Source organism: Oncorhynchus mykiss, chromosome 20 (assembly GCF_013265735.2).
Source record: "Oncorhynchus mykiss isolate Arlee chromosome 20, USDA_OmykA_1.1, whole genome shotgun sequence".
Taxonomy (NCBI): domain Eukaryota; kingdom Metazoa; phylum Chordata; class Actinopteri; order Salmoniformes; family Salmonidae; genus Oncorhynchus; species Oncorhynchus mykiss.
The window spans coordinates 19,556,346-19,661,414 of NC_048584.1; the positions used below are offsets into that span (position 1 = coordinate 19,556,346).

At 43.9% G+C, this 105,069-nt stretch overlaps 4 protein-coding genes across 9 annotated transcripts; 2 read left to right on the forward strand and 2 right to left on the reverse strand.

Moving 5' to 3' along the window:
* Positions 1–12,626: 12,626 nt before the first annotated feature.
* On the forward strand, positions 12,627–27,580 carry LOC110499141 (syntaxin-4). Of its 2 annotated transcripts, XM_021576074.2 has the most exons (12): positions 12,627–12,658; positions 12,803–12,882; positions 13,229–13,333; positions 13,697–13,796; positions 17,763–17,837; positions 17,938–18,008; positions 18,104–18,212; positions 18,394–18,467; positions 25,600–25,737; positions 26,020–26,130; positions 26,221–26,307; positions 26,448–27,580. In XM_021576074.2, exons 2-11 carry the CDS (start codon positions 12,853–12,855, stop codon positions 26,296–26,298), a joined length of 891 nt encoding a protein of 296 aa, XP_021431749.1. In that variant the 5' UTR covers positions 12,627–12,658; positions 12,803–12,852; the 3' UTR covers positions 26,299–26,307; positions 26,448–27,580. The 2 variants fall into 2 exon arrangements, with proteins under 2 accessions (XP_021431749.1, XP_021431748.1); XM_021576073.2 differs by lacking the exon at positions 12,627–12,658 and having other exon boundaries at positions 12,669–12,882.
* A 958-nt stretch (positions 27,581–28,538) lies between these two features.
* Positions 28,539–57,252, reverse strand: LOC110499140 (helicase SRCAP). Of its 2 annotated transcripts, none has more exons than XM_036955938.1 (32): positions 57,020–57,252; positions 55,193–55,267; positions 51,923–55,062; positions 49,533–49,787; positions 49,186–49,371; positions 48,674–49,013; positions 46,494–46,678; positions 46,244–46,322; positions 46,031–46,120; positions 45,659–45,835; positions 45,234–45,430; positions 43,585–43,762; positions 43,341–43,477; positions 42,770–42,939; positions 42,277–42,469; positions 41,927–42,063; positions 41,472–41,658; positions 41,038–41,365; positions 40,573–40,794; positions 40,238–40,402; positions 39,911–40,060; positions 39,274–39,780; positions 39,049–39,191; positions 37,465–37,775; positions 36,699–36,901; positions 36,150–36,319; positions 35,709–35,905; positions 35,465–35,579; positions 35,245–35,370; positions 34,761–34,943; positions 34,578–34,661; positions 28,539–34,444 (listed from the first exon to the last, which is right to left on the reverse strand). In XM_036955938.1, exons 3-32 carry the CDS (start codon positions 54,806–54,808, stop codon positions 30,080–30,082), a joined length of 12,666 nt encoding a protein of 4,221 aa, XP_036811833.1. In that variant the 5' UTR covers positions 54,809–55,062; positions 55,193–55,267; positions 57,020–57,252; the 3' UTR covers positions 28,539–30,079. The 2 variants fall into 2 exon arrangements, with proteins under 2 accessions (XP_036811833.1, XP_036811832.1); XM_036955937.1 differs by having other exon boundaries at positions 39,911–40,072.
* A 944-nt stretch (positions 57,253–58,196) lies between these two features.
* On the reverse strand, positions 58,197–84,163 carry LOC110499139 (autism susceptibility gene 2 protein homolog). 4 transcript variants are annotated; one of them, XM_021576071.2, is made up of 17 exons: positions 82,226–84,163; positions 77,857–78,021; positions 66,325–66,360; positions 66,178–66,207; positions 66,018–66,066; positions 65,491–65,851; positions 65,082–65,302; positions 64,525–64,844; positions 64,378–64,419; positions 64,127–64,225; positions 63,957–64,025; positions 63,688–63,726; positions 63,121–63,192; positions 62,728–62,884; positions 61,933–62,016; positions 61,644–61,833; positions 58,197–61,447 (listed from the first exon to the last, which is right to left on the reverse strand). In XM_021576071.2, the coding sequence occupies exons 1-17, from the start codon at positions 82,532–82,534 to the stop codon at positions 59,875–59,877; spliced, it is 3,816 nt and encodes a 1,271-aa protein (XP_021431746.2). In that variant the 5' UTR covers positions 82,535–84,163; the 3' UTR covers positions 58,197–59,874. The 4 variants fall into 4 exon arrangements, with proteins under 4 accessions (XP_021431746.2, XP_021431743.2, XP_036811835.1 ...); XM_021576068.2 differs by having other exon boundaries at positions 63,957–64,040; XM_036955940.1 differs by lacking the exon at positions 63,688–63,726.
* A 13,638-nt stretch (positions 84,164–97,801) lies between these two features.
* On the forward strand, positions 97,802–104,358 carry LOC110499137 (charged multivesicular body protein 2a). The gene is made up of 6 exons (XM_021576064.2): positions 97,802–97,959; positions 98,489–98,656; positions 98,775–98,954; positions 99,143–99,273; positions 103,857–103,918; positions 104,071–104,358. Exons 2-6 carry the CDS (start codon positions 98,489–98,491, stop codon positions 104,190–104,192), a joined length of 663 nt encoding a protein of 220 aa, XP_021431739.1. The 5' UTR covers positions 97,802–97,959; the 3' UTR covers positions 104,193–104,358.
* The last annotated feature ends 711 nt before the right edge of the window (positions 104,359–105,069 follow it).

The following is a 105,069-nucleotide window of genomic DNA, read 5'->3' on the forward strand; positions in this document are numbered from 1 at the left end:
TACCTGGTAGGTCACACACAGACCCTGGCACATGTCCCTAAAATGTCCAATTTGGTTTGTTGATAGTACAATAAAGCAGTCAGATAGTATAACTAGTTTAGGTAGGCCTAGTCTGCAGAAAAAAATATTATGTGGTTTGCTAAGGAAAACAGCATCATCTTGTGGCAATTAAAGCAGAGTACCACACAGATTCTTTACTCATTTAATTGGTATAATTTGTGCTTGGCATTGGCTGCAAAAGTCTGTGAGATCTTTTAACAGCAACACATACACTTTCTGTTCTCAAGGAAAAATATCCAAAGGAATATGCTGTCATCAAAGACAGAAATGACTTTGGGTGCTATGCAGTTATTTATTATTAGGCTACCATATCTGGGAACTTCCCAAGTATATGCATTGTAATGCAAAACATTCACAGGACGACGATGAGACAGCCTATAGGGAGGAGGTCAGAGACCTGGCAGTGTGGTGTCAGGACAACAACCTCTCCCTCAACGTGAGCAAGACAAAGGAGCTGATCGTGGACTACAGGAAAAGAAGGGCCGAACACGCCTCCATTTACATCAACGAGACTGTAGTCGAGCGGGTCAAGAGTTTCAGATCTAATTGATTTATAAAGCCTTTTTTTTATATCAGTAGATGTCACAAAGTGCTTATACAGAAACTCAGACTAAAACCCCAAAGAGAAAGCAAAGCAGATGAAGAAGCACGGAGGCTAGGAAAAACTACCTAGAAAGACAGGAACCTAGGAAGAAACCTAGAGAGGAACCAGGCTCTGAAGGGTGGCCAGTCCTCTTCTGGCTGTGCCGGGGGGAAATTCTAAGAGTAAATGGCCATTAAGACCAGATTGTTCTTCAAGTTCCTTGGAGTCCACATCACTAGGGACCTATCATGGTCCAAACACACAAACACAGTCGTAAAGAGGGAATGAGAACAACGCCTATTCCCCCTCAGGAGGCTGAAAAGATTTAGCAAGGGACCTCAGATCCTCAATAAGTTCTACAGCTACACCATCGAGAGCATCACCACTTGGTATGGCAACTGCTCGTCATCCGACTTCCAAGGCGCTACAGAGGGTAGTGCATACGGCCCAGTACATCACTGGGGCCGAGCTTCCTACAATCCAGGATTTCTATACGAGGCAGCGTCAGAGGTACGCCTTAAAAATTCTCAAAGACTCCAGCCACCCAAGCCATAGACTGTTCTCTCTGCTACCGCACGGCAAGCACTACCAGAGCGCCAAGTCTGGGACCAAAAGGCTCCTTAACAGCTTCTATCCCAAAGCCATAAGACTGCTGAACAGTTAATCAAATGGCTACTAAGACTATTTGCATTGACCCCCTTATTTATGTTTGTATTTATCTCTTGCACAAGCTCAATGTACATTCACTGGATTCTAACGACACACACATACAGTGGGGCAAAAAAGTATTTAGTCAGCCACCAATTGTGCAAGTTCTCCCATTTAAAAATATGAGAGAGGCCTGTAATTTTCATCATAGGTACACTTCAACTATGACAGACAAAATTAGAAAAAAATATAGAAAATCACATTGTAGGAGTTTTAATGAATTTATTTGCAAATTATGGTGGAAAATAAGTATTTGGTCACCTACAAACAAGCAAGATTTCTGGCTCTCACAGACCTGTAACTTCTTCTTTAAGAGGCTCCTCTGTCCTCCACTCGTTACCTGTATTAATGGCACCTGTTTGAACTTGTTATCAGTATAAAAGACACCTGTCCACAACCTCAAAACAGTCACACTCCAAACTCCACTATGGCCAAGACCAAAGAGCTATCCAAGGACACCGGAAAAAAATTGTAGACCTGCACCAGGCTGGGAAGACTGAATCTGCAATAGGTAAGCAGCTTGGTTTGAAGAAATCAACTGTGGGAGCAATTATTAGGAAATGGAAGACATACAAGACCACTGATAATCTCCCTCAATCTGGGGCTTCACGCAAGATCTCACCCCGTGGGGTCAAAATGATCACAAGAACGGTGAGCAAAAATCCCAGAACCACACGGGGGGACCTAGTGAATGACCTGCAGAGAGCTGGGACCAAAGTAACAAAGCCTACCATCAGTAACACACTACGTCGCCAGGGACTCAAATCCTGCAGTGCCAGACGTGTCCCCCTGCTTAAGCCAGTACATGTCCAGGCCCGTCTGAAGTTTGCTAGAGAGCATTTGGATGATCCAGAAGAAGATTGGGAGAATGTCATATGGTCAGATGAAACCAAAATATAACTTTTTGGTAAAAACTCAACTCGTCGTGTTTGGAGGACAAAGAATGCTGAGTTGCATCCAAAGAACACCATACCTACTGTGAAGCATGGGGGTGGAAACATCATGCTTTGGGGCTGTTTTTCTGCAAAGGGACCAGGACGACTGATCCGTGTAAAGGAAAGAATGAATGGGGCCATGTATCGTGAGATTTTGAGTGACAACCTCCTTCCATCAGCAAGGGCATTGAAGATGAAACGTGGCTGGGTCTTTCAGCATGACAATGATCCCAAACACACTGCCCGGGCAACGAAGGAGTGGCTTTGTAAGAAGCACTTCAAGGTCCTGGAGTGGCCTAGCCAGTCTCCAGATCTCAACCCCATAGAAAATCTTTGGAGGGAGTTGAAAGTCCGTGTTGCCCAGCAACAGCCCCAGAACATCACTGCTCTAGAGGAGATCTGCATGGAGGAATGGGCCAAAATACCAGCAACAGTGTGTGAAATCCTTGTGAATACTTACAGAAAATGTTTGACCTCTGTCATTGCCAACAAAGGGTATATAACAAAGTATTGAGATAAACTTTTGTTATTGACCAAATACTTATTTTCCACCATAATTTGCAAATAAATTCATTAAAAATCCTACAATGTGATTTTCTGGATTTGTTTTCTCATTTTGTCTGTCATAGTTAAAGTGTACCTATGATGAAAATTACAGGCCTCTCTCATCTTTTTAAGTGGGAGAACTTGCACAATTGGTGGCTGACTAAATACTTTTTTGCCCCACTGTACATACTACAGACACACACACACACACATGCATATTATCCCCCCACCCCCCCACCCCACACACACATTCCTTCACACTCTTTACATATGCTGCTACTCTCTGTTCACTATCTGTGCATAGTCACTTTACCCCTACCTCCATGTACATATTACCTTGATTATCTTGACTAACCCGTACCCCTGCACATTGACTCGGTACCGGTACCCATTATACAGTTGAAGTCGGAAGATAACATACACCTTAGGCAAATACATTTAAGCTCAGTTTTTCACAATTCCTGACATTTAATCCTAATAAAAATGATCTGTCTTAGGTCAGTTAGGATCGCCACTTTATTTTATGTGAAATGTCAGAATAATAGTAGAGAGAATGATTCATTTCAGCTTTTATTTCTTTCACCACATTCCCAGTGGGTCAGAAGTTTACATACACTCAATTAGTATTTGGTAGCATTGCCTTTCAATTGTTTAACTTGGGTCAAACGTTTCAGGCAGCCTTCCACAAGCTTCCCACAATAATTTGGGTGAATTTTGTCGCATTACTCCTGACAGAGCAGAGCTGACAAACTGAGTCACGTTTGTAAGCCTCCTTGCTCACACACGCTTTTTCAGTTCTGCCCACAAATGTTTTACCGGATTGAGGTCAGGGCTTTGTGATGGCCACTCCAAAACTTTGACTTTGTTGTCCTTAAGCCATTTGCCACAACTTTGGAAGTATGCTTGGGGTCATTGTCCATTTGGAAGACCCATTTGCCACCAAGCTTTAACTTCCTGACTGATGCCTTGAGATGTTGCTTCAATATATCCACATCATTTTCTTTTCTCATGATGACATCTATTTTGTGAAGTGCACCAGTCCCTCCTGCAGCAAAGCACCCCCACAACATGATGCTGCCACCCCCGCGCTTCACGGTTGGGATGGTGTTCTTCGGCTTGCAAGCCTCCCCCTTTTTCCTCCAAACATAACGATGGTCATTATGGACAAACAGTTCTATTTTTGTTTCATCAGACCAGAGGACATTTCTCCAAAAAGTACGATCTTTGTCCCCATGTGCACTTGCAAACAGTAGTCTGGCTTTTTCATGGCAGTTTTGGAGCAGTGGCTTCTTCCTTGCTGAGCAGCCTTTCAGGTTATGTTGATATAGGACTCGTTTTACTGTGGCTATAGATATTTTTGTACCTGTTTCCTCCAGCTTCTTCACAAGGTCCTTTGCTGTTGTTCTGGGATTGATTTGCACTTTTCGCACCAAAGTATGTTCATCTCTAGGAGACAGAACGCGTCTCCTTCCTGAGCGGTATGATGGCTGCGTGGTCCAATGGTGTTTATACCTGCGTACTATTGTTTGTACAGATGAAAGTGGTACCTTCAGGCGTTTGGAAATTGCTCTCAAGGATGAACCAGAATTGTGGAGGTCTTTTGGCTGATTTCTTTTTATTTTCCCATGATGTCAAGCAAAGAGGCACAGAGTTTGAAGGTAGGCCTTGAAATACATCCACATGTACACCTCCAATTGACTCAAATTAAGTAAATTAGCCTATCAGAAGCTTCTAAAGCTATGACATCCTTTTCTGGAATTTCCCAAGCTGTTTAAAGGCACAGTCAACTTAGTGTATGTAAAATTCTGACACACTGGAATTGTGATACAGTGAATTATAAAAGAAATAATCTGTCTGTAAACAATTTTTTGAAAAATTACTTGTGTCATGCACAAAGTAGATGTCCAAACCGACTTGCCAAAACTATAGTTTGTTAACAAGAAATTTGTGGAGTGGTTAAAAAACAAGTTTTAATGACTCCAACCTAAGTGTATGTAAACTTCAGACTTCAACTGTATATAGCCTCCTTATTGATATTTTATTGTGCTGCTATTTTACCTTTAGTTTATTTAGCTTACTTTGTTTTACACATTAAGGTTGTGTTCAGCACGTGACAAATTACATTTGATTTGACTTGGATGATCAGTGTCTTGTATCTATCCTTGCATTGAAAATGTGTTTTCCCTTCTGCTAGGCTCAGAGCTTTTATATAGTACAACTTCCGATCACGTCCGTTTGTGGATCTGGAGTCCTCTTCATAGATTTACCAGGCTCAAATAAATACAGTTTAGCACAAAGGCATTTCACTTGCTGTGAAGTCCGGAATGTGTTCCGAAGGACAGATTCCAGGTGAAGCCATTTTGAAAGATTGAAAGATTGAAGATTGAAATTCATTTTGGGCTGCATGTTAGTCATGTTACAAACAGTAGGTAATGGACTTTCAGATTTTGTTGTGGGGTACAACAATTAACCCATTTAATCACAAATTTTAGTAAGCCTTTGAAATAATCTATCAATATTATTTTTTACATTTTCATGGAAAAGTAGGTGAAAAAGTGTGTTTTATGGACGGTTACAATTGTGACCGGTGGGATAATGTGATGTATACTGAACTAACATATATCTCCTATGCAGTCATGAAAATTCGTATATATCCCAGCCCAGTTATTAACACATTTAAAACTCTGTCACTGGCAGTCCCCAGCATTGCTACTAGAATGCCCCATCACATTCTAGTGTGACTATTTTACATATCAAAAACCCCTATACAACACCGATATGAATACTGAGAGCAAAGACAAAAAAAAAACATCAACGTATTTCAACATTGTTACTTTATTGTAATGTATTGTAACGTATTGAAAGATCAATATTGTAACTTTATTGTAACTTTGAACTTTTACTTTAGTGCAATATTCATTGTAACATTGTCATTGTGACATTTTAGTGCAACATTCACTAACAACTGTATAGCAGTCGTGTCATTCATTCACATTGAACATAAAGGTAACATTTAGGATCGAGGTAGCCTGTAGAACATGCATTCAAGTAGAAGCCTACAAAAAAATTATATATAATACACATACATACATACATACATTATAGAGGTAGGCTTCAGAACCAAGTGCACGATTAGTTTGTGCATCACTATTTTGAACTTCGATCAGTTAGGCCTACTGTCATACAGTATGTCTTCAATCAATTGATCCTCTTTTCCAAAAACATTTCAGTCATTTTGATTGTCTTCTTCCATTTGTCGACTTTTCTTTTCTTCCTAGAAGTCTGTTGAACTGCTTCTCCTCACCCTTTATTGAGGGCTTTTTCAGCCCTTTTTCATTCGCTCTCCTTTTCTACTGTCTGTGGTATATCTTGAAGCACTCAATGTGCAGTGGCGCTTTGCATTTCTCACATGCATAGGTAGTGCATTTGTCACAATGACAACATCTATGGAACCGGTGCATCATGATGATTGGCCAGTGGGAAGCTTTGTCATATCTTGCCTGATCTTCAACAGTAGTAGCAGTAGAGATCTCCTCCCGTGGCTCAGTGGTTACGTGCCAAACTTTTGCATAAGAGACTGTGCCACTATCCATGAGAAGGTTGATGGTCCCTCCCATAACATCTCTGTAAAATAAATGGCTGTTTACAAGTGCACAATGACAACATCTATGGAACTGGTGCATCATGATGATTGGCCAGTGGGAAGCTTTGTCATATCTTGCCTGATCTTCAACAGTAGTAGCAGTAGAGATCTCCTCCCGTGGCTCAGTGGTTACGTGCCAAACTTTTGCATAAGAGACTGTGCCACTATCCATGAGAAGGTTGATGGTCCCTCCCATAACATCTCTGTAAAATAAATGGCTGTTTACAAGTGCACTGTTGAGAGACCATGAAAAGATGGGCCCATGCCACTTCTTAGACCTTATGGAGATATGGTATCTTGAAACCTGTCGGTTGTGAAGTTCAACACCACCCATTTTCTCATTTTATCAGTTGATGCATTTTGGTTGTGGGACTTTGTCAAAAGGCACATTGCTCCTTGTTCCTCTCTTGACAGAGGTCTCACTGTATTTCTCCTCTGTTTGTTGCCACTGTGACAATGTTATTGTCTTTCTAACGGACCAGCAACTTGTCTCCTTTGGTCAGAACCTCAGAAGTTCCCCGAGGTAACTTCATGAAGTCCTTCTGTGGCTTGAATTGGACATCAAACAGACAATTTTGCCTCATCATTCCAGAGCTCCCATATCCTCTTTTTATAATTTCATCGAGGAGTGCAAGCGAAGTGGTTGTTATGAAGGAACTTGCAACCTTGAGGCACCTGAGATTGCTCTGCAACACCAAGAACGACACTGGGTCCATGACCCAACCCAGTCTCAGGGAGAAGAGTGTGGGGTGGTGAGGGGTAGGTCATAATCACTGATAACGTTGTTCCTGTCATGATCAGTTTGCATAGGTTCAGCATATACATTCAACAGCCTGGCTGGCAAATGACCTGTCTCCCCCTCATAGTCCATATCTGACCCATCGCTATCACAATCTCTGAGGGATAAGTGCAATGTTGCACGCCTTGTCTGAGCAACATATCTAGAACTTGACTCAAAGTAAAACTAAAAGAAAGAACAGAGCAGAAAGTTAGGTAGAACAAGAACTATATATGTGTATACAGGTCGCAATTGTAAATGAGAACTTGTTCTCAACTTGCCTACCTGGTTAAATAAAGGTAAAATAAATAAATAAAATAAATAATAATAAAATAAATAAATAAATAAAAAATACGTATGTGCACTGTGTTATCCTGCCTGTCACTATTGTTGCCGTTAACATGTTTACTCATTCTATGACCACACTGAACAAAGGTGAGTAATTGCAAATTCATATATGAATACTAGACACCTTAAAGATGATGTGTACCAAAAATCTTTGTCCTATCTTTATGTTAACATACATAACCTAGGGCCTGTTGCACAAAAGTAGAATTAAGACATCCGGGATAAATGACTCAGCTGAGCTCAATGAAGCCAAAACATGTGCGTCCAGGCTTAATTGGTTGCACAAAGACCAAGCCAGGATGAGCAGACACGGATTCATTAAGCCAGGTGAAACCAATCCTGGATAGGTGCGCGCTCACGGCTCACTCAAATAGACCCCGCCACAGATCACAGATTAACTGATTTACCATGGCAACTAGAGCCGCGTACTTTTCCCCGTCGGAAGCACAAATCCTCATGGAGGCATACGAGGAGGTAAAAGATATAATTAAGAAGAAAGGCAACACCGCCACAGTGATAAAGCAAAGAGAAAAAGCGTGGCAAAGTATTGCAGACCGCCTGAATGCGTAAGTAGTGCACAATTACACACTCACCGCTCCGCTGAAACATCACAATTACAATTCAAATATTTAATTCACATCTCCAAAAATGCAGTTGTACTGTAATTATGAAACGGTTAATTTTTTTTATTGAAATGCACTGCAGATATGAGTGAAATTGTGTAAAGTAACTCCATCACACTGTATAAAGCTATGATAAAATTTTTGATATTTTTACTGAAAACAAGACAAAAATACCAAGTAATTTTTTGCAGTGTGACTCCATTAAGTGTGTGTGTGTGTGTGTGTGTGTGTGTGTGTGTGTGTGTGTAGATTAAACATGAACGGGCCAAAACGGACATGGCAGCAGGTCAAAATCAAATACAAGAACATTCTGCAGAATGGTATGGTCCCTGACTAATATTTAACAAAGCACAAGCATATATTGTACCCAGAAGGTGCCTGCTCACACATTGTCTGTACTGTTTTAGCAGTGAAAAAGAATACCCACAGACAAGGCACGGGTGGTGGGTCACCAAAGGCTGACCTTACCCCAGCAGAGGACATGGCCTTGGAGCTAAATAAAGGCAGGCCCGTCTTAGAGGGGATCCCTGGGGGGAAAGAGACGAGCATAGGTTCCTCCCAAGATGCCACCCGCTTCATTCAAGGTATGTCCTTCCATCTCTACATGGGATACAACCACATTCATATTGAATCAATTTGGACTGTCTGACTTTGGTTTACCTATTGCCTTGCAGTGTCTGGCAGCACTGTGTTCCTGTTAGAGCCACCAGCACAAGCACCAGACGATGCTGATCCAGTGAGTACTCCATCAAAGGCATACTGTAGGCCTGGCATGTCTTGTCTACTAGCTTCAATATGAATCTGATTAAATGTGATAGGGTGAAGGCCCCAGTGCAGCAGCAACAGCACATGATGGAGACGATGATGAGGAGGAGACCATCTCTCTGGATTCCAGAAGGCATGAGGTATCATGTTAAGACTGTGAAAGTACTATTTACTCTACAATGGTGAGGAGTCCTCATCAAAATCAAAAAATCTAATTTCTTTTACAGGACCCAGATGCTATACAGTGGGAAAACCAGCCTGGCAACATAGTGCGTATTAATAAAAGGACACCACATCCTGCCAAATTCCAGCTGCGCTAATTGTATTGTGTTCACAGAGCTCACAAGCTATCAGAAAGTTGTATGGCAACCACCTCCGGTGCCAAATAGAACTGGCAGACATAGACATTCAGTACAAGAAGAAAAAGATGGAAAATCTTGCACTGGAGTTCTAAATAAAAAAGAGGACAATTAGGAAACTGGACCTTGAAATAAAAAAACTTGAGAGGGAGGTGAGATATGCCTTCAATGTACACTGTATGCTAACTGTAACACAAATGTATTAATCATTATTTTTCTTTCCTCCCCCAGCTCCAAGAAGATGACACAGCTCAAAATAAAAATTAGGTATATTCTCGTAAAGTCAAGTGAGCCATGACATATGAGCTCTTATTGTGAGCACACAGGACGGTGGCATCTTTCTAAGGTTTTTTTTATTTTCCCAGCAATCAGTACAACCAAGTCATCGTTATAAGGCATCGCCCTCTTTTGCCCACCCCCCCCAGCACCAGGTGTGGCCACTAGCCTATATGAAGGCCCAAAATTGTGTGTTCCTTTCTGCTCTGACAATGGCATGCCCATTCGTGCGAGATGTGGTGGATGAAGAAGCACTTGTGCTGAGGAGAGCCTTCAGGTGAGAAAGGGTCTTCAGGGACCGGTTGGACCCACTGGCCTTCCCTGATGACCATCTATATGAAAGATACAGGTTTTCTGCAGATGGCATCAGGTATCTATGCAGACTACTGGGTCCCAGGATTAAGCACCGCACTGCACGGAGCCATGCACTGAGTGTGGAGCAAATGGTTTGTGTGGCCTTGCGCTTTTTTGCTAGTGGAGCCTTCCTGTACTCAGTGGGGGATGCAGAACAGCTGAACAAGGCCACAATTTGCCGCACAATAAGGAGTGTGTGTCTGGCTATCAAAGCATTAGCAGATGTCTTCATCTCCTTCCCTGGCCACAGAAGACTCTGTGACATCAAAGAGGAGTTCTATAGGATTGCAGGTAAGAGGATCTACAAATTACAGGACAACTGTTAACACATAGTAGGATACTCATTACTTTGTGTGACAGGTTTCCCCAATGTCATTGGTGCAGTGGACTGCACACACATAAGGATAAAAGCCCCCTCAGGTGCCCATGAGGCCGATTTTGTGAATAGGAAATCCTTTCACAGCATTAATGTTCAGGTGAACATAACTTTTTGATATTGTCCATTGACGAACACTCTGCATTGCCAGTGATGTGCATTGATTGGTGTAATATTCCTCATCTTATGATTTCAGATGGTCTGCAATGCTGACTGTGTGATCAGCAATGTTGTGGCAAAATGGCCTGGCTCAGTCCATGACTCCAGAATCTTTCGGGCCTCTGAAATCTATCAGTGCCTATCACAAGGTAAGCCACACAACCCCTATTTATAACCATCATGGCTGTGTCAAGAATATCACTGTGTTTATGAGGTAGTAATGATGAGATTTTGTGTTGACAGGTGAATTCTCTGGTGTGTTGCTGGGAGACAGGGGGTATGGCTGCCAGCCTTTTCTCCTGACACCTTTCACAGACCCCCAGGAAGCACAGCAGGCCTACAACCATGCCCATGCCAGGACCAGGGCCAGAGTTGAAATGACCTTTGGCCTCCTGAAGGCACGCTTTCACTGCCTTCACAAATTAAGGGTCAGCCCTGTTAGGGCATGTGATATTACTGTGGCTTGTGCTGTCCTCCACAATGTGGCCTGCCTGAGGAAGGAGAGGGCCCCCAGAGTGCCACCAGCCATGGACTGGGACAATCCGGCAATCTTCCCTGATGACGACAGTGGTCGGCTGCTGAGGGACCAATATGTGTTGAATTATTTTAGTTAGTATGTGTGCTTTCAATTTTGGTTAAATATGTCCTGCGGTGGCAGAGGAATTTGGGTTTTTTTGGGTTCGTTTTTTGACGAATTTGGCCTCTTATGATGTTTGTGCGGTATACTGTGTGTAATACAAGGCTGCAGGGAGGCTACTGCATCCATTCATTTGTCTGTTCAGTTGATGTGTATGGATTTGTCCTGCATTTATTTTAGTGTGCAGACATGCAGGGTGTGTTATACACATTCAAAGGTCTGTATATGTATCATTTTGTATAATATGCTTAGATTCTGTGCTTTCCATCTTGTAGAGTCACTGTGACTTCAGTTTTGAAAGGAGCTGATGGTTTACCTGCTTTGTTTTGTCCTTATTCAATAAAGGAACATAATGTTACACATTGTGTTTTTATATTCATATGGAATGTGTATTTGTTTATATGACAGAGTACTAGGGCCACACTGAAGAAAAAGGATAAAGTCATACATTTATGAGGCTGGTTCTTTCTGCAGAAAAGCTACATATTGTTTTTACAGTTTTGATACTTATGACAATGTGATACTTAATATTCTGGCACATCAGCATGTCTTTGTTTATGAAACCATACTGAAGTACAATTTCACGAAATGCCCCACATCTGTCATTTTAACAACTGTCCTCCTTTAAAACAACTGGTTACAATATTATGACTTGTGTTTTTTTCCCCTCTGTGGCCCTAATATTCTAGCATTTTATATATAGCCTTATAGTCTATGGGAAACTGTAAATTATCTAATGATAGCAACATCATCTAAAAATCATTTTTTATCCAAAATCATTGAAATTAATGATCACAAACGTTTAAATAACAGTGGGTCTAGTTATATGTGATAACAATGTATAGTGAGCAGTGAAATAACTATTGGTTTCCATTTGTGGTGACTGCTGACTGACATTAGGGATGAGATTAAATAGATCCTGGAATTTAGCCTGGTCTGGAGCAGGCTAGCTCCACAGAATAAATCTCCATGGTAATTTATACCATAACATATCCTCCTGCCCCCTATCCATCTTTAGTGCAACCGGATTACGGATCAATTGAGCCAGGATCACCAAGATATCCTGGCTTAATCCCTTATCCTAGTTTTGTGCAACAGGCCCCTAACCTTTTTTGGGGGAGCTGTGATGCAGCCATCATCGTCTCATGGTGCAACCAGGAAGTAAACAGCTCTGGTCATGTGAAAATGTACAAAATGTACAAACATGTGGCACTGCACATATTTCATTGAGACCCTTTATTATTTTAATATTCGCTAGAAATGCATCAATATATCATTCAGTAAACGTTTTAGAGGCTTATAACTGGGAACGGTTTTTTTCGGTCACTATTGTGACTGATGGGATTAAATAGGTTAAAATTAAGCGCAAATGAATTATAAATATGATCGTGTTTACAGCAGAGGGCAACATTACGCAGTGGCTAGTTCGAAAGTATAAAAAAAAACACGCATGCGCCGTCAATTACCTATATTAAACTACAGTACGATAGGTGGCGTGTGTTCTAATGGTAACTATTTTTCTCTGAAATACTAGCTGAAGAGGAAGTAGCAGCAAATATGTTTTATATCTGTGGTAGCAGTTTACTTGTTGAATGACAAACTTTGTGTGTTTTATTGCCCATGTGATTAAACAAATATTTACCTTGATATAGGATATCGTAATAGTATCTTCGTTAATTCATTGCATTTGGACTGAGAGGAAATGCGGGACCGAACTAAGGAACTTGGCAATGTGAGTGTAAAAAGAAAAACAGGCTAGCTAACTTATACTAACCAATATCAATGAATATAGACGTCAAATGCAGAATTTGTAGCTATTTCATAGGGTATTCTTTATCTGTTAGCTATTAGTGCTAGCTACATTGATTTTAATTGGGGAACCTAGCTAGTTTTTTGTACTCCTCGGATATCTAGCTAAGTTAGCATAATTAAGAGTCTAGAACCAAGGATGGGCCAGTGGCTAAAAGTGTATTGAAAGTTCAATGCCGCACTTAATATGTGTTGCATGTTGGATTTACCTGTTAATGACGTGATGAATGTGTCCATTCTTTCCCTATTCTCTCTCCCTCACACACCAGACCGCAGAGGCGTCAGACGAGGATGAAGAGGGCAGGGCCCTTATGGTCAAACCGGGGATTTCTACAGTGAAGGAAGAGAAGGAGAATGATGCTTTTTTCAAGAAGGTGAAATCATGCAAATTGATTCAGGTGTTGAGACATCTGTTTGCATTTTTATGGTGACTTGATGTCAGTTTCAATGTTATGCTACTCTGCAGTACTTTTATCTTGGCTTGTGGATGCCAAGCACAGGAACAGTTTGTTGTGCCAACATAAACTATCATTCTAATGTGATCTGGCCGAAATAATGCCAAGTCAAAATCAGTAGCTTTTCTGTATGCCCAATGTACATGTTATGCGAACACAGTCATCTCGTCAGTGACACACAGGGTGATGCGGAATTTGTCTCCTGGTCTTAGTGCCCCAAAAAAACTAGTTCACAGTTTAGCTTCTATTAAATTTACCAGCCTGTTTATCCCTTCTCATCAGGTCCTAGAGATTCGAGGGGTAATGGAGATGCTTAAAAAGGTGGTCTCTGACCTTGAGAACAAACAGAAGACAGTGTTGGGTGTGGCACTGCCAGAGGACGGTCAGTAGAGCAACACTAACACACGAATATATACATAATATGCTGTATGTAAATATATGGCATGGTGGTAATATATGTAGGAGTTATTATATGATATGCATAGAATATTGCATTTCCACGGTAACAGAATGAGGTTGGGTATGATTTGTGGAACGTTCCAACAGGAATCTGTTCTCGAAACTTTGTAAATAACAAGGTTGCCAACAACGCATACAAAGTTGTATAGCGGCAGAATAAGATACCGGGTAGGGAGTGGGCAATTTCATTAAGTTTGTCACTCAACACGTTTATTCTGAAAAATGTCTGTCTTCACTCTGTTAGCCTATGGACAAACATTAAGAATAATCTATGTGGTGGGTTGATGCCTATTCGGCAGCTAATTAGCTAGGTGAATTGATCATTCTACTTTGTATGCGTTGTTTGTTGGAAACCTTGTACTTTACAATGTTTTTGGAACAGATTCCTGTTGGAACGTTCCACAAATTATACCCACCCACAGAATGACACTGAGACTCAGATTTTTTTACTTTAAATGTATACCAAGTTACCAAGTTAAACAAACCATACAACTCAATGCACAAGGAACAAAAACACATTTACTCAAAAAACAGTGCAGATGTTAAGTTTGGTAACAGGTAGATAGATCTGTGATGGAAACAGGAAGTTCCGGTGCAATTTTATAAATGGCAACAGGTTATTTTGTCCGTTCGACAAATGGATCTTTTTATATTGGTAAAATTAATTATGTGAGAAATGGCAGAAACACCATTTTATGCGCAAATATTGATATAATAACCATCCTATTGAAGTAAAATTGGAGTCACGAGATGATATGGTGCATGGTTCACCCACTATGACCTGGGAAAGCATGCAATTTATTAGGCTACAGGTGAAATAAATGATGAAATTCACAGTGGTGAAAGTGCACTGTGATTAGCTTGATGCTCTTTTCCAATAGATTTCAAGGGTCTTATTCTGGTGACATGGTGATTTGATGCTTGACTGCCTTTTTGACAAAAATAATCTCATGCAGACTAACCTACCCGCACTGTATCTGCGAGCTGGCTAGAGCGCACGCGGCAAGACCGGTAGGCACATTTGCTTTTTGTGGCACAACTATCGGTAGAATTGAAAATGTGATGGAAACACATTGAACTTTAGATTTTTATTCGGTACATGAAAACTTAATTGAAAATTGACATTTTGTGTGCGCTATGTCATCACATACAGATTTTTATCCGCAACAAGTCAGTTTGGTGGAAACGCACCATTGGTGGGGAAATGCGCATATTTTATTTATGCTGATTTTAGAATATTCGCATGACAATCTGTCGCCAATTGGATAGAAACCTAGCTACTTTTAGAAAAAAGTTTGGTCCAAATCAGATGTTAGGCACTACTGTATTTATTTAATATTATGTGAATCCTATAAATTAAAATAGCCAATTTGGGTCCTATCAATTAGCTTAATTTTTCAGAGTTTAAATTATATTTCAATAAAATATTGTTGCAGGAATGCTAATCGTATCTGTTTTCTAACTACAGAAATGATATCAGAACAATCTGAGATGGTGGGTGTCATGGCTTGATGATATGACATGGAACAACCCTACCGAATGGCGCAGCGATCTAAGGCACTGCATTTCAGCGCTAGAGATGTCACTACAGACCCTGGTTCGATCCCAGGCTGTATCACAACTGGCCGTGATTGGGAGTCCCATAGGGTGGCGCATGATTGACCCAGCGTCGTCCAGGGAGGGTTAGGCCGGGGTAGTCCGTTATTGTAAAATAAGAAATTGTTCGTAACTGATTTGCCTTGTTAAATAAAATACTATGAATTCTCACTGTAGCTAATTCAGTTGCAGTCATTGTTAGATTTTTTTGGTCGATTTGGTAACAGAATGCCACTTTTTTAATAACTTAACTGATAAGAATTTGGTTTATGATTTATTAAAACATTTTATACAACAGGTGGTTTGAATTTCCCATTGTTAGTCTATCCTGCCCATGATATACTAAACAACATTCATAAAAAGTGCCATCATTTGTCATTACCTAGCATCACACTACTATTACATTTACAGATCCAGTGATCTCATCGGCTCAGTCATGCAATTTAGAAACTTGATCTCCACTGTAAAAAGCATCAAGACATTATCTCTGACATTTGTTGCAATACAGACAGGCAGATTTTCAGCATCATTTGTATGGATACACAAAAAAATGTAAAGAAATGAATAAGTAAAACGAAACGCAGTTAGTTTGCAGTCTTTCCAGCCGACATGCTGACCAGACCGGACACGTCGCGTGCGTGAGCGTCCCACAATACATTTTGAAATCTATGTTATTCAATTATTTCACCCACACTGCTCGCGCGCGCCAACAAGCGTCAGCGTTGCCAAGGGCTAAAATAGAAGTCCTTTCTATTTCTGACGCAGATCACGCTGAAAGTCATGCCTCTCCCATCTCCTCATTGGTTTACCCATGGGTGATTGAAAGACAAACTGTTTTGCCGGTAGTCGTGGTAATACTATGAACGTTTAGATGCGATCACTATATAAGTTCAACGATGAAAAGGCCTGGAAGGAGGAGAGATGACTAGAAACGATTCGGTTGGCCGTTTTATGTGTGGATTAATTTGTCGGAGTAGAGGACCTTGTTGTTCAGGTAGAATAACAACTCAATGTTTATATCCCAGGACAAATTAGCTAGCAACAGCAAGCTAGCTAAATAGGACAAATTAGCTAGCAAGTGCAAGCTAACTAGCTAAATTGCCATACATGTTTAATGCTTTTTGATATTTTTTAATGCTTTTTTGATATTTTAACCTGCGTGCCGTGATTGCGTTTGGTGCAGGGGGACAAAATACATTTATGCACGATAGCGCACGATGGCGCTCGCGCACTGCTGGTTTGGGTTCCTTTGTTAGCTGTGTTGGCTAGCTAGCAACGGTAAGAGCCTCCATAGCAACCATTTTTGTTTGCCATAGCAACCTCCAAAGTTCTGGAACTATCAACCAGCACTTGGGTAGATTCGCGTTACATGGCAGTCAATACAAATCGAACTAACGACCAGAGAATGCCGCTAATTGCACTTTACAAGCAGTGTTAGTGAATGTAACCTCACATTTTGTTGGAAAATGTATGGTTTGGGAAAGAATCTTGTTGTTCATGCTGGTAAACTGTTGTATAACAGCAGAAATACACCTGAGTGGCTTTGCCTCCCGATAAAAAAATGTCATAACACATGGCCTCATGTATTACTGCTTATAACTAATTGGTAGGTGTACCTTTTTTACTTCTGTGAACTTTAATTTAATTAGAAAATATATCAGTGATCAATGGGTTTTTTGGTAACGGAAAGACAAGACAGTAGGCAATATTTCTTAAACCTACAGAAGCCAGATCAGTTTGCAAAACTAAATATAAATGTTGATATTAGTTGGTAGGGGACTTCAACATTATTGTGCTTTGATGTATTTCTAATACCTTCTAAGTTTTTCTGCTAGATAGATGTAAGAACCCTTTTCCATCTGTTTGACCAGACATCAAAGCCTTTGCTTATTCATCATTTTTAGGATGGGAAAATGGTTGAAATATGTAGAAAGCATTAACTTCTCAGAAATATAGACTCTTTGCTTTCATTTTACACCAAATTTGATCTGCCGTTATGAGCTTCTAATGCTATTGCTCATGGAGCTTTTTACATGGAAATACCCTTATGTAATGTGAGCTGTCGCGAAATTGATCACTGAACCTCCATGTCTTGTCAGAAGGGACACATTGTACTAAAAAGTGTCTCTGTTTGAAGGGCATTTTTCCTTTTTGGTGATAAAGCAGTTATTGCTAAGCGTACTATTAGGTACCATTATAGGTACCATTATCAGCCCTACAGGCTGAGGGATTTGTTACTCTGCCTGTTGACAGTAAATAAAAGGTGAGGTCGTAACGTTTCTTTGTTGTTCAGGTATGAAAAGGGAACTCCAAACCCTTCGGGAAGAGATCAAAACAATGGCAATGCAGATCCAGAAGAAACTGAACAGTGAGTATCCTAAACTGAAATTATATGGTGAGATATTGACTAATGATTCATACCTGAATACAGAAATATCCAACCGATTGTTATTTATTTATTTTTACAGCCATTGAACCCAAAAAAGGGGATGATGATGGGAAATACGTTCCCATAAACCTAAGGATGCAGAGAGCACAAGTGAGGCTTCTATATAATTAATAAAGTCTTGATTGTAAATCCAATATACTGTAGGCTGACATTAATTTAACACTTCCATCTCTCTCTTTCTCTAGCATGGTGTCTTGTCTCGAGAGTTTGTGGAGTTGATGGACCACTGTAACACCATCCAGGCTTCCTACAGAGATCGCAACGTGGAGAGGATACAAAGGCAGCTCAGAATAAGTAATGCTGTTGTTCTGTGCATCTGTTACTGTTAACATACTGCTGATCAGAAAGTGATTTCAACACCATGGATTTTTATCTTTTGAATTCAAGACTACAATGTAGAAGTTCATCTACAAAGGGGATTTCATGTGAAAATGAAATATACCCAAAAGCATCAACTGTTGTTATATCCCTCCAGCGGGCACCAATGTTACAGATGAGGAGTTGGACGGTATGCTTGAAAGTGGACAGACTGATGTTTTCACACAGAATGTGAGTATGACTGACTGACTTAAATGAACCACAATTCATGATTCACGATGAAACCACCTGCTGGCAATCCCACAACATTGTTCTCTTCCTTTTTTTGTTGGGTAATTTTCTGTTAACTATGACTTTTCAGGCTCTGTGTTTTTCTGATATAGCAGAATGACCAAAAAACATAGAAATTACATTGTCTAGTTAAGCTCTTTAGTGTTTGGGACAAAGACAAATGCATATACAGTGCCTTCAGAAAGTATTCAACCCCCTTTGTGTTTTTCCACGTTACAGCTTGAGTTTAAAATTGATTGAATTGAGATTTTGTATCACTGATATACACACAATTCCCCATAATGCCAGTGGAATTGTATTATTAGAAATGTTTACAAATTATTTTTTTTAAACTGAAACGTCTTAAGTCAATAAGTATTCATTCCCTTTTTTATGGCAAGCTTAAATAATTTAAAGTGAAATGTGCTTAACAAGTCACATAAGTTGCATGGACTTTTGAATGACTTGCCCATCTCTGTACCCTACACATACAATTATCTGTAAGGTCACTCAGACACTGAATAACCCTTTGAGAATGGTGAAGTTATTAATTACGCTTTGGATAGTGATGAGAAGTTTGGCTGTTTTTACTGACTCAGATATTTTCAACTCGTTCAGTCAAAAGAACAAATCTTTAGACTGATTATGTTAATTTGAGTCAGTAATGCCCAGAGCATGCAGAACCCCCTACTGGCAAACAATGGAACTGAAAACTCGAAAGAGTCTTACAACCGTCTCGTTCACCATGGGGAGCTTATTGGAGCTGTCATTTGTGACAGACTTGTAAATGTGTGCTTTAAACAATGTAGCCTGCATTTGTTTGATTGCTAGGCATAACAAATAAGATGCATTGATACGTTTGTAACGAGGTCTAGTTGTGGCTGTAACTGGATGAGATTGTGAACGACTCTTGGCAGAATGCATTGCTTGACCGCCGTCCGTGATGGAGATGAGCACAATGTCGTTCGCAAGCTGCAGCCCCCCCTCCCAAACTATTCATTCTGGAGGTCGAGGTTGTTGAGCAAAGGCTATGTATGTTTTGGTTCTACAAAGCTGTGTCCATCGTAATATTCAATAATCAATTAATTGCGATCATTCTTGCACCATGTGATCAGTTATCAGTTCTAAACATGTATTTTTCTTCCCTATGCTCATGATCTATTCTGCCCTACCAAGTGTTAGGTCCTGACAAACTAACGGACAAGTCAAAGCCCAAACCAAGTTTATTCATCCACTGAGTGAAACAGCTGAAAAGACAAAGACATGTTTACACAAGCACATACAGTACCAGTCAAAAGTTTGGACACACCTACGGGTTTTTATTTTTACTATTTTCTACATTGTATAATAAATAATAGGGAAGACATCAAAACTATAAAATAACACATGGAATCATGTAGTAACCAAAAAAGTGTTAAATGAATATATTTTAGATTCTTCAAAGTAGCCACCCTTTGCCTTGATGACAGCTTTGCACACTCTTGGCATTCTCTCAACCAGCTTCATGAGGAATGCTTTTCCAACATTCTTGAAGGAGTTCCCACATATGCTAAGCACTTGTTGGCTGCTTTTCCTTCACTCTGCGCTCCAACTCATCCCAAACCATCTCAATTGGGTTAAGGTCGGGTGATTGTGGAGGCCAGCTCATCTGATGCAGCACTCTATCACTCTTTTGTCAAATAGCCCTTACACAGCCTGGAGGTGTGTTTTGGGTCATTGTCCTGTTGAATAACAAATGATAGTCCCACGTGCAAACCGGATGGGATGGTGTATTGCTGCAGAATGCTGTGATAACCATGCTGATTAAGTGTGCCTTGAATTCTAAATAAATCACAGATAGTGTCACCAGCAAAGCACCATCACACCTCCTCCTTCATGGTGAGAACCACACATGCAGAGATCATCTGTTCACCTACTCTGCGTCTCACAAAGACAAGGCAGTTGGAACCAAAAATCTCAAAAGAACAGATTTCCACCGGTCTGATGGCCATTGCTCGTGTTTCTTCTTATTGGTGTCCTTTTTGTAGTGGTTTCTTTGCAGCAATTCAACCATGAAAGCCTGATTTCACTCAGTGTCCTCTGAAAAGTTGAGATGTGTCTGTTACTTTAGCATTTATTTGGGCTGCAATTTCTGAGGCTGGTAACTCTAATGAACTTATCCTCTGCAGCAGATGTAACTCTGGGTCTTCCTTTCCTGTGGCGTTCCTCATGAGAACCAGTTTCATCATAGCGCTTGATGGTTTTTGCGACTGCACTTGAAGAAACTTGAAAAGTTCTTGACATTTTCTGGATTGACTGACCTTCAGGTCTTAAAGTACTGATGGACTGTCATTTATCTTTGCTTATTTGAGCTGTTCTTGCCATAATATGGGCTGGGTCTTTTACCAAATAGGGCTATCTTCTGTATACCACCCCTACCTTAACACAACTGATTGGCTCAAACACATTAAGGAAAAAAATTCCACAAATGAACTTTTAACAAGACACACTTGTTAATTGAAATGCATTCCAGGTGACTACCTCATGAAGCTGGTTGAGAGGATGACAGCTTTGTGCACTCTTGGCATTAGGGCAAAGGGTGGCTAAGAATCTCAAATGTAAAATATTTTCATTTAACACTTTTTTGGTTACTACATGATTCCATACGTGTTATTTAATAGTTTATGTCTTCACTATTATTCTACAATGTAGAAAATAGTAAAAATAAATAAAAACACTTGAGTGAGTAGCTGTGTCCAAACTTTTGACTGGTACTGTATATTTATACCCTCCTTCTAGGCTGAGTCTCTTCCTTGCACATTTAGACAGCCAATACATTTTTGTTGCTCGGCAGGAACTCAAGTGACGACTGTTCGTTCTCACTTCATCTGACCTGACCTCGTCCAGAATTCCTCGCTAACTCACGTCTGTCCTACTTTATCTGTGACTGAAACCAGACCGTTGCCCTTCTCTCTATAGGATACATGAGATTTAACAATAACATGTTCTGACAGAATGTAATCTTTCTGCACTACCCTTTCTCACTCAGTAGATTTCCATACACTCAGTTATAATATGGTAACATGAATAAGGATATTTCAAGTTAGAAGTTAGAACCCAACACAAGTAAAAGAGCAGTAACTGCTCATAGAGTGGAACTCAGAAAAATGGCTTTATAGTTTAATTGTCCAGCCAAATGAGTTGTAGTCAGATCATTAGATGTGGTTCTGTTGTCTTAAAACCTGTTGAGGATATGGCAGACATACGCCCCCTTTGGAGAGATTGGGTACCCCTAGTAAACTGGAAAAAAAATATTTCAAAAATTGTTAATATATGCAAATAAAAATTATTATTGGATAGAAAACACTCTAAAGATTCTAAAACCGTTGGAATTATGTCTGTAAGTATAGCAGAACTCACAGGGCAGGCATTCTTCCAAACTAGTTTTTGTGGCCATGAAAGTTGGAGCAACTTTGACGTCATGGCCCCCACCCTTCCCAACCAGCTATGATTCTGCGGACACTTTCTATCTCTTCCGCTAGATGTCCTCTTTCATTAGAGCTTCAAACCGTTCAAATCGCGCGAGAATTGACCCTATGGGAGTGAAATTAGTGCGTGCCACGAGAGAATAGGCTGTGCGTATGGGCGCGAATTGGTCACAGCCATTCCTTTGTTTCCAGCACTCAAGAGAAGGGCAGACGATGGCCGATTGAATTGAAGTTTGTTTTGCACGTCTAAAACATCATAAAGCTTGCTTCTGCACTTAGTTTGACCTGTTTAGTCGACATATAATGTGTAATTTTGAAGTTTTGATGCGCAACTTATCCGGACCAGAGGACGTTTTGGGTGCATTTCAGCTGATGTTATTAGCAGTAGCTAATACAAAGACGCAAGACTTGAAACCAAACGATGTATTGGGTAAGTATGAAGCCTTCCAGAACATTCTGAACGAAGACCATCGAAGGTAAGGGAATATTTATGCTTAAATCTGTGTTTCTGTTGACTCCAACATTACGTGGAAATGTAGCCTGGAACTGAGCGCTGTCTCACAATATGGAATAGTGTGCGATTTCTGTAACGTTAAAAATAAATCTAACACAGCGGTTGCATAAAGAAGCAGTGTATCTTTCTAACTATATGTAGAACATGTATATTTAGTCAAAGTTTATGATGTCTATTTACGTTATCTTGCCGCGCTACATAGATTTCCTGAGGGCATTTTTGAGTAATTTCTGAAGGTGAACTCACTGTAAATGGACATTTATGGATATAAATGGCATATTATTGAAAAAAAAATATATGTACTGTGTAATATGTCATATTACTGTCATCTGATGAAGATTTTCAAAAGGTTAGTGAGCGATTTATTTTTTAATCCTGCGTTTGTTGATTGCATGTTTTGGCTATTGAAATGAGCTGTGTCTGGTGGTGGTTTACATATATATGTGCTATGTTTTCGCCGTAAAACATTTTAGAAATCTGACTTGCTGGCTAGATGAACAAGATGTTTATCTTTCATTTGAGCTATTGGACTTGTTAATGTGTGGAGGTTAAATATTTGTAAGAATATTTTTGCGTTCCATGCGCCACCGTTTCAGCTGCACGTGGGAGGGTTGATTCCCAATTGGGAACCAATATCGTAAACAGGTTTTAACATGAGGACATTTTTATTCATATTGACCTCTGACCCTAGATGGCAGTTACTGCCTTCTTGCTTTGTATACCCACTGGAATACACTGGTTTCCATTGTTTTGTTTTTTTATTGCACAAACTTGTTCATAGATTTATTTGTATGCGGCTGTTCGTTTCATATAGTTTGTTTTTTGCTGATACAAGTATTAATCAATAATACAAAGGTAAACCATAGAAGCTGCAGCCCAAAGCTCAGTAAAGTTTTTCCAGTTACTGCTTTTTTGTCCCTGGTTTCACTGCCACTTTTTCCAGTTACTGCTTTTTGTCCCTGGTTTCACAGCCACTTTTTCCAGTTTACTGCTTTTTGTCCCTGGTTTCACTGCCACTTTTTCCAGTTACTGCTTTTTGTCCCTGGTTTCACTGCCACTTTTTCCAGTTACTGCTTTTTGTCCCTGGTTTCACTGCCACTTTTTCCAGTTACTGCTTTTTGTCCCTGGTTTCACTGCCACTTTTTCCAGTTACTGCTTTTTTGTCCCTGGTTTCACTGCCACTTTTTCCAGTTACTGCTTTTTTGTCCCTGGTTTCACTGCCACTTTTTCCAGTTACTGCTTTTTTGTCCCTGGTTTCACTGCCACTTTTTCCAGTTACTGCTTTTTGTCCCTGGTTTCACTGCCACTTTTTCCAGTTACTGCTTTTTTGTCCCTGGTTTCACTGCCACTTTTTTCAGTTACTGCTTTTTGTCCCTGGTTTCACTGCCACTTTTTCCAGTTACTGCAGAAATGAGCCCAATTTTCTCAACACAGTGGAGGCAGGATATTTGTCCACCTGATAAAGCATGTATCAAAAATGTCTAACTAATTTTTGACAATGTGTAGTTACTGCTCTTTTGCTTGGTAGGGAAGTATTTACCTGCGTGCTTATGATAGACAGTTGGTGGTCGGCGCATGTCTCTGGAGCTGCTGAGCCGGAGGAGCGTCTATTAATCCTGCTGTTGGACTCGTTGCGGCCAGCAATAGTAAGTTAGGTCAAACATCCAACTAAAATGAACAAATCACTCAGAAAAACAAATCATGACTTGAGTCAGTGAAGAGTAGGTCAAAAAGAATGAATCGTTAGCGAACTGCACATCACTAATTGTGTATTAATACACCCAGACACTACAAATATACAGGCATACTTCCTAACTTAGTTGCTAGAGAGGAAGGAAACCGCTTAGGGATTTCACCAACAGTGATTTTTTTTTTTTTAGGAGAACTTGAGTATGGATCAACAACATTGTAGTTACTCTACAATATTAACCTAAATGACAGTGAAAAGAAGGAATCCTGTACAAAATACAAATATTCAAAAACATTAATTCTGTTTGCAATAAAGAACTTAAGTAATATTGCAAAAAATGTGGCAAAGAAACAAAACAAAGCTTTTGTCTTTTATACATTTGCTAGGGGCAAATCCAACACAATACGGTCTACCACTATTCATATTTTCATGCATGGTGGTGGCTGCATGATGTTAGAGGTGTAATTGTCATCGATAAGGACTAGTTTTTCAGGATAAAAATAAAATGAATAGAGCTAAGCACAGGCAAAATCCTAGTGGACAACCTGATTGTCTACTTTCCAACAGAGACTGGGGGACAAATACACCTTTCAGCAGGACAATAACCTAAAACAGAAGGCCAACTATACATACACTGGACTCGAGTTGCTTACCAAGACTGCATTCAATGTTCCTGAGTGGCCTAGTTAAAGTTTTAACTTAAATTGGCTTGAAAATATACGGCAAGACTTGAAAATGGCTGTCTGGCAATGATCAACAACCAACTTGACAGAGCTTAAAAATTTACTTTTTTTTAATTTATTTTTTACGGCTAATATTGTACGGTCCAGGTGTGCAAAGCTTTTAGAGACGAACCCAAAAAGACACAGCTGTAATTGCTGCCAAAGGTGATTCTAACACTCAGGGGTTGAATATTCATCTACTCAAGATATATTGTTTCATTTCTTTTTAAAATTAATTCTTCTTCCACTGAACAGAGTTTTGTGTAAATCTTTGACAAAAAAAATGACCGATCAATCCAACTTCGTAACAACACAATGTGGAAAAAGTCAAGGGGGTTGAATACTTTCTGAAGGCACTTGGGAGTAAAATTACATTTTGTTTTAAGACACTCTTGTTTGCTTGCATTGGACTACAGGTTTGGATTTGGTAAGCACTCATTGCAATGCCTGTGTCTGGGGACATTCTTAGAAATCTGTATAGTCACCATAGTTGTGAAAGAGAACCCCATAGATGGAACCCTTTGGCCACCCTTGCTTTAGAGTGTGACTATAGCTGTTTCAGTTCAAGCGTAGTTGATGTTCTCTTGACTAGATGTGTTAAGTTTTATGAGCAGTTAAATAGACACTTGTCGTCATTTCTCAGACATTTTGTCAGGCTCTAAAGAACGTGATTGTAACATTTACTCTCTCCTTCCTGTAGATCCTGATCGACGCTAAAGCCACTAAGCAGGCACTGAATGAGATTGAGTCCCGGCATGACGAGATCCTTAAACTGGAAAGGAGCATTAAGGACCTGCATGACATGTTCCGGTACCTGGCCATGGAGGTGGAGGCTCAGGTAAGACTGTCACACCCCAGGAGGACAAACTGGAGCCCTGTTACCTTTCTTACCCAAGTGTGCACTTGTTAACTCCCTGTCAAAGGTTTAAAAGCTTTGGATTGGTGCAAGCATGGGCAGAATCCATTTTTCAAATTCTATTTCCCACACCAGTACAAGTGCACACACTTTGGGGAGGAAGGAGAAATGGGCTTTGGAGACTTGTTACTGAGAAAGTTGGTTGGCAAAATACCTTTTAGTGAAGCGTTTGCTGAATTGACAAACTGTTGTTCTGTTATGCAGGGGGAGATGGTCAACCGCATTGAAGCCAACATCATCAATTCAACTAACTATGTGGAAAAGGCAGTGGCAGACACTGCGAAGGCTGCCACCTACCAAAACAAAGCACGCAAGGTAGGAATTAATGTTCAGGTTGTGCCAATTATTGGACAGGTTAGCTAATGAACATTGATACTACCTTTCTATCGCTCTCTTCCTCTACAGAAGAAGATATGGATTGCATTATGCTGTGCCATTCTCCTCCTCATTTTAGCAATCTCATTGGCTATCAGCTTCTCCTGAGATCCTGATGTGAGTTCTCTTGTAGTTAGCAAAAATGGCCATATTTCAACATTAATTTACTAAAAAATACAAAACTATGAACCATTTATTGATTAGGTCAATGTATTCAATCAACTTATTTTGTACTTTTTTGAAATTCTTCCTTGCAGTGTCATCTTCCTCTAACCCACTTCTGCCCTGGGACCTTGAAGAGAAGTCCTGTCTTATTGATATCACTGACCTCTTAACTATCGATACCCTGGCACAGACCGGGAGGCACACATGCACAAACAGCCATTGTCTCTCATGCTCATACGTTAACTGCCCCACTTTCAGCAAAAGGCAATGCTGAAGTTTTTTTGGGCTCTCTGTGGTGCCCACTCTAAATGAAAGTGTGGACAACTCCGTTACTTACTCAACTTGTTGGACCCATACGTGTCCCCAAGGAAGAATGCAGTATTTGAACCGACACTGACAAGGTGCTGATCGGATTTGCTCAGGAAAACTAAAGCGCTAAAGTGATTCTTATTGTATTAGTCTTGTATTAGTACAAAGCGGGAAAAAAACATTAAGCGCTTATGGCTTCTTGTTTTTAAATGCAGATCTAGAATAATATAATTGTATATCGCCAATTTATTATTTGGTGAGTAATTAAGACGTGCCGTTATCAAATTTGAAAGGTATCTGAAATGAGTTCCATGTGACTCTTTTATAAAGAATTGGCACTTGAAATGTCTCTCCCATTAGGAGAATGTGGTCTAAGCATGTCCTATTCACTTCAGTATTTATTTATAATTTTAATATTATGGAAGCTGCTATGTTTAGTCTTGCCACAGTAATAGGAACCCTTATAGTTATGGTGCCTTTTTCCCCCTAATTAACATTTTCTTGTGTTTGCAGACATCTAAGGGCTCTGTCTGAGATCATGGAGTATAGTAGCGCACTACCTTATTTTAAAGAAGGGATGGAATCTGTTCTGTAATTATTCAATGCGCTTCTGCTTCAAGAACTCTAACCATTTTATCAGATTTGTTTTTCAAACCGTAAAGAGATCAGCCATGGTACTTTACCCTAGCCTTAATTCTCTGTGCCGACTAGCTCCTCCCTATGAAGTGACAAGAGGAGCTAAATACTTGTACAGTATTTGGCGAAGGGAGAAACGGGATGAGTGAGGAGAGCAGTGAAGTACATTGTTACTGTATATTATGTGGCTGTTGAATTTTGTATCAAACGTTCAGCAATTTTAATTTAAAAAAATGAAATGGGTTTAACTGTTGCCCAGATTAAAGTTAGCAGAGTATGGCTTGTCTCCGTGCCTTTGTTTCTGCTACTGCTGCATATTCTCTGAGGGAAACCTTGCGCATTTAAAATGTAACATTTTCTAGTACTGTATATGTTCTCAATAGCCATCAGATTGATGTACTAAAGACATGGCTACAAAAGCAAATCCCTGACGGGCAAAGATTTATGGTACACTGAACAAAAATATAAAGTGTTGGTCCCATGTGCTAAAATAAAAAATCCCAGAAATGTTCCATAAGCACAAAAAGCTTCTCAAATTGTGCACAATTTGTTTATATCCCTCCTTTGCCAAGATAATTAATCCACCTGACAGGTGTGCATTTCAAGAAGCTAATTAAACAGCATGTTCCATTTAAGGTGCACCTTGTGCCGAGGCCAATAAAAGGCACAGTTTTGTCACAACACGATGTCTCAAGTTGAGGGAGCGTGCAATTGGCATGCTGACTGCAGGAATGTCCACCAGATAATTCAAAGTTAATTTCCCTACCCTAAACTGCCTCCGTTGTTTTAGATCATTTGGCAGTACGTCCAACTGGCCTCACAACCACAGACCAGCCCAGGACCTCCACTTCCGGCTTCTTCACCTGCAGCATCGTGTGTGGGTACTTCTGTCTGTAATAAAGCCCTTGTGGGGAAAGAACTCATTCTGATTGGCTGGGCCTGGCTGCCAAATGAGTATGCCATGATGTGAAATCCATAAATTAGGGCCTAATGAATTTCAATTGACTGATTAACTTACGTAACTCTGCAGGTTGCATTTATATTTTTGTTCAGTATACATTTGCCCCATATGCCTACATTCCAACCAGCAATATTAATCTTACAACAAATCCTGCATGACACCTAATGAGATGTATAATATAAGCACATTTCCACTTTAGTCATTTAGCAGATGCTGTTTTCCATAAATTAGTCAGTTGATTCAACTAAGGTAGGTAGTAAGACATCCAAACACCCAATACATTTTTGGTCTTTTTATTCAACTCATTGTCTATTAATCTTTCAAGTAAAACAATGTGGAATTACAAGGGAACAGAGGAATGTAACAAATGAAAGACATCAAGATAACAAAATAAGACCATTACCATATTCCACCCACCCATTCACTCAAAACAGCACCCTGCCCAAAAATTGTTTTTCCAAATGCAAGTCCTCAAAGTAAATTGACAATATATAGAGCCACCTGGAACTGTACCAGTGTTTTATTCACATGTTTTGTCCAAGTACTTACATGAAAGAGGTGCAATGAAGAAATGACAATAGTAAAAAATGATATAGAATTTGATAGCACTGATGCATAGGGTGCTTTACTTGTGATTTACAGAAGGTGGATTTTTTAAATATTTGTTTTGTACTAATGACGACACCCCAACGTCAGGTACTTGACAAGGCAAACTGGGATCTCCGTCCACCTGCTCGGCCTAATAGGCACTAATTTTATTCACAAGGATTCAATCCCCTTTTAGATCAACTTCATGACGTTGACCATAATGTCTGACTGACTTTGGAAAGGTGAGGAGAATTAAATCAAAGTTCTGCTCCTGTTTCTGCATTGCCAGTAAGCAAAATAAGTACTATCTTCAAGATGCAGAAGCTCAAGAAAGACATACATATTTAGAGCTTGAAAGATGCATTGTGTGAGGTACCAGGAACATAGTAGTATTTTGATTGAAATTAATGTAATAAAATACTACACAACGATGCACTCAAATTATGCTGAGGACAACATGTCTGATGTGCAAATAAAAAAATGCAGGCTGGATTTAAAAAGGTGGGCAGAAAATCACAAGATAGGGAGGCCCAAGCAAAGACCAACTCCAGCATAGTGCAGCAAAGATCACATTTACAGATCTGCTCTCTTCCCATTTCCCTGGAAGAAACCATAAAATATCCATCACTTATCAGCTGACTGGAAACAGAACAGTTGACAATATGTCCAGAACCCAACTGTCTAAAACCTTCATCTTACGATACAACTGTCACTCACAAGCTTATTTTGAATCAATAACCCTGGCAGCGAATAAACTCTGTACATAGGGCACAATTTAAACCTCTCTCAGACACATACATCTCTTAGTATTCCAGTCTTTTTAAATGTTTTACAGTACATAGTGTGAACTAACAATTTACTCACTCGCAACAAAGTCCCCACAGTCAAGTCACTGTCTGCATGAAGTGACACCTTCAGGACTAGCAACACCTCACCTCTGGAATGGCACTACCATGGTGCCACCTTTCTCTTTGCACACAGTCTGGCATCCCTGAGCCTTTCCCCCAGTTGATGATGGCTGAACTGGAGAGGAGACCAGCTTTAATGTGGGTTGGGGGGGAGAGGGGCCCAAGAGGGAGAGAGGTCACTGACCTGCACAACACTCATTGTTCTGCTCTGGTCTGTCAGTGTAGACAAAGCAGCAACTTTAGAGGTCATTTCTCCTCTGTTACAACCTACCCCTCTATTTTTCCAGTCAGAATCCCTCACTCCTCATCTCTAGTCCTCCCATCATGTCTTGTTGTGTTGGGCGGAGGAGGAGCGGGTGTTAGCGGCTGGTGTGCGGGCCTGAGCCGCTGCCATAGCCGCCACGCTGCGCAGCACCCTGTCCGGGGTGCCCTCTCCCGAGCCGGCGTTCCCTTCCTGGGAAAGCCTCTCCCGCTTCTGGGCGTGCCTCTCCTTTCTTTCCTTCCGGGTCTCCCTCCCACGGCCCTCTCCTTCCTTCCTGTGGCTGCGCCTCCTGCCCCTCTCGGTGCTGCGTTCACGTTCACTGCCGGAGGAGGGTGCTCGTGAGTGGTTGCGCCTGGGCCCGGTGCTCTGGGAGCTGAGGCTACTGCTGCTGCTCTGGCTCCTGCCTCCACCACCATCGCTACTCATGCTGCTGCATGCACTGTGGCCCCTGGACGAGCGCGTCTCCCGCTCACCCTCCTCCTTTCCCTCGGAGGGCTTCTTCTTTTCCTTCTCCTCCTTTTTGCTCCCCCTCTTGCTGTTCGTCTCCAAGGCCGGGATGAGGGGACCAGGACACTGGCGGGTGGAGCGTGCAGCGGTGCGGCTTGACTGGGTTGGGATTGTCTTGCTGCTTCCTACTTTGTTGTTGCAGTTGGTTGGCGGAGTGGCTGGTGCACTTTTAGATTTGGACTTCTGGTTCTTGTCAGAGGAAGCAGGAGAAGTGGCATTCTGCCCACTGGTCTTAGCCGCAGGGTCTTTCCTGCTGCCAGGGGTGTCGATCCTGCCTCGCATGGCAAGGAGTTTGGCTGCAGCGTTCAGGGCTGAACACCTCTTCCCTAGGACCTCTGGCTGGCTAGAGGGCACACTGTTGGACTGGGGTTTTCTATCTGGGGTGGGCTGAGGAACAGAAGATTTCCGGGTGACTCTCACAGAGGATGTCTGGCTGCCAGACTCATCAGTACCGGTGTTGTTGGACACATTCCTGCCCACACGTTCAGAGCTCCTGGCGGGTCTTCCATCCCCCTCGGTCTCCTGTCGGCTCTGGGCTGAGCGGGTGAGGAGGCGCTCCTTCCTAGTTTCAGAGGTGTCAGAGTCTGAAGAGGAGGACCTGGACTGCTTCCTCTGAGTAGCATTGGTAAAATCTTTCTCTGCCTTTCCCTCCCCCTTCTCTGGGTCAGAGGAAACCTCCCCTCGCATCTTCTTGGCAGGTGCCCTCTTCTCTGCAGCCTTCTTGTGTTGGGCTGACCGTGTGGGAGTGGATGTGGAACACACAGAGGAAGGAGAGGAGGAGCGGACAGACTCTTGACTGCTCTGGCGACTGAGAGGCCTCTTCTTGCTGGTGGCTCTGTCGTCGCCGACGCTCTCCTCTACCTTCTGTTTATCAGTTTCTTCTGGCCGAGGAGCCACTGGGGCCTCTGGGACAGTGTCTTTGGCTTCAGAATTCTCCACTTTCCTCTTTTTCGGTTGAGAGTCACTAATCTCCTCTTCTCCATCCTCTTCTACCTCCATGTCTGTTATCTTCTCGGAGTCTCTGTTATGGGCAGTCTCCACTGGAGCAGGCTCCAAAGCCTGGTTCTCGGTGACAGCCACAGCAGTGGAGATGCTGGACGTAACAGGAATTTGGGCTCGGGGGGGTACTTGTGTTGAACTTGGCGTGGATATCTGGGTGTGGATTTTGGTGGTGATGGTGGTGGGTACTTGGGAAGGGGTGGGGTTTGGTGTTGTGGTAGTGGCTGCAGTAACAGTGGTGACAGTTCTGGTTGTGGTTGCTGTGGGGATGGTGTTGAGAATTGGAACAGAGGTTGTGGTGATCGTGGTAGGGACTGGTGTGTGGGTTGGTTTGACGGTTGTGGTAGGATCTGGTGTAGCAGTTGATGTGATGGTTGATGTGGGGGTGATTTTGGTAGAAGTTGTTATGGAGGTTGTGGCAGGAGCTGCTGTAACGGTGGTGACAATTCTGGTTGGGGCTGCTGTGGGGATAGTGTTGGGAATTGGAACAGAGGTTGTGTTGATCGTGGTAGGGACTGGTGTGTGAGTTAGTTTGACATTTGTGACCGTTGTGGTAGGGTCTGGTGTAGCAGTTGACGTGATGGTTGGCGTAGGGCCTGGTGTGGGGGTTGTGGTGGTGATTTTGGTAGAAGTTGGTATGGAGATTGTGGCAGGAGCTGCTGTGGTTGGGGCTGGTGTAACGGTGGTGACAATGCTGGGTGGGGTTGGTGTGGAAATTGTGGTTAGATTTGCGATTGAGGTTGTGGTGGGTTTACTAAGTGTTGGTAGATTAGTTGTGACAACTGTGGAAGAGACCGGAGTAAGGGTTGGTTTCACATGTGTGAATGTTGGTGTGGTAGAGGCTGATGTGGCAATTTGGGCTAGAGCTGGAGTAGGGATAGTGATTTGGGCAAGGGGAGGAGTGGAAATCTTGTTGGGGGTAGGGGTGAAGATTTGTGTGGCAGTTGTTGTGGAGATTGATGAAGAAGTGGAGACTGGCGGTGAAGTGGTGACTCTAGGTCTTGAAGTGAGGAATTGGGCCAGTGTTGAAGTGAGGACTGCGGTTGGAATTCGGATGGGACCAGAGGTTGACCTTGAGGCATGACCAAAGGTCATCCTCGATGTGGATACTGTGGGTGAGCTTGAGGCAGGAACAGAGGTTGAGTTTGAGGTGGAGACAGAGATTGGAATTGAGGTGGGAACTTGAGTTCGGCTTGGCGCAGGAATAGCAGTTATGGTAAGGACTTGAGCTGGGCTTGTCGCAAGGATAGCAGTTGGGGTTGTGGTAGGGAACTCAGTCTTAGTGTCTGCTTTTAATGTTGCGGTGGAGTCCTCAGCTTTGGTAGACGGAGAGGCTTGGCTGGTGCAGACAGCAGAGGTGGCCACAGTTTGAGGCTTAGAGGGGGCAGACTGGGCTAGTGGCTCTGTGTCTGCAGCAGCAGTGTCAGACAGGGAACTAGCTTGGCTGGTGGTGCTGGCAGTGGGGGCGTTTGAGTTCTTTCCTGCACCCACTGCATTTTTGCACCCAAAGTTTTTGCGGGGACGACCTCTCTTGCGTTTTGCGGAGAAGGGGGGGCTCCCCTCCTCACTTGGTAAGTTAGGGTGGGGAGGGGATAGATGCTCTGGCTGGGGTTCCACCACCCTGAGGGGAGTCTTGGGGGGTCGGCCCCTCTTTCGTTTCAACGGTGGGGTCGAGTTAGCAACATTAGTGCCCGAGGACGCGGTGCCTTCATTTCCTGGCTGAGTGTCCATTTTCCTGTGGTAGTTCCCTCCTCTCCCTCGGCCCAGACCCTGCTCTCCTAACTGGGCCGCCACGCGAGACTCACTCTCAAGCCGCCGCCGCACCGGCAGGTTCCTCAGCACCGGCATATCAGGGGAGTGGTGGGGTGGGGAGTAAGGAGGGTAGTTTCTGGGAGGATGGGTGTGTCTTAAAGGGTCCTCTGGGAGCTTGGTGATCTTTGAGGAGTATTTTGAGGCCGTCCCTTTCTCGCTCTCTTTGGGGGACTGGTTGGTTTTGTCAGGGGCCTGGGATGTAGCGTCTCCGCTTGGAACGTCTGAGCCTCGGCCCGACTCTGCGTGCTCCGTCTCCTCTGATGAGCCTCCTCCCGTTCCGCTGCCTCTCCTCCTCTTCCTGGGCTCCTTGTCCTCCACCACTGTCACCAGGCGACCAGGGAGCTTCCGCAGGACCTTGGCCGATGGGGAATGTTCCGGGAGGCCTAGCAGGACCTCCCCGTCGGCAGACTGGCGCTTGCGTGGCGACCGGGAGAGAGAGCACACCAAGGGGGGAGACAGGGACTTCTGGTCCCTGCTGTCATAACCCCTGGCCTGGGCAGAGTATGACTGGTGGTCCACCGGACACATGGAATCCGAGGAGACACACACTCCCTGCTCCCTCCTGGGTGACTCAGTGTCCGACTCCCCTGGTTGTGTCAGTGGTTTCCCAGCTGGAGGACTGGTGGCAGTGGAAGGCACTGAACTGGAGTGGGACTGGGTCCGGAGAAGTGGCGCTGCCGCCCCTGATATGAGACTGGAGCCTCGAGGAGAGGCCGTGGTTGTCGCTGCAGGTTTGGCAGATTCCTGGAGCCTTGATGAGGTGGTGTGGACCCTTGGGTGCTCTGTGTGAGCCAGGGTGGTGGTGTCTTTGGTCCCCCCTCGTCCTCTCAGAGCAGAGCGGAGTTTTTCAGGCACTTCTCTGGGGATGGAAGTTGGGGTGTCGGGCTCTGGGGAGGCCGTGGTCCCTCGGAGCCTGCCGCTGGTCCTGGTGGAGGGGGCGCCTTTCTCTTTGTGTTTGCGTGGGCGGCGGCCCGACCCGGGAGTGGAGGGCTCCTCTACTGGCTGTGATGAGAAGTCCTCGTCGTCGTTGTCTGAGGAGCCTGCTTGCAGCTTCAGGCCCTCCTCCTTTGCCTGGTCCAGCCCCTTCCTGGCAGCCTCCACCTGCTCCTGTAAACACAGAGCAGAGAGATTGGCAGCCGCTAGTGATTTTTATTTTAACTCAGGTCTGTAATAGGGTGAACCAATTAAACATGGACACATGTCAAGCTCTCTTAAATGCACTGAGAAATAGCAATCTTACCTCGGCTTGCTTTAATTCCTCCTTGCACACATCCTCCAGTGAATCCTCTAGGAAGTTCATAGCATAGCGTTCTATAGGTGTTAGCTGAGACGTGGGGGGAAAAAGACAGGCGGTCAGATTTGCTCCACATCGTCAAATAACAGATGGGATAGGCCAAAAACAGAGATATTGAGCAACAATCACCTGCTCCACAAGAGCCGCTATCTCCTGCTCGGCCTTGGAGAGCTCTTCCTCTTCTGGGTCCCTCCCTTCACCAGCCTCGTCCAATGGGATGGCCTCGTTGAACTCTGCCAGTTCAGCTACCTGCTCTGCTTTGGCTTGGGAGGCGGCCACTATGTCCTCCTCATCCTCGGCACGACACAGGGCCTGTGGCAGAGAGAGAAAATGAGTTCATGGGAACAGTGCCACCTGGAGTAAGATTGATGTTTGCTGACTTAAATAACACAATCATTTGACCTCAAGTTTATTCATTGTATTTTCAAAGCTTGTTCGTATGAGTCCGTGCTGATCCAAACACTCAGGTGGTAGTCTCTGGGTCTCTTCCAGAGTCCTGCTGCTGTATGTTGTGGTATAAACAGGCGTCTATGGTCTGAGAGACACCTGCTCTGAACACAACAGTAAACCTCCTATACATCCTGTTATTGCCAGTGTGTTGGTTGTGACTGACCTGCTCCAGGATGGTGGTGCTCTGTTTGTTGACAGTCTCCTCTTCCTCAGGCTGGGGCACAGAGAGCTCCACAATCATTTCCTTCTTCTCCCCCTCCGTCACATCAAATAGTTCCCTGATGGTTTGCTGAGAGGAGAGAGAGGAACGTAGTTCGTTTTTGAACTGCCCTCAAGTCGGAGCAAATGGACGACGTCAAAGACCAGTGTCAGTGGAGACGTACCTGTCTGAAGAAAGCAGTGGTGAAGTTGCCTCCTTCGATCGCCATGTCTCCCAGCATCCTCTTCTGGTTGGCCTTCTTCAGGATGTTCTCCTCCACCGTGCGCTCACTGATCAGCCTGAAAGGGTGTGGGGGGTGAGAATAGTCACACCAGACGTTCAACACATTGTCATACCTTCGGAGTCGAAGTACGCGGACAGCTCATGCTGTTTCTGGAGACTTTCAGGGGAGGGTTTCAACTGGGCACCTGTAGATGTGGACGTCGCGGGTCTGTCCGATGCGGTGGCAGCGGTCCTGGGCCTGGGCGTCCATGGTGGGGTTCCAGTCACTGTCGTAGAACACCACCGTGTCAGCGCCCGTGAGGTTCACCCCCACGCCGCCGCTACGCGTGGACAGGATGAAGCAGAAGATGCGGCGGTCAGCGTTGAAGCGATCCATCAGGGACTGAGAGGGAGAGAAAGATGTATGATTGACACAGGAGAAAACAAATGTTTTTGGTTTTCAACCGACAGTCAGCATCCGTTAGCAGTTTCAGCACAGTGTTGAACTCTGGGTCAATTCCATTCAACTCAAGAAACCGAATAGCCGGAAAATTCCTTCGGGAATGGAATTGACTCCTACTGACAGTTGCTGAAGACCAACACAACAACAGAATCCCGTAGAGCTCAGGAGTCACAGCGCCACTCACCTGTCTCTGCTCGACACGGGTGCTGCCGTCCAGGCGAAGGTAGATGTGCCCATGGTAGCCAAGGAACTGCTCCAGCACGTCCAGCATGCGGGTCATCTGGGTGAAAATGAGCACGCGGTGTTGGCCCTCCTTCAGCCGTCGCAGCAGAGTGTGGAGCGTCTGCAGCTTACCTGCACACACACACCACAGTGTTATTGTCCAAAGGCTGTATTGAGTTAAAAGCACTTTTAGACAAGTCCCGTGACAATTGTGGGGGGTCATAGATCATAACAGAGAACACCATCGAGTTCCACAGTGGGATCACATTAGTTTGTAAACCAAACGGTTCGGTTGCGTCCAAATAAGTTGGCACATCAACGGCACCGACTTCAGACGAGTTCCCTTGCGCTTGAGACCACCCTAGTGCTCGTGAGAGTCTCCCCTTTCCATAGAGTGTTAATTTTATATTCATTTATATTTTTTAGATTTACGCACTGGTGTGTCAATCGACTCTAGGGTGTTAAGTCCTATAGAACAAACAAGTGTGATGTCTGAGGAGTGGGGCCTCACCGCAGTCGTACTGGATCAGCCTCAGGTCAGGGAAGTGGGTCCTCATGTTGCACTGGATGCGGTGCAGACTTCGTGTGAGCGGGGCCACCTGGGAGGAGAGCAGCGAGGTGAACATGGCCTGCTTGTGGCTCAGAGATGGAGGGGGGTGGCAGCTGTGCATGGTGATGGTCGGCGCCTCCACCGGTGGGATCACAAACGTAAACCTGGAGGAGTAGGGGGGAAAAAAAGTGTTTGAAAACTGGGCCTCCCAGTTAAGGGCGCTGTGCCATCAGAGTCTCTGGGTTCGCGCCCAGGCTCTGTCGTAACCGGCCGCGACCGGGAGGTCCGTGGGGCGGGCCGGGCGCAGTGCGCGCTAACCAAGGTTGCCAGGTGCACTGTGTTTCCTCCGACACATTGGTGCGGCTGGCTTCCGGGTTGGATGCGCGCTGTGTTAAGAAGCAGTGCGGCTTGGTTGGGTTGTGTATCGGAGGACGCATGACTTTCAACCTTCGTCTCTCCCGAGCCCGTACGGGAGTTGTAGCGATGAGACAAGATAGTAGCTACTACAACAATTGGATACCACGAAATTGGGGAGAAAAAGTGGGTCAAATTTATTTATAAAAAAATGTTAACTTTTTTTTTTTAAGAAAGTGTTTGAAAACAGACACACCGGATTTAACTAATGAAGGCTTGGTGATTCGTTTAAAAAAAAAATGTAAACAGGTGTTAGTGAAATCTAGACTGTCTTGTGATTCCAGACAGTCGAAAGCAGCAGTCAGTTTGTTACCTTTCTATCACATCTTTGAGCAGCTGCAGCCTGTCCTCAGTGGTGTGGATGGCCTCCCTCAGGGCGCGGCTTTGGTCCCAGTAGTCCACGGTGCTGTGGGACTGGGCGAACAAGCAGGCGGTGTGGCCCGAGCGGCCCCACTGACCCAGGGCCCTGGGGGCCGGAGCAGGACAGGAGCCCGGGAGGAAGGTGAGGAAGTCCAGCACCTCATGGCCGTACACGGGCTTGGCGCTGCAGTGCAGGTCATTGATCCGGATGATTTGGGCCAGGCGGCTGTCTCGCTGCTTCTTGCGGCTGTCTGCCAGCCATGACTGACAGGGAGGAAAGGAACAGTTTGTCAGTTGACAAGACAGAAACAATTAAAGAGGAGCTCCAAAGGACTGAAAACAACCTTGTTCTTTTTTTTAACCTCCAGTTTTGGACTCAACGCGTCAATGTATGGCTCATACATGAATAATAAACCATCTGCAGTTCTCTCCCAGCGGCAAAAGGCACAGAATCATATTTTTACTTGGCATAATTTAGTGCATGAGAGACACGCTCGTTCATGTAGTGAGTGAGCGCACTGAAATGAGTGGGATTGCCTTGTTACATGCACTTAACATTAGTTATTTTGATCACAGCAAAAACACTTCAATCACATCCTTGCATCATTCTCTTTCAATAGGCTACATTTATCTGGAAACCAAGCAGAAAATGATGTGCGCTATTGATGGTAATGTAGCCAAACAAATACATTAGAAGACAATTGTCAAACTAATCAGAAACACCATGTGTCTCCTAAATGCTGCCACCTGTATATTTTGTTTGAATTTTGGAATATATTGCGGGAATCACAGGCACAAACAACTCTCGAGAAATGTATACTGCAAATTTCACCTACTTCAAAAAATAAATAAAGTACCTTTCTGTTTTACAACCATCCATCCAAATCAAATAATTCCATGCCATCTGTCCTTATAAACATGCAGACAGGTATTCATTCCATGATATGTAACAATCCAACACTGCAGTTGATTTTCAGCAATCATAATTTATCACGTACGCAAATGCAATATATAAATTATTACACAACTTTCAAGGAGTAGGACATTTGATGCAAACATAAGTAAGCTAAAACTTTTCCAAAAGTATACAATTATATCCTCACAATTGCTTTCTTGCCATACTAGTCTGTACAACAAGGAATTAGCCACAACCAAACTTTGAGGGACATTGGGCGAGTTAGTTTTACATGGCCCAGTGCCAGCACCAGGCCATGCAAAACTAACTTGCCCAATGTTGATTGGCAGGTGGAATGATGTCCAATGAGGTTGCAAGGTTAAAGTGGGAGGCGGGATCAGATCGGCACAGCATTGTCAAAAAAATATACAAAAAAGTTATGAAGTCTCTTTAAAGGAACATGACAGGAGTCAGGTTAAGAATTATGCTGTGGACTGATGACTGACATAACTCAAGAAAGTACTACTGTGGGATATGCTAGAAAACATGACAACCTCATTACTACCTACATGGTGATTTAAACAAGTAGCAAGGGGGGGAAAAAAGATTAGTAAAAGAAAAAAGCGGATGTAGTGGAAGTACCATGTAGAAGGGGGAGCGAGGATGTGGGCGAGGTTGTGCCCGAGGTCGAGGGGGGACAAATCCACCAACATGGGACCCTGATTTAGGAACGGCTGATTTAGTGTCGCTGCTCTCCTCACGTGTTGACAAAGAATTCAGACGAGCTACAGAGGAGAAGTGACTTGTTCAATACAGGGATTGTAAATACAGAAACAGTTTTCAAATGACTTGCATTCATCAACTCACCTTTCTGTTCTGTGCTGGTTTCTGCTGGCCCCTTTACTACCTTCAGCACTGGGCAAGGGGGCTCAGGCTGACTGGGGGCTGGGGTAGGGTTCTGAAGGGGGGCAGGAGTAGGGGTTTGAGGAGGGGCTGGGATAGGGATTCGAGAAGGGGATGGGGTAGGGTTCTGAAGGGGGGCAGGAGTAGGGGTTCGAGGAGGGGCTGGGATAGGGATTCGAGGAGGGGCAGGGATACGAGGAGGGGCTGGGGTAGAGGTTCTAATTGTGACCGACGTAGGGGTTCTAGGGGGGGCCAGGGTGTATTGAGCAGTGGCGGGTCCGGGGTGGCAATGTGCAAGGGGGGATCTCAGAGCAATGTTGGTATTGGCATGGTGGTGTATGGAGGGTGATGCCTGGGGGGCTATGCGTGGAGAAGGGGGCACTGCCAGGGTGGGTACACCTCCTCCTTCCTTACTTGACTGGCGTACCACGATCTTCACGATCCCAGAGCTGGTCACCATGGAGGAGGGCACTGGAGAGAAAAGACGAGTAAGAACATGACCATCCCATGAACCGCTTAAAAAACAAGTCCAGGGTAAAAGACGGCTAACCAGAGAAGATCAGATCAGTGACCGTAGTCTTGAAGGGGGACGCTGCTGTACCTTGAGAAGCGTTGAGAGGCAGCTGGATTTCCGAGGGTGCGGAAGAGGGGATGGCAGCATGGGTGTTGGCTGAACTGAACACTGCTACCTGGGCTGGCTGGCTGATGAGGTGGTGCTGCCCTCCGCTGGTCACCAGATGCATGAAGTTACCTGCGGAGCCCACTGTAAGAACCCATTTAGACACTCCTGTCAGCGCAGTATAGGATAGATACTGTACCACTAAATTTAATAGAACACCAAGATGGCTGCCTATATCAACACATTCTAGAGTTTTATGACATGGGCCATTCATATGATACTTTAGTTACTGTTAGGATCTGAGTGGACCTTGTACTGGGCGTGGAGGGCCCAGAGGGACCTGGTGGAGCTGGGTTCCAGACAGGGTGAGCTTGTTGCCCTGCAGCTGGAAGGTAACAGGCTTACTGCCCTGGCACGACGACACAGGACGCCCAGCCAACGAGGCCAGGTGGGCGATACTCACTACCTCCCCAGCTAAGATGGAGAAAGAGAGAGTCATTAAAGAAATGCTGACGAGGGTAATTTCACCAGTAGGAATAAATGTTTTTTTTAAAGGTAATCCAGTGCATTTTCAGTTTGTTCTTATGCACGGTTCACACACATTGGTTGCCCGATAGTGTTTTGAGAGAATGGCAGGTACTCACAGGGAAGTCGGGCCTGCATGTCTGGGCTGAGCAGAACCCGTTGGGTCATGACGTTGCTGGAAGTAGGGGTGGAATGGCTGGCGGGGTTGCAGGAGGTGGTGGGCGAGCGCACAGCCAAGACTGGCATTGGGGAGCCAGACCTCACGACAGTTCCCACCGCACAGGGGCCGCTGGGGTGCACAGGCGGGCGTGAAGGGGCAGTGGGTGCCACTGAATACACCGCTGAGGGTTCATGGAAACAAGGGAAGAGAAGACAGGATCACTTTAGATCTGGGTTGTGTAGAATACAATAGTTTGTCTGGCTGTGTAGAAGTTTCCACAAGAAACGTTGAACGGAATAAATGTTAAAATCGGGAAAAAAAACGGGGGGGAAAAAAACACTTGGATCGTGTTGATCTTTTCAATGTCAAATCAGCAACTATTCATGTATTATTTACTTCTAAATCCATGCTATTTAGTACTAACCTTGTTGGACTAGAGGTGAAGGGGTGAGGGTTGGGGTCACATCCTGGATGAGACGGGGCCTTGGGGCCTGAGCAGCAGGGGTGACCGGGCAGGTGAGCCGAGGGTTGTTCACCACCAGCACTGTGCAACCATCAGCCTTAGGTAAGGGCTGGAACATCCTGTTGACCTTCATACGGACAGGTTTGGGGCGGGGAGGAGGGTCGGGGGACTCCATGACCTCCTGGATCAGCTGGCGGCTAACCTTCCGTCGGGGCAGAAACACGTCGGCCTTGTACCTGGACACGCTGCCCTCTAGACCCACCAGGTCAAACAAAGACAGGTCACCGCGCTGAGGGACAGAGGAGTGGAGGGGTTCGGTTATGGAGGTTTAGATACATATAAAATGCATTTTATATGCATCTAAAATGTTTATATGTGCATACACACACACTAACCTTGAATGGGGAGATCTCCAGGGCTCTCTGAACCAGGGAGGCCGTGTGGAAGACAATGGGCTTGGTGAAGAAGGGGGAGTGGATGGGCCGCGGGTCAAACAGGTTGGGGTGGTTACACACTTTACGGAGCTGCATCAAGATGTTGATCACAGACATGAAGTGACCGCTGGCCAGCGTTTCCCGGGTGCTAAGAGAGAGAGCGATAGAAAGGGAGAGAAATACAGTGAGATGACGAAAAAGAAAAGGGGAATTCCTATACAATGCTAACTTGTAGATGATCTAAGCAACAGTAGCTGTTTAAAAGTACAACATCATAGATGTAAAAACATTCTGGGAAATGTTAGAAATAGGACTGCACAGGTCATTAGCTAATTACTGGCAGATTTTCAAACCAATGAGCCCTCCTGCAATGCATTAATTTGCTTCCAGTAACACCCTTGTCTATAGATACTTACGAGGCCTGTGCCATGAAGTCATCGTAGAGGAAGCGCTGTCTCTTGGACAGACGGCAGCGCACCACATGCTCATATTTTTTAGGCATCTGCTTCTCCACATCCACCTTGAGTCTCCTCAACAGAAACGGCCTGAGCACCTGGAAGGGAAAAACCAAAAGTGGTGATATGGGTTAGGGAACAGAATATATTTCAAAACATATCAAATGAGCACAAACATCTAAAACAGTTCATGGTGATAAATAGTACATTCTTATTTAACAGATAATCTGGACCCTCCTAAATATTCAGACCAATCCACCCCCCCTTGACCACCTGCGTGTTCCTCCATCTACGGCAGCCTGACTTCTTACCTTATGTAACCTCTTGACCAGGCCCTCATTGTACTCCTGGCTGCCCTCGATCATGCCGGTGAGTGGGTTGGAGAACCACTCCTTAAACTCCCGGTGAGACTGGAAGACGTGGGGCATGAGGAAGTGCATCAGGGACCACAGCTCCATCAGGCTGTTCTGCAGCGGGGTTCCCGTCAAGAGCAGGCGCCTTTGACTGGGGCCAGGAAAAAAGCCCATAGAAGACGTTATAATGACCAGAGGTTGCGACTAAAGATTTTTGTATTCTACTGGACAAAGAACTTTCAGCTTTTGTTGTCATAATTTTGACTGCTATTAGTAAAGGAAGAATGCAGAGAAATGGAAGCACTTGTCTGAAGGTTTTTAGAAAACGCTATAAGAATCCTTTGTGTTATTATTATTATTCATTCATTCATAAATTAGGATTATGATGTTCAATGGCAACAGTTATACTGGCCATCTATAACCATCTCCTCCCTCCTCCCTTAGTGCGGACCTGTTGAAATTGAGCAGGCTCTGCCAGCGCTGGGACTTGAAGTTCTTGATGTTCTGGGCCTCATCCAGGATGAGGTAGCGCCAGGACTTGCGACGGAAGGCCTGGTGGTCCTGCAGCACCAGCTTGTAGGAGGTGATGCACACATGGAAGGCGTTGGGCTTGGTCCAACCCTGAAAAAAAGAGGACGTTTTTATTAGCTTATCGAAAGGATCTGGCACTTGAATTGATCCACTTCAAGTGGGCCAGGGCTTTTATCCACTTCAGTATGCAAGGCTGACTTTTTGTTCAGTTGGAATGAGACACGGAGCACCAGAAAGGAGATGAGGCAGCGCCAGTGAAGATTATTTTGGAACTCGCAAGGGAAAAGGATAAGAGGTTGCCAAAGAAATACCTGGAGGCAGGAGTTTAAGGCAGACAATTAGAAAAATCGGCAAAGGGTGAAACAAGATGGAGAGGACTGCCCAGAACAGAGCGCGCTGGAGAGGGGTCATCGTGAGGAGCGATAGGCCCGAGTTAGTAAGTGCCAGTGACGATTTGTATCCATTTACGAGGGGATTTGGTGATTGTTTACCTGTCTCTTGAGTTTCCTCTCCTTCTGACTGCCGTAATAAGTGAGGATTTTGAATCCAGGACACCAGCGCTTCAGCTCCATCTCCCAATTCAGCATCACACTGGTTGGCACGATAATAAGATGGGGCCCCCAGTTACCTGAACAACCAACTTGATTTAGTGTCCGATATATAGGTTGTGTACATCTCTTCTATTGTCCTGGTAAAACGTTGAAATGTTAGTGTATGAATGACTCAATGTCTTACCCTTCTCACAGGCAAGGTGAGCTAGCAAGGCGATCGTCTGGATGGTCTTCCCCAGGCCCATCTCGTCAGCCAGGATGCCGTTGAGCTTCTTCTCGTACATGGTGACCAGCCAGTCCAGGCCGATGTGCTGATACTCACGCAGCTGGCCCACCAGCAAGAACGGAATGGGAGTCTTAACCTATTGACGAAGAACAAACAATAAAGCAAAAACAGGTTTTTAGAAATGTTAGCAAAAGTATATTTAAAAAAAAATAATTAATATCCCATTAAGTATTCAGATCCTTTACTCAGTACTTGGGTTTGACTCTAAATTCTTCTCTGCAGATCCTCTCAAAGCTCTGTGAGGTTGGATGGGGAGCATATCTGCACAGCCTATTTTCAGGTCTCTCCAGAGATGTTAGATCGGGTTCAAGTCCGGGCTCTGGCTTGGCCACTCAAGGATATTCAGAGACTTGTCCCGAAGCCACTCTTATGTTGTCTTGGCTATATGCTTAGGGTCGTTGTCCTGTTGGAAGGTGAACCTTCACCCCAGTCTGAGGTCCTGAGCACTCTGGAGCAGGTTTTCATCAAGGATCACTCTGTACTTCGCTCCGTTCATATTTCCCCTCGATCCTGACTAGTCTCCCAGTCCCTCCCGCTGAAAAACATCCTCACAGCATGATGCTGCCACACACCATGCTTCACCGTAGGAATGGTGCCAGCTTTCCTCCAGACATGATGGTTGGCATTCAGGCCAAAGAGTTTAATCTTGGTTTCATCTGACCAGAGAATCTTGTTTCTCATGGTCTGAGAGTCCTTTAGGTGCCTTTTGGCAAACTCCAAGCAGGCTGTCATGTGCCTTTTACTGTGGAGTGGCTTCCGTCTGGCCACTCTACCATAAAGGCCTGATTAGTGGAGTGCTGCAGAGATGGTTGTCCTTCTGGAGGGTTCTCCCATCTCCACAGAGGAACTCTGGAGCTCTGTCAGAGAGACCATAGACCACCTCCCTGACCAAGGCCCTTCTCCCCTGATTGCTCAGATTGGCTGGGCAGCCAGCTCTAGGAAGAGTCTTGGTGGTTTCAAGCGTCTTCCATTTAAGAATGATGGAGGCCACTGTGCCCTTTGGGGACCGCCAATGTGCCTCGACCCAATCCTGTCTCAGAGCTCTACAGACAATTCCTTCGACCTCATGGCTTGGTTTTTGCTCTGACACGCACTGTCATCTGTGGGACCTTACATAGACAGGTGTGTGCCTTTCCAAGTCATGTCCAATCAATTGAATTTACCAATCATGTTGTAGAAACATCAAGGATGATCAATAGAAACAGGATGCACCTGAGCTCAATTTTGAGTGTCATAGAAAATGATCTGAATACTTATACAAATAAGTTATTTATGTTTAGAATATTTTATCAATGTGCACATTTTTTTTAAATATGGAACCAACTCCATATTAACATCCATGATTTTGGAATGAGATGTTCGACAAGCAGGTGTCTACATACTTTTGGTCATGTAGTGTATTTTGCTATTGGAGGACAGGCTTATTGTAATGGCTAGAACGGAATGAATGGAACAATATTAACCTTTCCCTTAAGTCAACTACAAACTAATAGCAAAGGATCCTTGTTCGATCATCTGGCCAGTGTTGTAGGGCATGGGTTACCCACCTTGGTTGTGGCTAGGGTGTAGCCTTTGGGTTGCAGGCTCTCTGCAGTAGCAGCAATGTGGCTGATCTCCTTCTTGGGCCGCGGGCCGGTTGGGAGAGGGGGACTGTGGTCACCCTCCTTCAGCAGGATTTCCATCCCCTCGTCGCACTCATCTTCATCATTGTCAATGACCTCTTCCTCACCACTGTCCTCATTATCTGGTGAGTGATTAGGTGAGAAGAGGGGTAATGCAGTGAGCATGGTATAAAATCAAGACAAATGCACTAGCCTGACAGTCTAATCCATAAGTCCCTGGGAAAAGTTGGTTTTTGGTTTGTAGGTTCATCTACAGTATCAATTCAATCTGAAAGCTCAGTGTGAAGCTTCGTAGAGTTTTCACTAGGTTAGAGAGCAAAGATGTTCTGTTTTGTTACAGTGGGCAGTACCTGAGGTGGTGATGTTGCTTTCCACGTCACTTTTGTCTTCCTCGCTCTCCTCTTGCTCGTCTACAGAATTTTCAGACTCATCGGAGCTGGCAGGAGAGTCGGATGCCGAGGGCTCCTCGAAATCAGAGGCATACGCTCCTTTGTACTTCTCCAGCAGCTCCTCCACAGTCATGTCACCTGGGAGGGGAATTGGAAGAAAATGAAGTTTAGAATGGTCTTGAATAATGGACGTCATGACAACAGATAGGAGTAGAAAAGTGACTTGTGGAGCTTGTAATGACAATAGCTTAAAAACAACTAGACAGCACATTGGACTCAACATCTGTGCAGCAGATACAGCTGTTATACTATTTTAGTAGTGTGGGAGGTTACCTTCTTTGGCCAAGTCATCCAGCTCGCCCGCGTGATCTGCTTCCCCCTCCACCACCTCTTGGGCTGCGATGGTGTCCTCCTCATCTTCAGCTGAGCACCACAGACAGGGACAAATAATTACACAATACTCACAACCAACTCAATATATTGACAAGTGAGCTACTTTACATGCATATAACATTCACTGCAATTGGATAACAAGGCCTCACTTACCATCCTCTTCGTTGGCTGTGAACTCTGCGTCTTCGTCCACTGTTGTGGACGAATTGTCTGAGCACTCTTCTTCCGAGTCCTGTGAAAGGAACAAAGTCAGTCTCCACCAAATAACAACATTTACAACATTTTAAAGTATGAACAATTAGGTTAATGTGCACCAGCTTAAACAAAGGAAGGGCATGGGAATGCAGTACGCATGTGTTTGAGTGAGGGGCTCTGCCCAGTCTCCTGTGTCAATGGTACCCACCTGTGAAAGGGGCCGTTTGAGGGTGCTGAGCAGCTCTGCCAGGGACATGGTCCCCTCCTGTCTTAGCAGCTCAATCTCCCTCCTCTGGGTCTCAGGGTCATTGCCATCCTGTTCCTCCTCCACTTCGATGGTCTCCTCATCATCCTCCTCCTCCTCACCACCACACGGAGGCTCAAAGTCTCTGTCTGCAGACGGAACGAAGGAAGAGAGGAACGTTAAACCTGGTCTCCAATTGGCCAGTCTGTTAATAAGGCACCTGGGCTAGAAACTGTGCAGGACACTGCATCATGCTTATTTGAACAGCATTGAACAGTCTCCAATCTCTGGCAAAGCTTCGCTTCCATTACGCTAACTACTAAGTCACATCTGATGACTGGAATGTCACTGCACTTCAGAGATGCAACAATTGCATCGTTTCTAGTCCGAAATTGAAGGCAGGAGATGACGGTCCTTTTGCCTTGGGCAATTCCACCATAACGGAATTACGCTGAGAATCAGTTTTGCACTTTAACCCATAAGAGTCTAAGCCCGGTCTAAACCGGGGCGGGTTCTACTGAGCTACAGTGCTGTGAAAAAGTATTTGCCACTTTTAGAATTGGCGCTACTTTCGCATATTTTTTTTTATACGGAATGTTATCAGATCTTCAACCAAAACCTAATATTAGATAAAGTGCAACCAGAGTGAACAAATAACACAACAATTACATACTTATTTAATGTATTTAATAAACAATGTTATGCAACACCATATGCCTGTGTGAAAAAGTAATTGCCCCCTTATACTCAATAACTGGTAGTGACACCTTTAGCTGCAATGACTCCAACCAAACGCTTTCTGTAGTTGTTGATCAGCCTCTGATGTCGCTGTGGAAGAATTTTGGCCCACTCTTCCATGCAGAATTGCTTTCACTTAGCGACATTTGGGAGTTTTCGAGCATGATCTGCTCGTTTCAAGTCCTGCCACAACAACTCAATTGGGATTAGGACTGGACCAAAACTTCAAATTTGTTGCTTTTTAACATTGACTTGATTGTGTATTTTGGATCATTGTCTGACAGAGCTTGAGAGGATCTGCAGAGAAGAATGGGAGAAACTCCCCAAATACAGGTGTGCCAAGCTTATGGCGTCATACCCAAGAAGACTCAAGGCTGTAATTGCTGCTAAAGGAGCTTCAACAAAGTACTGAGTAAAGGGTTTGAAGGTCTGTTTTTTTTATACTTTTGCAAAAATGTCTAAAAACCTGTTTTTGCTTTGTAATTATGTGGTATTGTGTGTAGATGGATCAATTTTAGAATAAGGCTGAGACGTAACAAAAAAACGTGGACAATTCAAGGGGTCTGAATACTTTCTGAATGCACTGTACGTGTTCATGAGTCTCCTCTTTCTACAGTGGGGTCATATTAGTGTGTAGCCCAAACCGTCCGGACGCTACAGACAGAAGTTGGCAGATCGGCTGTACCGACTTCAGACGAGGCCCAAGACTCTTGTGGGGGTCGTAGAGCAAAACGGAGGCAACCGTCATGTGCGGTGGATTGAGACGCATCCAATGCAAAACAAATATATCTCTAGTTTAAAATTGACAGATTATTTTTTATTTTTTTATGGATTTTTAAAACAAATGCTAATTAGATTTCCGCGGTGGCGGGGGGGGGGGGGTCGCTGGACTGGCGTCACTTGCTAATTGTTGCTAATGGAGACAGTTGCTAATGGAGACTAAACAGAGGCACACTGAAGAGGACTAGTGTACACCTTAGCAACTGAATCTTACAGAATCTTACAGAAGATGCTTTGGGTAAAACAGTGCTTTTCACAAAGTCACAAAGCAACACATCCATCACCAACGTGGCATTTTGCACCAGGATGCACAATACACAGTACATCAGCTGAAGTAAGAGCAGTGGCTACAACAACCTCCTTATGTTGTAAATTATTCATGGTTCTCTAGTTATACCAGTGGAGGCTGAAGAGGGGAGGACGGCTCATAATAATGTCCGGAATTGAAGTTAGTTGAATGGTATCAAACACATGGTTTTCATGCGTTTGATACCATTCCATTCACTCCATTCCAGCCATTATTATGAGCCATCCTCCCCTCGGCAGCCTCCACTGGTATAACTTAAGAGCCTGAATGGTGGCAATCTGGATACTCAAGAAACAATTAGCAAAGAAACAGTTCTCACCATCTTCATCCACAACAAGTGGAATACATTTTTTGGGTGGTGAGGGTGCAGGTTCACTGTTCCCAGCCGGTGCCGTTTCCAGGGCCTGACTGAGGAGGTCAGAGTATTTCTCTGTCTGGCCCACGATGAAGTCCAGCTGGAGGTCCAGAGCCTTCTTCCTCTTCTCCTCTAACCGGGACTGCTGTTTGTACTGCACCACCTTCTCAACACTGCTCCAGAAGGCCCGGACCTCCTTGGCTATGTTGGAGGCGACTCGTCTGATTTTGGCGTGCTCGTCCCTCTTGGCCTTCTCCTCCTTCTGCCGCAGCTCCTCGTGATGTCGCATCACCATCCGCACCACCTGGAGAAACATGCATATCTAATTGAGTTATTTTGAACTTGTTGGACCTAACATGAAATCATGGCATTGGTTAAGCAAACAATAGGTAATACCAATCTCTCTGCAATATGGATGCCACTTTGGAAGGATGCCAAGTGGTGTGAAATAAAAGTGATATAAGAGGGTTTCTTACCTTCCTGGCGACCCCTCTCTTCCACCTCCTCTCCTGGGCAAAGTCGGCCGAGAGCCACTGCATCTCCTCACACAGGTAGTCCCAGTGAACCTTGGGCCGGACCGGCTCCGTCAGGCGGGTCAGTCGCTTCATAGACCAAAAGCCTTCTCTCTTCAACGCTACGGTCCTGCCCTCTATCTCCGCCTCCTACAACACATAGTTCACATCCGGAATTATAGAAATAAAGCAACTCAGATTGTTCCAGTCTAGACAGTTTATTAAGTGAAAAACTATTCACAGTTGACAATTTGGAACAAAGGTCAGAAGGATGAGCAGGAGACCTGGTCCAAATCAGAACACTGACTCACGTGTTTGGCTAGTTCAGCCATGTCTGCGTGACGCTCCATGCGGGGTCGATGGGGAGTGACAGGGTCTGATGGGGAGGAGCCTCCTGGGCCAATAGAGGGCGGAGAGAGGAACCTGCCCTGGGCACCTCGGAGAATGAGGGGAGTAGTGCTGGGAGTCCAGTCAATGAAGGATGATAGGCCGGGAGAGGGGGATGAAGTGGATGAGGAGGCGGGTGACAAACTTTGCGTGACCCTGTCTGCTATCCACTGGCGTACCTGGAAACGGAGGGAAAGGCAGCGAGAAGGAAATGAGGACTTTTGAGCAGGACCATAACAAGATTGCCTCTGTTCCAGTAGGAACAAACATGCATAGATATCACAGCTAAATCTGTCTCAAACATGCTGTATATCAAGCTATCAACAATTCTCTTTGATACCGTAGGCTATACCTCAAGAAATCACACGCTGCATTGAAAACAAACAAAAAAAAAAGTTTACTATTCTGTAGCCTACACCCATACAAACTTTGCAGTGTACACAACCTGCTATCTCATGTAATCATTCAGTGATCAGCGAGCATCCTGCAAGTGTGATCTATCGGAGCGTCTGACACCCACCGCTTACCTTTGAGAAAAGGGCCTTTGTCTGGCCTGCTCTGTCTCTGCTCATGCTGGAAAACATACATGGCTTAAAACATGGCCAACTTAATCACTAAAGCAGAACACTGCATATGAAAGATCACTGCATGAAACAAATGGAGAAACAATCTTGAGAACTGAGAATGAAATGCTATAATTGGAAAACAGTGAAAACATGCTGAAAGCGTTTTCCTGGCATCCGCCAAACCCAGATTTGTCTGTCGGACTGCCAGATGGTGAAGCATGATTCATCACTCCAGAGAATACATTTCCACTGCTCCAGAGCCCAATGGTGGCGAACTTTACACCACTCCAGCTTACACTTGGCATTGCACATGGTGATCTTAGGCTTGTGTGCGGCTGCTCGGCCATGGAAACCCATTTCATGAAGCTCCCGACAAACAGTTAGTGTGTGACGTTGCTTCCAGAGCAACCGAGGACAGAATTTCAGCACTCAGCGGCCCCGTTCTGTCAACTTGTATGACCTACCACTTCGCAGCTCAGCCGGTTACTCCTAGACATTTCCACTCCACAATAAAATAATTTACAGTTGACCGGGGCAGCTCAAGCAGGGCAGCATTTGACGAACTGACTTGTTGGAAAGGTGGGATCCTATGACAGTGCCATATTGAAAGTCATTGAGCTCTTCAGTAAGGCCAATGTTTGTCTATGGATTGCATGGCAGTGTGCTTAATATTATGGTGTGGCTGAAATAGCCGGATCCACTAATTTGACGAGGTGTCCACATACTTTTGTATATATAGTGGATTTTGCAGCACCGACACAGCCAGCTACATTTTTCTACATTTAATTAACCATAGCCATCAAGCTCCAAAGTCTTCAAAACTGAAAAGGGAGTTTATGTTCTCTCTGCTACTGCACAGCAAGCAGTACCGGTACTAGGTCCAAAAGGCTCCTTAACAACTTCTACCCACAAGCCATAACACTGCTGAAAAGTTATTCAAATGGCTACCAGGACTATTTGCATTGACCATTCTTTCTTTTTTTTTTTTACGTTGCTGCTACTCGCTGCTTATTATCTATGCAAAGTCACTTTAACCCTACCTACATTTAAAGTACCATTCAAAAGTTAGGACAAACCTTTTGGAACACCGAAAGTGTGCAAAGCTGTCATCAAGGCAACGGGTGGCTACTTTGAAGAATCTAAAATATTTTGATTTGTTTAACACTTTTTGGGTTACTACATGATTCCATGTGTGTTATTTCTTCGTTATGATAGACAAGTTCAAATAAAGCAAAAAACATGAATGAGTAGGTGTGTCCAAACTTTTGGCTGATACTGTACATATTACCTCGACTAACCTGTATCCCGCACATTGACCCGGTACCAGTACCCCCTGTATGTAGCCTCGTTATTGTTATTTTATTGTGTTGGTTTATGTATTTATTTTACTTAAAACTGCATTGCTGGTTAAGGACTTGTAAGTAAGCATTTCATGGTAATACCTGTTGTATTCGGCACGTGACATATAAAATCTAAATTTGATTTATATATCTCCATTTCAGTTTTTGCTGAATTGAATATCACAGAATTGCATTTAAACACATTATGCCTTCATTATAAGCATAATAAACAACTATTCACACAGTAGCAAAATGTTTATTGTATGCTGCTTAAGAAAACTGTCAGAGCAAACATTAGCCCACCTTTCCTGCTAAAAGAATGGTCTCTGTTGATACATATAATCGCTGATTTGGCAGCACATCTGAAGAAAACTGCTAAGCTACACAGAAAGCAATTTTGGGGCATACCTTGCTCACTGCTGGGCTGGGGTTGACCATGCTCCTGCGGCTAGCCTGGGCCTCCACTGCCAGGTCAGCCTCCTCATCACTGCTCTCCTCTGTGGGGCTGCTGAGCCCTGGGCCCTTCACACCGGCTAGCCGTGGCCGGATGACAGGCGGTGGTCCGGACTGGCTCCCATCACTGGAGGAACTGGAGAGTTTATTCCTCGTCACATTGCCTGATGTTGAGGGCAACTTGGGGGCAGAGAGGGGCTTGGAAGATGCATTGATGATATTCGGAGGGTTTAGGGTTTGAGACACAGTCACTGCTTTGCCCGTGGATGTTTTGATTGGAGTTAAGGCCTCTTTGTCAGATTTGCATGGTGTGGGAGTAGATGGAGGGGTCATACGGGACTGGGTTGGCGTGTTTGTAGCGGGAATAGCAGGAGGTGCTGCTGTGGGTTCTCTCTTGACAGAGGACTCTGTCTGGTCTCTATGACTGCTTACAGGCATAGGCACAGCGACTGACACAGCTTTTGGAAGGCACTCTAATACAGGTGCTGTGTCTGAGCCACAGCTGAAGCTGCTAGTGCTAGCCTGCATCAGGCTGCTGCTCTGCTGCCTAGATACCCCCAACAATAAGGAGGGAGGATGTTTGAGGAGACGGGTGTCCCCACGCTTTAGTAGGAGGAGTTTTGGGTCGATGATGCCAGAAGAGAGTGTCGACCGGGAAGCCTCTGGGTTGGCCTCGGTTGCTGTCACATTAACGGTACGATAAACATCCTGCTGGGTCTCCACTGGGGTTTCTGTCAGTGTTGGACAGGGCTGTGGATATTTGGTCCCTTCATGAGAAGAAACACAGGACTTGGGTTCTGTAGTATTTTGTAAGGTGGCTACAGGCACCTTTTTTAGAGGACAATTCTGCTTTCTACCCTCTGGCAAATGTATGGTAATTGGGGACGAGAGGACCTCAATACTGTGTTGACTGTTTGACTGTACAACAACCCCCTCTGTTAATTCATCCATTGGGGAGACAAGAGAAGATGTACTGGCCATTGCGCTCACTTCCGTTTCCCCTGGCAGCGTTTGTGTGTCACTCAGACATGTGGCTGGGGAAATGCTCACCCCTCTATTGTCTGAGACAGCTGTGCTGGTCTCCAGACAAGGTAATGCAGCTTGTGTAAAGGTGTCCGTCTGTCCATCTGGAGTATCTGATACTGGGACAGTTTGGACTACACAAACCTCACTTGAATCTTCCAACACAGTATTGTCAATTTCAGTAGTTGTGTTTTCGGGCTCAAAATTCTGCCCTTCACCAGTCATCTCTACATCTTGTGTGGAGAGACTAGGGGTAAAGTCATTTCGATGCTGGATAATGACTTGATCATTGTCATTACTCGCTTGAGGGTGAGATAGCAGGCATATTTCTCGTCCCTCACTGGCTGTACAATTCTCAGAGTGTTCCATGAGTGGGGTGAATAAGTTTACTTCGTAGCTTGGGGAGAGGGACGGTCTCTCTCCAACAACTTCTATTGCAATCTCCTCCTCCACAAAGCTATAAATCTCAAATTCTCCTGCAGCCAGTGGGTCCATTTCAATATCCAAATGGGTCCCTTCAATAAACGACTTTGGTTCTCTGTCAGAATATTCAGAGGTTAATTCAATAACAGCAGTATCACCACTGACAATATGTTCTTCCAGGAGGACACACTGATCCACCTGCACCTCCTCAGGCAACTCCAGACAGGTCTCTCCTCCATGAAACACAGCTCCTTGAGCATCAGCTGACAGCACGAGCTCAGAGACTAGTGGAGTCTCCATCCTGGTTTTGTGGTCAGGATTAGACATCTGAACTTCAATAGATTGTTCTGTCTGCATTAAGTCTATTTCTGTACTGGGGAGGTCGTGGATAGGAGGGGTTGCTGCTGTTGTCTCCTGTAGAAAAGAGCTTTGTGACTGGATTGTTAAGTTGGGTGAGGGCTTCGCCATTTCAGTCTCCTTTACCCTGTTAGTCTCAATCCGTTCTTCTGTTGGGAGAGGGGGATTTGTCTGGATATTGCTCTCACTCTCCTGTCTGTCAGTTGTGTAGTCAGGGGTGGAATTACCACTGCCAGGGGGCGTGTAGGGGACAAGACCAGAGTATGTTTCTCTTGACTGTGGGGTCCCGGATATGTCAGTTGGTGGGTCTGGGAGTAGCGTCTGTGAACTCCCAAGTGTGACGTGTCTACTCTCAGACGGTTCTGTAGATCTCTCAGATTCTTGTGGTCCCTGATCCACCGCATTAGCTCCCTGTATCTCTTCTTGGCCGTAATTCGAGTTCTGCGTGATTTTAGGTTCTGTGGAGAGGTCTGTTTGTTTCTTCTTACTGTTGTCAGTGATGAGCACTGGGGGGATAGGCTGCTCAGAATTTTGCAGAATGCCTGCTTGCTCTTTGACTTCAGACAGAGGTATGTGGCTGGCCTGATTTGCCTGAGTCGACAGGGTTGTTTGAGACTGCTCCATCCCTCGGTCTTCGTTGTGGTCTGGGACTGTATCTTTATTTGGGCTGAGGGGAAGTGGGGACACTGTTGAGCAGGATTTAGAGGGAAGGTTTCTAGCTGGGTGTTCTCTGCCAAGTTCCTTGATTCCAGTCTCTTGTTTATATTCCAATTTCTCTGGGAGAGGCTGGCCCTTTTCTGTCCCACTGATGACGACCAGTCCACCTGCACCTCTCTGATGCAAAGCCTGGCCTGGTCCAGCAGCACTCGTTTGTCTATCTGTGTGGCTGCTGTTATCAGTTTGTGACACATAATGCGAATATTGGCTTGTTCCGTCTGTCTGTGTGTCAGAGAGCCTGTCTGAATGGGACTTTGTAGAGAGACTAGGGTCCTTGGGGTGCAACGGGCCCAATCTTCCTCCACCACCACTATCTGACATTGGCCCTCTTTCAAGGCTGTCCTTAGTGTTGTCGTTGGGGTGAGTCTCTGTGGGTGTGTTATTTTCACTGACGCGTCCGTGTCTTTCAGGGTGTGACGTGGTCGTGTTATCCAGTGGTGGGAGAGGCGCAGCGGCCACATTTTGCGCAGCCTGGGGGTTGTCACCCAGCACATCCACAGCCGGAGGGGTGCGCTGCTGCACCTCCTCCTCCCCAGAGCTTCCTCCCTCTGTGCTGCTCCGGCTACACACTGCACCTGGAAGCAGTGAGAGGATGTAGTTCAGTTGACGGATACATGCATTTATAGACAAATATTTCAATAAGTATCCAGCAAAGAACAATTTGTCTAACTAGTCAATGTCTCTGGTTAAGGAAGAACTTATCACCTGTCTGTGGTGTGGGACACAGCGCTTCCGTGCTTTCCACTTCCAGGATGCTGATTAAGGTCCCGTCCACATATTCTGAATAAAAAGACAATCGGTAAGTAAAATGATCAATGCCACTGTTCTCCGGACTATAATACAATTTTCAATTCCATAGAATCATAGAACCACAAATTATTGTTCTACTCTGGTCCATGTGTGCAACTGGCTAGGCATCCCCTTTCCCCTTTATCTGAAGAGTTCCAAAACTGCACAATACTGGCCAAAGAATGAGGGTGGCAACATTGTTATACTGTACACTATTCATGAATCAAACATTGTATTATATGGGCAGGTGAGGTGTTTGAGGCATAGTTCACAACCTTTTCCAACAGACTTTTGCATATGTGTTTCGATTTAGCGACTACTTGCTAGCAAATGCAATATATGCTTTCCTTGGAATCAAATATTTAATACAATCTCTAGAATGACTTAATAAAAAAAATAAAACAACTTTGTTAGGTTTATACAATTGTAGCCCCTGACCTTTTCCCTGATGTGGCATTATCAAACATATTGCTACACGCACAAATTGACGCAAGGGCCTCCAGCCATTCAAATCAACAGTATTACACTGTTGCAAATGAAATGTATTGTAGTTTATAATAATCTGGACATGGCATGTGCAGCGGGGACATGTAGGTGTTCCTGAAGCAACGTGACACTCGTACACTCAACGTTTTCGTGCGCTCTTCGGGTGGTATCGTTTCAATAACTGTTGATTTAGCTAGTTAGGTACTATTGTTGTTAGTTGGCTAACTACATGGCTAGCATGTTTACTAGTTGACTAGCTACCTATACAGCTTGCCTTTATATCTAGATGAGCGTTGTTGGCCCAAATACTCCCAATACTTTAAACTAGGCGCGCACGCGCCCCATCCCACCCGAAGTTATGTAATGGTCTGGGTCTTTATAAATGCATTTCTGATTCGCTTGAAGCGAAAAAGGGGTTTTAAAAAGTCGAATTAAAACCCGCTTCCCAACAATTACCCGTGACGTCATTGCACGGGGTCAAATAACCACAACTACTAAACATTGAAATCATACATTTAGCTATATAGTCAGTCAATATAAATGATTTACCACGTTAAAAAACTAACAAAATAAATTATTCCTGCAATGTTTCTCGCTAAAATGTAGCAGTGATTAGGAGGGGGATAAAAGGGGGGTTCGAGTGATCCCACACAAGCACACTTAGTTATGAATTAAAAGATGTCCTCCAGTTGTTTTGTTTTTTTACTTTTCCTGTTGAGAAGTGATATCCCAAGTAGACAGTGTAAATCCATTTTATTCTGATTCCAATATGGCCAACGTGATTACACTCAAACACCTTCGCCCGAATATAAGTTGCCATTGTTAATTTTGTATCGTCTTATTCTGTGGAGAGCTAACGTTAGCGGCAGCCTTGTTAGTACAGATAGTTTTAGCTAAATCTTTTCGCGCCGCAGCTAAATTGGCTTGCATTAGGCAAATTCCATGCCACAGCCACTGTTTGGCCATGATGCTAAGAAGTACATGTTCTGGCTGCAGGTGAAGTCTAACGTTACAGGGAAGGTAAACAAGCCAAATAATTAGCAACTTTGTAATTGCGCCGTCATTGACACCTGTTTTTTTATCTGTGTTGTAGTGGAGTATGCAGACAAGGAAAACTTTCGTAACCCTCAATTTTATAAATATATTTGTCAGAATTAACTGGATGTTGTGTCCCGCCGCGAACAAGCCCCCCTGGTGCCCCCTACTACTTCCTCCATGCCCCCCTTCTAGAGGCCGCCATCTTATGTTCCCACCTACCTGAAATTTCCGACCAGTTTTCTTTTACAAAATTCTTGTTGATGGAGTCGTCATCCGGATAAAATCGTACTCAATCCGTGATGATAGTATTCTAAACTGTCTCTCGGTACCCAACGAGGTAGGAGTAGGTCCGTGGGAAGAAGTTATAATACGGACTGAAAGAGAGCGGGTTCTAGTGGTTGCGGGGAGGAGACTTTTAGACGCAGCGAAATGGTGGAGAACCACTGCTGACAAAGTGCAGAAGAAAGTATTATCTCGCGAGAAGTTGAACGGCGCGCCGCTGCAATTTTTGGGATTGGTAAAACGGTGCATTTATTGCTTTAGTTGAAATTATAGCAAATCCCATGATAATTTTGGGGAAATGTTTTATGTTGCTATTATCTGGTAGATTTTATTTTTATTCAATGTACTCCACTAGGATTTAATTAATATACCTGGTTATTGCAAATGTTTCTCTTTCCATAGAAAAGCTTACAATTCTTACTCCGGCACCTATTTGTGGTGTATTTGTGGTTTCTACTTAACCCAAGTGGACTCAATATGCAAAAAAACAACCTTTCAATAGCACACTAAATCCAAATATCATGCTATTACTAGATAATAGATAAAGCGTTGTGAAACAGGTGTCAATGAGTACTACACCATTGTCATATCAGTATCTCTGACAGGGCAAGTTAATTACCATTACTTGTTCAGTGGTCACAGAACAGTTTAGCTATTGTAAAAGAGTCATTGTACAGAGGGATCAGGATGTTGCAATTGAACTAGGTGGTTGCCCACCATTCACTACTTAAGGTGTTAATGCTGGGATGGAACAAAGTCCTGCACTCCAAGGTCAGAGTTGGAGATCCACACTGTATGCTCTCTCCAAATAAACATTGTCTGGAAAGCATGAAGAATAACAATATGACCACGTCTAAGTATATGTGGTCAGGGGGCAGCATGTAGCAGCCTAGTGGTTAGAGCGTTGGGCCAGTAACCGAAAGGTTGCTAGTTTGAATCCCCGAGCTGACAAGGTAAAAATCTGCCATTCTGACCCTGAACAAGGCAGTTAACCCACTGTTTCTAAGCCATCACTGTAAATAAGAATTTGTTCTTAACTGACTTGCCTCGTTAAATAAAATAAAGTGGCTGAACTCTTTTAGGCACCAAAACAAACAAGACCCACACAATCAAGTAACCAACAATTCATTTAATAATTCATCTTTGTGGTCTCTAGAAGGGGTTTGAAAGGTATAAAATGGTCTTAAAATAATCGACCCAAATGTATTTTCCTCCTCTCAGTCCAGTCATGTGTAGTACGCACAAGTCTACGGATTCTTTTCTCAGTCGTCCAGTAGATGTCCCATTTTTCCACGTACATAATTTATCTGCTCATGGAACATCCCTGTGAAAATGACTTGCCGGCAGGCGTTCAGAGTCCAAAATGTGATGCGACAACAAACACAAAGCTCCCTCTCAGTGTATTCAAAGATCTGATCCATGAAGAGGCCAGAGGTTTTTATGGTTGTGTCTTACTCACGTTCACAAGCATTTCCTTTCTCAGTCATACAAAACTTTTACTGCCTGATCTGGAACAACTTTAATTTGTTACTAACAGGGGAGTGCATTCGTGATACCTGAAAACAATGACAAATAACATAAAAAACAGTGAATATATTTATTATCATTATAGAAGATAATTAATGTTAACAATAATAATAATTACAAAGGCAATTTCACTAGACTACTGGTCCTGCTCATAATGTCGAGTCAGAAATGTGAATGGGAAAGTTTCAGTTTTAGACATTGTCCACCTTGGCCGCATAGTTCATAACATCATTCTTTTAAATACAAGAGCTGGAACAGAGGTTCATAGAGCACAGAGGAGTGGTGAAGTTGAGGGTAGCGGGGTCATTTTTTGTGAGGAGCGGAGAACCGAAGTACAGAAGCCTATGGTTCTTTATCGATTTAGAATCTTTAGAAGTTTCATCGGTAATCTACAGTCTTTTCACAATAAAAGAGGACACAAAAAAAATAAAACCATAGAAATATACTACTAGAGCCAGGACGATACCAGTGTCACGATACTCGTTAGTATCGTGGCAAGAAAACAAAACACGAAGCGGATTAAACTTTAGACAAATAGCCCTAAATGTTGGAAACAAACATTGTTGTTATCCAGAGTAAAAAAATTATCTCCAAGCTATAGCACACAATATTTTACACATGGCAGGTTTTTAACAGACCAAAGAGTTGTCTGCTGTGTGTTTTAATTTTTGCCATGGAAAAATATTTTGCCCCTTGGTATCGTCCCAGCACTATGTACTACCATAATTCTTCAGCTCTCATCCAGAAAACAGCCCAACATGTTTGATTTATGCAAAGGGATTTATAGATCTCATTACTTAGAATGAGAGGATGAACCATTCACATGTACAAAATATGCACATCTCTCTAGGAGTTCATCTTACCCAACCTGAAAAAGCCTGCTTCAAACCTGATCATATTCAATTGGAAAAGCCTCCGCCTCTTCATACAGCTATCATTTTATAGATTTCTCAAATGGAAAAAAAACAACCTTAAAATAACACACCAGGATGCACATAAACCATGTACCTTAAAATTGCACTGATAGAACCATTGTGGATAAATGTACTGAGTCACCCTGACAAATCTCCGTATCCCTTCCCTTCACCGCCTTCGACCCAATCAACCAGCAACACCATTTGGGGGAGCTGAGACCGTGATTGGTCTAGAGCCTGAGTAAGCTGTGTGTGTTGTAGTTCCTAAAAGGTGTTCCATCTTACAGGAAACAGTGAGAGCAGCACAGTAATCCTGACATTTCCCTACTACTCCTACGGTGTGTTCCTGTACTATCTGGACTCGCCTTCTTTGTGAGAGCTGTACAGTGCCAAGTCCCCCGGCCCACCCAGTCTACGAGTCGGGGTGGAAGACCTGCTTGTCACAGATGGAATGAGTGGAGGGGGGGCGCCTACGGACAGTGCCCCCACCAGGCCAGCAGGGGTCTTGGCAAGGATGCCATTGGGCACGTGGTGAGTGTGGAGAGGCCCCAGGCGGGAGTAGAGGCTGGGGTGGTGGGGCGAAGAGTTGGAGGCTCCAGGCTGATGGAGATGTGAGTGGGAGAGCATCCCGGCGTGCAGCTGCTCCAGGTGGGCTGCGTGAGAACCCGGTGGGTGGTGGGAGCCCGAGAGGTGCGGGTGAGCGTGCATCCCGAAGTAGCGTGCCCTTTCAAAGTCTTCCCTTAGGATCTGGGCGCGCTGCTGCTCATCCATGAGGCCGCCACCTGGGGGCCCCAGCTGAGGAGGGCGGTCAAAGTGGTGGGCCATCAGGCCAAACTCCTGGCGGACCGAGGAGGTAGAGGTAGGAGGGTGGTGGTGAGGGTTGTTGGCAGCCACAGCTGCTGCCAAGGCTGCCGCCCTCTCGGCCTCCAGGAAGCGCTGGGCGTGCTGGGCCTGGAGCAGCCGGGCCAGGTGGGGGTCAGAGCGCAGCGCCAGGTGGGGGTCCGAACGCAGGGCCATGGCCTCTCGGCGTTGCTGCTGCTGCTGTTGGGCAGCCAGCTCCCTCCATGGGTCCCATTGGAAGCTGTGGGGGTGCTGGCCGTGCCCCTGGGGTGGGCCATGGGGGTGGGTGGAGAACCTCTCCCCCCCTGGACCCACTACTATCCCCCCACCCCCTTGTGTGCTCCCCAGATAGGCCTCAATGGCAGCCTGCGCTCGAGAGCGCTCCAGGAGGGAGAGATGATGATGAGGGTTGTGCGGGGTCGGAGGAGGTAGGGGCACTCCGGACGTGGAAGTCAGAGAGAGAGAAGAGGGGGTGGCGGAGCGGTGGTGAGGGCGGCTGTTGGGCCTGTCGTAGTTGGGGGGCAGAGGCGGCGGCAAGGAGATTGGCACGAGCTCTGGTTCCTCCTTCCTTTCCTCCTTGACCTTGACTGGGGGAGGCTTGGGCACCGGGGTGTTGGTTCGGTCAGGCTTCTTACCCTGGGACAGAGAGGTGACCGTGGCTGAGGAACAGGATGAGGCAGGGGGGCCTCCCTCTCTCTGTGATGAGTGAGAGGGTTCGCTGTGTAGGCTGTGCAGCGCTGCGGGCTGCTGACGGGGGTACAGATCCAAGGGGGAGGGGGCGCCGAGTCCAGAGGGCGGTGGAGTCGTCAGCACAGAGGAAGAGGAGGAGCGAGGTCTGTCTCTGTCTGTTGCAGCTGCTGAGGATGAAGGGCCTAGAGGAGGTGGCCTGGAGGAGACCGAGAGGAGCAGCCTTTTGTCTCCATCTCTGCGTGTCAGATCCTCAGTGAGACTGCTGGGGCCTCCCAGAGGGCCCCCGTGCCCGTTGATGTGGGAGACAGGGGTGCTGCCGCGGTGCTGCTGGAGAGTGAGGGCCGGGGCCACTGGAGACATCCGCACAGGTTGACGACCATATAGCATATTGTCTCTGAAAAGAAAATAGAGGATGGTTGGGGAGAGGTATGCAAATTCAGCATTCAAATCAATTCCAGTATTGAAATTGTTAAGAGTAATGAACAGAACAGAATCAGACAGAAAAATATTATAGAAAGATAAGTCAAGAGTGCAAACAGCAAATTTAGGAACTAAGTCGATAAACTAGAGTCGAGGCTGTTGTGTCTCACCTGTCTTTCTCATCTTTGATGTGAATAATGTCCTTCCCTGTGTCACGCTCGTCCCTCTTCTCAGCCCCCTTGGCCCAACTGGGGCCAGCCAAGGGGGGAGGCCCACCGTGCAGTCGGTTCCATGGGTCATGAGGGTTGGGTAAGCCCCCGACGGCAGGAGGCTCCTTGTGGCCAAACACAGAGCTGTTAGCTGGAGACAGAATAAAGTTAGTCATTTTAGTGGAGAGTAAGGACAAAGGAGTAAAGACAAACTATGCATCTTTTTTGAGGAAGAGAAATGGTGACTCACCCAGCGTAGGGCTGCCAAGTCCCCCAAAGGCACCAGAGCCCAGGGCTCCGAGAGGGGTGAACGGAGGTGAGCGGCCGTACGGATCTGCAACACAAGTATATAAACATCTGGACTGATGCGCGGACACAAGCCTTACAGCATAAGACCTCTGGCAATATTCACTACTAGTGTTCAGACCCACTGGGGCCTATTAGAGTCACATGCTGAAGAGTTAGTACGCTTTAAATGTAATATCTTGGCTAATAAGGTGTTTTAGTGACCTGTGAGTAGGCAAATCAGTTCCTTGAGTGGGTGAATCAAAACGAGAAGTGTTTACTGAGGGTGCAAGTGGTACAGATGCGCCCTTTGAAACAGTTGTTTACCCAAGAGCGCAGTTGGAGTGAGGAAAGAGGTGGAGCGTTGATGGGGGGGGACAAAATTAGACTAAAAATGATAAATAATTGACTAACTATTTGCAATGTCAAGGAATCTTTCCTCTGTGCCTGAGGTTTTGAAAAAGCCCATAGTTTTATCCTTATGGTGAATACAATTGCAGCATGTTTTTTATTTTTTTATTTTATTTAACCTTTATTTAACCAGGCAAGTCAGTTAAGAACAAATTCTTATTTTCAATGACGGCCTGGGAACAGTGGGTTAACTGCCTGTTCAGGGGCAGAACGACAGATTTGTACCTTGTCAGCTCGGGGGTTTGAACTCACAACCTTCCGGTTACTAGTCCAACACTCTAACCACTAGGCTACCCTGCCGCCCCATATGTTCTTCAAACATATCTTGCTACACAAAACAAGCACCCACCAGTGGCTGTAAAGAGGCTGGCAGGTCGGTTAAGGTCGTGGGCAGAGGGGAGGCCACCACCACCAAGGGGCCCAAGTGTACCCAGGCCCCCGGAGCCCGGAAGACGAGCCAACATCTCGTTACGGAAGTCCAGCTTGTGCGGATCAGCCTGCATCAGCTGAGAGAGGACAGTGGTCAGTCAATGCAATGACCATAGCTTTTTCAATAAACATGGACAACTTGACCAGTATCTATTATTTTTGGGGGATGAGTTGATCACATCCGATAATGTTTGAGATGCTTCAGTGGTCAAATTAAAATGAGAAATACTTTCTACTTATTTGATAAAAATCACAATTGATCAGGATCAGATTGAATTGTAGTAAAAAAATTAATAAAAAAAAAAAGTCCCACCTTCACTTTCTTCTGATGTCTCAGAATCATCCACGCCACACGTACATGCATAGCACACCACTTCCCTGGTTTCTGTGTAGACAAAAACACATTATTGACTCGGTGACCCTGTTTTGCTTGCAGTAAGACTCAAGGCCTTTGCACACAGAGTCAGATGCGATGGTGTTAATGTCTGCCATATGAAATGTTCATCTGGCACGGCATCAACATGAGAATTGTGTGTGTGTATATGTGTGTGGGGGGGGGGTACAATTTAGTAAGGCAAGCGTCAGTAATTACCAATATATTATGGGTCAGTTTATTTTTCCTGGACGAATAAAACCTTTTTTTATATATTTTTTTACTTCTGATTCTGAGATGAGTAATGATGGAAAGTTGCAGGGAGTTTCACAGTAGGTGTGCCAAAAGTTGGAAGAAATCAGACACGGTGTGCAAGGGCATTTAGTCAAATATTTTTAAAATGTAGCAGTCATGACCAAAAGTGAATAAGAAAAAAAGCTGTACAGTATCATAATACTTTCAAAAATGAAGTATTCAAGTGATGATGAAGCATCTGGCTTTGCTTACATTACTGACTTTCAACGATGTCCCAAATGGATCAGTTAGCTAAACAAAAGAAAGAATAGTAAACCATGTTTGTTAAGATTCTCCACTCTTTTTACTATTTGTTATTCACACTGTCCTGCACTGACTACTAGGCCCAAGTCTTTGCACATAATGCCTTTAGAGGCATGTGCATTGTCCATCGATCCCAGCTCAATCCTAGACTACAAGCTTCAGTTGTAACCATAGGCATCATATATTCCAAAATGGCCATTTTATACTGTGCATCTTACCCTGGGGTCTTTGGGCTGCAGGTGGTGAGGTACAACCCCCAGTCGAGCTGTCATCTCAGGACTTGTTCCCTGGGGGACAAGGGGCTGCATCAAAACACAGCAAACAGTTTGTCATCCAGACACGACATGACATATCATCCACTGACTTATGTAGCTAAAGCACCACTCACCTTAGGCTGGAAGGCTCCTTGCAGAGAGCTGAAGGGCCCATTGGGAGGAAGCACGGGCTGGATGCCTGGCACTGGGGGAGGAGGGTACTGTGGGAAGAACTAAATCAGCCACACACACACACACAAGCAGAGGCTGGTTAAAACTACACTCCCCAGACCCCATTCTGCCTAAGTCCTACCACATTAATCTCAACAACCACCACAGCAACGTATAACCAAACCAATTCTGGAGCATGTAAACGTAAACTCACAGTGTTTCTGTAGAGTCCCTCCATCTTGCCATATTTGTCAAACTAAAACACAAAAAGCCAATTCATGACAAATTCACAACACTGGCATTTCAAAGCAGAAGCTGCTCTGTGAAACCCAATTTGACAGGGTAGAATGTAATCACTTACCAGGTGCTGAGGCGGTGGTGCGGAGGGAGTGGGGTGCAGGAAGGGGGTGAAGTGTTGGTGCGTATGTGTGTGCTGGTGCTGGTGGTTGTGCTGGTGGAACTGGAAGGCCAGGGGCTGAATTCCGGGCTGGGCCTGGGAGGAGCGGCCTGAGGAGCCCGAGCTGGGGCTGGCCCCCGATGGACCACCGGGAGTAGAGAGGCCTGGCCCGCCACCGTTGAGCTCAGCCCCAGGTACGCTGCGGCGGCCCTCGCGATCCTGCGAGGCCAGGAAGTGAGAGTTCAGGCCCTGGCGCAGCAGGTCCTGGCGCAGCAGGTCCTGGTCTGCAGTAGTGGGACAGATGGAGAGGAATAGAGAATATATTTTAAATAGGTGGATATGGAGCCCAAATAACTAATTTTACAACACTGACAGTAGGCTGTCCAAGAACCCAAATTAAGCCAGTAGTAGACCTGATCGGTAAATAAAAAACGCACAGATTTGCAATTATGGCTGAACATCTGACTAAGGCTGTGAAAAAAGGTGAATAGCAATACACATTGGTGCCAAATGTACAGTACCTGCTCCTGAGTGGGAAGTGAGGAGAGGAGGTGGAGGAGGAAGCCCAGGGGAGGGGGTGAACATGGCACCAGAGCCAGCACGTGAAGGGGGGCGCAGAGATGCTAATGACCCTGGACCTCTAATTAGGGACATCGACATACTGGAAGAGGGAGTTGGGGGTCGTATAGACAACGAGGAAGAAGCAGCAGAAGAGGATGGGGGCTTGACTGATGTACCGTTCCTAAGGAGAGAGAAAAGTTTATTAGAAAATATAAATTTTCTTAAGTCAGCAGTCTTGATTTTAAATGTTTTCCTTTATTTAACCAGGCAAGTCAAAAAGAGTTGTCAGTTGTTTTATAAAAGTTGAAGAAGTAGTATTGGTACTGCAGTAGTAATGCTGACTATTAGGCAGATCTGGCAGTGACTGACCTGTTGTTGATGCCCATGCTGTAGATGGATGGGTGTCGTCCGGGGAAGGTGAGGAAGGACTTGTGTTTGGAGTGCGGCGGGCTGGGGTTGTGGTGGGCGTTGTGGCGAAGGCCATCGCTGCTGCCGTTGAGCTGTCCGGGCCGTGCGACCATGGCCGGGGAGAGGGACGGCAGGCAGGAGAAGGAGGGTGAGGTAGACAGGGGCTCAGGGTAAGGCGGCTCCAGACTCCTCTCCTGGCTGCGCTCCAGGCCAGAGACACGCGGGGTGACCGCCAGCCGGGAGAGGCCACAGCGGCCTGGCAGCGGAAGTGTAGGGCAGCCTTTGCCCATAGAGGCCATGCTCACAGGGATAGGTTCCAAAACTACAGGGTGAGAAAGAACTGCACTTAAACAAAAACATGAAAAAAGAAAGGACACCACATATTATGAAATAAGTGCATACTGGGATAAAAAAAGAAACACCAAATGACGAGAGCATATTTATAAAGCAAAGGCATACAGATAGGGAAGAAGAGAACTGCATTTTACCTTTCCTTGTGCTGACAATGAATATTGGCCCCATGTCACTGTCGGAGGCCTAGGGGATGAGATGAGGAAAACAAATAAATCTAAACCCAATAATAAGCAGGAAAAACACTGCTCTTCCAACAATCATAATTGTATTCCGTTTGATGCAAACAGTACCCACCTTATCTGCTGACTCGCTCTCTGTGTCACACTAAAATAACATAAAAAGCAACATTTAGGTGTGCCACAACATTCATAAACTACAATTATAGGAGGCAGCTGTGGTCATCTTATGTATTGTAATTGATAGAAGTATAAAGAAACTTACGATGTAGCCAGTCTCCAAGAAGAGGATGCCCCCACCCTAAAACAATTATAACAGTTAATATGTAAGATTGATGGTATTCACCTTCAACACACAGTGCCTTGCAAAAGTATTGGAGGCCGCATTTATTGTAGCTGGGGACTTTTATTAAAGGAAATCCGAGGAAAATGCAACCGAAACTAATCAATGCATCTCCTATGCTACATGTGGAACACGGACCATGGATCATTGCTACTCTCCCAATCAGAATCTATGCTTTAAGATTGTTCACATGGACTGGGAAATGTTCCTGGTGGACTCTGAGAACAGTATCAACGTATACACTCACTTTGTGACTAGGTTCGTCAGGAAGTGCATAGAGGATGTTGTTCCCACTGATGATTAGAACTTATCCAAACCCAAAAAAACATTTGCGCAAAACTGAACGCGCGAACCACCGCATTTAACCATGGCAAGGTGATTGGGAACATGGACGTGTACAAACAGACCAGTTACGACCTCCGTAAAGCAATCGGAGGCAAAACGACAGTACAGGGACGAAGTGGAGTCACAATTCAACATCTCAGACATGAGACTACAGCCAATCACAAATTATAAAGGGAAAGTCGTGCCTTGCTCCAGGATTTACTAAAGACCTTCGCCTGTTTCGAACAAAACATTGCGCCGCCGACACGGGCTCCAGGCGATCACGAGGACTGTGTAATCTTGTTCTTCGTGGCCAACGTGAGTAAGTCATTTAAGCGTGTTAACCCTCACAAGGCTGCCAGCCAAGACGGCATCCCAAGTCGCGTTCTCAGAGCATGTGCAGACCAGCTGGCCGGAGTGTTTACGGACATACTCAATCTCTCCATATCCCAGTCTGTTGTCCCACACTTGCTTCAAGATGTCCACCCTTGCTTTCCTGGGTACAGGAACAAAGGTAATTTAACTAAATTACTATTGCCCCAAAGAACAAACTTCTGTCATCATGAAGTGCTTTGAGAGGCTAGTTAAGGACCATATCACCTCCAACTTGACATTCTAGACCCACTACAATTCACATATCGCCCCAACAGATCCACAGACAACACCAGTGCACTGCCCTATCCCACCTGGACAAGATAAATACCTATGTAAGAATGCTGTTCATTGACTACAGCTGACTTAAATACCAGTGCCCTCCAAGCTCATCACTAAGCGCAGGGCCCTGGGTCTGTACCCCTCCCTGTGCAACTGGGTCTTGGAAGCTTCAATCTCCAGGCCATCGACTGTTAAGCAGTCACCCCACTAGCCAGCCTCCACCCAGTACCCTTCCCTGAACCTTAGAGACTGCTTCCCTATGTACATAGTAGGGATGCACAATATGAAAAATAATATGAAAAATAAATGTGGTTTACATATCGGAATCGAAAGATATTCGCTAAAAATGCCAACATCGGTATCGGCCCGATGTCTAGTTTAACGCTTTTTTTGTAATAATGACAATTGCAACAATACTGAATGAACACTTATTTAACACTTTATAATACATCAAAATCAATTTAGCCTCAAATAAATAATGAAACATGTTCAATTTGGTTTAAATAATGCAAAAACAAAGTGTTGGAGAAGTAAAAGTACAATATGTGCCATGTAAGAAAGCTAACGTTTAAGTTCCTTGCTCAGAACATGAGAACATATGCAAGCTGGTGGTTCCTTTTAACATGAGTCTTCAATATTCCCAGGTAAGAAGTTTTAGGTTGTAGTTATTATAGGAATATTTCTCTCTATACCATTTGTATTTCATTAACCTTTGACTATTGGATGTTCTTATAGGCACTATAGTATTACCAGTGTAACAGTATAGCTTCAGTCCCTCTCCTTGCTCTTGGGCTCGAACCAGGAACACAATGACAACAGCCACCCTCGAAGCAGCGTAACCCATGCAGAGCAAGGGGAATAACCACTCCAAGTCTCAGAGCGAGTGACGTTTGAAACGCTATTAGCGCGCACCCCGCTAACTAGCTAGCCATTTCACATCGGTTACACAAGCCTAATCTCGGGAGTTGATAGGCTTGAAGTCATAAACAGCGCAATGCTTGACGCACAACGAAGAGCTGCTGGCAAAACGCACAAAAATACTGTTTGAATGAATGCTTACGAGCCTGCTGCTGCCTACCAACGCTCAGTCAGACTGCTCTATCAAATCATAGACTTAGTTATAATGTAATAACACACAGAAATACAAGCCTAAGGTCATTAATATGGTCAAATCCAGACACTATCTCGAAAACAAGACGTTTATTATTTCAGTGAAATACGGAACCGTTCTGTATTTTATGTAAGGGGTGGCATCCATTAGTCTAAATATTCCTGTTACATTGCACAACCTTCAATGTTATGTCATAATTATGTCAAATTCTGGCAAATTAGGCAGCCCAAACTGTTGCATATACACTGACTCTGCGTGCAATGAACGCAAGAGAAGTGACAATTTCACCTGGTTAATATTGCCTGCTAACCTGGATTTCTTTTAGCTAAATATGTAGGTTGAAAAATATATACTTCTATGTATTGATTTTAAGAAAGGCATTGATGTTCTTGGTTAGGTACACATTGGAGCAACGATACGCACCGCATCGATTATATGCAACGCAGGACACGCTAGATAAACTAGTAATATCATCAACCATGTGTAGTTAACTTCTTCGATATAGGGGGCGCTCTTAATTTTTGGATGAAAAACGTTCCCGTTTTAAACAAGATATTTTGTCACAAAAAGATGCTCGACTATGCATATAATTGACAGCTTTGGAAAGAAAACGCTCTGACGTTTCCAAAACTGCAAAGATATTGTCTGTGAATGCCACAGAACTGATGTTACAGGCGAAACCCAGATACAAATCCAATCAGGAAGTGCCGCATTTTTTTAAACCGCCTCATTCCAATGACTCCTTATATGGCTGTGAATGAGCTAGGAGTCAGCTTACGTTTTCCACGTTTTCCCCAAGGTGTCTACAGCATTGTGACGTATTTGTAGGCATATCATTGGAAGATTGACCATAAGAGACTACATCTACCAGGTGGCCGCTTGGTGTCCTCCGTTGCAATTATTGCGTAATCTCCAGCTGCAGTATTTTTCCGTTTGCTTCTGATGAGAAGCCAACTGCCACCACTGATAGATTATCGAATAAATATGTGAAAAACACCTTGAGGATTGATTCTAAACAACGTTTGCCATGTTTCTGTCGATATTATGGAGCTAATTTGGAAAAAAGTTTGGCGTTGTACGTGACTGCATTTTCCGGTCTTTTTCTTAGCCAAACGTGATGAACAAAACGGAGCTATTTCGTCTACACAAATAATATTTTGGGAAAAAATGAACATTTGCTATCTAACTAAGAGTCTCGTCATTGAAAACATCCGAAGTTCTTCAAAGGTAAATTATTTTATTTGAATGCTTTTCTTGTTTTTGTGAAAATGTTGCCTGCTGAATGCTAGGCTTAATGGTATGCTAGGCTATCAATACTCTTACACAAATGCTTGTGTAGCTTTGGTTGAAAAGCATATTTTGAAAATCTGAGATGACAGTGTTGTTAACAAAAGGCTAAGCTTGTGTTGGAATATACTTATTTCATTTGCGATTTTCATGAATAGGAAACGTTGCGTTATGTAATGAGCTTGAGACTATGATTACGCTCCCGGATACGGGATTGCTCGTCGCTAGAGGTTAACTAGTGATTATGATTGATTGATTGTTTTTTATAAGATAAGTTTAATGCTAGCTAGCAACTTACCTTGGCTTACTGCATACGCGTAACAGGCAGTCTCCTCATGGAGTGCAATGAGAGGCAGGTGGTTAGAGCGTTGGAATAGTTAACTAAGGTTGCAAGATTGAATCCCCCGAGCTGACAAGGTGAAAATCTGTCGTTCTGCCCCTGAATGAGGCAGTTAACCCACCGTTCCTAGGGCGCCATTGAAAATAAGAATGTGTTCTTAACTGACTTGCCTAATTAAAAAAATATTAAATAAAAAAAAGGTGTAAAAATGGCCAAACCGGTTTCCAAAAATACCAATTTCCGATTATGAAAACTTGAAATCGTCCCTAATTAATCGGCTATTCCGATTAAACGGTCGACCTCTATTACATTGCAATCCACGAGGAGACTGCGTGGCAGGATGATCACCTGTTACGCGACTGCAGCATCAAAAGGACCTGTGGCTGCAAGGAGCCAAGGTAAGTTACTAGCAAGTATTAAACTTATCTTAGAAAAAACAATCACATGGTTGATGATATTACTAAGTTAACTAGCTTGTCCTGCATTGCATTGCATTGCATTGCATTCCCATAGCAACGATTAAAACATTCCCTAACCAGAAACCGTGGATTGATGGCAGCATTCGCGTGAAACTGAAAGCGCGAACCACTGCTTTTAATCAGGGCAAGGTGTCTGGTAACATGACCGAATACAAACAGTGCAGCTATTCCCTCCGCAAGGCTATCAAACAAGCTAAGCGTCAGTACAGAGACAAAGTAGAATCTCAATTCAACGGCTCAGACACAAGAGGCATGTGGCAGGGTCTACAGTCAATCACGGACTACAGGAAGAAATCCAGCCCAGTCACGGACCAGGATGTCCTGCTCCCAGGCAGACTAAATAACTTTTTTGCCCGCTTTGAGGACAATACAGTGCCACTGACACGGCCTGCAACAAAAACATGCGGTCTCTCCTTCACTGCAGCCGAGGTGAGTAAGACATTTAAACGTGTTAACCCTCGCAGGGCTGCAGGCCCAGACGGCATCCCCAGCCGCGCCCTCAGAGCATGCGCAGACCAGCTGGCCGGTGTGTTTACGGACATATTCAATCAATCCCTATACCAGTCTGCTGTTCCCACATGCTTCAAGAGGGCCACCATTGTTCCTGTTCCCAAGAAAGCTAAGGTAACTGAGCTAAACGACTACCGCCCCGTAGCACTCACTTCCGTCATCATGAAGTGCTTTGAGAGACGAGTCAAGGACCATATCACCTCCACCCTACCTGACACCCTAGACCCACTCCAATTTGCTTACCGCCCAAATAGGTCCACAGACGATGCAATCTCAACCACACTGCACACTGCCCTAACCCATCTGGACAAGAGGAATACCTATGTGAGAATGCTGTTCATCGACTACAGCTCGGCATTCAACACCATAGTACCCTCCAAGCTCGTCATCAAGCTCGAGACCCTGGGTCTCGACCACGCCCTGTGCAACTGGGTACTGGACTTCCTGACGGGCCGCCCCCAGGTGGTGAGGGTAGGCAACAACATCTCCTCCCCGCTGATCCTCAACACTGGGGCCCCACAAGGGTGCATTCTGAGCCCTCTCCTGTACTCCCTGTTCACCCACGACTGCGTGGCCACGCACGCCTCCAACTCAATCATCAAGTTTGCGGACGACACAACAGTGGTAGGCTTGATTACCAACAACGACGAGACGGCCTACAGGGAGGAGGTGAGGGCCCTCGGAGTGTGGTGTCAGGAAAATAACCTCACACTCAACGTCAACAAAACTAAGGAGATGATTGTGGACTTCAGGAAACAGCAGAGGGAACACCCCCCTATCCACATCGATGGAACAGTAGTGGAGAGGGTAGCAAGTTTTAAGTTCCTCGGCATACACATCACAGACAAACTGAATTGGTCCACTCACACAGACAGCATTGTGAAGAAGGCGCAGCAGCGCCTCTTCAACCTCAGGAGGCTGAAGAAATTTGGCTTGTCACCAAAAGCACTCACAAACTTCTACAGATGCACAATCGAGAGCATCCTGTCGGGCTGTATCACCGCCTGGTACGGCAACTGCTCCGCCCTCAACCGTAAGGCTCTCCAGAGGGTAGTGAGGTCTGCACAACGCATCACCGGGGGCAAACTACCTGCCCTCCAGGACACCTATACCACCCGATGTCACAGGAAGGCCATAAAGATCATCAAGGACATCAACCACCCGAGCCACTGCCTGTTCACCCTGCTATCATCCAGAAGGCGAGGTCAGTACAGGTGCATCAAAGCTGGGACCGAGAGACTGAAAAACAGCTTCTATCTCAAGGCCATCAGACTGTTAAACAGCCACCACTAACATTGAGTGGCTGCTGCCAACACACTGACACTGACTCAACTCCAGCCACTTTAATAATGGGAATTGATGGGAAATTATGTAAATATATCACTAGCCACTTTAAACAATGCTACCTTATATAATGTTACTTACCCTACATTATTCATCTCATATGCATACGTATATACTGTACTCTATATCATCGACTGTATCCTTATGTAATACATGTATCACTAGCCACTTTAACTATGCCACTTTGTTTACATACTCATCTCATATGTGTATACTGTACTCGATACCATCTACTGTATCTTGCCTATGCTGCTCTGTACCATCACTCATTCATATATCCTTATGTACATATTCTTTATCCCCTTACACTGTGTACAAGACAGTAGTTTTGGAATTGTTAGTTAGATTACTTGTTATTACTGCATTGTCGGAACTAGAAGCACAAGCATTTCGCTACACTCGCATTAACATCTGCTAACCATGTGTATGTGACAAATAACATTTGATTTGATATAATAAATGTTCATTTATCATCAAATCACAGCCTACTTCAACTTTGCCAAATGGGTGATGATTTAACAAAAGCGGATTTGTGAAAAAAAGCACCATCGTTGCACAAATGTAGCTAACCATAAACAATGCCTTCCTTAAAATCAATACACAAAAGTATATATATTTTTTAAACCTGCATATTTAGTTAAGAAATGCATGTTAGCAGGCAATATTCACTAGAGAAAGTCACTTCTCTTACGTTCAGTGCAAGCAGAGTCGGGTATATGCAGCAGTTTGGGCAGCCTGGCTCGTTGAGAACAACTTCTTCCTAACAAAGACCGTAATTAATTTGCCACCCGTTCGATAAAATACGGAAAAGTTCGGTATTTCACTGAAAAAAATAAACGTTTAGTTATCTGGATTTTACCATATAAATTACCAAAAGGCTCATATTTCTGTGTGTATTATATTATAATTAAGTATATGGTTTGATATTTGATAGAGCAGTCTGACTGGGCAGTGGTAGGCGGCAGCAGGCTTGTAAGCATTCATTCACACAGCACTTTACTGCATTTGCCAGCAGCTCTTAATGCTTAAAGCACAGTGATGTTTATGACTTCAAGCCTATCAACTCCCGACATTAGGCTGGCAATACTAAAGTGCCTATATGAACATCTAATAGTCAAAGGTATATGAAATACAAATAGCATAGAGAGAAATAGTCAACGCGTCATCATGCCTATATTAACTACAACCTAAAACTTCTTACCTGGGAATATTGAAGACTCATGTTAAAAGGAACCACCAGATTTCATATGTTCTCATGTTCTGAGCAAGGAACTTAAACGTTAGCTTTTATTACATGGCACATATGTAACTTTTACTTTCGCCTCCAACACTGTTTTTGCATTATTTAAACCAAATTGAACATGTTTAATTAATTATGAGACCAAATTGATTTTATTTCTGTATTATATTAAGTTAAAATAAAAGTGTTAATTCAGTATTGTTGGTATTGTCATTATTACATGTAAAAATTGTCTAATTAATCAGTATCTGCTTTTTTGGTATTCCAATAATCGGTATCTGTGTTGAAAAATCATAAAAATCAGTCGACCTCTACTCAATACCCAAGATATTTTTTCCCAACGTCTTCCTCAGAGTTAGACTCCAAAACATGCATGCAGTATTGTTTTTCCTCAGGAATAGTGTTCCATACACATAGGTTGACAATACATGTTGTTCAATTCACAGTTGTTTCAGAGTCCCGCAATAAGAGCTACGATGCTAATGTTCTCTGGGTGTCACTGAGTAGACTGATACCCCATGTCATTGATCCACAATCCATAGGTAAGGCTGTACAGTGAAAGCCATACAGTGAGCCATTCTACAGCATAATACATCTAGTGTGATTACAGATGTCAAATTAACAAATTATTGTCTTTTGTTGATTTTATATAACACTCCAACCTCGTTTAGCATGATCTATTCAATTATGGCGCAATTCTACTATTTGTTTTCATTTGCATCACTGTCAATGACATACTTTTTTAATTTTGAAGGCTAACCGCAAAGTCCACTATTGTGGCTAATCCTTATTGTGGCTAGCTTCAGATGGGTCTGACCACCATTAATCAAATAAGAACTGTCTTAAACTGGGTTATTTTAGATGACACCTAGCTATATAGTTTGCTAGTTAACTAACTATAGCTACTGAAACAGATTGTCGTTTTGCTATGTTTTTGGGGAAGAACATTGTTTGCATCCATGAGCTAGCTAGCTTTTTTATGACCAAGCACTGTAGGTGCGCGAGACAACTTTACCAGTATCATAGCATACATATCGATGGCTCATTGTGACATATGAAATACGAGTGATAGTGTAATAACTACGTAAAAAAATGTATGAACGCGTTAAATTATTATGTGACGTGAAATCATATTCAGGTCCTGATTGGTCGACAAACTTATTTGACACGTCAAATAGTGTTATTTGACGTGCATCTTTTTTGACATGCAAAGACCCAAACATCGTTCCATAGAAATCCTGGTTGAGAATGAAATGACTGAACAAATAAACAATGAAACAGCACAGCAAGTAAGTGATATAAATAGGTTTTGATTATATTTTACTTTTAAATGGGGGCCTAGGTAAATGCCAACAAAATAACTTTTTGATGTGTGATCTTTATTTAACTAGGCAAGTCCGTTAATAAGAACAAATTCTTATTGACAATGACTGCCTACTCCAGACAAACACGGGCGAGGCTGGGCCAATTGTGCGCCGACCTATGGGACTCCAAATCACGTCCAGATGTGATACAGCCTTGATTCGAACCAAGGACTGTAGTGGTGCCTCTTGCACTGAGATGTGTGTTTTAACTACACTGCTCAAAAAAATAAAGGGAACACTTAAACAACACAATGTAACTCCAAGTCAATCACACTTCTGTTAAATCAAACTGTCCACTTAGGAAGCAACACTGTTTGACAATACATTTCACATGCTGTTGTGCAAATGGAATAGACAACAGGTGGAAATTATAGGCAATTAGCAAGACACCCCCAATAAAGGAGTGGTTCTGCAGGTGGTGACCACAGACCACTTCTCAGTTCCTATGCTTCCTGGCTGATGTTTTGGTCACTTTTGAATGCTGGCTGTTCTTTCACTCTAGTGGTAGCATGAGACGGAGTTTACAACCCACACAAGTGGCTCAGGTAGTGCAGCTCATCCAGGATGACACATCAATGCGAGCTGTGGCAAGAAGGTTTGCTGTGTCTGTCAGCGTAGTGTCCAGAGCATGGAGGCGCTACCAGGAGACAGGCCAGTACATCAGGAGACGTGGAGGAGGCCGTAGGAGGGCAACAACCCAGCAGCAAGACCGCTACCTCCACCTTTATGCAAGGAGGAGCAGGAGGAGCACTGCCAGAGCCCTGCAAAATGACCTCCAGCAGGCCACAAATGTACATGTGTCTGCTCAAACGGTCAGAAACAGACTCCATGAGGGTGGTATGAGGGCCCGATGTCCACAGGTGGGGGTTGTGCTTACAGCCTAACACCGTGCAGGACGTTTGGCAAATTCGCCACTGGCGCCCTGTGCTCTTCACAGATGAAAGCAGGTTCACACTGAGCACATGTGACAGACGTGACAGTCTGGAGACGCCGTGGAGAACGTTCTGCTGCCTGCAACATCCTCCAGCATGACCGGTTTGGCGGTGGGTCAGTCATGGTGTGGGGTGGCATTTCTTTGGGGGGCCGCACAGCCCTCCATGTGCTCGCCAGAGGTAGCCTGACTGCCATTAGGTACCGAGATGAGATCCTCAGACCCCTTGTGAGACCATATGCTGGTGCGGTTGCCCCTGGGTTCCTCCTAATGCAAGACAATGCTAGACCTCATGTGGCTGGAGTGTGTCAGCAGTTCCTGCAAGAGGAAGGCATTGATGCTATGGACTGGCCCACCCGTTCCCCAGACCTGAATCCAATTGAGCGCATCTGGGATATCATGTCTCGCTCCATTGCACCACAGACTGTCCAGGAGTTGGCGGATGCTTTAGTCCAGGTCTGGGAGGAGATCCCTCAGGAGACCATCAGCCACCTCATCAGGAGCATGCCCAGACGTTGTAGGGAGGTCATACAGGCACGTGGAGGCCACACACACTACACTATTTGATTTCCATTGATAATTTGTGTGATTGTTGTCAGCACATTCAACTATGTAAAGAAAAAAGTATTTAATAAGAATATTTCATTCATTCAGATCTAGGATGTGTTATTTTAGTGTTGATTTTTTTGAGCAGTGTATTTAACTGTACTAGAATGCTTAAAAGGCACCTCAAATTTTAAATATCGTTATCGTTTTTTTGGGGAAGGAAAATATTGGTTATCGGTCAAAAAAGTCAAGGCCTCCCGGGTGGCACAGTGGCTCGGGAGAGACGAAGGTTGAAAGTCATGCTTATTCCGATACACAACCCAACCAAGCCGCACTGCTTCTTAACACAGCGCGCATCCAACCCGGAAGCCAGCCGCACCAATGTGTCGGAGGAAACACTGTGCCACCAGAGACTCTGGGTTCGCGCCCAGGCTCTGTCGTAACCGGCTGCGACCGGGAGGTCCGTGGGGCGACGCACAATTGGCCTAGCGTCGTCCGGGTTAGGGAGGGCTTGGCCGGTAGGGATATCCTTGTCTCATCGCGCACCAGCAACTCCTGCGGCGGGCCGGACGCTGTGTGCGCTAACCAAGGTTGCCAGGTGCACGGTGTTTCCTCCGACACATTGGTGCGGCTGGCTTCCGGGTTGGATGTGTTAAGAAGTAGTGCGGCTTGGTTGGGTTGTGTATCGGAGGTCGCATGACTTTCAACCTTCTTCTCTCCCGAGCCCGTACGGGAGTTGTAGCGATGAGACAAGATAGTAGCTACTTAACAATTGGATACCACGAAATTCAAACAAAACAAAAAAAAGTAATATCAGTGCATCACTAATTTCAGTACGAAAATAGTTGACAACACCATTGAATTTCCAAATTCACTTGCTGTGTAGGCTAAAGGTCACTAGGTTGGGATGCACACCACATGAAAATCTGGTTTCAAAGAGCAGTACTCTAGATATAGCTTACCCAGCAACATGGTATTTAGCAACTTGAAATGATCCTCATGTCTGTCTGACCTCGAGTTAATAAATCACCATCGATTCATCACAAGCTCAGCCATCAGGGTGATAAAAAGATGTCACTAGTAAGTTTTACTCTTCAACAACAAGTGTGTGTAGCCAGCTAATGCTCTCACTAGGCCTCTAGGCCATTACAAGTTGATGACTTCAGTCTGAATATTTGAGCTCGGCCAGCTAGTTCCCACAAACAAGACCAACAGGATCCAGACCAGACATGCAAATGCTGCCTTTAAATAAGCTACTTTCAAACCCAAATGTGACATGACAACTACATATAACACCTGTGTATCTCATGCGGTGCACCTTTACCTCAATCTTTCTCTTCTTCCAACAGCTGCGGGAGAAGCTAGGTGGGGCCCCTTCCTCGGGCTCTGAGAGGGGCCTTTTACCATTCTCCTCCGGGCCCCTCTTCCTCTTGCTCCCCCTTCCCATGAGCATGGCGGCACGCTGGGTAGGCTTCATGGAGCAGTCCATCTGGAGAGAAGATGCATCCCAGTGTTAACTTGTTGAGTGTAGGGGGCAGTATTTTGACGTTTGGACGAAAAACGTACCCAAATGAAACTGCCTATTTCTCAGGCCCAGAATCTAGAATATGCATATACTTGTCAGATTAGGATAGAAAGCACTCAAGTTTCCAAAACTGTCAAAATATTGTCTCGGAGTATAACAGAACTGATATTGCAGGCGAAAACCTGAGGAAAATCCAACTAGGAAGTGCTGTTTTTCCTGAAAGCTCTGTTCCATTGCACGCATTCTCTCCATTTAAAGGGATATCAACCAGATTCCTTTTCCTATGGCTTCCACATGGTGTGAACAGTGTTTAGACCGTTTCAGGCTTTTATTCAGAAAAATTAGCACGTCAGTGGATGGCTGAGTGCCAGCAGCGTTTTGCATGCGCCAACAGAGTGGAGCAGACATTTTCTCTCTCTGTCCTATTGAAGAAACTATCGTCCGGTTGAAACATTATTGATCATATATTGTAAAAACAACCTGAGGATTGATTATAAAAATGTTTGACATGTTTCTACGAACACTAGTTGGAATTTTCATCTGCCCCGTCGTGACTGCTCGAGCCTGTGGATTTCTGAACATAACGCGCCAACCAAATGGAGGTATTTTGGATATAAAAATCATCTTTATGGAACAAAAGGAACATTTGTTGTGTAACTGGGTGTCTGGTGAGTGCAAACATCCGAAGATCAAAGGTAAGCGATTCATTTTATTGCTTTTCTGACTTTCGTGACCAATCTACTTGGCTGCTAGCTGTTTGTAATGTTTTGTCTGCTGAGAGAGATGTCCTTACATAAACGCTTGGCATGCTTTCGCCGAAAAGCTTTTTTGAAATCTGACACGCCAGGTGGATTAACAACAAGCTAAGCTGTATTTTGCTATATTGCACTTGTGATTTCATGAAAATATAATATTTTTAGTCATTTAATTTGAATTTGGCGCTCTGCAATTCAGCGGATGTTGACGAAAATGATCCCGCTAACGGGATGGGTGCGCCAATAAGTTAAACAAGCAGTACAAAACAATTAGGTTCACTGAAACAATGACAATTTGTTGATTGGCTCCCCATTATTTCCCACACAGGTTTTCGCTGCCCATGTTCTGCCTTGACAACCACCAAGGATATTCCTACCACTGAAATTGACCAAAAAAACAAACAAATGAGGAAGCCTTGACTGAGAAATGTTTCGGGGGAAATGAATAGCAGTCAGTGATGCCTGAACTGGTAAGGGAACCTACAGATGACTCAGATTGGTCAATAAGTTCCTGTTACAATGACATTGCATGTTTTAGAAACTACACTTTGAAGGATCTGTCGACATATGGGTCAGTGCATGGATACTGGATTGGTGCCATTGAACGCCTCAGAGCATGCCATATCACATTCTAATCCTGAAATTCTGCATTGTGTGGCGTTTCAAGTCAACAAGAATTGTTGGTCTAATGACGAGCAGATTAATAAACATAGCCTATTTGTAATCGACAAATAATTAAGGTTGTTAAGAAACGCATCATAGAATATCATTGCATCTGATTTCTTTCATTGTGGTTGTTGATCCGATTGCTTCACCTAAGTGTACAAGGTGTAAATGAACTATGAATTTTTGGAAACTCGATCTACAACTGATTCACACCTGGAGGTGTGAGGAGACTACCAAAATAGTTCCAAGGTGGGACTTGTCCTTTTAAGCCTCTACAGTCTAAGCCCTGTCTAAGCTACAGTGCAATCGGAAAGTATTCAGACCCCTTGACTTTTTGCACATTTTGTTACGTTACAGCCTTAGTCTAAAATGGATTTCCCGCAATCTACTCACAATACCCCATAACGACAAAGCAAAAACAGGTGGAGACATATTTGCAAATGTATTAAAAATGTGAATAACACAAGTATTCAGACCCTTTACTCAGTACTTGGTTGAAGCACCTTTGGCAGCGATTACAGCCTCGAATCTTCTTGGGTATGTCGCTACAAGCTTGGCACACCTGTATCTGGGAGTTTCTCCTGTTCTTCTCTGCAGATCCTCTCAAGCTCTGTTAAAGTCCAAGCTCACGCTTCACTGTAGGGATGGTATTGGCCAGGTGATGAGCGGTAGCTGGCTGAATGCCTGGCATTCAGGCCGAAGAGTTTAATCTTGGTTTCATCAGACAAGAGAATCAGGTTTCTCATGGTCTGAGAGTCTTTAGCTGCCTTTTGGCAAATTCCAAACGGGCTGTCATGTGCATTTTACTGAGGAGTGGCTTCCATCTGGCCACTCTACCATAAAGGGCTGATTGGTAGAGTGCTGCAGAGATGGTTGTCCTTCTGGAAGGTTCTCCCATCTCCACAGAAGAACTCTGTCAGAGTGACCATCAGGTTCTTTGTCACCTCCCTGAGGAAGGCCTTTCTCCCCCGATTGCTCAGTTTGGCTGGGCGGCCAGCTCTAGGAAGAGTCTTGGTGGTTCAAGTATGATCAATGGAAACAGGATGCAATTTCGAGTCTTATAGCAAAAGGGTCTGAATACTTATGTAAATAAAAACATTTTACACATTTGCAAAAATGTTTTTAAAAAACAGTTTTTACTTTGTCATTATGGTATTGTTTGTAGATGGATGAAAAAAAAATCATACATTTTAGAATAAGGATGTAACGTAGCAACGTGTGAAAAAAAGTAAATGGATCTGAATGCACTATATATGGAATTATTTTAAGGTCATAACAAGGATCATTTAGCTATGATAATTTGAATTTAGCCTTACCATTGCAAGCTATGACATGACGTGGAAAAGTACATTTGAATGTGGCAAGAGAAAAGATAATTCACCCTTATTAAACTTGCCAGATCATTTGCACAAGGGGGTATGGTATATGGCCAATATACCCCGGTTAAAGGCTGTTCTTAAGCATGATGCAATGCTGAGTGCCTGGATACAGCCCTTAGGAGTGGTATATTCGCCATATACTGCAAACCCCAGGGGTGCCTTATTGCTATTCTAAACTGGTTACCAATGTAATTACAACAGTAAAAAGTCATGTTTTGTCATGCACGTTGTATATGGTCTGATATACCACAGCTTTCAGCCAATCAGCATTCAGTGCTCGAACCACCCAGGTATTTTTACTGCTCTAATTACGTTGTAAACAGTTTATAAATAGCAATAAGGCACCTTAGCCGTGGTATATTGGCCTTATACCACACCCGCTCGTGCCTTATTGGTTAAATAAGTCTCCTTTGTGCATGTGCATAACTATAGATATCTCCGACAGGAGAGTTTGAGTTTTGAAAGTTGGACAGAGGATCTCGAAATCTCTGAGCAAGAAAAACTTGGATGAACATTAAAAAAAATGAATGTTAGGCTAATTTCTGGCAATTGTGCTGTTATTATGTACCAAATGTTAAGATTACAAGAAGCAATTGGATGAACTGCTATTAGCCCATACAAACACATTGAATAACAGATTCACTACATGGACAAACAGATCTTTTTTTTTTTTATTATAAAATGAAGTTTGTTCTGAAGTGTGTCTTATATCTGAGAGATAAGATCAGGAAAGTATTTTAAAAGATTTGACCCCTTATTTTTGGCAGTAAACAATCTCCATATATACTTCCATTCGTTTTTTTTAACTGGTAAGGGGACCTTCAGATGAGTCTTGTGAGTGTCCTAGAGCAAAACAACCAACATGTAGGTTGCCAGTAGCCCAAACTGTTCGGAAGCTACAGACAGAAGTTGGCAGATCGGCTGTACCGACTTCAGATGAGTCCCAACTTGCTTGAACGCCATCGGATTTGTGAGTCACATCTTTCCATAGAGGGATCATGATAGGTTTTCGTGACAACGATTTTCAGGATGTCTCATGGCCTGACAACACACTCTACTTCTGCCAACCTTCACCACAGATGCGGAAGTGTAACATCGGCAGATGCGGTTGATTGAGAATGCTTCCAATGCAAAAAAAACATATCTTTAACTTAAACTGAATTTTAATTGTAGTTTTTATTATGCTAATTAGATGTATGCAGGGCCACAGGAATCGACTCTAGGGGGTTTAAAGTAGAGATTGAGGGAGGACAATTCACATCTGTGGAGACCATTGACAAATGTTATTTAGATACAGTTGAAGTCCATCCTATCTGAGTATTGTTGTAGGGTAGGATTGTGCTCACATAAGGAAATACACAGACTTACCTCCAGGGCCTCAAAGCTGTTGAAGCTGGCAATTGAGAAGCCATCGATGATGTCCTCCTCACAGTACACCGACTTGCGCTTCCTCCGACGAGGAGGCCTGTGTCTGGGGCCGGCAAACCCGGGTCGACATTCTCTACCTCCAGGAACGAGTACAGATCCTGGCCCGCAAAGCTCCTTTTCCGAGCCCGAGGAGGGCGATGTGGCCCGCTGCTCAGCAAGGTCTACTCTTCTCCTGCGCCGCTCTCTGTCTCGTTGAGAACGGGAGCGTCGGCTCTGTCTGAACCCACTGCTTTGACTCGGACCTTCCATGTCAAAACAAACAGCACCAGTCCCAGTCTGACCTAAGGCACTTTTAAAAATCCGTCCCAGTCGAAGGCACTTTCCTTAGCCAAAAGTTAAACACCACCACAAAGGCCCACACCGGAGCCCCTGTTTAAAATGGCGTTAAAAGTAACGTTAGTCTATTTAACTAGTGTCTTTTGCGGACAGAATGGCATCTGTGCCTTTCTCTCGGCTAAATTTGACTGTCATGTCAATTCACGAAGATTAAATCTTTATTTCCAGAATTGGTGGTATTAGCTAGTGTGCTCAGCAGAAGTATATCCAAGTTAAGCTGTCAATACATGGCTAATTCGCAGTCTCAAAGAAGGCTAGCTGGCAAACCAACAACCAAATATGCGTATGTAAATAAAAAGGACTAACGCTAGTTAGCTGTCCAACTTAACTTGCTTGTTGTTATTCACTAAAAACGCCTATTTTATACGAATGTTACATTTACTGAGGTATTGCTACAATGTAAATACACCCCATCTCGTTTTAATTACAATTTCGGCACGAGCTGACAAATTAGCTAACCTAGTTAACTAGCCAAATCGCACATTAGCCAATGATAACTAGCTAACGAACGATAACATTAGCTACCTGCCACGGCCAAATCACCAGAGCAAGATCATTTGTTGCCAATTTAAAGCATCTATATAGCTAGCTCATTTAGTGCATCCACAAGTATTCCAAGCATTTTAGTTAAACAGTTTGATTAACTGTTTCTGTAGCCAACTTTAGCCATACATAAGAATTATGTTCACTTGGTAGTTGCTACCTAGCTAACGTTAAATGTATTCAAGTGCTTTATTATGCTAGTATTAGCTAGCTAGTTAAATAATTGTCTAGCCAGTTTATTGCAAACGCAATGTAGCTAATTATCACGGAGTAGACAACGTTATAGTAAATAAAAACATTATTTAAAATACCTTCCAAAGTATTGATTAGCACAAAATCCACAACTAGCTGTTACCCTGGAGCTGACAGTAAAAGCGAACATTTTCTCCAGCCTGACGATGGGCCCAATACGAATGGTTGAATTATCAAAGAAAGACGTAGCTAGCTAGCCGTAGTTGGGTAGCGAGCTAATGTAGATACCTAGCTAATCCAAACTGTACCTTTTTTTATACACTAAATCTGACGTTATATTGTGACTGTTTAGTCACCCACTATTCGTGTGTTATCGATGTCTCTCCCTACACTCATTTGTTTTTGCTCCAGAACCATTAAAAACTAAATTATTCAAGGCCCTACTGAAGCCGCGGTCTTGAGTTCCATCAAGGAGGGTATCGACCAAGCCCCTGGCAGGATAACTCCTTCAGCGGCCCACAGTGTAATCCACTTGTGTCCGGGGAAGTTGAATTATTTGCCGATATTTCCGGTTAAACCAAATATCGTAACCAGTCTTCAAGTACAAACAAAATAGAACGATTCTCTAACGACCTTTCATTTGGAAACAAATATGAAATGTAAAGATCTGTGAGACAACCCTTGTCAATGTGCATTGTGCGCCTCAGCGAGTCCTCGCCTATCAGGGTCAGGGTTGCCAGGTCAAGCTAAAATCTCTAGACCAATGACCACTTAAAACCTACGCAAAAGGCCTGGAAACTAGCCTTTAAAAAAATTCACAGTAAGAGAGTGGTTGCCATATTTATACAATTTGTTTTCTCCGATAATGTTATCGAGCCAATTAAGAAGGAATATCATAGTAACTTGTAGAAGCAAAATTCGAGTTTCCTCAAAATAATAATTATTGCAAGCTATGACATGAAGTTAAACAATCATTTGAATCTGTGGCAAGATAAAATATAATTCTCCCTAATTGAACTTGTCAGATCATTTGCAGACGGGGTAAATAAATCCCCTTTGCGCATGTCCATAACTACAGATAAATCCGACAGGAGAGTTTGAGTTTTGAAAGTTGGACAGAGGATCTCGAAATCTCTGAGCAAGAAAAACTTTAATGAACATAAAAAACGAATGTAATGCTATTTTCTGGCAATTGTGCTGTTATTATGTGCCAACTGTTAAGACTACAAATGGCCCATTTGCGAGATTGATTTATCATTTCAATGGACATTGGCTTCAGACACAAATCTGGGTTTATGATTGTAATTCAATTTTGCTATGGTTTGCTTAGAGACAGGTAGCCAATAGCCCCTGATAGGCCTAGATCTAATTTCAGATGGTCTACAGTAGCCCAGACAAGATGTAGACAAGATGTGAACTGAACGATTTAGCAGTTTCCTTAGTTCAAATTAACAGACTAATTTATTCAACATGAATAGCAAGGCGATTAAGAGGTAAGAAGTGTTTGTGTTTCCCAATAGCCTGCTGGTATAGGCTGAGGATGGAGTCATAATTTCAATCACTGAATTCAATATTAATAACATGTATATAAACTGAATATGCTTGTCAACAACAGCCAGTGTTTATTTTTTTTTACATTTGTTTTACCTGTAGCCTAATCTGACACCCCATTACCTTCAATCTAATTGCGTTCTAACAACTGATCGGCAATTGCGATAGAGCATTTCCAATATAATTAACTAAAGATGTCCATTAATAATTGCATAATAACGCAAGCCTACAACAATATTAAACTGAAGTTAAAGGCTCTTAATTAAATTGGTTTGCCAGCTCCACATAGGCTACACAAGTGGCATAAATTGATGTGCAATGACTCCAGTGATATCGTAATTTAAACATATTTATTGTATCAAATGGTAGCCCACAATGGCATATACATTAATAGGCTACTGGGTGGCCAACAGAGGCAAATGAATAATTCTTCACATTTAGCCTAACGTCAGTTTCATTGAGGACTATTCCCAATAAAAATAACCTCGCGAGGGAGTTCCATAACTACCATTTCAAATTTCCACTCGGCGGCCCCATAGACTCAATAACTAAGCATGCATAAAGCACTTCCCTTGATACTGTTCTTTAAGCAGTCAACATTAGAATACAGTTTAAACCACCTATAGGGGGTGATATGTGCTAGAATTAAGCCTCCGCAACCGCCTACCATTGAATGTCTGATTGACATGACACAAACACCTTACTAATGTCTGCTTGACGCCTGCGTGTTAATAAACCTAGGCAGCAGTTCCACCGTGTGGCTAACATCTGTGTGACGCCTGCATGTTAATGAAAGTCATAAGGTTTATAGTTTATATTTATATTGATTAAATCTCAACCATAAATGTTAGAAATGTACAGTTTTTTGAGTGCAAGCCGACATTCCGTTGTAGCCACCCTGAGGTATAGTGTAGCCTACGGATTGTGTATTTCATGTTATCGCTAATGGCCTAGAAAATATTATGTCCAATCTATAGGTAATCTGTCTTTCCCTCAACAACTCATGGGATGGTATGTTATCTTATCTCGCTGTATACAGATCTAAATATTGTTAGCCAATCACAGATGGTGTTCTTACCAGTTCCCAGTATCAGACAACCAATAAGAGTTGTGTCTGTGGCTTTCAGTCGAATAGAGGAGTTCATAGGCTTTCCCAGGTGGTCTGTGCTAACCAGGATCCTTGGGAGGTTCCTACCTCAATCAAGTATACGTGTAAAATGGTTAAGTTTAGTGTTAGTTAAGGGTGAAAGTTTAGGGTTCAGGTTAGGGACGTCCCAAGGAATCCGGATAGCAGTGACTGTTCATAAGGTGAGAGACGGGCAGAGTATTTGACAGCTCAGCGGTGACACAGACATTTTAAAAAAAATTACAAGCGGCAGATGCGATTTTGAAGAGTGTCTGCCCCAGATAGTTTCCTTAGAGACAATGAGAAGAATTACCAAGATGTCTTTGATCCGATTGAGGTGTAAGTAGGCTATATTTAAGTTTTGATATGGTTAGGAAATATTAAGGCCTACTGTGTTGATAAGGCAAATTTGCTTTATTTGAAAATAATACATTTTCGCTGATAAGGAGTTGAAAGCACGTAGACAATATTATTTACTGTGTTGAGTAGGCTATTGTAAAATAATAACATCATTTGATTTGTTGTTTGTATTATTTATTTCATGTAAAATATATACATGTGGTGCAATAGGATATACATATTTTACATTGTAATACACTACCCCTACATGCCATTGTACTATAGGATATATACATATTTTACATTGTAATACACTACCCCTACATGCCATTGTACTATAGGATATATAGATATTTTACATTGTAATACACTACCCCTACATGCCATTGTACTATAGGATATATACATATTTTACATTGTAATACACTACCCCTACATGCCATTGTACTATAGGATATATACATATTTTACATTGTAATACACTACCCCTACATGCCATTGTACTATAGGATATATACATATTTTACATTGTAATACACTACCCCTACATGCCATTGTACTATAGGACATACACATATTTTACACTGTTACAATTATGTAACTGAATGTGCGAGTATTATTTATCTTATTGATGAATGAAATTGGATGGGTATGCTACTTCATTCATTGATTATGGTATTGTAAAAGGTAGATACAGGATTAGCCTATAGTCTACAATAATAATGTAATTGAATGTGCTATAGTATAACGTATTTCATTGATGAATGAAATTGTAAATGGGGACGGTAGGCCACTTCATTCAGTGAATATCTCTGGGAGTATGTTAATGAAGGTTTTTGAGCTGTATTAAGGCAATGTCTAACTCATTTCTATATCTTTATTTTGGTCCAGAAACCAATCATCGTCACTGCAGCTGTTCTACAACCACCCAAACTGCTCTCCCTCCACAAGCAAACACATCCTCTTCTCCTGTTCAACTAATTTGCCGCCACACTGAAAAGGACTGTACGTACAGTGGGGCAAAAAAGTATTTAGTCAGCCACCAATTGTACAAGTTCTCCCACTTAAAAAGATGAGAGAGGCCTGTAATTTTCATCATAGGTACACTTCATCTATGACAGACAAAATGAGAAAAAGAAATCCAGAAAATCACATTGTAGGATTTTTAATTAATTTATTTGCAAATCATGGTGGAAAATAAGTATTTGGTCACCTACAAACATGCAAGATATCTGGCTCTCACAGACCTGTAACTTCTTTAAGAGGCTCCTCTGTCCTCCACTCGTTACCTGTATTTAATGGCACCTGTTTGAACTTGTTATCAGTATAAAAGACACCTGTCCACAACCTCAAACAGTCACACTCCAAACTCCACTATGGCCAATACCAAAGAGCTGTCAAAGGACACCAGAAACAAAATTGTAGACCTGCACCAGGCTGGGAAGACTGAATCTGCAATAGGTAAGCAGCTTGGTTTGAAGAAATCAACTGTGGGAGCAATTATTAGGAAATGGAAGACATACAAGACCACTGATAATCTCCCTCGATCTGGGGCTCTACGCAAGACCTCACCCTGTGGGGTCAAAATGATCACAAGAACAGTGAACAAAAATCCCAGAACCACACGGGGACCTAGTGAATGACCTGCAGAGAGCTGGGACCAAAGTAACAAAGCCTACCATCAGTAACACACTACGCCGCAAGGGACTCAAATCCTGCAGTGCCAGACGTGTCCCCCTGCTTAAGACAGTACATGTCCAGGCCGTCTGAAGTTTGCGAGAGAGCATTTGGATGATCCAGAAGAAGATTGGGAGAATGTCATATGGTCAGGTGAAACCAAAATAAAACTTTTTGGTAAAAACTCAACTTGTCGTGTTTGGAGGACAAAGAATGCTGAGTTGCATCCAAAGAACACCATACCTACTGTGAAGCATGGGGGTGGAAACATCATGCTTTCGGGCTGTTTTTCTGCAAAGGGACCAGGACGACTGATCCGTGTAAAGGAAAGAATGAATGGGGCCATGTATCGTGAGATTTTGAGTGAAAACCTCCTTCCATCAGCAAGGGCATTGAAGATGAAACATGGCTGGGTCTTTCAGCATGACAATGATCCCAAACACACTGCCCGGGCAATGAAGGAGTGGCTTCGTAAGAAGCATTTCAAGGTCCTGGAGTGGCCTAGTGGCCTGGAGTGGCCCATTCCTCCAGATCTCAACCCCATAGAAAATCTTTGGAGGGAGTTGAAAGTCCGTGTTGCCCAGCAACAGCCCCAAAACATCACTGCTCTAGAGGAGATCTGCATGGAGGAATGGGCCAAAATACCAGCAACAGTGTGTGAAAACCTTGTGAAGACTTACAGAAAACGTTGCCAACAAAGGGTATATAACAAAGTATTGAGATGAACTTTTGTTATTGACCAAATACGTATTTTCCACCATAATTTGCAAATAAATTCATAAAAAATCCTACAATGTGATTTTCTGGATTTTCTTTCCTCATTTTGTCTGTCATAGTTGAAGTGTACCTATGATGAAAATTACAGGCCTCTCTCATCTTTTTAAGTGGGAGAACTTGCACAATTGGTGGCTGACTAAATACTTTTTTGCCCCACTGTACATACTCCTGAAACATGATCCATCAAATGCCTCAGCTGCATGCCTAAAATGTGAGAAATGTAAACAAGATGCTACAGTTGTGTGTGTGTGGATGGAGTTCCAAGAAAAGACATGAGAAGATAGCAAATTAGATAATGAGAGAATACCAGGCAGATGTTTGAGTACAGAATGAAATGGTGTAAACTTAACAGGCTAAATTTGTTGAGTACACTCTGAGAAAGGGGTTCCATCAGGGTTCTTGCTGTCAGCAATGGAGAACCCTTTTTGGTTCCAGGTAGAATAATTTTTGGTTCCATGTAGAACCCTCTGTGGAACCTTTGGCACAAAAGGGGTTCTACCTGGAACAAAAAGGGTTGTCCTATGGGGACAGCGGAATAATATTTATAGGTTGTAGATAACACCTTTTTTTCTGAGTGTAGGCCTATATTGCAGTGGTGGTTCTGTGGTTTTCTGTAAAAAACAAATGCAACAGGCCCTGTGCGTGCCTCTGGAGGATTCTGCAAGATAGCGAATCATTGCATCACCTACTCAGTATGACTATAATGAACATATCTAACTTGCACTGTTATGCAATTATTAAGACTTACGATATATGTGTATAGTGTAAATAACTACCAATAGACCTAAATTATAAGCATTTAGTCAATCAAATAATTACTGTGTAAAACGAGGAATGCAATTACTCTATTTAACTAATAGGATTAAATAATTGACACTTGTAATAATGGAGCTGTGAGTTGGGAAGCATGTGCAGGTGAAATATTTAATAAAACAAAACCAGTAACGAGACAATTCCATAAGGCTACATGCCGGTACACAAGAACAATACCAACTGGTGAGAAAACATAAGGGAGTGACACATAAAGGGGAGGAAATTATGAAGGTAAAATGTATGCAGTTCTGTCCTTGAGCTGTTCTTGTCTAATGATGTTTTGTATTATGTCATTCTGTATTATGTTTCATGTTTTGTGTGGACCCCATGAAGAGTAGCTGCTGCTTTCACAATAGCTAATGGAGATCCTAATAAAATACCAATGAAGTCCAGGTGTAAATCATAATGATTAACAGGTGCATGTCATTTATTTCACCTTTACTTAGCCAGGTAGGCCCGTTGAGAACAAGTTCTCAATTACAACTGTGACCTGGCCAAGATAAAGCAAAGCAGTGTGACGAAAACAACAGAGTTACACATAAGCAAATGCACAGTCAATAACACAATAGAAAAATCAATGTACAGTGTGTGCAAATGTAGAAGAGTAGGGAGGTAAGGCAATAAATAGGCCATAGAGGTGAAATAATTACAATTTAGCATTAACACGAGTGATTGATGTGCAAGTAGAGATACTGGGGTGCAAAAGAGCAAGATAAGTAACAATATGGGGATGAGGGTGTGCTATTTACAGATTGGCTGTTGTCATGTCTTTGGCTATGCCGGATTAAGTGATATGACATGCTATTCTATAAAATCCTTTCTCTGTAATTAATATTACCTGATTGAGCTAATCATGAAATGTAATTAACTAGAATGTCCTGGCACCACAAAATATTATTTATAGAGCTGTTATCTTCCGAATAAACTCTTAAAGACCTAGTAATATTTTACATCAATAGTAGTCAATATTAAACATCACCTTAATTCAGTCTCATCTGAAAGTTGTACATTCTTGGTTATCTGCACGAACCCTGGCTAACAAGTTGAATCAGCAATACAAAATTGGGTTTAATTATTTATTTACTAAATACCTAACTAATCACACAGAATTACATATACACTGAATGAATCATACCTTGATTACAAATTACGTCAAAGGAAAACGTCCCTAAAGGACGGAACAGATATGACAGCTGGTTACACAAAATAAAATGCTGGGTTTGAGTGAAAGACTTGAGAAACCAGGCTATCGTAAATACAGTATCTTGTGCATTCTAAAATTACCGCCCATTTGGAAAAGGAAAATGCAATCAATATTTACTCTGAGCTGCGCTTCGGTAGGTTGGTGGTAGATGGAAGGCCGTGTTGCCCAACACAGTCCTTTGAAGAGTGTCTCTGCTGGTAAATTGATCCGTTGTAGTAACGTCGTTGTGTGGTAGACGGGATACTCTGTCTGTTCTTTCCTAGCCCACGTTTGCAGCTGCTGTTGCTAACTCAACGGCTAGGAGGTATCACTTCTTTAGTGAATAAGAGTTCAAAGTTCATACCATTCGCAACTAAAGCTCACGCTGAGGTTGGCTTCGTTCTGTAGTTGTCTGAACCATTCTGACATCGGATCGTCATCCTAATGTACCCGGAACAGCTGACGTTAGTCCTTTTAACGTATGGACCGTCGTCCTCACATCCTCGGAAGAGGAGGTTACATTTTCGTCAAGGGCTTTATATAGTGGAGGGAGAAGGGTGTGTTTTCATAGTTTCATAACCCATGTCTCTAACCATATGAAAACCCAAATCTCTCATTTAGAGATGTTTGAATAATGTTTGAATAATTTTATATTCAAACATTTAAATTGCCCAACCATACCATGTGAATCTGATAACTATAATGTGTAGACTTTCCACTGAGTTTGTCATCCTATCATTGATGAGAATGTCTCAATGACAACCGAACTGACATCATATTCATTAAGTACCAACGCATACAGTGGGGAGAACAAGTATTCGACAACCTGCAAAATCGGCAGTGTTTCCTACTTACAAAGCATGTAGATGTCTGTAATTTTTATCATAGGTACACTTCAACTGTGAGAGACGGATTCTAAAACAAAAATCCAGAAAATCATATTGTATGAGTTTTAAGTAATTAATTAGCATTTTATTGCATGACATAAGTATTTGATCACCTACCAGTAAGAATTCCGGCTCTCACAGACCTGTTAGTTTTTCTTTAAGAATTCCTCCTGTTCTCCACTCATTAACTCGTTACCTGTATAAAAGACACCTGTCCACACTCAAACAGACTCCAACCTGTCCACAATGGCCAGAGAGCTGTGTAAGGACATCAGGGATAAAATTGTAGACCTGCACAAGGCTGGGATGAGCTACAGGACAATAGGCAAGCAGCTTGGTGAGGCAGCAACTGTTTAGAAATTATTAGAAAATGGAAGAAGTTCAAGATGATAGTCAATCACCCTCGGTCTGGGGCTCCATGCAAGATCTCACCTCGTGGGGCATCAATGATCATGAGGAAGGTCAGGGATCAGCCCAGAAATACACAGCAGGACCTGGTCAATGACCTGAAGAGCGCTGGGAGCACAGTCTCAAAGAAAACCATTAGTAACACACTACACCGTCATGGATTAAAATCCTGCAGCGCACGCAAGGTCCCCCTGCTCAAGCCAGCGCATGTCCAGGCCCGTCTGAAGTTTGCCAATGACCATCTGGATGATCCAGAGGAGGAATGGGAGAAGGTCATGTGGTCTGATGAGACAAAAAATAGCTTTTAATCTAAACCTTACCCACAGGCCAGCATCATGACACTGTGTACAGGTACAGTGATTGGTAAGCTGCTCTAACAGCTGATGTTTAAAGTTAGGAGAGGGAGATATAAGACTTCAGCTTCATTGATTTTTGCAATTCATTCCAGTCATTGGCAGCAGAGTTTGGAAGGAAGGAAGGACAGGCGGCCAAAGAAAGTGTTGGCTTTGGGGCTGACGAGTGAAATATACCTGCTGGAGCACGTGCTATGGGTGGGTGTTGCTGTGGTGACCAGTGAGCTGAGATAAGGCGGGGCTTTATCTAGCATAGACTTATAGATGACCTGGAGCCAGTGGGTTTGGCAATGAACACGTAGTGAGGGCCAGCCAACAAGAGCATACAAGTCACAGTGGTGGGTAGTATATGGGGCTTTGGTGACAAAACGGACGGCACTGCGATAGATTACATTCAGTTTGCTGAGTAGTGTGTTGGAGGCTATTTTGAAAATGACATCGCCGAAGTCAAGGATCGGTAGGATAGTCAGTTTTACGAGGGTATGTTTGGCAGCAATCTTGAAGGAGGCTTTGTTGCGAACTAGGAAGCCAATTCTAGATTTAAGTTTGGATTGGAGACGCTTAATGCGAGTCTGGAAGGAGAGTTTACAGTCTACCAGACACCTAGGTATTTGTAGTTGTCCACATATTCTTAGTCAGAACCGCCCAGAGTAGTGATGCTAGTTGGGCGGGAGGGTGCGGGCAGCAATCGGTTGAAGAGTATGCACTTAGATTTCCTAGCGTTTAAAACCTCTAGTGACACCCCATCCCGTGAACGGGAGCGTTGTCATCATCTGACACTAATTAGCATAACGCAACGGACATAAATATTACTAGAAAATATTAATATTCATGAAAATCACAAGTGAAATATATTGAGACACAGCTTAGCCTTTTGTTAATCACCCTGTCATCTCAGATTTTCAAAATATGCTTTACAGCCAAAGCTAGACAAGCATTTGTGTAAGTTTATCGATAGCCTAGCATAGTATTTTGTCCAGCTAGCAGCAGGTAACTTGGTCACGGAAATCAGAAAAGCAATCGAATTAAATCGTTTACCTTTGATGAGCTTCGGATGTTTTCACTCAGGAGTTCCTTTTTTCCAAAAATATTATTTTTGTAGGCGAAATAGCTCCGTTTGTTCTTCACGTTTGGCTGAGAAATCGCCCGGAAATTGCAGTCACGAAAACTGCGAAAAATATTCAAAATTAGCTCCATAATATCGACAGAAACATGGCAAACGTTGTTTATAATCAATCCTCAAGGTGTTTTTCAAATATCTATGCGATAATATATCAATCGGGACAGTTAGTTTTTCAGTAGGACCGATTGGAGTAATGGCTACCTCTGTATTTTACGCAAGAATCTCTCTGGGAGCATAAGGTGACCACTTGCGCAATGTAGCCGCCTACGGGTATTCTTCAACATAAATGCGTAAAACTATGTCACAATTCTATAGACACCTTCGGGAATACGGAGAAAGAGTAATCTGGTTGATAGCCCATTCACTGCTCAATAGGGACACATTAGAACGCAGCGCTTTCAAAACATGAGTCACTTCCGGATTGGATTTTTCTCAGGCTTTCGCCTGCAATATCAGTTCTGTTACACTCACAGACAATATTTTTACAGTTTTGGAAACTTTAGAGTGTTTTCTATCCCAAGCTGTCCAAAAATGAAAATACTGCCCCCTAGTCACAAAAGGTTGCGTTTGAGCCAATTCAGTTGTGTTGTGTTAAGGTAGGGTTGGTATACAGAAGACAGCCCTATTTGGTATAAGACCAAGTACATATTTAGGCAAGAACAGCTCAAATAAGCAAAGAGAGAGGATAAGTTCATTAGAGTTACCAGCCTCAGAAATCAGCAATTAACTGCACCTCAGATTGTAGCCCAAATAAATGCTTCACAGGGTTCAAGTAACAGACACATGTCAACATCAACTGTTTAAATTTGAGATTTTTGGTTCCAACCTCCATGCCATTGTGAAACACAGAGTAGGTGAACAAATGATCTCCACATGTGTGGTTCCCACCATGAAGCATGGAGGAGGAGATGTGATGGTGTGGGGTGCTTTGCTGGTGACACTGTCTGTGATTTATTTAGTATTCAAGGCACACTTAATTCTGCAGCGATACGCCACCCAATATGGTTTGTGCTTAGTGGAACTATCATTTGTTTTTCAACAGGACAATGACCCAAAACACACCTCCAGGCTGTGTAAGAGTTATTTGATGAAGGAGAGTGATGGAGTGCTGCATCAGATGACCTGGCATCCACAATCACCCGACTTCAACCCAACTGAGATGGTTTGGGATGAGTTTGACTGCAGAGTGAAGAAAAAGCAGCCAACAAGTGCTCAGCATTTGTGGGATCTCCTTGAAGACTGTTGGAAAAGCATTCCAGGTGAAGCTGGTTGAGAGTGTGCCAAGCTGTCATCAAGGCAAAGGGTGGCTACTTTGAAGAATCTCGAATATAAAATATACTTTTATGGTTACTACATCAGGATCAAATCAAATGTATTTATATAGCTCTTCGTACATCAGCTGATATCTCAAAGTGCTGTACAGAAACGCAGCCTAAAACCCCAAACAGCAAGCAATGCAGGTGTAGAAGCACGGTGGCTAGGAAAAACTAACTAGAAAGGCCAGAACCTAGGAAGAAACCTAGAGAGGAACCAGGCTATGTGGGGTGGCCAGTCCTCTTCTGGCTGTGCCGGGTGGAGATTATAACAGAACATGGCCAAGATGTTTAAATGTTCATAAATGACCAGCATGGTCGAATAATAATAAGGCAGAACAGTTGAAACTGGAGCAGCAGCACGGACAGGTGGACTGGGGACAGCAAGGAGTCATCATGTCAGGTAGTCCTGGGGCATAGTCCTAGGGCTCAGGTCCTCCGAGAGAGAGAAAGAGAGAAAGAGAGAATTAGAGAGAGCACATGTGGGGTGGCCAGTCCTCTTCTGGCTGTGCCGGGTGGAGATTATAACAGAACATGGCCAAGATGTTCAAATGTTCATAAATAACCAGCATGGTCGAATAATAATAAGGCAGAACAGTTGAAACTGGAGCAGCAGCACGGCCAGGTGGACTGGGGACAGCAAGGAGTCATCATGTCAGGTAGTCCTGGGGCATGGTCCTAGGGCTCAGGTCCTCCGAGAGAGAGAAAGAAAGAGAGAAAGAGAGAATTAGAGAAAGCACACTTAAATTCACACAGGACACCGAATAGGACAGGAGAAGTACTCCAGATATAACAAACTGACCCTAGCCCCCCGACACATAAACTACTGCAGCATAAATACTGGAGGCTGAGACAGGAGGGGTCAGGAGACACTGTGGCCCCATCCGAGGACACCCCGGACAGGGCCAAACAGGAAGGATATAACCCCACCCACTTTGCCAAAGCACAGCCCCCACACCACTAGAGGGATATCTTCAACCACCAACTTACCATCCTGAGACACGGCTGAGTATAGCCCACAAAGATCTCCGCCATGGCACAACCCAAAGGGGGGCGCCAACCCAGACAGGATGACCACATCAGTGAATCAACCCACTCAGGTGACGCAACCCTTCCAGGGACGGCATGAGAGAGCCCCAGTAAGCCAGTGACTCAGCCCCTGTAATAGGGTTAGAGGCAGAGAATCCCAGTGGAAAGAGGGGAACCGGCCAGGCAGAGACAGCAAGGGCGGTTAGTTGCTTCAGAGCCTTTCCGTTCACCTTCCCACTCCTGGGCCAGACTACACTCAATCATATGACCCACTGAAGAGATAAGTCTTCAGTAAAGACTTAAAGGTTGAGACCGAGTTTGCGTCTCTGACATGGGTAGGCAGACCGTTCCATAAAAATGGAGCTCTATAGGAGAAAGCCCTGCCTCCAGCTGTTTGCTTAGAAATTCTAGGGACAATTAGGAGGCCTGCGTCTTGTGACCGTAGCGTACGTGTAGGTATGTACGGCAGGACCAAATCAGAAAGATAGGTAGGAGCAAGCCCATGTAATGCTTTGTAGGTTAGCAGTAAAACCTTGAAATCAGCCCTTGCTTTGACAGGAAGCCAGTGTAGGGAGGCTAGCACTGGAGTAATATGATCAAATGTTTTGGTTCTGGTCAGGATTCTAGCAGCCGTATTTAGCACTAACTGAAGTTTATTTAGTGCTTTATCCGGGTAGCCGGAAAGTAGAGCATTGCAGTAGTCTAACCTAGAAGTGACAAAAGCATGGATAAATTTTTCTGCATCATTTCTGGACATAAAGTTTCTGATTTTTGCAATGTTACGTAGATGGAAAAAAGCTGTCCTTGAAATGGTCTTGATATGTTCTTCAAAAGAGAGATCAGGGTCCAGAGTAACGCCGAGGTCCTTCACAGTTTTACATGATTCCATATGTGTTATATCATAGTTTTGATGTCTTCACTATTATTCTACAATGTATAAAAATAGTAAAAATAAAGAGAAACCCTTGAATGAGTAGGTGTGTTCAAACTTTTGACTGGCACTGTAGATGATGAGTACCTTCGTCAGAAATTCCCAGGAATGGTCAGTGCATCACGCCTGACCCGTATGGTAGATGTAAGGAAGAAGAAAAGCCTGTCGATATTATTGTTGTTTGAGGAGACTCTGCCTGAATATGTGAAGCATGGATATATGAGGTATGCGGGGAGAGCATGTCCAAACCATTATAGTGTAGAAATTGTAAAGGATATGATCACGTGTCACATGTTTGCAGACGGGAGAAGTATATTGTTGCAACTGTGGTGGGGATCATATTCTGGACATCCTTGAGTGACCTGTTAGAGTGAAGGAGTTCGAGGTGTCAAGGATCTGGGCTGCGCAGCGGATCACCTATGTGGAGGAGGTGAAGAGAGTCAAAGGGGCAAGAGGCAACAGTGTTGAAGATATGGTGGTGGATACATTGCAACCAGTTGCTAGTGTTTTAAGTCAATCGGGTGATCTGGATACACTCATTATGAAGAAGGTGGATTTTGTGGCATTTAGAGCCATAGTGATTAATTGTGTCTAAGAAGTCCAATAAGCGGGATATCATTATATCTGCAGCTGATACGTTTTGGGGGCTCCAAGACTTTACAGCAGAAGCACTACAATGACATTTGTCGCTAGGAAATGTCCCGCCCTCACAGGAGGCTTCTGAGCCTGTGTTGGGACCTGCTTTTTTTTTTTTTTTACAGAAAAGCAGGTTGATTTTGTTTAGTTCACTTATTTTTGTTTGGTAGTTTGCATGATATTTAATTTATATATTTTTACCTAAAATGTTTTCCTTTTTTGGGATACTTATTTATCCACCAGCACAGTAAGTGGCGGAATGCACATTTAATTGTTGCGAACGCCATTATGCCATAGAAGAAGAATCAAATCAAGAAGAAGAAGTAGGAGAAGGATTAGGAGTAGGACGGAAGTGAAGCTAACTTTCTGCGGAAGTCCATAAAAGAAAACAAATCCATCTATCTGTGCAAATAGGGAGTCTGTTTCCGATTTAAAACCGGTGAAGACCTCTCAAACGGTAGCTATTTTCCATAACAGTAGTCATTATCGCGACTTAAACAGCCCCGCCACGAAATACTTCATACACTGTAACATAAAATTGAATAATAACTAGCTTGTTACTATGACTCAACTTCGTAGTTAGCTACCTAGCAGCTAATGTTAGCTACTAACGTTAAACTAACAAGGAAGCAAGCATACCTAGCTAGCTAGCTAATAGTTTAAAAGTCTACATAATCAAGCCCATTTAGCTATGCATAGTAGGCCTGTTTATTGAATTCTGGGAATTTGATAAATCACGTAAACGATGCTTGTTAAAAAGTCCAGCTAGCTACAGTAAATGGATCAGATAAGGAGTTATCCTACACTAATTCATGTTTAATGTAGCCATCTTACAAATGAAACGTACAGAAAATTAGTGCCTGTTTAGTGGGAAAACGGACACATTGTAAATTCTAAGTAATAATGACTGACAAGAAAGAGGTGGATTTGGATGATATGTGTAGCCTAATTATTTCCTGATTTTCTTTCCCAATTTTGTACATTAGATGGAGTTCCTGTTTGGGAAGAGGAAGACCCCAGAGGAGATGCTGAGGCAGAACCAGAGGGCACTGAATCGAGCCATGAGAGATCTGGACAGAGAGCGACAAAGACTGGAGCAGCAGGAGAAGAAAATAATAGCTGACATTAAGAAAATGGCCAAACAAGGACAAATGGTGAGAGAATGAGGACAAATATACGGGGCTGTTTAAAAGGGAAAAAGACTTCACGCCTTTATGTAAATTGTCATGCATAATTTTCAATTGTTTCACACTTATCCACACACCATTCTAGGATGCTGTCAAGATCATGGCGAAGGACTTGGTTCGCACAAGGCACTATGTGAAGAAATTTATTATGATGAGGGCAAATATCCAGGCAGTCAGTCTGAAAATCCAGACTCTCAAGTCAAACAACAGCATGGCACAGGCAATGAAAGGAGTCACCAAAGCCATGGCTACCATGAACAGACAGGTGTGTATCTTTTCATTGTTTCATGATTCCTGTTAAAAACACGATTCAATTCTGTATCGAGAGAACTTGCCAGTAGAACTGTAACACACTTAAAAAGCCTCAAACTTTTGTAGTCATTTTTGTTACCGGTTGAATTGTGCCCATACATTCCATTGGCTCACAACATAACGTCCACTTCCCCTACACAGATGAAGTTGCCACAGATTCAGAAGATCATGATGGAGTTTGAACGACAGAGTGAGATCATGGACATGAAAGAGGAGATGATGAATGATGCCATAGATGATGCCATGGGTGATGAGGATGATGAAGAAGAGAGGTAGGGGGTTCATGACAGAAATTCCAGCCAAATCCTTTAAAGGATAGGTACACTTTAAATGTCATGTCATAGAAGTGTCCAGACCTTTTTTTTGCGATTTCACTTGGTTTTGAGAAACTTATCCCACCGGCGATAGACTTCCTAATTGTTCCGGTTTTCTTCCGTCGAAGGAGAGGTGGACCAAAATGCAGCGTGGTTATTTGTAAACATATTTAATAAAGATGAAAAACGAACAATACAAAAAAAATAAACGCAACATTAAAACCTAAACAGCCTTATCTGGTGCAAACAAACACTGAGACAGGAACAGTCACCCACCAAACACTCAAAGAATATGGCTGCCTAAATATGGTTCCCAATCAGAGACAACGATAAACACCTGCCTCTGATTGAGAACCACTCCAGGCAACCATAGACTTTTCTAGACAACCCTACTAACCACAATCCCATTACCTACAACAAACCCCTAGACAAAACACACCACATAAAATAACCCATGTCACACCCTGGCCTGACCAAAATAATAAAGAAAACACAAAATACTAAGACCAGGGCGTGACAGAACCCCCACCCCCAAGGTGCGGACTCCCGGCCGCACACCTAAACCCATAGGGGAGGGTCCGGGTGGGCGTCTGTCCACGGTGGCGGCTCCGGCACGGGACGTGGACCCCACTTCAACAAAGTCTTAGTCCGCTTAATACGAGTCCTTAGATATGCGACCCTCGCCAAGGGCCCCACTGGACTGAGGGGCAGCTCGGGACTGAGGGGCAGCTCGGGACTGAGGGGCAGCTTGGGACTGAGGGGCAGCTCGGGACTGAGGGGCAGCTCGGGACTGAGGGGAAGCTCGGGACTGAGGGGAAGCTCAGGCAGATCCTGGCTGGCTGGCGGTTCTGGCAGATCCTGGCTGGCTGGCGGTTCTGGCAGATCCTGGCTGACTGGCGGTTCCGGCAAATCCTGGCTGACTGGGGGATCCTGGCTGACTGGCGGATCCTGGCTGAATGGCGGATCCTGGCTGAATGGCGGATCCTGGCTGACTGGCAGATCTGGAAGATCCTGGCTGACTGGCGGATACTGGCAGCTCTGGCTGCTCCATGCAGACTGGCGGCTCTGGCTGCTCCATGCAGACTGGCGGCTCTGGCTGCTCCATGCAGACTGGCGGCTCTGGCTGCTCCATGCTGACTGGCGGCTCTGGCTGCTCCATGCTGACTGGCGGCTCTGGCTGCTCCATGCAGACTGGCGGATCTGGCTGCTCCATGCAGACTGGCGGATCTGGCTGCTCCATGCAGACTGGCGGATCTGGCTGCTCCATGCAGACTGGCGGATCTGGCTGCTCCATGCTGACTGGCGGCTCTGGCTGCTCCATGCAGACTGGCGGATCTGGCTGCTCCATGCAGACTGGCGGATCTGGCTGCTCCATGCAGACTGGCGGATCTGGCTGCTCCATGCTGACTGGCGGCTCTGGCTGCTCCATGCAGACTGGCGGATCTGGCTGCTCCATGCAGACTGGCGGATCTGGCTGCTCCATGCAGACTGGCGGATCTGGCTGCTCCATGCAGACTGGCGGCTCTGGCTGCTCCATGCAGACTGGCGGCTCTGGCTGCTCCATGCAGACTGGCGGCTCCATGCAGACTGGCGGCTCTGGCGGCTCCTTGCAGACTGGCGGCTCCCTGCAGACTGGCAGCTCTGGCGGCTCCTTGCAGACTGACAGCTCTGGCTGCTCCTTGCAGACTGGCAGCTCTGACAGCGCTGGACACTCCGGCAGCGCTGTAGAGGAGGAAGGCTCTGACAGCACTGGACAGGCGGGAGACTCCGGCAGCGCTGGAGAGGAGGAAGGCTCTGGCAGCGCTGGACAGGCGAAGCGCACTGAAGGCCTGGTGCGTGGTGCTGGCACTGGTGGTACTGGGCCGAGGACACGCACAGGAAGCCTGGTGCGGGGAGCTACCACGTGGTGCGTGGAGGTGGTACTGGATAGACCGGACCGTGCAGGCGCACTGGAGCTCTTGAGCACCGAGCCTGCCCAATCTTACCTGGTTGAATACTCCCGGTCGCCCTGCCAGTGCGGCGAGGTGGAATAGCCCGCACTGGGCTATGCAGGCGAACCGGGGACACCGTGCGCAAGGCTGGTGCCATGTAAGCCGGCCCAAGGAGACGCACTGGAGACCAGATGCGTAGAGCCGGCTTCATGACACTTGGCTCGATGCTTACTCTAGCCCGACCGATACGAGGAGCTGGTATGTACCGCACCGGGCTATGCACCCGCACTGGAGACACCGTGCGCTCCACAGCATAACACGGTGCCTGCCCGGTCTCTCTAGCCCCCCGGTAAGCACAGGAAGTTGGCGCAGGTCTCCTACCTGGCGTCGACATACTCCCTGTGTGCCACCCCCCAAGAAATGTTTGGGGCTGACTCTCGGGCTTCCAACCGCGTCGCCGTGTTCGTCTCGCCAACTCCATTCTCCTATAACCTTCCTCGCACTGCTCCAGTGAATCCCAGGCGGGCTCCGACACTCTCCCTGGGTTGACCGCCCACCTGTCTATTTTCTCCCAAGTCGTATATTCCATACTTCGCTGCTCCTGCTGCCGCTGCCTGTCATCACGCCGCTTGGTCCTGTTGTGGTGGGTGATTCTGTTACGGTTTTCTTCCGTCGAAGGAGAGGAGGACCAAAATGCAGTGTGGTTATTTCGATACATCTTTAATCAAAGATAAACACGAACAATACAAAAACAATAAACGTAACGTGAAAACCTAAACAGCCTTATCTGGTGCAAACAAACACAGAGACAGGAACAATCACCCACGAAACACTCAAAGAATATGGCTGCCTAAATATGGTTCCCAATCAGAGACAATGATAAACACCTGCCTCTGATTGAGAACCACTCCAGGCAGCCATAGATTATTCTAGACAACCCCACTAACCACAATCCCATGACCTACAAAAACCCCAAGACAAAACACACCACATAAATAACCCATGTCACACCCTGGCCTGAACAAAATAATAAAGAAAACACAAAATACTAAGACCAGGGCGTGACACTAATGCTCATTCTGCAGAGGCACAGATAAAACATGAACCATGAATGTGTCTATTCCACAAGTTACCACCGGTTAAATCTATGACGTTAAAATGCCTATTTACTCTGTTCCATTCGACTGCGCAATCCACTGTCTCGTCAGCCCAGGCAGGGAAGTTATAAACTTGATCTCCACCATAAAAAACATTGAGACATTCTCACATTTCTTTTAGACTAACATTTAGTTTTCAACATCGGAGATTTGTATAAACCTTGGTGTCTGTCTCCGACATTTGCAACATTGTTTCAATATTCAAATTCGGTCTCCAACTGTTCCATAGTAATGAACGTGTCAGGAGTCGGGTCGAGAGAGAGAGGCGGGCAGTTTCTCAGCCTATCGAAATCATGAATTAGCTTTGAATTTGAATTTAAAAAAGGTAACACGAAATTAAGTGCAGCTAGTTTGCAGTCTTTCCAGCTTCAGTTTAAAGTGATCGTGTTAGCTGTGATGTTGGCTAGCTCCTCTAAACAACAATGTCCTGACGAGAGAGCACATTTTCTATGCCAGGCAAAATCGTGCCTCATTAGCTCAGTGTTATGGATGTATCCAAATAAATGTATCTAGAAAACAGCTTAATAAACTTAAACAAATGCAGCTGCTGTTGTTATTCTGTCTGCACTGTTTGACGTGACTGTAAGTTAGCCGTAGTTGGCTAGCAAGCAAGTCATAACGTTGCCAGCCAGTATGGCAATGGAACATTTAGGATGAACGACTGGGTCACGTCCATAGATACAGATCAAAAAGACTGAACGACTGGGTCTCTGGCAACCGAACCAATAAAACGAACGACCAGCCGGCTTGGGTAGCAACCCTAGATTTGTTTCGGGACTATATCTTGTGGAAGGATGAAATAGTATGAATAAATTCATCAAAATAAAGTTTGATTTGAATATGTTGGTAATCTGTTGTATAAAAGTGATAATGCCCGAGAAGCCGGTGTTTGGAGGATATATTGGCACGGTTAACAACACCCGTGCCAATATATCCTCCAAACACTGGCTACCTGGGCATTATCACTTAATTAGAACACTATCAGTATAGTGATGTAAGTCTTTAGATGTTGTACACATGACATTGTGTCATTCCAAACTTTTTTTTTTTATTCCATTTTGAACTCGTGATACTTTTCCGTGTGCACATGCGCCGGCTACATGGAGAAGTTATCATTCTAGTCCAACAAAATGGAAAATAACTATACTGAGAGAATTGTAATTTCTAAAAGGATGTATTTGGATGTTTTTGGAGCCTTTGTTAATGTTTTATCTGTGCATGAAGAAGTCTATTGCGGGTGGGGTAAGTTTCTTAAGACCAAGTGAAATCGCAAAAAAAAATGTAATTTACATCCAAAATACAGATTTGGTTTAAAAAAAATCTAAAAATGAAAACGTTCAATATGAAGACATCGTTATTTGTTAATGTTATTTTAAATTGTACAATTCATATTTTTGGCATACTTATGTTAGCTGGTAAATGTATGGAAACACTAACTCTGTTTTATTTTCAGTGATGCTGTTGTGTCCCAAGTGTTGGACGAGCTGGGTCTCAATCTCTCTGACGAACTCTCAAGTAAGGAATAAAGTGAAGTTATTGTGCTTGCAGTTAGTAAGATTTAAAACTGCATTCACTTCTCTAATATGCTGTAGTAGTGATACAGCTGGTCATCTCTTCATCACGGTTCCTATTGATTGATTTAAATCATTTCCTTCCTGTTAATTTAGATCTGCCATCCACGGGAGGTAGCCTCTCAGTGGCAGGTGGGAAGAAATCTGAACCCCAGCCAGCTCTGGCAGATGCAGATGCTGACCTGGAGGAGAGACTGAATAACCTCAGGAGAGACTGACACAATAGCACTTTGGCTGCCTGGTGTTAATACAGCTAGATGTACTCAGCAACTTAGATTTCTGTATCTATACTGAACAAAAACATAAACGCAACGTGTAAAGTGTTGGTCCCATGTTTCATGAGCTGAAATAAAAGATCCCGGACATTTTCCATACGCACAAAAAGCTTATTTCTCAATTTTGTGCACAAATTAGTTTACATCCCTGTTAGTGTTCCTCCGTTGCGAAGATAATCTATCCACCTGACAGGTGTGGCATATCAAGAAGCTTATTAAACCAGCATGATCATTACACAGGTGCACCTTGTGCCAGGGACAATAAAAAGCCACTTTAAAATGTGCAATTTTGTCACACAATACAATGCCACAGATATCTCAAGATTTGAGGTAGCATACAATTGGCATGCTGACTGCAGGAATGTCCACCACAGCTGTTGCCAGAGAATTGAATGTTAATTTCTCTACCCTAAGCTGCCTACAATGTTGTTTTAGAGAATTTGGCAGTACGTCCAACCGGCCTCACAACTGCAAACCGTGTATGGTGTTGTGTGGGTGAGTGGTTTGCTGACGTCAACGTTGTGAACAGTGCCCCATGGTGGAGTTATGGGGCAGGCATAAGCTACGGACAACAAACGCAGTTGCATTTTATCGATGGCAATTTGAATGCACAAAAATACAGTGACAAGTTCGAGGCCCATTTTTTAAGGTATCTGTGACCAACAGATGCATATCTGTAATCCCAGTCATGTGAAATCCATAGATTCGGGTCTAATGAATTTATTTCAATTGACTGATTTCCTCATATTAACTGCAAATCAGTCAAATCAATAAAATTGTTGCATGCTGCTTTTATATTTTTGTTCAGTATAGATTTCCT

Excerpts from the sequence above, each read along its gene's own strand:
- LOC110499141 (XM_021576074.2), top strand. The coding sequence starts at position 12,853 with ATGCGGGACCGAACTAAGGAACTTGGCAAT. Across the intron at positions 12,883-13,228 it reads GAACTAAGGAACTTGGCAAT|ACCGCAGAGGCGTCAGACGA; the intron begins GTGAGTGTAAAA and ends CTCACACACCAG. Across the intron at positions 18,213-18,393 it reads ACAAAGGCAGCTCAGAATAA|CGGGCACCAATGTTACAGAT; the intron begins GTAATGCTGTTG and ends ATATCCCTCCAG.
- LOC110499140 (XM_036955937.1), bottom strand. The coding sequence starts at position 54,808 with ATGTCAGATAGTGGTGGTGGAGGAAGATTGGGCCCGTTGCACCCCAAG. Across the intron at positions 40,403-40,572 it reads CATGCAGGCCCGACTTCCCT|CTGGGGAGGTAGTGAGTATC; the intron begins GTGAGTACCTGC and ends TCTCCATCTTAG. Across the intron at positions 36,320-36,698 it reads GCTGATCCAGTACGACTGCG|GTAAGCTGCAGACGCTCCAC; the intron begins GTGAGGCCCCAC and ends GTGTGTGTGCAG.
- LOC110499139 (XM_021576068.2), bottom strand. The coding sequence starts at position 82,534 with ATGGAAGGTCCGAGTCAAAGCAGTGGGTTCAGACAGAGCCGACGCTCC. Across the intron at positions 64,420-64,524 it reads CACCACCGCCTCAGCACCTG|TTTGACAAATATGGCAAGAT; the intron begins GTAAGTGATTAC and ends TTTGTGTTTTAG. Across the intron at positions 62,017-62,727 it reads CAGCCTCTTTACAGCCACTG|ATCCGTACGGCCGCTCACCT; the intron begins GTGGGTGCTTGT and ends CTTGTGTTGCAG.
- LOC110499137 (XM_021576064.2), top strand. The coding sequence starts at position 98,489 with ATGGAGTTCCTGTTTGGGAAGAGGAAGACCCCAGAGGAGATGCTGAGG. Across the intron at positions 99,274-103,856 it reads GAGGATGATGAAGAAGAGAG|TGATGCTGTTGTGTCCCAAG; the intron begins GTAGGGGGTTCA and ends TTTTATTTTCAG. Across the intron at positions 103,919-104,070 it reads TCTCTCTGACGAACTCTCAA|ATCTGCCATCCACGGGAGGT; the intron begins GTAAGGAATAAA and ends CTGTTAATTTAG.